The sequence below is a fragment of the Heterodontus francisci genome, chromosome 7, assembly GCF_036365525.1.
Source record: "Heterodontus francisci isolate sHetFra1 chromosome 7, sHetFra1.hap1, whole genome shotgun sequence".
Classification (NCBI taxonomy): Eukaryota; Metazoa; Chordata; class Chondrichthyes; order Heterodontiformes; family Heterodontidae; genus Heterodontus; species Heterodontus francisci.
The window spans coordinates 50150057-50271952 of record NC_090377.1 but is presented as its reverse complement, the minus strand read 5'-3'; the positions used below and the strand labels follow the sequence as shown (position 1 = coordinate 50271952).

Below are 121896 nucleotides of genomic sequence, written 5' to 3'. Positions count from 1 at the left end.
CTTAGGCATATAAACTGGTAATTTAACATATTAAAATCTTTTGAACACCTCTTCAGCTCTTTTATCCGTTAACAGATTTGTCCAGTTCACTGTGGACAGTCTCTGCCCCATTGCATTGAAGTGAGAGCTACCTAAACCTAGAAACTTAGATTTGAGAACTGTAGCACACTCACCACTGTGCCTTTAACAAGATTATTTAACTCAACCCAAATAAATAATTGAATCTAGGATTTTTTGGTTTGTAAATGTTCAGTAGGGTGCATTTATCACATTCAACCATCAAGGGAACTGTTCTAAAGAACATTTCTTCAAACTGCCAACTACATGGGAGTAAGCTGAGATGAAAACATTCTTCCTCTCAACAGAAATATTCAGGTGAAAGTGTTCCAGATCATAAATGCATCAACCATACCTGTATGTTAAAAAAAAAATGTGGCAGAGAATATAACATTTCCCCTCTCCTGATACCAAATATTCCAATATCTTTAGGAGGCTGAGAATACCGCATCATTTCTTCCATTGCAAATCCGGCTAATTTAGTAATACTTGAATATTTTAGCATTTAGAATCATCAATAAGCTCAAATCTGACAATTCCAATTATTAATGTGCTATAAGTTTCATTTGCAGTCTTCAAAATAGTCGAAAGAAAACATTAGTTATAATTACTGCTCTCAACTATGTCACACCAAGGCATTGGTTTAGTTAATGTTTTATTCCACACCCACGAAAATTCAACAATGGTAAATTGTCCAATATGGTGCAATGACTATTGTAAGTGGAACACTCATCATCCTCCATTTCATGACGCTTTTAAAAACAGGTTATTTGTCTGCTCTTAGCATTTTTTACATTTGTAATGCAAATATTGAGTTATGAAGGTCAGTTTACTTCTGGACCTAACTGCTAAGAGCATAATGATAAACTACAACATTCCTTCGATTTATATAAATATAAAAAGCACATATGAACATTCTAACAAAGCAAGTGCAACAGTTGTTAGCCATCTGTGTTTATACAGTGAACTTTATAATATACAATTATGGGAAACAATCTGAAAAAAATGAATGGATACATTGCACACAGTTTTATTTTCATCAGGTTCATGCTAGCAATTGGCATATTTAACTAGAGAAAGCCTGATAACAGTATAATGCACAGAGAAAACATTACCTTTATCCAGAATACTGATAATTATTGAAATAGATATGACTTTAGAAGATAGTCATGGCTTATAACCTGAGATAAGTTGATTACATTCTTGAGACCTATATTCAAAACTCTCACACATCAAAATCTAACCTGCATGAAAATTCTCTAGTATGATTCAAGTAACTGTTAAACAATTAATATAACACATATGTTTTTAATGCCTACAAACAGCACAGACCACTTCCCTAAAACTGAACCAACAAATTCACAAAGCATATCCAGGAACAAGATGCACTGCACCAGAATAAAGCCACAGACACTTTTTATTGATAGTGTTAAATTATTTGGGCAACATTATCACCTTGTGAACTATATGGCATGGTACCAAATGGACCACATAAAAGTTAGAAAGATTAGTTGACAGTTTTTTTTGTCACAAACATTTTCTCTTTTTTGTAGTAGAACGTAGAACTGCAATCCAACATGCAACGGTTATTCTCAAGGTCTAGTAATCCTCCAAATAGCTAACCTGACCTACGTGCGCTGTAATGGAACACAGGCTAGAATTTTACTTTAGTTGGATGCGAGTTGTCCACTGACCAAAAAGTCGGTGGAAATCCCGCCTCCACCTGGCCTGGGGATCCAGACCGCATTTTACAGGCCCCAGGTCCTTAATTGGTCTGAGGCAGGACTTCCACCTCATTGAGGCAGGAAGTTGTGTCTAATGGAGCTACCGGTCATTTTTCGGCACAGCAGCGCCACCAGGAGCAGTGGCAACTGCTGGGACTGCAACCCAGCTTCAAGAACCTCGCTGGGGGTGATCGGTCGGGCCCTGGAAAGGCAAGGGTGGTCAGTTGGTGGGTGTGGTGGGCGTTGGGGGTAGTTGAGGCATCGGGAGTGGCCCTCCATCGGGCACAGGGTGCCTGATCAGGAGGCCCCCCGCCCAGGTCGTGGGAAAGCTGCCTTCATTTAACAGGTGGCTTTTTTCAGGCCTGGGCTGCCTTCTTGCCACTAGTAAAATCCCCGCGGCAACGGGCAGAGGCCCTTAAGGGGCCGTTAACTGGCCACTTATGGGCCTTGATTGGCCTGGGGTGGGCGGGCCGTTTTCTGCTGCTGCCGCCCCACATAAAACGGCAGTGGAGGTGGGAACAGCTCGAGAAAGGCCCCCCGAGCCTCCCACTCCATTTTACAACCCCTCTCCCCCGCCGCCTCCACCCCACTAAAATTCCGGCCACAACTTTTAATTTTCCCCCCTAAGATATTTCTGATCTATTAAGAAAAAGAAACCATAACTAACACTAATTGCCTGCAAAACATGTATTTCACAATCATAATTCTTTAATATTCAACTCTCCATCACACAGATGAGGAGATACCTAATTGGAAAATCATTTCCTTGTTCAGGCTGGCTATTTACTCCTAGTTATTTGAAAGTTAAATTTATGATTAAATGATCACAGATAATATGGACTTGTATAGACTGCTTTGACTTCTGTAGGTCCCTTGTAAAAGGGAGTTGTCTGGTTTAATTCTACCTGAAATAAACATTTTAAAAACTGACAAAAATAGATGTTTTTAATCAGCTTTTTCTCCTCCTGTCCTGAAAGTGCCAACTTCTTGTTGGGCCACGGGGCGGGATACCCATTAATACCTCATCCAAATGGCCACTCTTCATTTACAAGCCTTGCCTTTAAGTATTTACAATAATTCAATCAATCATGGGGGGGCATCACAGCTGAGCCAGATCCAACATGGAACCTCTTTATTTAGCAATTCAATATCTAAAAATTTACTAAGCTATTAAGGGATCCAAGAGGAAAAAGTAGAATTGTTCACCGGTCTTCAGTATTTTATTCTAATCCCTTGTTAATTTCTTTTTTGGTACACTGTATGCCCAGCTTCTATGGCACCCAGAATTATGGGCGTCTTTGCATCTGATTACAGGCTACACAGTGCAAGAAAAACAGGAAAGGATTATTTTTATTTTTTAGAGATACAGCACTGAAACAGGCCCTTTGGCCCACCGAGTCTGTGCCGACCAAGAACCACCCATTTATACTAACCCTACAGTAATCCCATATTCCCTACCACCTACCTACACTAGGGGCAATTTACAATGGCCAATTTACCTATCAACCTGCAAGTCTTTGGCTGTGGGAGGAAACCGGAGCACCCGGCGGAAAATGGACAACAATGTGCTCCATTACTTATTGCTATCCATGACATCCAAGGTAAACCTCTTTACTTAGAATAGAACAATAATTAAAAAAAAAAATTCTGATGTTGACAGAATTACTATATAAGTTCTATCAATCATTAACAAGATCGTTTGTGCAGGATTACCTTTTTTGATAAAACGGAGGCACTAACAGCAAAACAAGCAACTCAAGTGCAAATAGTAATGGTAGGATTGACATGCTCGTGAACTCTACTGGACAATCTGTACAAATCAGTACCATTTACATAAGACATTCAAACACTGAAAATCACAGAGCATTTACATGGAATCATGGGAGAGATTACATTTCGCTCATTTTGCCATGTATTACTGTAGAGGTAGTTCAGTTTTGTTCAATATACAAAGTACAGTAGTAGCACCATTGTCATTTGACATAGTCATGGTTTCCTGGCAGATTTAATCAACTGAGATTAAAAGTCGCAATTATATCTTGTACCTACCACCAAGACCGAATTCCGTCCTTTTGGTAAAAGCACCTAGTATACTCCTTTGCAGAATGATGCTTAGCTCTGGCAGTGTTCAAACTGTGCAACTTTAGTATGTCCTTTAATGGGATAGTGCACTGGAGTTAGTTCCACACACAAAGGAAGAATCCTACCACCAGGGGGAGGAAGTTAGTCACCAACAACCAAATAGTAACCACCAATCCTGATGAGCGGGAGCAGGGATCTAAAAGAGTTGATGAAAAAAATCATATTTAACAAAATCTCAACCACTGAATTAATTTTGAATTTTGTGTACAATGGAAACTATCTTTATGCTTCATTATGTCTATGAAGATTCAACATTATATCAACTGTGTTACTGTTAGAGCGCCATGCTTCATGTAAACCTTCGGACATTTCTAATAAAGTGCTCCACAGAATTTTCCTTTCTTACCAAAGCAGAAGTGCATCTCCTTTGGAGGCAACTACACAGTACCATGATAAACTGAATGTTAAAATATTTTATTTGAAAATGTAAGAACACAAACTACCTGAAAGTTTATAAATTTTTAATAATTTTAGAATTAGTTAAATTTGTTAGTGTTTTGGTCAATTATTCAAGGTGTTCACTTTGAAAAGAGTTTTGATACATAATCACAAATGCAGCTACAGATTTAAAAAAATATTTAGCAGTGTTATATGACTACTGCAGCATAAGCATTTATCAGGTTTCTGCTTTTAAATGTGCAAGTAAACTTTGGTCCTAACTGTTAAATAAGTTAATAGATCAGTGAAATTACTGTACAGTAAAATTATTTTCAGTTTGGATATTACCTGCCAATCTTTATTATTGACCCTGCCCTATTGGAATACCGGCGGTCAACAACAACAACTTGTATTTATATATCACCTTTAATGTAGTAAAATGTTCTAAGACACTTCAGAATAGTATTATCGAACAAGATACAGCACCAAGTCACAGGAGATCATAAGACAGATGACCAAAAGGTTGGTCAACGTGTACCATTGGTTTTAAGAAGTGTGTTAAAGCAGGAGAGATGGAGGCAAAGAGGTTTAAGGAGGGGATTTCAGAGCTTAGGACTAAGGCAGCAGAAGGCATGGCTGTCAATGATGGAATGATTAAAATTGGGGATGTGCAACAGGGGCTGAAGGACATTAGAGATATAGGATGGGGTGAGGCCATGAAATCAAGAAAGAGAATTTTAAAGCATTGTTGGACTGGAAGCCAATATAGGTTGGAAAGCACAGGCAATTGTATCAATAGCAAAATTATTCAATAATGAAAACATTTTTATTCGCAAGTCCTATCCTTTAGGAAGTTGATTTGATCTACCCGATTAAAAAAAGCATAACATCTTTCATTAAACAGAAGTACGACGTAACTTGAGAATGACTTCCTTTCCAGCTAAACAATTTATAGCCAACCTTCTGAGAAGAGAATTTTCTTGCCTTTAATTAAGATAAAAGCCATGATGGTAAATCTTACAGCGCAGAAGGAGACCAGCCAGCCTATTATATCTGTGCTGGCTTTGGTACAGCTATTCATTTAGTCCCATTCCCTTGCTCTTTCTCCATGGCTCTGCAATTTTTTTCCTTCAAGTAATTATCTAATTCCTTTTTGAAAGTTACTATTAAATTTGCTTCCACTACCTTTTCAGGCAGTGCATTCCAAATCATAACTCGATGTGTAAAAAAATTCCTACATCTAGTAAACCTTTTTCCTGGTCTGTGCAGGCCATTAAAACATGCATATTAACCTCTTTGTTTAAAAAAAGTTGTTATATGCTAGTAATAGGCAAGGAATGGAGTTGGTATTCATATCTTACAGTAGTAACAGGAGATATGAACTCCAATGGCAAAATAGTGTGAAAACTAATTACTGTAAAGAATAAAAATATTTGGGAGTGTTTGGTGGTGCAACACAGCTGTAGAATACCCGAGGATATTCATAAATCACTTGGTAGAATGTCTATATCAATCAGGTATGTTCCATGCTTCAAATACTCTTTAAAATATATATAAATGCTTTTTTCGAAGAAATAATAAGTTCTCCTGTATAATAAAATACATGATAGCAGTTAGCAACAATCACAAAATCAATATTATGTTTCAAGGCAATTTTTCATTTGGCTCTTTTATAGTTTGGGAAATGAACTGGATGCCATATGCAGAGTTTTTACCCCCACGATACTGAGATGCAGGAGAATAACAATGATGACATGATCCAAGCTGTAATTACAAAATTAACATTCAAATATATTTTGATGATTTGTTATTATGGTTATTTCAAAGTTTTCTTGCATAATGCCAGTCTACAGGGAAATAATGCCAAAAAATCTTACTGAGGTGCAGATTATGGTAAATATGCTTATGAACTCTGGAAACACAAGATGCTTTTTCATATCTGATGCTTCAGTATTCAGGATGCAGGAGTGCAACATGCATAAATCAACTTCCCAGATTTAACATCCTAAAATCAGCTCCCTTATCCCCATGGCTAAATTAGAGACTGCAAAACAGGGGAATCTATGATTCTTCATGGGGCCTAGAAAAAAAATTATAATTATTCAACACTACATATTTTGTTTAAAATACAGATGTTGCATGCAGATTATTTCAGTTACCTCACATGTATTAAAACTATTATACAGATATCTATGACGTATGCTTCAACAACTTCCAAGATATATCTTAATTTTTAACCACAGTTGGAAATCCTAATAATGTGCATAGATGGTGACCATAACAACATACTTCTGAATTAGGTAATTTATTTTTGGTCCAGACAGTTGCTTTTTCATAAAATAGTGCAGTCTCACAAAAAATACACTGCAAGTAAGTTAAATACATTACCTATCGGAATCATCCTTGTGAAATTACTTAACGGTGGATCACGTTCTGGTGGACAAGTACTGCAGAAGTCAAAACAAGATGGACATACCAGGCTTCCCATGTACACCCAGTCATTCATCATAACATTAATAGACAGTACCTGCCCTATTCGACTGCATAAATAGGACTTATCAGAAACCCAAACAATCAGTCCTTCAGCTGAACAGGAAACCTAAAGAACAAAAGAGAAAGTGCTTAATAGATTAATTTATCCTCCAAATAAGAATATACATGTCTGGAAATGTACATGTTTTGCGAACACAAAAAACAATTCAAACTTTCTTGGCTTCTCTTTCCTTCTGTTTTTGAAATGTACTCTTATTTAGCCACAAACATTACAAAATTATTGCTGTACAGTTGTAATGATGAATATATAGAGAAAAGATACGAAACACAATTCAAACATTTTTGAGACATATTTACAGACCTTCCAACCTGGGTGGGCAGCTTATAACAAATTTCCATTTCCTTTGTTCATTTGCAATTTTATGATAGTAATGTGATAGAGTCATTTACGACACAGGAGACCATTGTGTCCATGCTGGCTCTACAGGGAGGTATGCAGTCAGTCCCACTCCCTGTAGCCCTGCAAGTCTAGTTCTCTCATGTGGCCATCCAACTTTGTCTTGAAGTCACTGATTGTCTCGGTTTCCACCACCCTTGTCGGCAGCAAGTTCCAGGTCATTACCACTCGCTGTGTAAAAAAAGTGCTTCCTCATATTCCCACTACATCTTTTGCCCAAAACTTTCAATCTATATTGTTGAAATTCCATGATTAATGTGAGTTGAACAGTGTTCCAATCCTTAAATCATCAGAGATAACGACAACAATGGTGGTCAGCAAGTGCTATAATGCTGAGTGGCACAGAAAAAGTTTAATTTCAAATCCTATAAGGCTTGTTATTTTTAAATTATTGAGCAATAAATCAGCATACACCAGTTCTGATGAAAGGTCACAGACCTGAAACATTAACTCTGCTTCTCTCTACACAGATGCTGCCTGACTTGCTGAGTATTTCCAGCACTTACTGTTTTTATTTCAGATTTCCAGCATCTGCAGTATTTTGCCTTTAAAATACATCTGCATGCTTTTCTCTCTTTCCACCTTCAAGAATTGTTTGAATGGCAAAATTTGAATGATAACTGCAACTGCAAACAGGGTTTCAGATTTCCAGCACCTGCAGATTTTTGCTTTTCGTTCACAAGGTTAACATAGTTATTAACCTACTTTTGCAATATAAGACCCAGATCATATTTTGCTGATTTAAAAATATTTTAAAAGATTCGTATTTATGAATCTCATCACTTCTCTCACAAACCTCTTAAAGTGTTGCACATACAATGAATCAAATGCAATGACTATCATGTTGCTGTAACTAATGACAGCCAGTTTGCTCATATCAATATCCCAGAGCCAGAAATGTAATAAATTACCAGGTAATTTGATTTTGCTGCTGTCCCTGTACGTATATGTCAAGTATACTTTCACAAAGTCAAGTCAAAGTTTCAAAGAATATTTGTGGGCAGTGCTTTTTGATTGACTGCCGATTTAAAAAAACACAGCAACCACCCCCCCATCACCTCCAATCGAACCCTGCATCCTCAGAATGCAATTGTTGAAATCAGATATCCAAGGCCTCTAGATTTTAAATCAATTTTAAAAGTTAGTTGTATTGTCACCAGTCCTGCCTGCACTATTCAAGTGAAAATTTCAAACATCTGACTTTTAAATTAGCCAGGTGAGACAACAAGTTGTTGAACGTCAGCTATATAAGCTAGTCCTTTTTGTTTTAATGAGGCCGAGCAGAAAAATATTTAAAATATTAAATCAGGAATAAAAAGTAAAACGTAGGCCCATCATTGTTCAGTGTTACATTCAAGAAACTGTTTCACTTATTGGTTATTTAGACAGCTATGCAGTGCGTCTGAGAGCAGAGACCTTTCAATCACTTTGTAGCTGTACATTTTTCAGTCAAGTGATAAGCCTACATTTTACTTTTTATTTCTAACTTGGTGATAGATTTTATAGTGCTTTTACATTTGGTGCGTCTGTAGTTCAAATTGTAGATGATAGCATTTGTATTTCCAATAATGCTACAAGTTTTTTTCCTATTATTATGCTGCGAGCTCTTAATGTCAGAATCAAAGATCCATCAAAGTCTCTGCATCCATGGTTTTCATATTATAATAGAAAATACTGAAACCAAACTGCAGGTTAGTCAGCAGTTGATGGCATAATGTATTTTGAATGAGACTCTTCTGATGAAGCATTTTGGACAAGATCCTTCTGATGAAATATTGGCCTTTTTGTTTTGTAGATTCCTACTAATCTACTGTGTATTTTCTGCAATTTTGTTTTTATTTCAGATGTCCATCACTTTTTAAAAACTCTAACAGAAAAAGCTGTTTTAATCATGTGCTCACTCGAGCATGAGTGCCAATCATTATTTCCTAAATAAGCAAAAGGCTTCACAAAGGTTAATCTGTAATTTTCATCTGTGGTTTATACTACTACTCAGGATTCACACTGGGATAGTACCATTTCTATCAACTACTGTGGACTGCCATTAGAGCACACTTATAGAATGTCCATTTCATTACTAAAAATAAACTTTACAAAATATACTTATTGTATATCTGTATATATTTCAGACATATTATGGTGAGTGTACTATCTGTAAGATTTCTTGTTAATGGAACTCTTGCTCCTGTTTGAAAAAAATCTTTATTAAACTCACCCTATAACACCCACTACCCCAGTCTGGGGAGACCGGACTCTTGTTACACTGTTGCATAACAAAATGAGATTTCTGAGTTAGGCAGACAGAGTCTGGTCCATATTCTTCAGCACCATAGTTTCGAGAAGGCTCTGAAATGCAAACAGATTAATATTTTTATCAGCCACCTAAATCTCAACATATACAACAGAACATAATGCAGCTACAAATTAAATCAAAATACAGAGAACATGTTGTACAACAGCCATCTGCTGCTCCATTATATAAACTATTATAACCCACTGAGAGACTACCAAACAATCTCATCAAATGAAGTCACATTCTTGAGCTGATTTAAAAAAAAAACTAACTATAAATGAAGCCACACAAACAGCAACGTGCATTTATATGGTGTTCTTAAAATACAAAAATATTCCTAGGTGCTTCATGGACATGATTTCAATCATGGCACTGACACATGCTCCATAAAGAAACTAACTGATGAAATGATCAGGACACAGGTTAAACATACGTACCTGTACCTGTCAAAATAAAATGAATTTGGATTTACAAAATTCAAGGCTGGGCTCCTTTGAGTTAACAGTGAATTTGGACAATTGACGGCTAGGGAGATAATATTTAGCAAAGATTATTTGCAAGATAGATACAGGCAAAGGGAGAGCTGGAGAATATTTTAAGTCCATGATTCCTTGATAATATGGTACACTGTAGTCTTCTGTACAATGTATTATCATTTTACCTGTCGATGTGTGGTATTAGCTAAATGAAACCCAGACACGTACATATTGCTTAGGTGAGGAATCATAAAATTGAAAAGCAAAACTAACAGCCAGGAACACAGAGTGCTCTCCCAAGAACAGAGGAGTTCACTGATGATTATCAACAAATGAAATAAGACCAAAGGAACTGTTGCAGCAATATGTAAATGTTACGTGCTCTTATGTAAATGTAACATTAATCGCCTGTAAATTCCAAAATGATCCAAGGTAACTGAAAATTGACTTAGTGTTTTCATTCAGGTTCAAAAGGAAGGAATCTTTGAATATTCTGAAGTGGTTTAAATGGTCAAGTATCCCATTGTGCTTTGCTTTAGCATTTTAGCCATACAGAGAATGGGAAGTAAAGAGGACGTTGAATCTTGTTTCTATGTGGGAACATGAAGGCAGTTGGCAGCTAAAATACAGAGAATGTTCAAGTTTCAAAACTATGATAAACACCTATTACAAGAGATGGCCCACATCTAGATAAGGGACTAATTGCAAGCAGACACCAATATATCACACTAACTCATAGCACTGAGATACTGCTAAGGGAGTCAGAACTATGAAGGCCTGCAGGCCATAATTAGATAAAGATTGGTCTATGCATTACAATACAATAAAGCAAGCTTGTGGGAGAAAGCTGGAGACTGAAAAGATTACAACATTCTGTAAACATCTCAAGCATGGCATCAGCTTCGTGGGATACTGTTATGAACATGGGCAGCCCAAGTTAGCCAAATAACATACAGATGGAACTTGGTCCCTCCAAAAATTAGACCGCTCTCGTAGATAGTCAGAAGTCCTTTTGCCTAATCAGTATCCCACAAAGCTGGAAACCTGATTAGCTTGGACTTTGTGGAGGAAACAGTTTATATTAATTAAATAAAACAGAAAATGCTGGAAATACTCCGCAAGTCAGGCAGCATCTGTAGAGAGATAAATAGAGGTAATGCTTCAGGCCGATGACTTTTCGTCAAAACTTCTGTACTAATTAATCCTGGAGATACAATTTTCAGAACCATTTTGTGCTGCATTGTCTTCTATGACATCACACCATTAGTTACAAGATTATCCCAGTGTATATAAAGTGAGCTTGAAATATTTTCCTCTTTTCTGAAGACATTAAACAGCCATAAAAAGCAGACAGATCAAATCCGTTGCTCCCCAACCTGTACCTTCCATAATATTTAAGTTATTAAAGAGAAAAACACAAGTTCTGGTTTGAATCAAAGTTACCCAACGAATCAAAGATCTGATAAAATTTCATGCAAAGCTTAACCATGATGGCTGCATGAGTGAAGAAAATGCATGATACCGAAATGATCATGCTCAATGCACTAATTTGACATCTGTAAAAATAAGTACTAAATGATCATTGTCAAGGTAAAGTTCTTGATGTACAGAAACACACTGTTCTTCATTATCTCTTCAAAATGCTTGTAAAATAATAAAATGTACCAAGGAAAATGATTCTACTCAGACACTTGGACAGCACAACAAACAATGCAAATGCAAAGGCTTTAGAAGTATATCAGGAATTTCACAATCCTGCAACAGCAGGTCACAGTGTTGGCATTGATCTGACAATGGTTCAAAGACTATTAAATAAGTCTTGACACATAACCAACCTGGCTGATTTTGAAGAATCCTGCAATCAGAGCCACGCTGGAATTCTCCACTTATAGACCAGCTGAACTCTTGGCTAAAAGGACAGTAATCAGCTATCTTCACTGCTCCACCATAATACTGCAGCTCTCCCTTTGGTACACCATCAAGGTAGTCAAAATACTGCAGAAAAGAAATACAAGTCAATATTAACTAAACTATTACAATTTTGCTTTCATGATCAAATTAAGGACCAAAAGAAATGCAGAACAAGATAGCAGATGATGCAAAATCAAAATACTGCAGATGCTGGAAATCTGAAAGATAAACAGAAAATGCTGTAAATAACCAGCAAGTCACACAGCATCTGTGAAGAGTGAAACAGAGTTAACATTTCAGGTCAGTGACCTTTCGTCAGAACTGGGAAATGTAACAGTTGTAAGGTTTTAAGCAAGAGGAGGCAGGAAAAGGATGGAGGGAAGGAAAGCACAAAAGGGTAGGTCTGTGATAGGGTGGAAGACAGGAGTGATTAAATGACACAAGGGGTAATGGTGCAAGGCAAGACGTGGTTAATGGGACAAGTGAAGAAACAAAAGGTAGATCTAGAGCAGCTGTAAACTACAGCAGCAGAATCAACACCAGCACCTGCTATACAGAAAAAAAGGAGCAGTTATGATGATCTGAAATTGTTGAACTGAAGTGGAGTCCAGAAAGTTGCAAAGTGTAAATGATGATTTATGTTGCCTTCTTTGGTTGCGGGGTGGGAAGGGAGGTGGGGGGTGAGGGTGGGAGTGGGGGTCGAAAGAAGATACATTTGTTTCAGGGAAAACATAAAGACCCAGACAGAATTGAACAGGATTATGAGTTAATGATTCGGAAAACGATATATTCTAGTGCAATTAGGCTTCAAATTCAACAAATCCCATTTTACAATGATTTTTAAAAAAATTAATTGATTAATTTACGAGATGTAGGCATTTGCCAGCATTTATTGCCCATTCCTAGTTGTCCTTGAGAAGGCGGTGGTGAGATGCCTGCTATTTCACTGTAGTCTGCTTGGTGAAAGTAACAGTGGTGTTAGGTAGGAAGTTCCAGGATTTTGACCCAGCAACTGTGAAGAACAGTGAAATAGTTCCAAGTCAGGATGGTGGTTGACTTGGAGGGGAACTTACAGGTGATAGCTTTCCCATGTGGCTGCTGCCCTTGTCTTTCTAGGTGGTGGAAATCATGGGTTTGGGAGATGCTGTTGAAGTAGTCTTGGTGAGTTGCTGCAGTACATTGTGTAAATCAAACACACTACTGCCAAGGTGTGCCAGTGGTGCAGACAGTGAATGTTTAAGTGGTGGTTGGGGTGCCAATTAAGCTGAATGCTTTGCCTTGGATGGTGCTGAGTTTCTCAAGTGTTGTTGATGCTGCACTCATCCAGGCAAGTATTCCATCACACTCCTGATTTGTGCCTTGTAGGTGGTGGAAAGGCTCTGGAAAGTCAGGAGGTAAGCCACTTGCCACAGAATACCCAGCCTTTGATTTGCTCTTGTAGCTACCGTATTTATATGGCTGGTCCAGTTAAGTTTCTGGTCAATGGTGGCCGCCCCCAGAATGATGGTGGAGAATTTGACAATGTTAATGCCATGAGGAGGCAGTTAAACTCTGTCCTGATGGAGATGGTCATTACTTGGCATTTAAGTAGCAAATAGCATTTATGTCACACATCAGCCCAAGCATGAACGTTGTCCAAGTTTTACTGCACGGGGCCATGGACTGCTACATTATCTAATGAATTGTGAATGAAGCTAAACACTGTGCAATCATCAGCAACATCCTTACTTTTAACCATATGATGGAGGCAAGATCATTGATGAAGCAGCTGAAGACAGTTGGGCCTAGGACACTACCCTGAGGACGCCTGCAGAGATGCCCTGGGGCTATGATTGGCCTCCAATAAGAACAGCCATCTTTCTTTGTGCTAAATATGACTCCAGCACTGATCCCCTATAACTTCTACTCTTTGGTGCCACATTCAAATGCTGCCTTGATGTCAAGGCCAGTCACTCTCACCTCACCTCTGGAATTCAGTTCTTCTGTCCATGTTTTAACTCTGGAATTCAGTTCTTCTGTCCATGTTTTAACAAGGTTATACTGAGATCTAAGCTGAGCAGTCCTGGCAGAAGTCAAAAGGAGTATTGCTGAACCAGGTATTGGTGAGTATGGGCCACATAATAGCACTGTAGAAAAATGTCTCCCAACAGTTTGCTACTGACTGAGACTTAAGATTGGATTTATCCTGCTTTTTTGATGGCAACTTTGAATTTTGTCAGATTTTTTTGTCAGTGTTGTAGCTGTACTGGAACAGCTTGACTAGAGCTGGGGCTGGTTCTGGAGCACAGATCTTCAGCACAACAGCCAGAATTTTGTCGGAACACAGAACATTTTATATGTAGAGTCATACTATTGTACATTCCAGTTCAGGACAGGGGACAGAATGTCTTTTGGCTGCAATAGGAAATGATTGGAAAGATCTCTCACTATTCCAGTTCTGACTTAAATACCACCTCACCTCCCCCAACCAAGTAAGCAAGTAATTCTGTATGAAACAATACATCTGAAAATGTACTTTTTGGCAATACATATTGTCATATAGGTTACAAATAAAAATTTTAAAAATAAGCCAATGATTAGCTCTGATTTTAGAGGTTGGATGAATTTCAGCTTTGGAGGCTGAGGGACTAAGCTGTTGCAGCAGTGGCTTACTAAAACCTTTACATACATGATGCCAACCTGGATGCAAAAATGGAAGGATTCCATTATACCTGATACTCTGATGGCAAAAGTGCTGGATGCTTCTCTAAATTACATACTGCCACAGCCCTCTGGTCCTGTCGACATGTCAACTGTAATGGAGATGTCCTCAGTGTGTCACAATATGGAGTTACATTCTTATTCCTGAAGAGAAATAGTAATATATCATACATCATATATTTCATTAATCACTGTACAAACTTCTATTTTCAGTTTTCACATATCCAATTTCTAAGCAGAGACAAAGCACTACAAACTAATTTTTAACTCATGAGTTCCATTAAATCATTGATCTTATTCTGGTTGCACTATGAACCATATTCAAATGAGAAATTTTATTAAGGGGCAACAATGGATAGTTGAAAATACAATCATGTTACATACTAAGCATCAATGTTTGTGAAAAATGACTACTTAAACAAAAGAAACCAAGCTACAGTGTGATGAAGAGTAATATAAAAGTTATTTCGAATCTCATGACCTTTCAAAAGAAGTCAGTTGATGTTTTATGTAACATATTGGAAATCTGCCCTATTTCAGTTTATTAGAATATTTGTGCTCCATATCATTACTGATAGTTTGTCAGTATTGCAGAGGTTTAACCATATCATATCTAACTTTCCAATTAGCATTAATTTTAGCTCTTACATGGTTTATTTAAACTATGCAATAGGAATAGACAGGATGTTAGGCGATTCTTCTTTTCAGAGAGTAGTGAGCCATTGGACTAGATTGCTAACTGGTGTGGTGGGTGCTGACTCTGTTGCATGCCTTCAAGAGGGAGCTGAACAGTTCTTCACTTGGGCAGAGACTGCATCATATCGAAGGCAAGTGTATATCAGTTGGTCCATATGATTTTCTGTAGTGGTTTTGATCACTGAGGGAGTCAGAGAGAAATATTCCAGGGTATTATTTTCCATTATTGTCCCTGTGCTTCTGTTTTATTGCCTCTCCTAGGAGATTACATGCCTGCAGGGGAAAGTGATGTGAGGAAGTTTCTAATCATAATGCTCCTGCCATCATGATGGAGGGCAGACTTAATGGAACAGCTGCTTTTTCGTTGCCTGTCAATTTTGTATGTTTGCAAATGTTTTTCAATTGGGTTGGGTGGGGGGGGGGGGGGGGCGGGGAGAAGGTACTAAATATACAAAAGCAGTCTGCTTTTTCTTTCATTAACTGTAAGGAGAAATTGAGTTACCCCTTGTCATCAAAACAGAAGAAAAATAACAAAATGTCCCCTTTTTAAAGGGCACAACTAACAGAGAACTTAAGCAAAAACAAAGCAAACTTATAACCAAAGTAATATTTACATTATAAACCAAACATTCCAGTCCCTGTGTTGCCTACTGTACGTGGAAGGCCTTATGTGTACCAACAGGCACAAGGCCACAGAAGTGGGCAAGCAACCAGATCAACCACCTCCAAGGGCCATGTCCAACCTTGAATTGAGGATGCTCAAGAAAAGGACTCATTCATATTGATGCTGACTATTTAAAGCAGAGCTAATCTTATTGCTTAACAAATGTACAAGATGCAAATCAACCCAGTGATGGAAATAATTACGAAAAAACTAAGCTGATAGCTTTCTATATTTATAATCTATGGCACTTAAATTGTTTCAGTCCTTTGAAGGGCTATTAACTGTGATGTCTGTGTTCAAAAGGCCCTGTTCCCAGTCCATCCTGAAAGTGAACAAATTCTGTAGTCTAATATCACAAAAGCCACCCTGATGCATGTAAAACCTAATCTGAGTGACTGATCTGCCACTGCAAGAAGTATTTCAAGTGAGACAGTGAATGTTCCTTTGTGATCTTCCTTTTGTATCGGCCTGACACCAAAGGAAGACTGAGGTTTAAACTAGCTTGGCGTTCCTAGATCTTTAGTTCTCTTCTTGCAGTAATGCGAGAAAAGTAGGAAGCAAGCAAGAGTTCTCATACAAAAGCTTTTCTTCATTGTTATGAGATCCAGGATTATGAGATTACAGGAGATTCAGAATATGTATTGTTCTGCAAGTAAAATATTGTGATCTAGCTAAAGCTGCCATTTTGTTCTTCCTTTGTTTAACATTACTCTTAAACTTGATTCTTAAGTTTTACCCTGACTCAGTTTGTCAGTATGGTGTCTACTGTCAGTTGATGGAGCTCATGAATACACAGTGCAATTCCATTCCAGCTATTGTTCACCCAGTCGCACATTATCCCCAGTAAGTCATTTGTAAGATAACATTTCAGTTCATTGGAATTAAAGGCTTGCCTATGGAAGCAGAATCATTCTTTGAGGAGGAGTAAAAAGTATTGGGAGGTCACCCAAATTATGAAAGATTATAATGTTATGACCAGGTGAGCAACGTGTCTAGGGGTCTCTTGCTGTCTTCACCTGGTCTTATTATAACAGGGTTTAATTTTAAACACACAGTGGTTTGAGTTCCCCCTTTGTGAATCCTTGTTCAGTTTCCAATTATCAGGCAAACATACAGAGTTATACAGCATAGAAACAGGCCCCTCGGCCCATCGTGTCTGTGCCGGCCATCAAGCACCTAACTATTCTAATCCCATTTTCCAGCAATTAGCCCGTAGCCTTGTATGCTATGGCGTTTCAAGTGCTCATCTAAATACTTCATAAATGTTGCGAGGGTTCCTGCTTCCACCACCTCTTCAGGCAGTGCGTTCCAAATTCCAACCACCCTCTGGGTGAAATTTTTTTTCCTCAAATCCCCTCTAAACCTCCTGCCCCTTACCTTAAATCTATGCCCCCTGGTTATTGCACCCTCTACTAAGGGAAAAAGTTTCTTCCTATCTAACCTATCAATGCCCCTCATAATTTTGTATACCTCAATCATGTCCCCCCTCAGCCTTCTCTGCTCTAAGGAAAACAGCCCTAGCCTTTTCAGTCTCTCTTCATAGCTGAAATGCTCCAGCCCAGGCAATATCCTGGTGAATCTCCTCTGCATCCTCTCCGGGGTAATCAAATCCTTCCTATAGTGTGGTGCCCAGAACTGTACACAGTACTCCAGCTGTGGCCTAACTAGCATTTTATACAGCTAGTAACTGAGCACAAAAAAGGTTTTCTTTGGTTTAAAGCAGAAAGAAGAAATTTATTAAAACCTTAAACTTAAAATTCTAATACAGTTCATGCCTACAGATGTACAACTTGTTCACACTAGCTCACACACGCAATATAAACATGCAGACTAGGGACAGAAAAGAGAAAAGAGAAGTAGAACAGTTTGAGGCAATATCTTGTCTGTTTCTCGAGCTCACTGTAGACCTTGATTGAAGTTGTATTCTTGTGTTTCGTTGGGGCCCAGTAATCTTCTTGAAACTTTGTTCATGTGGCAAACCTTCCTCTCTGAGTTTCACGTGTCTTCAATGGTTTCAGTTCCCTGAGAGATGAGCAGGCAGGCAGATGGTCTTGCTTCAGTTCCAGGAGCACACGGCGTTCCAAGTTTGTTTGGGAGTTCAAATTCAAAAAGCTCCCAGGGTGCTTAGCAGGTTAGTCATGTGACTAGCTCCTTAGACAGAACAGTCTCTTCAACATCCTTGGTTGGAGGTTCAAATTTCTGTGTCACAGCCAGTCAGCCATGTGACCAAAACTGATCCGACCACTTCTGTGAATTAGACACAGGGACTGGCTCACTTTGTTTCCACATTGACTAGTACTATGCAAATTTCCTTCCAGTCAGAGATTGCAAGTTTTAATTTCATGTGGCAAAATAATGTGTGCCTCAGTCTTAGCAGGTGGGGTTTGCCCAACAATGAATAATAAAGTTAAGCATGGCGCCATCCAAACATCAATAGTCATCATTATAGGGGCACTATATCTATAAATATATAAAAAAAACACAATGCTCACTTCTTCCGTTGTTGGTCAATCCAGAACTTGCAGCTTTTCGTTACAAAGTCACAGCCCATGCCTTCACCCCACTCCAGTCTCTCTGCCATGCTATAATTAGCTTTGTACCAGCTGGTGATGGTGGTGGATGGGGAATGGCAGTAGGAAAGAGAAAAAAATTGCTATAATTTAAACTTTTGAAGAATATAGTCACCTACTTGTACCATACAAAAACTAAGTCAATTTGATAGAGTTGGGCTCCAACATGAATTTACTACTTACAAATTTGCTGACTTTGATCATCGGCCACATTTTTCTGGTGACTTGTTTAAGGATCTACATAGAGTTTTTCATGCACCCTAATTATTGATTGATCTTTTATAATTAACAGCGTAGACAGATTTTATGATTTTAACACCATTATAAAATCAACTTGCTACAAAGCATATCTTGGTATTAATAGATTCCCATCTGACCTAGGCTTACAAGTAGCATTTGCAGACAGAGAAGACTTAGATAATAGATAGAGGTCTTTCTCTTCCCAGTTGCTTCAGGTATCGCTCACCTCATGTGACAACCTCAAAGGTAGCTGCATCCTCCCTCACATGCTCCCAACATTAAAAAAAAAGATAGAGAAAGAATACTATTGGGAGTCCAACCCATATTCACATACACTGAAACCAGTTTAGAATCTAAATATGTAGTTGTATTTCTAAATTCATTTTGAAGCACAATTCTTTTAGTTGTGCATTGAAAGAATAAAGAACTTGTATTTATATAGCACCTTGTCACATTCTATGATATCCTATTGTACTTTGCAGCCAGTGGACTGACATGGAAGTGACAGTATGTCACAGGAGTCCAATCCTAATCAGACTCCCGAGCACACTGAAGCCAAACAGCTTCTGACTTGCTCCTCGAGATGATTTAGCACTGATCTGAGTTGGTAGAGGGGCTGGTGTACTGGTTATGTTACTGGATTTATAAACTAGAGGCCTGGACTCATAATGCACAAGATCTGGAAATAAACAGCTGGCATCAGCAAAAATAATTGTGAAGCTGTTAGAATGTCATAAAAGCCCAATTAATGTTTTTCAGGAAAGGAAACCCGCCATCCCTTCCTTGACAAGCCTGTGACTTCAGTCTCTTAATTGCCCTCTGAAGTAGCATAGCAAGCCACTCAGTTGCATCAAACTTGAACAATTACAGATGGGCAATAAATGCAGGCCTTGAAACTGACATCAGTCTGAGAATTTTTGTTAAACTTGTTTGAAACTGCATTACAAACTGTCCAGGTAGTCCACTGGACATGCTAGAGACTTTATAAACTTAATTTTAGTTAATTACAAGAAAGTGGGCATTCCTACCCATGCTCCCATAATATCAGCAAAATTAGCTGCTGGGGAGCGAACTCTGCAGAGACATCTAAGCACGTGCAAAACACTTTTGTTGCTGATGTCAGCACAAAATGCAGTCACTAACATGATTCAGGTGTGCAGATTGCATAACTCACTTCATAAATCTGAGAAGCTACAGTAAACCAATGTTTTAGTTACAGATGTGACAAAGTGATATTATAAATAAATTGCTCAATTACACATCTCAAAAACTAAAAACCACAAGGCAAGGTTGGATTTGCAACTCCTTCAAATCCAGAATGTGTTAAATTGTGTTGTCTTCCAATTATTTTTTCCATTGTGATCAACAAAGATGACCTAATCTGTTGGCTTTCCAAAAGTCAATGAGAGAAAAGAGTATTTTCATTAGATACATTCTGCACAAAGCAAAACTGAAAAGTCGTTTAGTAGTCTTCTAACAACATTTTTGTTTTTAATTTTAATATATTCAGTCTAACCATAAAGACCCAAGATTTGAAGTACTGCCCAATATCTGGGAGTTCTGCTTAAATCATCTACAGAAAGGTCAGAAATGCTCCAAATGAGTATTTCTTTTCCAGTGTTCACAGTTTTGCTATTATTCGAATATTTTGATTTAAGGTTCAAAGCAAAAAGAAAACATTTTCCCCAAATTATCGTATGGTATAAAAGTCTGTTCGTGCATCATCCATCTTACCCAGTATCTTCTAATGCTGCCAAGGTTAACCTAGAGAATACTCTGTTCTGTGTGTGGGACCCAGTCATTGCTTCATTCTGTGGGGAAAAAAAACCAAAACATATTATAGAACTTAAAAGGCCAATCAAACTATCTTGCGGTCCCCACTGTTTAGGTTTTCTTCTAGGATTCACTGTTACAATAAAAACAAAAGTTTTTTTTATTCATTCATGGGATATGGGCGTCGCTGGCTACGACAGCATTTATTGCCCATCCCTAATTGCCCTTGAGAAGGTGGTGGCGGTGAGCTGCCTTCTTGAGCTGCTGCAGTCCATGTAGGGTAGGTACACCCACTGTGCTGTTAGGAAGGGAGTTCCAGGATTTTGACCCAACGACAGTGAAGGAAAAGCGATATAATTCCAAGTCAGGATGGTGCGTGACTTGGAGGGGAACTTGGGTGGTGTTCCCATGTATTTGCTGCCCTTGTCCTTCTAGTTGATAGAGGTCACGGTTTTGGAAGGTGCTGTCTAAGGAGCTTTGGTGCGTTGCTGCAGTGCATCTTGTAGATGGTACACACTGCTGCCATTGTGCAGCGGTGGTGGAGGGAGTGAATGTTTGAGGATGGGGTGCCAATCAAGACAGCTGCTTTGTCCTGGATGGTGTCGAGCATTTTGAGTGTTGTTGGAGCTGCACCCTTCCAGGCAAGTGGAAAGTATTCCATCACACTCCTGACTTGTGCCTTGTAGATGGTGGACAGGCTTTAGGGAGTCAGGAGGTGAGTTACCCGCCACAGGATTCCTAGCCTCTGACCTGCTCTTGTAGCCATGGTATTTATATGGCTACTCCAGCGATGGTAATGCCATTGAATGTCAAGGGGAGATGGTTAGATTCTCTCTTGTTAGAGATGGTCATTGCCCGGCACTTGTGTGGCGCGAATGTTACTTGCCACTTATCAGCCCAAGCCTGGATATTGTCCAGGTCTTGCTGCATTTCTACACGGACTGCTTCGGTATCTGAGGGTCGCGAATGCAGTGCTGGGCTCCCCCATCATTGAAGATGGGAATATTTGTGGAGCCACCTCCTGCAGTTAATTGTCCACCACCATTCACAGCTGGATGTGGCAGGACCGCAGAGCTTAGATCTGATCTGCTGGTTATGGGATCGCTTAGCTTTGTCTACTGCATGCTGCTTACGCTGTTTGGCACGCAAGTAGTCCTCTGTTGTAGCTTCACCAGGTTGACATCTCATTTTCAGGTATGCCTGGTGCTGCTCCTAGCATGCCCTCCTGCACTCTTCATTGAACCAGGGTTGGTCTCCTGGTTTGATGGTAATGGTAGAGTGGGGGATATGCCAAGCCATGAGGTTACAGATTGTGGTTGTGTACAATTCTGTTGCTGCTGATGGCCCACAGCGTCTCATGGATGCCCAGTTTTGCATTGCTAGATCTGTTCGAAATCTATTTCATTTAGCACAGTGGTCGTGCCACACAACACGATGGAGGGTATCCTCAATGTGAAGGCGGGACTTCGTCTCCAAAGACTGTGCGGTGGTCACTCCTACCAATACTGTCATGGACAAATGCATCTGTGGCAGACAGATTGGTGAGGACAAGGTCAATTATGTTTTTTCCTCTTGTTGGTTCCCTCACCACCTGCCGCAGACTTAGTCTAGCAGCTATGTCCTTTAGGACTCGGGCAGCTTGGACAGTTGTGGAGCTACTGAACCACTCTTGGTGATGGACATTGAAGTCCCCCACCCAGAGTACATTCTGCACCCTTGCCACCCTCAGTGCTTCCTCCAAGTTGTGTTCAACATGGTACTGATTCATCAGCTGAGGGAGAGCAGTAGGTGGCAATCAGTAGGAGGTTTCCTTGCCCATGTTTGACCTGATTCATGTTTTGTGAAGGGGTGGTCGTGTCTCACTAACTCGATTGAGTTTGCGGACGACACAAAGGTTGGTGGAGCTGCGGATAGTGATGAGGATTGTCAGAGGATACAGCAGGATATAGATCGGTTGGAGACTTGCGCGGAGAAATGGCAGATGGAGTTTAATCCGGACAAATGTGAGGTAATGCATTTTGGAAGGTCTAATGCAGGTGGGAAGTATACAGTAAATGGCAGAACCCTTAGGAGTATTGACAGGCAGAGAGATCTGGGCGTACAGGTGCACAGGTCACTGAAAGTGGCAACGCAGGTGGATAAGGTAGTCAAGAAGGCATACGCGATGCATGCCTTCATCGGTCGGGGCATAGAGTATGAAAATTGGCAAGTCATGCTGCAGCTGTACAGAACTTTAGTTAGGCCACACTTAGAATATTGCGTGCAATTCTAGTCGCCACACTACCAGAAGGATGTGGAGGCTTCGGAGAGGGTACAGAAGAGGTTTACCAGGATGTTGCCTGGTCTGGAGGGCATTAGCTATGAGGAGAGGTTGGAAAAATTCAGATTGTTTTCACTGGAACGACGGAGGTGGAGGGGCGACCTGATAGAGGTTTACAAAGTTATGAGCGGCATGGACAGAGTGGATAGTCAGAAGCTTTTTCCCAGGGTGGAAGAGTCAGTTACTAGGGGACATAGGTTTAAGGTGCGAGGGGCAAAGTTTAGAGGGGATGTGCGAGGCAAGTTCTTTACACAGAGGGTGGCGAGTGCCTGGAACTTGCTGCCGGGGGAGGTGGTGGAAGCAGGTACGATAGCGACGTTTAAAAGGCATCTTGACAAATACATGAATAGGATGGGAATAGAGGGATATGGGCTCCGGAAGTGCAGAAGGTTTTAGTTTAGGCAGGCATCAAGATCGGCACAGGCTTGGAGGGCCGAATGGCCTGTTCCTGTGCTGTACTGTTCTTTTGATGCCATGAGACTTCATGGGGTCCAAAGTCAATGATGAGGACTCCCAGGACGACTCCCTCCCGACTGTACACCACTGTGCCGCCACTCTTCTGTGTTTGGCCTGCCGGTGGGACAGGACATACATGGGGTTTGTGATGGCGGTGTCTGGGACATTGTCTGTAAGGTATCATTCTGTGAGTATGACTATGTCAGGTTGTTGCTTAACTAGTCTGTGGGCAGCTCTCCCAACCTTGGCACAAGCCTCCAGATGTTACTAAGGAGGACTCTGCAGGGTCAACAGGGCTGGATTTGCCATTGTATCCGGTGCCAAGGTCGATGCCGGGTGGTCTGTCCAGTGACAATACCACTACGCCACCGCCTCCCCAACCTAACATGCAGAAAACAGAGAATAGGAATAAATGGGTCATTGTCACATTGGCAGGCTGTGACTAGTGGGGTGCCACAAGGATCAGTGCTTGGACCCCAGCTGTTCACAATATATGTATCAATGATTTGGATGTGGGGACCAAATGTAATATTTCCAAGTTTGCGGATGACACAAAACTAGGCGAGAATGTATGTTGTGAGGAAGATGCAAAGCGGCTTCAAGGGGATTTGGGCAGACTTAGTGAGTGGGCAAGATCATGGCAGATGGAATATAATGTGGAAAATGTGAGGTTATCCACTTTGGTAGGAGGAACCAACATGCAGAGTATTTCTTCAATGACAAGAGATTAGAAAGTGTAGAGGTACAAAGGGACCTGGGTGTCCTCATCAATATGCTGCTGAAAGGTAACATGCAGGTGCAGCAAGCAATTAAGGCGGCTAATGGTATGTTTGCCTTTAGCGCAAGACGATTTGCGTACAGGAGTAGCGACGTCTTGCTTCAATTGTATAGAACCTTGGTTAGACCGCACCTGGAGTAGTGTGTTCAGTTTTGGTCCCCTTACCTTAGGAAGGATATTACTGCCTTAGAGGGAATGCAATGACGGTTCACCAGACATGTGCCAGGATTGTGGGACTGTGCTAAGATGAGTACTACTAAAGTGTTTTTCTTTTAATTCAATGTAACTTATTAAGGACTTTAGATTGTAGAACAAGGCCCCTAGTGTAATTAGTATTTTTTAATTCCGGGAGTAATTAATTAATCTAAAGGTAAGTCATGGCAGGAGAGCTCAGCCCCGTGATATGCTCCTCCTGCGCTCTGTGGGAAATCAGGGACGCTTCCAGTGTCGCTGAGGACCATGCGTGCAGGAAGTGTATCCATCTGCAACTACTGGCTACCCGCATTACGGGGCTGGAGCAGCGGGTGGATTCACTGTGGAGCATCCGCGATGCTAAGAACATCGTGGATTGCACATTTAGCGAGGTGGTCACACTGCAGGTAATGGCTGCAAAGGCAGAAAAGGGATGGGTGACCACCAGGTGGAGCAGCAGGCGCAGGCAGGTAGTGCAGGAGTCCCCTGTGGCCATCCCGCTCTCAAACAGATATACCGCTTTGGATACTGTTGGGGGGGGGGGGGGGGGGGGGAGAAGATGACCTCCCAGGGTAAAGCAGCAACAGCCAAGTTTGTGACACCACACAGGGCTCTGCTGCACAGCAGGGGAGGAAAAGCTACAGTGATACGGGATTCTATCGTAAGGGGTGCAAACAGGCGTTTCTGTGGCCGCAAATGAGACTCCAGGATGGTATGTTGCCTCCCTGATGCTAGGGTCAAGGATGTCATGGAGCGGCTGCAGGACATTCTGAAGGGGGATGGATGAACAGTTAGAGGTCGTGATACACATTAGTACCAACGACATAGTAGAAACAGGGATGAGGTCCTGCAACAAGAATTTAGGGAGCTAGGTAGCAGATTAAAAAGCAGGACCTCAAAGGTTGTAATCTCTGGATTACTCCCTGTGCCACGCGCTAGTGAGTATAGGAGCAGGAGGATAGAGCAGATGAATGTGTGGCTGAGGAGATGGTGCAGGAGGGATGGCTTTAGTTTCCTGGATCACTGGGTCTGTTTCTGGCGAAGGTGGGACCTGTACAAGTTGGATGGGTTGCACCTGAACCGGAACGGGACCAACATCCTTTCTGGGAGGTTTGTTTATGCTGTTGGGGGGAGTTTAAACTAATTTGGCAGGGGGATAGGATACAGAGTGGAGGTACAGCAGGGAGTGAGGCACAGCCAAATATAGAAGAGAAACTGAGTCAGTCTGGAAGGCAGAGCAAATACAGACCTGTTAAGGCACAAGTGAAAAATGCAAGGCTGGATTGCATATAGTTTAATGCAAGGAGTCTTACTAATAAGGTAGATGAATTGAGGGCATTGATTAGCACATGGGATTCTGATATTATTGCTATCACAGAGACATGATTGAGGGAGGGGCAGGACTGGCAACTCAATATTCCAGGGTACAGAATCTTTAGGTGTGACAGGGGAGGGGATAAAAGAGGAGGTGGTATTGCACTGTTGATCAAGGAGTCAATTACTGCAGTAAGGAGGGATGATATCTTAGAAGGTTCCTCAAATGAGGCCATATGGGTAGAACTTAAGAACAAAAGGAGGGGGGCAATCACTTGGCTGGGCATGTATTACAGGCCTCCAAACAGTCAGGGAAGAGATAGAGGAACAGATATGTAGGCAAATCTGAGAGAGGTGTAAAAATAATAGGGTAATAACAGTTGGGGATTTCAACTTCCCTAATATCAACTGGGACAGTCTGAGTGCAAAAGGCTTAAAGGGGGAGGAATTCTTAAAATGCATACAGGACAGCCTTTTGAGCCAGTATGTAGAAAGTCCTCCAAGAGAAGGGGCATGACTGGACTTAATCCCAGGGAATGAAGCTGGACCTAATCCTAAGGAACGAAGCTGGACTAGTGGTAGAAGTATCAGTGCGGGAGCATTTCGGGGATAGTGACCATAAGATTTAAGGTAGTTATGGAAAAGGACAAAGACGGGCCAGAAATAAAAGTACTGAATTGGGGGAAGGCCGATTTCAATTTGATAAAACAGAATCTAGCTCAAGTAGACTGGGAGCAGCTACTTGTAGGAAAGTCTACATCAGGCCAGTGGGAGTCATTCAAGGAGGAAATAGTGAGGGTTCAGAGCCAACATGTACCCGTTAAAGGTGAAGGGTAGGACCTTCAAGTCCAGGGAACACTGGATGTCAAGGGATATAGAGTACTGGATCAGGAAAAAAAAAGGAGGCTTATGGCAGATTCGGAGCACTGAAAACAGCGGAGGCACGAGAGGAGCATAGAAAGTGTAGAGGGGTACTTAAAAAAGTAATTAGGAGAGCGAAGAGGGGACAGAAGAAAACATTGGCAGTCAATATAAAGGAAAATCCTAAGGCGTTTTATAAGTATATTAAGGGCAAGAGGATAACCAGGGAAAGAGTACGGCCCATTAGGGACCAATGTGGCAATCTGTGTGTGGATCCGGAGGACAGAGGTGAGGTTTTAAATGATTACTTTTCATCTGTGTTCACTGTGGAGAAGGACAATGTAGGTGTAGAGATCAGGGAGGGGGATTGCGATATACTTGAACATAATAACATTGAAAGGAGGAAGTATTAGATCACAGAATAATACAGTGCAGAAGAGGCCATTCGGCCCATCGAGTCTGCACCGATGCATTAAAGACACCTGACCTGTCTACCTAATCCCATTTGCCAGCACTTGGCCCATAGCCTTGAATGTTATGACGTGCCAAGTGCTCATCCAGTACTTTTTAAAGGATGTGAGGCAACCCGCTTCTACCACCCTCCCAGGCAGGGCATTCCAGACCGTCACCACTCTCCGGGTAAAAAAGATCTTCCTCAAATCCCCCTTAAACTTGTGACCCCTCGTAACTGACCCTTCAGCTAAGGGGAACAGCTGCTCCCTAACCACCCTGTCCATGCCCCTCATAATCTTGTACACCTCGATCAGGTCACCTCTCAGTCTTCTCTGCTCCAGCAAAAACAACCCAAGCCTATCCAACCTCTCTTCATAGCTTAAATGTTCCATCCCAGGCAACATCCTGGTGAATCGTCTCTGCACCCCCTCCAATGCAATCACATCCTTCCTATAATGTGGCGACCAGAATTGCACACAGTACTCCAGCTGTAGCTTTACCAAAGTTCTGTACAACTCCAACATGACCTCCCTGCTTTTGTAATCTATGCCTCGATAGATAAAGGCAAGTGTCCCATATGCCTTTTTCACCACCCTATTAACCTGCCCTTCTGCCTTCAGAGATCGATGGACAAAAACGCCAAGGTCCCTTTGTTCCTCGGAACTTCCCAGTGTCAGGCCATTCATTGAATACTTCCGTGTCATATTACTCCTTCCAAAGTGTATCACCTCACACTTTTCAGCGTTAAAATTCCATCTGCCACTTTTCTGCCCATTTGACCATCCAGTCTATATCTTCCTGTAACCCAAGACACTCCACCTCACTGTTAACCACTCGCCAATCTTTGTGTCATCCGCGAACTTACTGATCCTACCCCCCACATAGTCATCTATGTCGTTTATATAAATGACAAATAGGGGACCCAGCACAGATCCCTGTGGTACTGGACACTGGCTTCCAGTCACTAAAACAGCCGTCTGTCATCACTCTCTGTCTCTTACAGCTAAGCCAATTTTGAATCCACCTTATCAAGTTACCCTGTATCCCATGTGCATTTGCTTTCTTGATAAGTCTCCCATGTGGGACCTTGTCAAAGGCTTTGCTGAAATCCATGTAAACTACATCAACCCTCATCTACACACCTGGTCACATGCTCAAAAAATTCAATCAAATTTATTAGGCATGACCTCCCTCTGACAAAGCCATGCTGACTATTCCTAATCAAATTTTGCCTCTCCAAGTGGAGATGGATTCTCTCCTTCAGAATTTTCTCCAATAGTTTCCCTACCACTGACGTGAGACTCACTGGTCTGTAGTTCCCTGGCTTATCTCTACAACCTTTCTTAAATAGTGGGACCACATTAGCTGTTCTCCAGTCCTCTGGCACCTCCCCCGTGGCCAGAGAGGAATTAAAAATTATGGTCAGAGCCCCTGCAATCTCCACCCTCACCTCCCACAGCATCCTGGGACACAAATCGTCTGGACCTGGAGATTTGTCCACTTTTAAGCCTTCCAAAACCTCCAATACCTTGTCACTCCCTATGACAATTTGCTCAAGAACCTCACAGTCTCTCTCTCTCCAAGTTCCATATCTACATCCTCATTCTCTTGGGTGAAGACAGATGTGAAGTATTCATTCAACACCCTACCAATGTCCTCTGGCTCCACCCACAAATTTCCCCCTTGCTCCCTAATGGGTCCTACTATTTCCCTGGTTATCCTCTTCCCATTGATATACTTATAGAATATCTTGGGATTTTCCCTACTTTTACCAGCCAGAGCTTGCTCATATCCCCTCTTTGCTCTCCTAATTGCTTTCTTAAGCTCCATCCTACACTTTCTGTACTCCATTGATTTGCTCTCCTTGTATTTGCTAAAAGCCTCTCTTTTCCTTCTCATCGTACCCTGAATGTTTCTGGTCATCCATGGTTCTCTGGGCTTGTTGCTCCTACCTATTACCCTAGAGGGAACATGCTAGGCCTGTACCCTCCCCATTTCCTTTTTGAATGCCCCCCACTGCTCTTCTGTAGATTTCCTGACAACTAACTCTTTCCAGTCTACCTTGGCCAGATCCTGCCTTATTTTACTAAAATTCGCTCTCCCCCAATCCAAAACCTTTTTTTGCAACTTGTCTATTTCTTTCTCCATAACAAGCTTAAATTCTACCATGTTGTGATCGCTATCACCAAAATGCTCCCCCACCAACACATCAACCACCTGTCCGGCTTCATTCCCCAGAATTAGGTCCAGCACTGCACCCTCCCTTGTTGGATCCTCTACATATAGAGCTAAAAAGTTCTCCTGTATACATTTTAAGAACTCCACTCCATCTAAGCCCTTAACACGATGACTATCCCAATTAATGTTGGGAAAGTTGAAATCACCGAATATAATTACCCTATTATTTTTACACACCTCTGCAAATTGCGCACATATTTGCTCCTCAATTTTCCGCTGACCATCTGGGGGTCTATAATAAACACCTAACAATGTGGCTGTCCCTTTTTTATTCCTAAACTCTACCCATAAAGCTTCATTTGATGCCCCCTCCAAGATATCATCTCTCCTTACTGCAGTAACTGACTCATAAGAGTCATAGAGTAATATTGCAATGCCCCTCCTCTGTTTTGCCTGAAGACTCTATATCCCGAGATATTGAGCTGCCAATCCTGCCCCTCCCTCAACCATGTCTCCGTGATGGCTACTATACCACAATTCCACGTGTCAATCCTTGCCCTTAACTCATCTGTTTTCCCTGCAATACTCCTGGCATTAAAGTACAGGCCTTCCATCCTGGTCTTACTCCCTTGAAACTTACTTCCGCTGTATTCCCTCTGACTTGTTTGCTTTCCTGTGTTTAGCTGTGTCCCTATTCTGCTCGGAGTCTGCATCCCCTCCCACTGCCAAATTAGTTTAAACTCTTCCCAACAGCACTAGCAAACCCGCCAGCAAGGATGTTAGTCCCCCTCTGGTTCAGATGTAGACCGTCCCGCTGGGAGATGTCCCATCTTCCCCAGTAAGAGTCCCAGTGGTCCAAGAATCTAAAACCCTCCCTCCTGCACCAACTCTTAAGCCACGCTTTCATCTGTGCTATTCTCCTATTTCTGTACTCGCTAGCACGTGGCACTGAAAGTAATCCAGAGATTACAACCAGAGAGGTCCTGCTTTTTAATCCACTGCCTAACTCCCTGAATTCTTGATGCAAGACCTCATCCCTCTTTCTACCTATGTCATTGGTACCAACATGTACCATGACCTCTGCCTCATCACCCTCCCCCTTCAGGATGCCCTGCAGCCGTTCAGTGACATCCCGGACCCTGGCACCAGGGAGGCAACACACCATCCTGGAGTCACGTTGACGGCCACAGTATCTGTTCCCCTGACTATAGAATCCCCTATTACTATTGCTTTTCCTCTCTTTTCCCCTTCCTGTACAGACCGGCTGCTTGCGGTGCCAGAAGCTTGGCTCTGTCCGCACTCCCTGGAGGAACCAGCCTCATCAGCCTCCAAAATGGAATACCGATTTGCAAGCGGGACCCCAGGGGACTCCTGAACTACCTGCCTGTTTCTCTCAGACTGCCTTCAGCTGCGGTGTGACCACCTCTCTTACGTGCTATCCACAATGCTCTCAGACTCGCTGATGCTCCACAGTATTTCCAGCCGCCATTCCAGCTCTGAAACCCGAGCTTCCAAGAGCTGCAGCTGGACACACTTCCTGCACACATGCTGGTCCCAGGACTGGAAATGTTCCCGGATTCCCACATGCAGCAAGAGGAGCAAACCATGGCTTTAAGCTCTCCTGCCATGACTAAACCCTCTAAATTTAAAACTTTAGAAGACTATAATAATTTTTTAAAAAAACAACTAAGTCTTGCTAAAACAATGATTTCCAATTCAATCCAGTTTGAAAAATACCCACCAGGACCTACTCACCAGTCAGCTGTGCACTTTCGAAACTCTCACTCCCCTCACTCGGAGGACAGGGAGGAAATGAAAGGAGTTCCTCGCTCCCTCTCACCGAACTTCCTCAGTCACCAAACTTCCACTTTAGCACTCTAATGCAACCCAAGTCAGCACTCCAGTGCAAACAAGGACGTTTTAGCAGACTTAAAAGTGGATAGATCCCCAGGCCCAGATGAGATGTATCCAAGGCTGTTATGCGAGGCAAGGGAGGTATAGCAGGGGCTCTGACACAAATTTTCAGATCCTCTCTAGCCATGGGAGAGGTGCCAGAGGACTGGAGGACAACGAATGTGGTACCATTATTCAAGAAGGGTAGCAGGGATAGACCAGGTAATTACAGGCCGGTGAGTCTAACATCAGTGGTTGGGAAACTACTGGAAAAAATTCTGAGGGACAGAATTAATCTCCACTTGGAGAGGCAGGGAATAATCAGGGATAGTCAGTATGGCTTTGTCAGGGGGAGATCATATCTAACTAACTTGATTGAATTTTTTGAGGAGGTGACGAGATGTGTACATGAGGGTAAAGAGTTGAAGTAGTCTACATGGACTTCAGTAAGGCTTTTGATAAGGTCCCACATGGGAGATTGGTTAAGAAGTTAAGAGTCCATGGGATCCAGGACAATTTGGCAAATTGGATCCAAAATTGGCTTGGTGGCAGGAAACAGAGGGTAATGGTCGAGGGATGTTTTTGCGAGTGGAAGCCTGTGACCAGTCACAGGCACCGGTGTACCACAGGGACCGGTGCTGGGACCCTTGCTGTTTGTACTGTACATTAATGATTTAGACGTGAATATAGGAGGTATGATCAGTAAGTTCGCTGATGACCCGAAAATTGGTGGCGTCATAAATAGTGAGGAGGAAAGCCTTAGATTACAGGACGATATAGATGGGCTGGTAAGATGGGCGGAGCAGTGGCAAATGGAATTTAATCCTGAGAAGTGTGAGGTGATGCATTTTGGGAGGATTAACAAGGCAAGGGAATATACAATGGATGGTAGGACCCTAGGAAGTACAGGTGGTCAGAGGGACCTTGGTGTACTTGCCCATAGATCATTGAAGGCAGCAGCACAGGTAAATAAGGTGGTTAGAAAGGCATATGGGATACTTGCCTTTATTAGCCGAGGCATAGAATATAAGAGCAGGGAAGTGATGATGGAGCTGTATAAAACGCTAGTTAGGCAACAGCTGGAGAACTGTGTACAGTTCTGGGCACCAAACTATAGGAAGGATGTGACTGCACTGGAGGGGTGCAGAGGAGATTCACCAGGATGTTGCCTGGGCTGGAGCATTTCAGCTATGAAGAGAGACTGAAAAGGCTGGGGTTGTTTTCCTTAGAACAGAGAAGGATGAGGGGGGACATGATTGAGGTATACAAAATTAAGAGGGGCATTGATAGGTTAGATAGGAAGAGACTTTTTCCCTCAGCGGAGGGGTCAATAACCAGGGGGCATAGATTTAAGGTAAGGGCAGGAGGTTTAGAGGGATTTGAGGAAAAATCTTTTCACCCAGAGGGTGATTGGAATCTGGAATATGCTGCCTGAAGTGATGGTAAAGGCAGGAACCCTCTCAACATTTAAGAAGTATTTAGATGAGCACTTGAAAAGCCATAGCATACAAGGCTATGGGCCAAGTGCTGGAAAAAGGGACTAGAATAGTTAGGTGCTTGATGGCCGGCACAGACACGAAGGGCCGAAGAGCCTGTTTCTGTGCTGTATAACTCCATGAGTCTATGACATAATGGGGTATGGGGATAGTGTGGGAAAAAAGCATTGAAGTGGGTGATCAGCCATGATCGTATTGAATGGCAGACCAGGCTCGATCAGCTGAATGGCCTACTCCTGCTCCTCTGTTCCTATAATATTCTCCACTTGCCTGGATGGATGTAGCTGCAACAAGATACAAGAAGCTCAAAACCATCCAGTTCAAAGCTGCCCACTTATCAGTAAACCTGGTGGTATTCTTTACCATTGTAGTTAAGCAGTAGCCTAAACCTCCACCAATGGCTGCAGTTCTGTACTATCTACCACATGCAATGCAGCAACTCACCAAGGCTTCCTCAGCTCTCAAGCCAGCTCCTTCCACCACCTCAAAGGACAAAAGCAGAAAGTCTATGGGAACACTATCACTTCCAAGTAAAGGCCTGCTCGGGTATAATATTGAAACCCGATCAGGGCCCAACCCGAACACATCCAACCAGAACCCAACCCCGGCCCCGAGTCCTTTAATTTGTTTCCGCGCCCAACCCAACCTCCGTAATAAAGTTAATGATATCAAACAGGTTATTGGGCTCTACCTCCTCCAAATGTTGTGATCCCGTTCGTCCGTTCCTGCAGCAGGCTATTCATGCAGAATCGTGCAGATGGAGTTGGGAGCTTGATCTCGTCACCAAGATCCAACGACACGTGCCCACACCCCTCCCCCGCCACCTTTCACACGTGAGCATCCATAGTGCACTGTAGCGCAGAATCACTTTTGGAAGCTACAGCATGAGCGCGACGACGTCATAGAGATGTTTACTTGCTCATTCAGAGTGCAGAGTCTGGACTGCATGTTTCCTGTCTTGACCTGAATGTTCAATTGAAGATTACTTCCTGGAGCAAGGCAGCACTGTCCAAGTCCAGCCTGACCCGACCCGAGCTCAAATGCTGGATTCGGAAGAGAGACCCGACCCTTGTTGTTGGGTCTAGTCGGGTTCGGGTCAGGTAGCCATGCTTTACTTCGAAGCTCCCTACAAGTCGCACAACATCTTAACGTGGACATATAACTTCTCTCCATCATCACTAGTTCAACATTTTGGAACTCCCTACCTAACAGCATTGTGGGAGCCCCTTGATCCACAAATGCTACAGTAGTTCCAAACTGTCTTACAAATCTAAAAATCACTACCTTCTCAAGGGCAACCAGGGCTGAGCACTAAGTGCTGGCGACACGCACATCCTGAGAATAAATTTCAAAAAATATTCCTTCTAAAGGTTGTGAAGCAACTTTAGTGATAAGATCACACATGTCCTGGTTTGAATTCCCGTTTTTCTCATGGCTCGAAATCACCTTCCATCACAGGCACGAATACTGTCCATCACTCAAAATGTCGTTTTACAGTTGGCGTTAATTGAAACATCTGAAACCTAGCTAATTTTATACTCCTGGTTTACGCATTGGCAGAGGGAGGGGAAGTGAAAGTGCAACCCAGACACAACATAATGTACATGATTGGTCATGTCCTACTAGCTTTATTCTCCCACTGGCATGAGTACTCTACATCTACAAATCACTACATCCAGCAAGACTTGCAAAGAGAGGGGCATCAAATCTGAATCATCTTCAAAGCTTGGATACAAATTTTCTGCTTTACAAACTAAAACAATAAAATCAAAATGCAACTTCCAAAGAGCAACACCTTCAGTATCAAATCAGCCTTTACAAAACATCATGCATGCGTGAATTAGAAGAGAAACAGACCAGTGGATTCATCAACTGACATTTTAACTAATGTAGAATCCACAAGAACAATTATACATGGGGCTTGAAACAGGCTTTGCAAAAAACCTGGTGGCATTCTTTACCACAATAGTTAAGCATTATGTACAGCTTTTCCACCACTGAACCAACTCTCTTCATGTCACTACAACTGTATTTTAGACCACAAAAATTATGTTCACATCTCAACAAGTTATCCAAAATAACGAATATTTTTGCTCCTGTTAGAATCCTTCTCACGGCATTCTCATGGCTCTGACTTTCAAAATATACAAAAATATGTTACATCCAACACTGCTGAAATTATTATAGATTGCAGCCTTGGTGAAAAACTTGCTTAACACAAAGCTTCAGTCAATCTTACCTCCAGCAACCTCTTTTCCCAGTGATTCAGTTCTGTACCCATTCCACCTTGATTCTCAAGTTCCATTCCTTCGAGGATTGGACAGTTAAAGTGCTTCTGGGCTTCTTTCTGCCCAAGGATAATAAGGTTAATGGTTAGAATAAAAATAGGTTCTCCAGTTGAATAACTTTGTGCATTCTATTGTAACTACCACAAATAGCAGGGCACTAAACAATCAACAAGTTGTCATTTTGCCTTAAATTAACTGTGTTCTGTTTTCATTCTTTTATACTGGTGACTCAATATAAATAGCTCCTCACTTTTACATAACATTTTTGCTCATTATTTCATGAGAAAATGGTTCAAAACACTTCCACACCATTGTTCAGAGCCCAGAATATTTCCTACATGTGAAGCAGTAATTTACATATACATCCTCCAATCCAAGTCTAACATATTCAATGCTCATTGCATGTTCTCCACTGAGAGGATCAAACTCAGATTTGGTGACTGCTTTGCGAAGTGAAGTTTTGAACATCCTGAATTTTGACTACTTCTGTCCCTCTTATTAGCACTCTAACCTCTCCACCTTTGGTCTCCTACATGTTTCCAATCACAGTCAATGTAAACTACAGGAACAGTACTTTATCCTTCTGGACATACTGCAGTCCTCTGACGTGAACACTGCTTTTTGCAACTTTAAGCTTCAGCTATTTTCCATTTTCTCAAAGGCAGGGGATGCACAGGGGTCCATCGGAGTTGGGAAGCAGATGGATTACAATTACAAGTGCATGCCTTTTGTCAGAACACAGTGTTAGCATTCAGGCGTTGGCCTATCTTTTTTTCAGATGTTGATCATGTTATTTCCAGCAGGCTCTATTTTCATTTATAATAAAAGAAAAATACTGCAGATGCTGGAAATCTGAAATAAAAACACGAAATGCTGGAAATACTCAGCAGGTCTGGCAGCATCTGTGGAGAGAGAAGCACAGTTCAGGCCAGTGACCCTTCTTCAGAACTAGCAAATATTAGAAATGTAAAAGGTTATAAGCAAGTAAAGCGGGGGTGGGGCAAGAGATAACAAAGGAGAAGGTGTAAATAGGACATGGTCACAGAATAGCTGACCAGAAGGTCAAGGAGCAAAGGCAAACAATATGTTAATGGTGCGTTGAAAGACAAAGCATTAGTACAGATAGGGTGTTAACGAACTAAAAGTTGAACATCCGTAAGTACAAACATGAAAAAAAGCAGTGGGTAAGCAAACTGAACAAACTAAGATGAAATAAAATAAAATAAACACCAAAAAATATATAAAAAAAGAAAAAAGAAAAAAATAACTAAAACTAAAAGTAAAATGGGGGGCCCGTCATGCTCTGAAATGATTGAACTCAATGTTCAGTCCGGCAGGCTGTAGTGTGCCTAATCGGTAAATGAGATGCTGTTCCTCCAGCTTGCGTTGATGCTCACTGGAACACTGCAACAATCCCAGAAGAGAGATGTGAGCATGACAGCAGGGGGGAATGTCGAAATGGCAAGCAACTGGAAGCTCGGGATCCTGCTTGCGGACTGAGCGGAGGTATTCCGCAAAGCGGTCACCCAGTCTGCGTTTGATCTCCCCAATGTAGAGGAGACCACATTGTGAGCAGCGAATACAGTATACTACATTGAAAGAAGTACAAGTAAATCGTTGCTTCACCTGAAAGGAGTGTTTGGTGCCTGGGATAGTGAAGAGAGAGGAGGTAAATGGGCAGGTATTACATCTCCTGCGATTGCAGGAGAAGGTGCCATGGGAAGGGGGCGAGGTGGTGGGGGGAATGGAGGACTGGACCAGGGTGTCACAGAGGGAACGATCCCTTCGGAATGCTGACGGGGAAGGGAGGGGAAGATGCGCTTGGTAGTGGCATCACGCTGGAGGTGGCAGAAATGGCGGAGGATGATCCTTTGGATATGGAGGCTGATGGGGTGGAAAGTGAGGACAAGGGAACCCTGTCGCGGTTCTGGGAGGGAGGGGAAGGGGTGAGGGTAGAGGTGCGGGAAATAGGCCGGACACGGTTGAGGGCCCTGTCAACCATAGTGGGGGGGAATCCTCGGTTGAGGATAAAGGAAGACATATCAGAGGTGCTGTCATGGAAAGTAGCATCATCAGAGCGATGCGTCGGAGACGGAGAAACTGGAAGAATAGAATGGAGTCCTTACAGGAGGCAGGGTGTGAAGAAGTGTAGTCGAGGTAGCTGTGGGAATCGCTGGGCTTACAATGGATATTAGTAGGCAGCCGATCCCCAGAGATGGAAACAGAGAGTCGAGGAAGGGAAGGGAAGTGTCGGAGATGGACCATGTAAAGGTGAGAGAAGGGTAGAAATTAGAAGCAAAGTTGATAAAGTTTTCCAGTTTGGGGTGGGAGCAGGAAACGGCACCAATACAGTCATCAATGTAACGGAAAAAGAGTTGGGGGAGGGGGCCTGAGTCGGACTGGAACAAGGAATGTTCAACATATCCCACAAAAAGACAGGCATAACTAGGACCCATGTGGGTACCCAGTGCAACACCTTTTACTTGAAGGAAGTAAGTGGAGTTGAAAGAGAAGTTGTTCAATGTGACAACAAGTTCAGCCAGGCGGAGGAGGCTGGTGGTGGATGGGGACTGTTTGGGCCTCTGTTTAAGGAAGAAGCAGAGAGCCCTCAAACCGTCCTGGTGGTGGATGAGGTGCAGAGAGATTGGATGTCCATAGTGAAGAGGAGGCAGCTGGGGCCAGGAAACTGGAAATTGTCAAAATGACGTAGGGCAGACAGGTCAAAATGACGTTTGTGCAGACAGGTCAGCTCCGGAGGTTGCTTTGGGGCACCATGGAAAGGGCAATTAACAATAAATGGAATGTACTAACAGGAACAATAGGTTAAGTAAATACAATTGTTCACATTTTGATTAGATAAATGCTCACAACTTCAACAGCAAAGGAAGTTCAGTAAAACATTAAGTGGAAATGGTAATTAAAGATATGGATTTTAAAAGGAACACAGGAAGGTCACATCTAAATGCTGCAAGTCAGATGACACTTCAGAAACAGTATAAAATGAGAGGTTTCGAAAACAAAGTTTAAAGCATTGAATCCTCAAACAACGCTTCTCAACGAAGGGGCATTTAATGTAAAAGGTTTACTTTAAATTTTGATGGATATTCTAAGATATATTTTTGCTGCAACATTAGCAAGGTTAAACTTTTGGATTCTATGTTAGAAGTAAGATTATGTGTTACATCTTTTAGTAATATTTGACAATGTGATATACTTATCCACTTAAGTTTATTGCATGTTAAATTCTTTAATAAGTTTATAAAAGATAATAAATTGTCTCATGTAGTATTCTGTATACAACTACGAAAACAGGCCATGCATCTTCCCACTGAGAAAAGTAAAATAGTACTATAAAAACATAGTGCAGCACAGTAGTTGTGAATTGTTCATTATTTTCTAATCATGAGCTACTAGCTAAGCTTAACTACTGCAAAGTTACATGTGTGTTACAGCAGCTATTTACTTGCTCCTTTACTTTTTAACAAATTTGTTTGGCAATTAAAAACCAACATAAAGCTAAATGCACTACTGCATGAAAGTTTGAAAAAATAACAAATGAAAGCATTTTTTTTTGATACTCACAACAACTCGTGGAGTTACAAGAAGAAGAACCTCATGATTAAGCTTCTTGTTCCCCCGTATGTCCCATAACCTCATTGCCTTGTGTGCAACTGTGTCACTCCACTGATATAATCCGAGTCTATTCAAATACAAATGACGAAACTGTAATTCTAATATGGTTCAAGGCAATAAAAAAATCTGAATTAGAATTTACATCACAAAAGCATTTTGGCTTACAATTAAACAAATAAGTAAATGTAAATGCTTTATCTCAACTACAAGGTTTATTTAAACAAAAATCTCTGACACACTAGATGACAACAAGTTTCCCCAAGATTTAAAAAATAAAGTATCTAACTTACGATTCATTAAAAGGTGGAAGACCATTTGCCTTTCTCGTAGTTAGAGGTTTTCCCTCATCATCACGGTAGAAAGCAAAAAGGCCCGCAGAGAAACCCTAAATTGAAACAGAAAGGAAACACTTTTCATGTGGGTGTTAGGGAAAATAAACTGCACTACAGTAAAAATACCCGACAGAAATTTCATCCCAGTAAACAAATATGATGGGGCCCAAAACAGAAAATGCTGGAAATGGACAGCAGGTCAGGTAACATCTGTGAAGACAGAAACAGCGTTAACGATTCAGGTCAATGATTTTTCATCTATTTCTCACTCCACAGATTCTGCCTGACCGGCTGAGGTTTTTATTTCAGATTTCCAGCATCCCCAGTATTTTGCTTTTATTGTATGGTGATTATACTGGTTAAAATTCTCACGAGTTGTTCAATCTCATCAAAAATGATAATTTTATATCATACATGAAGCCACCTCCTGAGAGTGATCTATCACATCTTGAAGGACATAGCTGGGCCTGTCAGGTAATGATGGAACACACAAGGAAGAAAATGACATGGCCACATCCGCACCAATCTACCTGCCGCAGACACGTCTGTCCATAACAGGATAGGTAGAAGAGGCTACTGCATTGCCTTTGTGATGATAAAGTCTGTTCTCCACAGTAGGACATCCTTTATCCTGCAGTATGGAACTACTGGCATGCTGAAGTGGGACAAATTCATTAGCCCAAAACTGGATATCCAAAAGGCACTGTGGAGTATCAGCAGCAAAGAACAAAGCACAGTACAGCACAGGAACAGGCCATTCGGCCCGCCAAGTCTGCGCCAATCTTGATGCCTGCCTAAACTAACACCTTCTGCACTTCCGGGGCCCATATCCCTCTATTCCCTTCCTATTCATGTATTTGTCAAGATGCCTCTTAAATGTCGCTATCATACCTGCTTCCACCACCTCCCCTGGCAGCAAGTTCCAGGCACTCACCACCCTCTGTGTAAAGAACTTGCCTCGCACATCCCCTCTAAACTTTGCCCCTCGCACCTTAAACCTATGTCCCCTAGTAACTGACTCTTCCACCCTGGGAAAAAGCTTCTGTCTATCCACTCTGTCCATGCCGCTCATAACTTTGTAAACCTCAATCATATCCCTGCAAGTTTATTTCCTTCAAGTGCCCATCCAATTTCCTTTCAAAATCATTGATCATCTGCACTTCCACCACCCGCATGAGCAGCGAGTTCATGGCCATTACCACTTGCTGCGTAAAAAAAGTTCTCCCTCACATCCCCGTGGAATCTCTTGCCCAAAACCTTCAATCTGTGTACCCGAGTCCTTGTACCGTCAGTTAACGTGAACAGTTTTCCTTGTCTTACTTATTTAAGCCCATCATAATCTTGTACACCTCTACCAAATCTCCCTTCAATCTTGTTTGCTCCGAAGAGAACAAACCCAGCTTTTCCAACCTAACTTTGTAACTAAAATCCTCCATCCCTGGAACTATTCTGGCAAACCTCCTCTGCACCCTCTCAAGGACCCTCACATCTTTCCTAAAGTGTGATCAGAACTGGATGAAATACTCTAGGTGGGGCCTAACTAGAGCTTGAAAAAGGTTTAGCATAACTTTCCTGTTTTTGTACTCTATGCCTCTAGTAATGAAGCCCAAGATCCCACATGCTTTGCTAACCACACTCTCAGTATGTCCTGCCACCTTCAAAGATCATTGCACATACACCCCCAGGTCCCTCTTTCTGCACACTATTTAGAAATGCTGCATTAAGTCTATATTGCCTCACCCTATCCCTTCTGCCACAATGCATCACTTCACATTTGTCTGTATTAAATTCCATCTGCCCATTCTGCTAGCCTATATATGTCCTGTTGCAGGAGGTTTCTATCATCCCGTTTGCCACTCCTCTAAGTTTGGCATCATTGTCAAATTTTAAAATTGTACTCTGTATTCAAGATCCATGTCATTTATATATCACAAAAAAAGCAGTGGTCCTAGAATTGACCCTTGGGGAACACCATTGTCTACTATCGTTCAGTCTGAAAAACGACCATTTACCACGACTCGCTGTTTTCTGTCCTTAAGCCAATTTTTATCCAAGCTGACACTGACTCTCCTATTTCATGAGCCTCAACTTTGTTAACCAGCCTTTTATGTGGTGCTGCAGCAAACACTTTCTGAAAATCCATATAGACGACATCCACTGCATCCCCTTCAACAACCTTCTCTGTTACTTCATCACAAAATTTTATTGGTCAAGCATGATCTGCCCTTTACAGATCTGTGCTGGCTCTCCTGAATTAACTCAAACCTCTCCAAATGCCTGTTGTTTTTTTCCCCTGATTATTGTTTCTAAAACCTTACCCACCACTGATGTTAAACTAACTGGCCTGTAGTTGCTAGGACTGTCCTTACACTCTTTCTTGAATAAGCATGTCACAATTGCCACTCTCCAATCCTCTGGCACCTTCCCCATATCTAGGAAAGATTGGAAGATTATGGCAAGCTTTTCTGCTATTTCCACCCCCACTTCCTTTAGTAACCTGCGATGCAAGCCATCCAGACTGGATGACCTATCTACCCTAAGCATAGCCAGCCTTTTCAGTATCTCCTCCCTCACAATTTTTACCCTATACTCTATTCGCTTCAACTGATATTTTGTCAGATTCCTCTTAATAAACACTGACACAATGTACTCATTTAAGTATTCTACTAGCTTTGCCCTGTGCCGCTAAGCATATATTACTCTCCTTGTCCCTGATAAGTACCACTCCACCTCTTACTACCCACTTACTATTTACATGCCAGTAGAAGATTTTTGGGTTCCCTTATATGCTAACTGCCATTCTATTCTCATATTCTCTCTTTTCAAGTTTTATTTTCCTCTACACCTCCCCTCTCAACTTATTGTATTTGGCCTGGTTGTCACTTGAAAAATTCACCTGGTATGCATCATACACCCTCTCTTTTTATTTCATCATAATCTCTATCTCCTGCGTCATCCAAGGAGCCCTGCTTTTGGTTCCCTTATCTTTCATCTTTGTTGGAATGTACCTAACTCGTACATAAAGCATCTCTTCCTTAAAGATGGCCCATTGTTCCGTTATAGTTCTTCCTGTCCGTTTTTGGTTCCATTTTATCCTTGTTAGATTCCTTCTCATTATATTGAAATTAGCCGTCTTCCAACCTAGCCTTTCTACCTCATGTCGTTCCTTGCTTTTCTGCATTACAAGTCTAAATTTTATGATGCAATGATCACTCTTACCCAAGTATTCCCCCACAGACACTTGGTCCACTCAACCCACCTCATTCCCAGCACTAGATTCAGCAATGCCTCCTTCCTAGTTGGGCCAAGAACATACTGATCAAGGAAGTTCTCTTGAACACAATTCTGAAATTCCTCCCCCCTCCTTGTCTTTTTCTAGTCCTGTATTTTCCTATATTCTTTTAAGAGAGAAGTGCACAAAATCAATTGAAATTTGTTAATGGAGTTTTGATTACTATAATTTCCCTCAGGAAATTAAAACATGTAGTTAACCTACCAATGCGTGGACAATTTCATGTTTCACTGTTGACAACATGCCTTGAAACTCCTGTGGCTCAGTGGGGATCATACTCGGACACAAGTTTGCATATCCTGCAATAGGCCTGCAATATTGAGAGAAAATGATGCATTATTACAAATAAAATGCCTGTCATTGCACAATTTTTCTAATGTTTCATTTTAAAATAAATATTTTTTTTTAGATTGAACTACTTATTCCTTAAACATCTGCAGCACGTTAGTAGTATTGATGTACTCCATACACTAAGACAATTCTCAGGCTAAATAACACAAGATCATTTATAAACAGATATTATAAATTGATGTACAATAGACCAGAATGGAGAACACACTGTTGTGCACTTATGAAGAAAGCCTGAAAAACTCAAATAAAAGTATGCACTTTGTTGTGCTTTACTGCCAACATATCAAAATGACAGGAAGTAAATGACTTTTATGAGCAAAAAGGAATGTAGAATGGAGTCAGATAAAAACGCAACCATCACAAGTACCATTGTATTCTTTTATTTTTATTTGTGTTAAGGAAACAAACTGCAATAATTAATTCAAAAGTGTTTAATCTTCACTGCTTTTTATTGGCTTTCTCTTTTTAGTTGATACTTTAAAATAGATTGAGTAAATACTTTTCTCTCTCCATTCCCCACAATACTCAACTAATCTGTCCAAATCACACCAAACTGAACAAACAGCTGTTAATCACCTGGTAGTTTTAGGATTTGTAGTTTAATGCCTACTCATCTACATTAGGGTAGTTGCAGCAGTACAGGGAAGAACACAGCCACAAAACAAAGCTAATTGGCCTTTATTTCTGTGACTACTTCAACACTCTATCCAATTGACAAAGATTACTGGAGCAGCAGGTCAAAAAGTTCTGTCTGGTCATATTACTTCAAGAGAAGCATATCCTCCATACATTTCTCCTTGAGTCAGGTTTTCTCTGAGCAAATATTTTTAATTTCTTAATTTTTTTTTAATGATAGAAATTCTTACCTCTGCTCCTAAGCATAGATGAAGTGGCTCTCAAAGGCAGTGATCGAACATGAGGAACAACTACTGCAATTTAAATTTACTTCTTATAATTGTTAGCAACTGAGCCAACTCATGATCAATGTAAAAAATTATCCTACATCTTATATCAATAATTTAGAAATAAAACTTAGCCGTGGAGTTTCAATGCCCATTTGTTGAACTGTAATCTTCTTTGCTCAGTACAAACAATTATTGTAGCTTATCAAGAAAGGATTTCATATAGATTTTATATGTGTCTAGTACTTCTGAAATCTAATGCTTCAAAATCGAGTTACAATTATTTATATACCAAGGACTAGTCTTAACCAATCTGACCTGTCCAATTCTGCTTCCAGTTGACAATACGCTGCATAGGCTACAATGTCCTCTTGTCCACACCGTTCTGTAGTCAGTGCACTCACATAGAGTAAAAAGTCAGCATCCCTGACACCTGGACCATCAGTTAGCCCTGCAGATCCACAAGATTTTCCATTTTCACTACACACCCTGCATTGCTGGATAGATCAAACAAATGTTAATAAATCACACTGTAATGCTCCAGTTATAATTTAACTCTGCCATGAATAAGGATTCGTGCCACACCAAGATCCTGTCATTATATCTGCGCATCATCTTGGAAAATTTTTTTAAATGCAGACGTGCTTCCACTTTTTAAAACCAACTCCTGGCGAACAAACATATGACTTCAAAAGGGAGAAATGCTCAGATGAAAAAAATATATTATGTTCCTGACATATGCTATTGTGAGTGGTATTGGTAAATGCGTATTGGTAAATCTGCAAATCCAGGATAAGTTACAAAGTGTACTAATGGCAAAACCAACAAAAAAGGTTGGACGACTTCAGAACTTTCCAAAAAATGGACTGAGGACTTCAACAGCAACTTGGCAAACTAGAAAAGTTACTCTAATTGTGGATAATTGCCTGCTTACCAAAGATACATTTTGCAACTTGGAGCAACAGAAATTGTCCACTTTCGCACAAGTAAAATGAACTACAATAAGCCTGTAGATAATACAAAATTTCAAGGTCTGGAGTCTGTTTGTCTTAATTCAAACTTGCTTAAGTCAAATGATCTAACCATTCAGTTTTTTAAACCACCAATGCCCTCTTTACTGTGTTATTTACATTGTTTAATTCAAATGATTGAATAAATGTAAAATTTCTGATGCAAAAAATGTTACTTTAAATTATTAAAAGCAAAATACAGAGGATGCTGGAAACCTGAAATAAAAACAAGAAATGCTGGAAATACACAGCAGGTCTGGCAGCATCTGTAGAGAGAGAAGCAGAGTTAACGTTTCAGGTCAGTGACCCGTCTTCAGTTCTGAAGAAGGGTCACTGACCTGAAACGTTAACTCTGCTTCTCTCTCCACAGATGCTGCCAGACCTGCTGTGTATTTCCAGCATTTCTTGTTTTTATTACTTTAAATTATATTGTATACTGAATGAACTGCACGATTGCATGCAAGGATGAGAGCGCGAGCAACATTAACGTCTTGCAGGCAATGAGGATTAGTTGACAATATAAAAGAGCCAGTGAGGATATAAACAAGGTAACCAAGGACAAGAGAGCTCTAAATACAAACAGTGACCAACACACATGTAAACAAGAATACTATCAAAATATCCACTGAGCTTAGATATAAAAATAACTTCTATTGCCATTGCACAAAAAGTTGTGAAGTGAGGAAGAGGAGGCCAATGATGACAACAAGCGCAAGTCCATCACTCACTCAAGTGAGACACTGGAAACACATTTAACTATACCACCTGTTATAGGGTTTTTTTTAATACTAACTGTCAGGTAATGTTAGCTGCTAAAACAACAGCAGGTACATATAGGGCTAAAGGGAGTGGCATCCAAATTTGCAGATCAATCTGCAATATGAAGCACATTAAATAATTTTGAGGATATACAGGTTGTTGCTGAGGGATACCAATAAGACGGTGAAATAAGCAAAAGAGTGGAACATAAAAGTCAATGTCAATAATTGTGCAGGAGTATGTTTTGATTAAAAAAACCTAATTAAATGGGAAGACTAGATAGGTAGAACAACAGGAATTTTGGGGTTCAGGCTCAAAAGAAAAGCAAAGCATCAATTAGATAAAGCCATAAAAAATTAACAGAACACTGAGTATAATGGCAAGAGGTATAGAATTAAAAAAAAGTAATAGTGACTCTATATAAAACCATAATAGAATTACAACTGTAGTATTGTGTTCAGTTTTGGGGTCCACTCTGTAGGAAAGAGGTTGAGGGAATAGAGTCGATACAGCATGAGAATGATGCTTGATATGTGAAAACACAGAGGAAAATTGGGGCTGTTCTCACTGGAACAGAGAAGATTAAGGAATGATTTGATAGAGGTGTTTGAAATAATGAAGGGATGGACATGTTAGATAGGAAGAGATTCCATTGTTTGAGGCATTCAGAATGAAGGGACCTACATACAAGATTAAATGTAATAGGTTTAAGACAGAGAGCAGGAAAAACCTTTTTTAGTAGAAAGGATCAAGGCTGCGGAATGCTCTACTGGAGTTAATTTATTAGAGCAGAGACTACGTCAACATTTAATAAGTTAGATATGTGGTTGAAGGAAAGGAGAATAAATGGATATGGGAACAGAGCAGGCATATTAAATTATACAATTCTGTGTGAATGACAAACACCAACGCAAATTGATTGGGCTGAATGGTCCATTGTCTTGTACTTCTATATATCACTGTTATGACCTCAGTAGAGACCACCAACCTTAAATCAAGTGATACGAACTTCTCTAACTGATTAAAGAATTACACAAGATTTCACATTTTAAGACTTTTACTACAACAACAAAACTAAAATTCAATATTAACTAAACAGTACTTAGTAGGTAGCCAATACACAATTACAGAGAAAGACATTTCCCATTAATGTATTAATACATTCGAAAATGCCACACGACATTTGTACATTACACACTGTTTTCATTGAAAAAGGTATCCTTGCAGTTAAAAGTCCCAAACTCCCCCAGCTGCAATGGGTTGGATCTCCCAGTGTCCTTCTCAAAGCCAACATCCTCTTTGCTCACTTATAGCAAGCACATTCAACTGGATCTCTGTTAATAAGGCAATCTCTGGTGACCCTGTTGGTCTTTTCTCCTCAGCAAACCTCAAACTGGGTTCAAATTTTAACAGCATTTTGATGTACCGGTGATCTGAGAGCAGCTGTTTCCCCAAAAACAGCCCACTGGTCCATCTCCCTCCCTAGGCTGCATGCAGACTGCTGGTCTTTATTTCTTCCTTTTCAGGCTCCAGACCTAGGAAAGCCTCTCGAATTTATCCAGATCAAAAGTCAATTGTTGTTTGCCTTTAACAATTCTCAAAGACCATGTCTAACCATAGCAAAACCATCTGGGCCTTCCTTTGTTGCCAGCTGTTAAAATTTGTAACTCGAACCTGCATTTTAAAGCCCCTGGCTCCCTGTTTACAATCTGAGAATCTAGGAGAGTGAAACCCATCATCTTTTAGATGTTACAACTTCACATCCTGCTTTCAACAGGGTCTTTGACCTGCGTTCCTTGTTCACATGGTAACCAAGACCCCTGGCTTGTCTGTGGGCAGATTTTGTATGTTACATGTCTCCTCCAAAACTACAGTACTGTGTACAGTAACTAGAGTATGGTGTACAGTTTTGGTCTCCTTACTTAAGGAGGGATACACTTGCATTGGAAGCGGTTCAGACAATGTTCATTAGGCTGATTCCTGGGATGTAGGAGGTATCTTATGAGGAAAAGTTGAGCAGGCTGGGCCTGTACTCACTGGAGTTTAGAAGACTGGGAGGTGACCTTATTGAAACATGCAAGATTCTGAGGGGGCTTGACAGGGTAGATGCTGAAAGGATGTTTCCCCTCGTGGAGGAATTTAGAACTAGGGGACACAATTTCAAAAAAGGGGTCTCCCATTTAAGACAGGAAGTTCTTTGAGGGTCGTTAATCTTTGGAACTCTCTTACATACACACATATGAATTAGGAGCAGAAGTAGGCCATTCGGCCCCTCTAACCTGCTCCACCATTCAATAAGATCATAGCTGAACTGTTTGTGTCTCAAATTCCACACTCCCATCTACCTTTGATAACCTTTGATTCCCTTGCCCAACAAGAATCTATCTACCCCCCCCTTAAAATTATTCAATGACCCCGCCTCCACCCCCTTCTAAGGCAGTGTTCCAAAGTCGCACAAGCTGCAGAGAAAAAATTTCTCCTCAACTCTGTCCTAAAAGGGCAACCCCTAATTTTAAAACAGTGCCCCCTAGTTCTGGACTCACCCACAAGAGGAAACATCCTACCCACATCCACCTCGTCAAGGCCGTTCAGGATCTTATATACTTCAATCAAGTCTCCCCTCACTCTTCGCAACTCCAGTGAAAACAAGCCCAGTCTGTCCAACCTTTCCTCATAAGACAACCTGCTCATCCCAGGTATCAATCTAGTAAACCTCCTCTGAACTGCCTCCAACACATTCACATCCTTCCTTAAATGAGACCAAAACTGCACACAGTATTCGAAATGTGGTCTCATCAATGTCCTGTATAACTGAAGCATAACATCCCTTTTATTTTCAATTCCTCGCAAAGGAAAGGATAGCATTCCATTAGCCTTCTTTATTACTTGCTGTACCCGCATTCTAACGCACTAGATCACCTAGATCCCTTTGCACCTCGGAGTTCTGCAGTCGCGCTCCGTTTAAGTAATACTCTGCTTTTTTTTATTCTTCCTGCCAAAGTGAACAACTTCACATTTTCCCACATTATACGCCATCTGCCAGATTTATGCTCACTCACTTAACCTATCTATATTGGTCTGCAAACTCCTTATGCCCTCTTCACCATATACTTTCCAACCTATCTTTGCGTCATCTGCAAATTTAGCTACCATGCCATTGCTCCCCTCATCTAAGTCATTGATAGAAATAGTAAAAAGTTAAGGCCCAGCACAGGCCCCTGTAGTACTCCACTCGTCACATCCTCCCAATCAGAAAAGGACACATTGATACATATTCTCTGTTTTCTGCCTGCCAGCCAATCTTCTATCCATGATACCCCCTACACCATGAGCTCATAGTTTGCGCAATAACCTTTTATGTGGCACCTTGTCAAATGCCTTCTGGAAATCCCAAGTACAGTACGTCAACGAGCTCCCCTTTATCCACGGCACACGTTACTCCTTCAAAGAACTTCAATGAATTGGTTAAACATGATCTCCCTTTCACAAAGCCATGCTGACTGGAGTTGTTCTAAGTGCCCAGTTATAGCCTCCTTAATGATCAATTCTAACATCTTCCCCACGACAGACATCAAGCTAACTGGCCAACAGTTACCTGTTCTCTGCCTCTCCCCCACCCCCCCCCCCCCCCCTTCTTGAATAGAGGGGTTATATTTGCTACTTTCCAGTCAGATGGAACCTTTCCAGAATCTAGCAGATTTTGAAAAATTAACACCAATACATCTACTACCTCATTAGCCATCTGTTTTAAGACCAGAGGATGAAGGCCATCAGGACCCAGGGACTTGTCAGCCTGCAGCTCCATCAGTTTGGTCAGTACCACTTCCCTGGTGATTGTAATTCCACCAAGTTCCTATCTTCCTCCACCTCCTGATTTACAGCTACTACTGGAATGTTTTTGTATCCGCTATAGTGAAAACAGAAGCAAAATATTTGTTCATTTCGTCCGCCATTTCCTTATTATCTATTAACTCCCCACTCTCTAGAGGACCAACACTCACTTTACTTACTCTTTTCCTTTTTAAATACCTGTAGAAACTCTTGCTATCTGTTTTTACATTTCTAGCTTCCTTTCATACTCTAATTTCTTTCCCGATTCACCTTCTAGTCATTCTCTGTCGTACATTATATTCTGAACAATCATCTGACCTGCCATGCATCTTTGCACAATGATATGCCTTTTCCTTAAGTTTGATGCTTTCCTTAACTTCTTTAGTTAACCATGGATTGTGGGTCCTCCCATTAGAATTTTTCTTTATAGTAGGACTATACTTATCCTGAGTATTCTGAGATATCCCCTTGAATGTCTGCCACTGCTTCTCTATTGATCTATCTCCTAGCCTAGTAACCCAGTTCACTTCGGCTAGCTCAGCTTTCATGCCCACATAGTTGCCCTTATTTAAGTTTAAAATACTAGTCTTAGACCCACTCATCTCAGTTTCAAACTGGATGTAAAATTCAATCATATTGTGGTCACTGCTACCTAGAGGTGCCTTTACTCTGAGGTCATTAATTAATCCTGTCACATCACACAATACTAAGTCTAATATAACTTGCTTTCTGGTTGGTTCCAGAACGTGCTGTTCTAAGAAACTATCTCAAAAGCATTCTATGAACTCCTCATCCAAGCTACTATTGTCAATCTGATTTTTCCAGTTTATATGTAGATTAACATCACCCATGACTACTGCCGTCCCTTTATCACAAGCACCCAATATTTCTTCTTGTATACTTGGTCCTACATTATGGTTATTATTAGGGGGCCTGTAGACAACTCCCACTAGTGGCTTCTTTCCCCTTCTATTCTTCATCTCCACCCAAACTGATTCTACATCCCGATCTCCTGAACCAAGGTCATCTCTAACTGTTGCACCAATGCCATCCTTGATTAACAGTGCTACCCCTCCTTAGCTTCCTATTCTTCTTGAACGTCATATACCCCTCAATATTCATGACCGAATCCTTGTCATCCTGTAGCCACGTCTCCGTGATGGCTTTCAGATCATACTTATTTACTTCACTGTGCGCCATCAGTTTTTCTACTTTGTGACGAATGCTACATGCATTCAGATAGAGCCTTTAGTTTTGTCTTTTTGTTATCTTTGTAACATCTAGTCTTGACTGTTGATGTGTTATTAGGTTTTTTTTCTCTGTCCCTTCCTGCCATTCTCTGATCTTCATTTCCCATATTCTGCTCTCCTGTCTTGACTCTACACCCCTTGGTTTGCTACGTCTCCCCAGGCTTGATCCCTCACCCCACCTGTTTAGTTTAAAGCCCTCTCAACTTCCCTAGTTAAAGAGTTTGCTGGAACACTGGTCCCAGCACGGTTCAGGTGCAGACTGTCCCAACAGTACAGCCTCCACTTTCTCCAGTACCCCACGAACCGAAACCCACTTCTCCCACACCAGTCTTTGAGTAACGTATTCATTTCACTAATCTTATGTGTCCTCTGCCAATTGGCACGTGGGTCAGGTAATAATCCAGAGATTATTACCCTTGACGTTTTGCTCTTCATTTTGGTGCCTAGCTCCTCATACTGTCTAAGCAGAACCTCTTTCCTAGTCCTACCTATGTCGCTGGTACCTAAATGGGCCACTACAACTGTCTCCCTCCCTCCCACTCCAAGTTCCTGTCCAGCCCTGAGTAGATGTCCCGAACCCTGGCACCGGGTAGGCAACACAGCCTTCTGGACTCACGCTCTCAGCTGCACAGAACAGTATCAATCCTCCTCACTATCCCCTACTACCACTACATTCCTTTTTGCTCCCCCCACTTGAATGGCTTCCTGTACCACAGTGCCATGGCCAGTCTGCTCATCCACCTTGCAGACCTCACTTTCATCCACACAGGTTGAGAGCACCTCACACCTGTTTGACAATTGCAAAGTATGAGGCTCCACCACGACTGTTTGCTCGGTCCCTTTACCTGCCTCACTCATGGTCACATCCTCCTGTCCCTCATGGCTGACCAAAACAGATGCCCCTGTTCTAAGAGGTATGACCCAGAGAGCAGCAGTGGCTGGGCCATTGAATATATTCAAGGCTGTTAGACAGATTTTTGATCTACAAGGGAGTCGAGAGTTAGAGGGGGTTGCAGGGGGCAGACAGGAAAGTGGAGTTAAGGCCAGAATCAGATCAGCCATGATCCTACTGAATGGTGGAGCAGGCTTGAGGGGCCGAATGGCCTACGCCTGCTCCTATTACTTGTGCTCTTATGTTAACTGTCCATTTTACACTGCATTAAACAGCACAGTTTTTAAAAACATAACCATACTACAAAGTCCAGCATTCATAATAATCACTAGTCCAACTTATACGAGAGCTCATGCCATAGCCTTAACTTTTTGAGCTTGTATGGCCTTAAGCACCAGTCATATTTGGTAGAGGCAATTAAAAATATAAGAGAAAATTGAAACACATTGTAAATATTTAGCCTCCCTACAGTTCCATTTTAATTCATTGCCCTCATCCTAATGAATTTCTTTTCTGCACAGCATTCATACTCCCGAAAATAGGGAACCTTTCCACTCAAAGAGTAGCGTTACAGGCTTTGATCCTCCTTCACTAAAGAGGGGAAAGCTGATCCTGTTCCAGGCCTCTCCCCCACTGAACTGAGAAATTAGTCCTGTTCTATTGATCCCCCCACCCTCCTTTTACAAATAATACTGTCCCAACTCTCACCACCTCCCACCAATCAGCCCCCCTTACCTCCTGGTTCATGTCCCTCATTCCCCTTCCTCCTCTGCCCATCCTCTTCATTCTTCTCCAACCTACTCCGTCCACATCACCACATCCTTTGCCTTGTTCTCCTTTCCACCCTCCCCCTTGCCTCCATCCCTACCAAGTCCTCTCCTTTCCTTCCACTTATTACTTTTGTACCCTGCTGTAGCTTCTCCCCTAGCCGCTAACACTGTTCTACTTTGCTCACTGTGTTGTATCTTCTTGCTGCAGTATCTTATTCCTCCCATGACAGTGCTCTCGCTTTTTCTTCACTTCTTCTTGTCTCCAAAGTTGCCTCAGCCCTGACCCAATTATCCTGGCCTCTAACTCCACATGACATGAGGAGTCCACTTAGTTTTAACTCTCCATGTGCAACATCACAGGACATCAACTAGTTTGAAAATAAGTTCAATAATATACTCTCTAAATTACAAAACCTTAACACTTGCAAAATAGGTCATATTTAAAGAAACACTATGTACACTGAAGTCACTTTAATGTCCATTATTATAGAAGTTTTACCTGTAAATGTTCTTCTGGAACTATCACTGGACCACATCGTGTGACCTTAGCACAGGCACCTTGACAATACATGTGTGGGTCATCCTTCTTTCGTAAGTACTGATTGGTTGCACATGGCCTTTCAAAAACAGATTAACAGTTTAGTTTAGTTAAGTTGATAATAAGATTTAAAGATGTAATAAATACTTTTTATTACTAAGTATTTCTGCAAGACAGATGGGCAGTGAACAAAGTTAATGTTTTACAATAGTCATGCTATTTAAAAATAAATTGCAGTTAATGACGAACAGGTGAATTTCAAATTAGTGTATGCTACCAGCATATAAAAAGAAAATATTTTGAGTTGAGAATGTTTTGGTGCTCATAAAGGTGAACATGTCAGTGCTGGTGAGTGAAACACAGTCTACTTTGGCTACTCAATATCAGCATCAAGCACTCCCAGGTTAGGTACAACACAGTTAAATGCAGAATAAATCTTCTTTTACTCTGCAACAACAACGTGCTTCAACCTCATATTCAGCAGAGTACCTCTACGAGACAGTTTCCATTTACCACAGCAGCTAACCTGTGCTTCAGTGAATGCCAATTAAGCACTGTGGGGCCATTTACAGGAGAAATTTGACTCAAAGTACTCAAACACATTTCACGTCGGATCTTTATAGCGAGTTTCAAGAGGAGGCCTTTCATTGTTAGTGTGGGTTGGGTTTGAACACAGCTCCCAGAAGTGAAAGGCCAGTAAAAATACTGTCTTTTTTTAAATCAAAAATTTTATACTACTAGATTATATAGACAACACAAATTCTCACCATACCTGCTTAGCAGAATTGGGCCAACTACCTTACGAACTTGGAATGTCTTTTGTAAATACATAATTGCTTTTGGGAACAGTTTATTCTGATATGGAAAAGAAACAAATATAGATAAATTAAAAGGTAGGTTGATTTGAATTAAATCTAATCATAATTATATAAATTAAGTCCAATATATGAAAGACATAATATCAAATAAAGGTCCAATGATTTATTGAAAAAAGGAGACGTTCTTCAGAATATTTTTTCACTATTTTAATACTGGGGGTGAGGAAATACTGCCTTCCATAATTTTGTATGTCTTCTTTGACCTAGTTGTATTTATTAGGACATTTAATGCTGCTCACCATATCCAAAGCTTCGACAGGATATCATTATGTACAATGCACAGAACTATATAACCTTTCCTTTAAAAACAAATCAGCGTGCCTGAAAGTTGGTGGCAATGCTGTAAACAGCTGAGATTTGTTTGTGTAAAATGTCTAAATACTGTATCATAGTGGGTAACAATTAAACAGTAGCAAAACCTACAAATTTCAAATCCTAACTTTAAATATCAAAACATACACATTTTCAAACCACATTATGAACTTGGAAAGAGATCAGTTTGCTATAAGATGGAACATGAGATGACTGTTCTATCTGAAGTTGTAGCTATAATTCTATGCAAACATGAAAAGAGGATTTTAAAAAATTGTACAATAAATTATTTGTAAGAAAGGTTTAAGATGGTTTAAAAAGTCAATCCATCCCAGCATTAATCTTCTATCTATATATGAACAATAGTCTAGAGAATGGGATCAACATTTGGCCGAAGGACTTAAATGTACTGTAAACAAAGCTTGCAACACAGAGGCAAAGGCTGAAAAGATTAGAAGCTGAGACCTCAGCAAAAAGTCCAAACTATGTATTACGTAAGGACAGGTCACGGTTGTATTATATTATAACAATAGAACCATGTCTTTAACTTCAGGCTGTTCTTAAGGGTCAGGAGCAATGTAGCCACATGAAGGGCCTGGAGATCAGCAACTGGTCACTCCAGGACTTGTGTTGTTCCCCGACATCAGAGAGCATCCTTGGAGGTTCTCAGAGCTTGAGAACCAGGTTGTATTTGTATGTAATTTAATATAAATGGAAGACCAAATCAGTCACTGTAATTCGGCCCGTTATTATAAAAACAGCTCATGCGTGAATCATAAGCAGAGTTACTGTTACCAGACTAACAAACCTTTGTTGCTAATGGTAACTACTATGAAATCTAATATTACTTATTAATGTTGGAAGTTTATTTTCGTCCCAAACATAATTCCCACAATCATTCATAAAACTAGCATTGATATGACAATTTCTGACTTAGACAAATGTCTCAGAACGTAGTACACGGGGGAAGAGGCAGACATTGGGATGAATCCTGTGGTCCTGCAGCCGAGATAAAAGATGGCGGCTGACCTGCACAGGCTGCAGGCCACCATGCTGCCGCAATCTTGAGCCCAGAGACTCATTGATGGCTAGTTTGATTTTTATTTTAATAGTCTTGTTGCTTTCTCCCACATTCCTTTTGTTCGACAAATTACTGTTGACATCTTATTGTATTTAGTTGTCTTGATATGCCATTCAGTGACCTACATCAAGACTAACATTTAAATGTGCAAATAATGAGCTTCAGCAATAACTTAAAAGCATCAGCTTCCCACTCAATCAGAAATATAGCTTCAAAAATTGCACTCTTCTTATTCTGCAGCTTTACTGAGACATCAATACTTTACACCACATACTACTCAAGAACAGAAAGTGCTGGAAAAACACAGCATCTGCGGAGACAGGAAGGTAGTGTTAACATAACCCGATTCTGACAAAGGGTCATTAAGACCTGAAATATTAACACTACATTTCTTTATGTTCCCTAAATTAAAGTGCTAACCCTTCTTCCACCGCTACAGCTTATGCTACATTTTAGTGTTTGTTAAATTTGAATAATGAGGCACTATCAGATTTAATTTTGTTTCTTACAAACATACTGCAAAGCAATAGATTTCAGGTACAACTTGTAACTGAAATATACTTTTACAGTTACATATTGTAAAATGCATGAATTTGTACATACCTTAACTAAATATTTTTTATCCATGGGTAGACTGCAATATAAAAATACAGAAGGAGCCATCAATGTTAAAATTTAAAGTCAGTGAGGTTATTTAGTAATGCATTACCAAGATGATAAATTACCATACTTACAACAAATTACAATACTTACTATTCAATGCTTAAATCATACACAATTTTTATTCTTAGATGCTGATCAATACTCCGCCTGGCAATTCGACTTGGCTCTAAATAAACTTGATAAATCACCTGGAAAGAAAAAAGATATTGTTAAAGAAGGGATCAATATACTTTAAGAGGAGATAATGTACCTTGAACAGGTGGACATATCAGTACTGCATACGTAGCTTCAAATATGACAAATGCTCTATTCCTGGATATATAAATGAGTTAATATTGTTACGACTGAAGCAGGTCAGGGTCTCTCTCTTTGTGCCCGGGTCAGGGTCTCTCTATCGCGCTCTGTGCCCGGGTCAGGGTCTCTCTATCGCTCTCTGTGCCCGGGTCAGGGTCTCTCTATCGCTCTCTGTGCCCGGGGTCAGGGTCTCTCTATCGCTCTCTGTGCCCGGGGTCAGGGTCTCTCTATCGCTCTCTATGCCCGGGGTCAGGGTCTCTCTCACTCTCGCTCTCTGTGCCCGGGTCAGGGTCTCTCTATCTCATGCTCTCTGTGTCCGGGTCAGGGTCTCTCTCTTGCTCACTCTCTGTGCCCGGGTCAGGGTCTCTCTATCTCACGATCTCTGTGCCCGGGTCAGGGTCTCTCTCTCGCTCGCTCTCTGTGCCCGGGTCAGGGTCTCTCTCTCGCTCTCTGTGCCCGGGTCAGGGTCTCTCTCTCGCTCGCTCTCTGTGCCCGGGTCAGGGTCTCTCTCTCGCTCGCTCTCTGTGCCCGGGTCAGGGTCTCTCTCTCGCTCTCTGTGCCCGGGTCAGGGTCTCTCTCTCGCTCTCTGTGCCCGGGTCAGGGTCTCTCTCTCGCTCTCTGTGCCCGGGTCAGGGTCTCTCTCTCGCTCTATCTCTGTGCCCGGGTCAGGGTCGGTCTCTCTCTCGCACTCTCTCTGTGCCCGGGTCAGGGTCGGTCTCTCTCTCGCTCTCTGTGCCCGGGTCAGGGTCTCTCTCTTGCTCGCTCTCTGTGCCTGGGTCAGGGTCTCTCTCTCGCTCGCTCTCTGTGCCCGGGTCAGGGTCTCTCTCTCGCTCGCTCTCTGTGCCCGGGTCAGGGTCTCTCTCTCGCTCGCTCTCTGTGCCCGGGTCAGGGTCTCTCTCTCGCTCGCTCTCTGTGCCCGGGTCAGGGTCTCTCTCTCGCTCGCTCTCTGTGCCCGGGTCAGGGTCTCTCTCTCGCTCGCTCTCTGTGCCCGGGTCAGGGTCTCTCTCTCGCTCGCTCTCTGTGCCTGGGCCAGGGTCTCTCTCTCGCTCGCTCTCTGTGCCCGGGTCAGGGTCTCTCTCTCGCTCGCTCTCTGTGCCCGGGTCAGGGTCTCTCTCTCGCTCGCTCTCTGTGCCCGGGTCAGGGTCGGTCTCTCTCTCGCTCTCTCTCTGTGCCCGGGTCAGGGTCTGTCTCTCTCTCGCTCTCTGCGCCCGGGTCAGGGTCGGTCTCTCTCTCGCTCTCTGCGCCCGGGTCAGGGTCTCTCTCTCGCTCTCTGCGCCCGGGTCAGGGTCTCTCTCTCGCGCTCTGCGCCCGGGTCAGGGTCTCTCTCTCGCTCTCTGCGCCCGGGTCAGGGTCTCTCTCTCGCTCTCTGCGCCCGGGTCAGGGTCTCTCTCTCGCTCTCTGCGCCCGGGTCAGGGTCTCTCTCTCGCTCTCTGCGCCCGGGTCAGGGTCTCTCTCTCGCTCTCTGCGCCCGGGTCAGGGTCTCTCTCTCGCTCTCTGCGCCCGGGTCAGGGTCTCTCTCTCGCTCTCTGCGCCCGGGTCAGGGTCTCTCTCTCGCACTCTGCGCCCGGGTCAGGGTCTCTCTCTCGCTCTCTGCGCCCGGGTCAGGGTCTCTCTCTCGCTCTCTGCGCCCGGGTCAGGGTCTCTCTCTCGCTCTCTGCGCCTGGGTCAGGGTCTCTCTCTCGCTCTCTGCGCCCGGGTCAGGGTCTCTCTCTCGCTCTCTGCGCCCGGGTCAGGGTCTCTCTCTCGCTCTCTGCGCCCGGGTCAGGGTCTCTCTCTCGCTCTCTGCGCCCGGGTCAGGGTCTCTCTCTCGCTCTCTGCGCCCGGGTCAGGGTCTCTCTCTCGCTCTCTGCGCCCGGGTCAGGGTCTCTCTCTCGCTCTCTGCGCCCGGGTCAGGGTCTCTCTCTCGCTCTCTGCGCCCGGGTCAGGGTCTCTCTCTCGCTCTCTGCGCCCGGGTCAGGGTCTCTCTCTCGCTCTCTGCGCCCGGGTCAGGGTCTCTCTCTCGCTCTCTGCGCCCGGGTCAGGGTCTCTCTCTCGCTCTCTGTGCCCGGGTCAGGGTCTCTCTCTCGCTCTCTGTGCCGGGTCAGGGTCGGTCTCTCGCTCTCTATGCCGGGTCAGGGTCGGTCTCTCACTCTCTATGCCGGGTCAGGGTTGGTCTCTCGCTCTCTATGCCGGGTCAGGGTCGGTCTCTCTCTCGCTCTCTATGCCGGGTCAGGGTCGGTCTCTCTCTCGCTCTCTATGCCGGGTCAGGATCGGTCTCTCTCTCGCTCTCTATGCCGGGTCAGGGTCGGTCTCTCTCTCGCTCTCTATGCCGGGTCAGGGTCGGTCTCTCTCTCGCTCTCTATGCCGGGTCAGGGTCGGTCTCTCTCTCGCTCTCTATGCCGGGTCAGGGTCGGTCTCTCTCTCGCTCTCTATGCCGGGTCAGGGTCGGTCTCTCTCTCGCTCTCTGTGCCGGGTCAGGGTCGGTCTCTCTCTCGCTCTCTGTGCCGGGTCAGGGTCGGTCTCTCTCTCGCTCTCTATGCCGGGTCAGGGTCGGTCTCTCTCTCGCTCTCTATGCCGGGTCAGGGTCGGTCTCTCTCTCGTTCTCTATGCCGGGTCAGGGTCGGTCTCTCTCTCGCTCTCTATGCCGGGTCAGGGTCGGTCTCTCTCTCGCTCTCTATGCCGGGTCAGGGTCGGTCTCTCTCTCGCTCTCTATGCCGGGTCAGGGTCGGTCTCTCTCTCGCTCTCTATGCCGGGTCAGGGTGGGTCTCTCTCTCGCTCTCTATGCCGGGTCAGGGTCGGTCTCTCTCTCGCTCTCTATGCCGGGTCAGGGTCGGTCTCTCTCTCGCTCTCTATGCCGGGTCAGGGTCGGTCTCTCTCTCGCTCTCTATGCCGGGTCAGGGTCGGTCTCTCTCTCGCTCTCTATGCCGGGTCAGGGTCGGTCTCTCTCTCGCTCTCTATGCCGGGTCAGGGTCGGTCTCTCTCTCGCTCTCTATGCCGGGTCAGGGTCGGTCTCTCTCTCGCTCTCTATGCCGGGTCAGGGTCGGTCTCTCTCTCGCTCTCTATGCCGGGTCAGGGTCGGTCTCCCTCTCGCTCTCTATGCCGGGTCAGGGTCGGTCTCCCTCTCGCTCTCTATGCCGGGTCAGGGTCGGTCTCTCTCTCGCTCTCTATGCCGGGTCAGGGTCGGTCTCTCTCTCGCTCTCTATGCCGGGTCAGGGTCGGTCTCTCTCTCGCTCTCTATGCCGGGTCAGGGTCGGTCTCTCTCTCGCTCTCTATGCCGGGTCAGGGTCGGTCTCTCGCTCTCTCGGCCGGGTCAGGGTCGGTCTCTCGCTCTCTATGCCGGGTCAGGGTCGGTCTCTCTCTCGCTCTCTATGCCGGGTCAGGGTCGGTCCCTCTCTCTCTCTCTCTCTCGCTCTCTATGCCGGGTCAGGGTCGGTCTCTCTCTCTCTCTCGCTCTCTATGCCGGGTCAGGGTCGGTCTCTCTCTCGCTCTCTCTGCCGGGTCAGGGTTGGTCTCTCTCTCGCTCTCTATGCCGGGTCAGGGCCGGTCTCTCTCTCGCTCTCTATGCCGGGTCAGGGTCGGTCTCCCTCTCGCTCTCTATGCCGGGTCAGGGTCGGTCTCTCTCTCGCTCTCTATGCCGGGTCAGGGTCGGTCTCTCTCTCGCTCTCTATGCCGGGTCAGGGTCGGTCTCTCTCTCGCTCTCTATGCCGGGTCAGGGTCGGTCTCTCTCTCGCTCTCTATGCCGGGTCAGGGTCGGTCTCTCGCTCTCTCGGCCGGGTCAGGGTCGGTCTCTCGCTCTCTATGCCGGGTCAGGGTCGGTCTCTCTCTCGCTCTCTATGCCGGGTCAGGGTCGGTCCCTCTCTCTCTCTCTCTCTCTCGCTCTCTATGCCGGGTCAGGGTCGGTCTCTCTCTCTCTCTCGCTCTCTATGCCGGGTCAGGGTCGGTCTCTCTCTCGCTCTCTCTGCCGGGTCAGGGTTGGTCTCTCTCTCGCTCTCTATGCCGGGTCAGGGCCGGTCTCTCTCTCGCTCTCTATGCCGGGTCAGGGCCGGTCTCTCTCTCGCTCTCTATGCCGGGTCAGGGCCGGTCTCTCTCTCGCTCTCTATGCCGGGTCAGGGCCGGTCTCTCTCTCGCTCTCTATGCCGGGTCAGGGTCGGTCTCTCTCTCGCTCTCTATGCCGGGTCAGGGTCGGTCTCTCTCTCGCTCTCTATGCCGGGTCAGGGTCGGTCTCTCTCTCGCTCTCTATGCCGGGTCAGGGTCGGTCGGTCTCTCGCTCTCTATGCCGGGTCAGGGTCGGTCGGTCTCTCGCTCTCTATGCCGGGTCAGGGTCGGTCTCTCTCTCTCTCTCTCTCGCTCTCTATGCCGGGTCAGGGTCGGTCTCTCTCTCGCTCTCTCGGCCGGGTCAGGGTCGGTCTCTCGCTCTCTCGGCCGGGTCAGGGTCGGTCTCTCTCTCGCTCTCTATGCCGGGTCAGGGTCGGTCCCTCTCTCTCTCTCTCTCGCTCTCTATGCCGGGTCAGGGTCGGTCTCTCTCTCTCTCTCTCGCTCTCTGTGCCGGGTCAGGGTCGGTCGGTCTCTCGCTCTCTGTGCCGGGTCAGGGTCGGTCTCTCTCTCGCTCTCTGTGCCGGGTCAGGGTCGGTCTCTCTCTCTCTCTCTCGCTCTCTGTGCCGGGTCAGGGTCGGTCTCTCTCTCGCTCTCTGTGCCGGGTCAGGGTCGGTCTCTCTCTCGCTCTCTGTGCCGGGTCAGGGTCGGTCTCTCTCTCGCTCTCTGTGCCGGGTCAGGGTCGGTCTCTCTCTCGCTCTCTGTGCCGGGTCAGGGTCGGTCTCTCTCTCGCTCTCTGTGCCGGGTCAGGGTCGGTCTCTCTCTCGCTCTCTGTGCCGGGTCAGGGTCGGTCTCTCTCTCGCTCTCTGTGCCGGGTCAGGGTCGGTCTCTCTCTCGCTCTCTGTGCCGGGTCAGGGTCGGTCTCTCTCTCGCTCTCTGTGCCGGGTCAGGGTCGGTCTCTCTCTCGCTCTCTGTGCCGGGTCAGGGTCGGTCTCTCTCTCGCTCTCTGTGCCGGGTCAGGGTTGGTCTCTCTCTCGCTCTCTGTGCCGGGTCAGGGTCGGTCTCTCCCTCGCTCTCTGTGCCGGGTCAGGGTCGGTCTCTCCCTCGCTCTCTGTGCCGGGTCAGGGTCGGTCTCTCCCTCGCTCTCTGTGCCGGGTCAGGGTCGGTCTCTCCTCGCTCTCTGTGCCGGGTCAGGGTCGGTCTCTCCCTCGCTCTCTGTGCCGGGTCAGGGTCGGTCTCTCCCTCGCTCTCTGTGCCGGGTCAGGGTCGGTCTCTCCCTCGCTCTCTGTGCCGGGTCAGGGTCGGTCTCTCTCTCGCTCTCTGTGCCGGGTCAGGGTCGGTCTCTCTCTCGCTCTCTGTGCCGGGTCAGGGTCGGTCTCTCTCTCGCTCTCTGTGCCGGGTCAGGGTCGGTCTCTCTCTCGCTCTCTGTGCCGGGTCAGGGTCGGTCTCTCTCTCGCTCTCTGTGCCGGGTCAGGGTCGGTCTCTCTCTCGCTCTCTGTGCCGGGTCAGGGTCGGTCTCTCTCTCGCTCTCTGTGCCGGGTCAGGGTCGGTCTCTCTCTCGCTCTCTGTGCCGGGTCAGGGTCGGTCTCTCTCTCGCTCTCTGTGCCGGGTCAGGGTCGGTCTCTCTCTCGCTCTCTGTGCCGGGTCAGGGTCGGTCTCTCTCTCGCTCTCTGTGCCGGGTCAGGGTCGGTCTCTCTCTCGCTCTCTGTGCCGGGTCAGGGTCGGTCTCTCTCTCGCTCTCTGTGCCGGGTCAGGGTCGGTCTCTCTCTCGCTCTCTGTGCCGGGTCAGGGTCGGTCTCTCTCTCGCTCTCTGTGCCGGGTCAGGGTCGGTCTCTCTCTCGCTCTCTGTGCCGGGTCAGGGTCGGTCTCTCTCTCGCTCTCTGTGCCGGGTCAGGGTCGGTCTCTCTCTCGCTCTCTGTGCCGGGTCAGGGTCGGTCTCTCTCTCGCTCTCTGTGCCGGGTCAGGGTCGGTCTCTCTCTCGCTCTCTGTGCCGGGTCAGGGTCGGTCTCTCTCTCGCTCTCTGTGCCGGGTCAGGGTCGGTCTCTCTCTCGCTCTCTGTGCCGGGTCAGGGTCGGTCTCTCTCTCGCTCTCTGTGCCGGGTCAGGGTCGGTCTCTCTCTCGCTCTCTGTGCCGGGTCAGGGTCGGTCTCTCTCTCGCTCTCTGTGCCGGGTCAGGGTCGGTCTCTCTCTCGCTCTCTGTGCCGGGTCAGGGTCGGTCTCTCTCTCGCTCTCTGTGCCGGGTCAGGGTCGGTCTCTCTCTCGCTCTCTGTGCCGGGTCAGGGTCGGTCTCTCTCTCGCTCTCTGTGCCGGGTCAGGGTCGGTCTCTCTCTCGCTCTCTGTGCCGGGTCAGGGTCGGTCTCTCTCTCGCTCTCTGTGCCGGGTCAGGGTCGGTCTCTCTCTCGCTCTCTGTGCCGGGTCAGGGTCGGTCTCTCTCTCGCTCTCTGTGCCGGGTCAGGGTCGGTCTCTCTCTCGCTCTCTGTGCCGGGTCAGGGTCGGTCTCTCTCTCGCTCTCCTGTGCGGGTCAGGGTCAGGTCTCTCGGCTCTCTCTCGCTCTCTATGCCGGGTCAGGGTCGGTCTCTCTCTCGCTCTCTATGGCGGGTCAGGGTCGGTCTCTCTCTCGCTCTCTATGGCGGGTCAGGGTCGGTCTCTCTCTCGCTCTCTATGGCGGGTCAGGGTCGGTCTCTCCTCTCTCTCGCTCTCTATGCCGGGTCAGGGACGGTCTCTCTCTCGCTCTCTATGGCGGGTCAGGGTCGGTCTCTCGCTCTCTCTCGCTCTCTATGCCGGGTCAGGGTCGGTCTCTCTCTCTCGCTCTCTGTACCCGGGTCGGGGTCTCGCTCGCTCTCTGTGCCCGGGTCAGGGTCTCTCTCTCGCTCTCTGTGCCCGGGTCAGGGTCTCTCTCTCGCTCTCTGTGCCCGGGTCAGGGGTCTCTCTCTCGCTCTCTGTGCCCGGGTCAGGGGTCTCTCTCTCGCTCTCTGTGCCCGGGTCAGGGTCTCTCTCTCGCTCTCTGTGCCGGGTCAGGGTCTCTCTCTCGCTCTCTGTGCCGGGTCAGGGTCTCTCTCTCGCTCTCTGTGCCCGGGTCAGGGTCTCTCTCTCGCTCTCTGTGCCCGGGTCAGGGTCTCTCTCTCGCTCTCTGTGCCCGGGTCAGGGTCTCTCTCTCGCTCTCTGTGCCCGGGTCAGGGTCTCTCTCTCGCTCTCTGTGCCCGGGTCAGGGTCTCTCTCTCGCTCTCTGTGCCCGGGTCAAGGTCTCTCTCTCTCTCGCTCTCTGTGCCCGGGTCAGGGTCTCTCTCTCGCTCTCTGTGCCCGGGTCAGGGTCTCTCTCTCGCTCTCTGTGCCCGGGTCAAGGTCTCTCTCTCTCTCGCTCTCTGTGCCCGGGTCAGGGTCTCTCTCTCGCTCTCTGTGCCCGGGTCAGGGTCTCTCTCTCGCTCTCTGTGCCCGGGTCAGGGTCTCTCTCTCTCTCGCTCTCTGTGCCCGGGTCAGGGTCTCTCTCTCTCTCGCTCTCTGTGCCCGGGTCAGGGTCGGTCTCTCTCTCGCTCTCTGTGCCGGGTCAGGGTCGGTCTCTCTCTCGCTCTCTGTGCCGGGTCAGGGTCGGTCTCTCTCTCGCTCTCTGTGCCGGGTCAGGGTCGTCTCTCTCTCGCTCTCTGTGCCGGGTCAGGGTCGGTCTCTCTCTCGCTCTCTGTGCCGGGTCAGGGTCGGTCTCTCTCTCGCTCTCTGTGCCCGGGTCAGGGTCGGTCTCTCTCTCGCTCTCTGTGCCGGGTCAGGGTCGGTCTCTCTCTCGCTCTCTGTGCCGGGTCAGGGTCGGTCTCTCTCTCGCTCTCTGTGCCGGGTCAGGGTCGGTCTCTCTCTCGCTCTCTGTGCCGGGTCAGGGTCGGTCTCTCTCTCGCTCTCTGTGCCGGGTCAGGGTCGGTCTCTCTCTCGCTCTCTGTGCCGGGTCAGGGTCGGTCTCTCTCTCGCTCTCTGTGCCGGGTCAGGGTCGGTCTCTCTCTCGCTCTCTGTGCCGGGTCAGGGTCGGTCTCTCGCTCTCTCTCGCTCTCTAGTGCCGGGTCAGGGTCGGTCTCTCTCTCGCTCTCCATGGCGGGTCAGGGTCGGTCTCTCGCTCTCTCTCGCTCTCTATGCCGGGTCAGGGTCGGTCTCTCTCTCGCTCTCGATGGCGGGTCAGGGTCGGTCTCTCTCTCGCTCTCTATGGCGGGTCAGGGTCGGTCTCTCTCTCGCTCTCTATGGCGGGTCAGGGTCGGTCTCTCGCTCTCTCTCGCTCTCTATGCCGGGTCAGGGTCGGTCTCTCTCTCGCTCTCTATGGCGGGTCAGGGTCGGTCTCTCGCTCTCTCTCGCTCTCTATGCCGGGTCAGGGTCGGTCTCTCTCTCTCGCTCTCTGTACCCAGGTCGGGTCTCGCTCGCTTCTCTGTGCCGGGTCAGGGTCTCTCTCTCGCTCTCTGTGCCCGGGTCAGGGGTCTCTCTCTCGCTCTCTGTGCCCGGGTCAAGGGTCTCTCTCTCGCTCTCTGTGCCCGGGTCAGGTCTCTCTCTCGCTCTCTGTGCCCGGGTCAGGGTCTCTCTCTCGCTCTCTGTGTCCGGGTCAGGGTCTCTCTATCGCTCTCTGTGCCCGGGTCAGGGTCTCTCTCTCGCTCTCTGTGCCCGGGTCAGGGTCTCTCTCTCGCTCTCTGTGCCCGGGTCAGGGTCTCTCTCTCGCTCTCTGTGCCCGGGTCAGGGTCTCTCTCTCGCTCTCTGTGCCCGGGTCAGGGTCTCTCTCTCGCTCTCTGTGCCCGGGTCAAGGTCTCTCTCTCTCTCGCTCTCTGTGCCCGGGTCAGGGTCTCTCTCTCGCTCTCTGTGCCCGGGTCAGGGTCTCTCTCTCGCTCTCTGTGCCCGGGTCAAGGTCTCTCTCTCTCTCGCTCTCTGTGCCCGGGTCAGGGTCTCTCTCTCGCTCTCTGTGCCCGGGTCAGGGTCTCTCTCTCGCTCTCTGTGCCCGGGTCAGGGTCTCTCTCTCTCTCGCTCTCTGTGCCCGGGTCAGGGTCTCTCTCTCGCTCTCTGTGCCGGGTCAGGGTCTCTCTCTCGCTCTCTGTGCCCGGGTCAGGTCGTCTCTCTCTCGCTCTCTGTGCCCGGGTCAGGTCGTCTCTCTCTCGCTCTCTGTGCCGGGTCAGGGTCGTCTCTCTCTCGCTCTCTGTGCCGGGTCAGGGTCGTCTCTCTCTCGCTCTCTGTGCCCGGGTCAGGGTCGGTCTCTCTCTCGCTCTCTGTGCCGGGTCAGGGTCGGTCTCTCTCTCGCTCTCTGTGCCGGGTCAGGGTCGGTCTCTCTCTCGCTCTCTGTGCCGGGTCAGGGTCGGTCTCTCTCTCGCTCTCTGTGCCGGGTCAGGGTCGGTCTCTCTCTCGCTCTCTGTGCCGGGTCAGGGTCGGTCTCTCTCTCGCTCTCTGTGCCGGGTCAGGGTCGGTCTCTCTCTCGCTCTCTGTGCCGGGTCAGGGTCGGTCTCTCTCTCGCTCTCTGTGCCGGGTCAGGGTCGGTCTCTCTCTCGCTCTCTGTGCCGGGTCAGGGTCGGTCTCTCTCTCGCTCTCTGTGCCGGGTCAGGGTCGGTCTCTCTCTCGCTCTCTGTGCCGGGTCAGGGTCGGTCTCTCTCTCGCTCTCTGTGCCGGGTCAGGGTCGGTCTCTCTCTCGCTCTCTGTGCCGGGTCAGGGTCGGTCTCTCTCTCGCTCTCTGTGCCGGGTCAGGGTCGGTCTCTCTCTCGCTCTCTGTGCCGGGTCAGGGTCGGTCTCTCTCTCGCTCTCTGTGCCGGGTCAGGGTCGGTCTCTCTCTCGCTCTCTGTGCCGGGTCAGGGTCGGTCTCTCTCTCGCTCTCTGTGCCGGGTCAGGGTCGGTCTCTCTCTCGCTCTCTGTGCCGGGTCAGGGTCGGTCTCTCTCTCGCTCTCTGTGCCGGGTCAGGGTCGGTCTCTCTCTCGCTCTCTGTGCCGGGTCAGGGTCGGTCTCTCTCTCGCTCTCTGTGCCGGGTCAGGGTCGGTCTCTCTCTCGCTCTCTGTGCCGGGTCAGGGTCGGTCTCTCTCTCGCTCTCTGTGCCGGGTCAGGGTCGGTCTCTCTCTCGCTCTCTGTGCCGGGTCAGGGTCGGTCTCTCTCTCGCTCTCTGTGCCGGGTCAGGGTCGGTCTCTCTCTCGCTCTCTGTGCCGGGTCAGGGTCGGTCTCTCTCTCGCTCTCTGTGCCGGGTCAGGGTCGGTCTCTCTCTCGCTCTCTGTGCCGGGTCAGGGTCGGTCTCTCTCTCGCTCTCTGTGCCGGGTCAGGGTCGGTCTCTCTCTCGCTCTCTGTGCCGGGTCAGGGTCGGTCTCTCTCTCGCTCTCTGTGCCGGGTCAGGGTCGGTCTCTCTCTCGCTCTCTGTGCCGGGTCAGGGTCGGTCTCTCTCTCGCTCTCTGTGCCGGGTCAGGGTCGGTCTCTCTCTCGCTCTCTGTGCCGGGTCAGGGTCGGTCTCTCTCTCGCTCTCTGTGCCGGGTCAGGGTCGGTCTCTCTCCTCGCTCTCTGTGCCGGGTCAGGGTCGGTCTCTCTCTCGCTCTCTGTGCCGGGTCAGGGTCGGTCTCTCTCTCGCTCTCTGTGCCGGGTCAGGGTCGGTCTCTCTCTCGCTCTCTGTGCCGGGTCAGGTCGTCTCTCTCGCTCTCTGTGCCGGGTCAGGGTCGTCTCTCCTCGCTCTCTGTGCCGGGTCAGGGGGTCTCTCTCTCGCTCTCTGTGCCGGGTCAGGGTCGTCTCTCTCGCTCTCTGTGCCCGGGTCAGGGTCTCTCTATCGCTCTCTGTGCCCGGGTCAGGGTCGGTCTCTCCTCGCTCTCTGTGCCGGGTCAGGGTCGGTCTCTCTCGCTCTCTGTGCCCGGGTCAGGGTCTCTCTCTCGCTCTCTGTGCCCGGGTCAGGGTCTCTCTCTCGCTCTCTGTGCCCGGGTCAGGGTCTCTCTCTCGCTCTCTGTGCCCGGGTCAGGGTCTCTCTCTCGCTCTCTGTGCCCGGGTCAAGGTCTCTCTCTCTCGCTCTCTGTGCCGGGTCAGGGTCTCTCTCTCGCTCTCTGTGCCCGGGTCAGGGTCTCTCTCTCGCTCTCTGTGCCCGGGTCAAGGTCTCTCTCTCTCGCTCTCTGTGCCCGGGTCAGGGTCTCTCTCTCGCTCTCTGTGCCGGGTCAGGGTCTCTCTCTCGCTCTCTGTGCCGGGTCAGGGTCTCTCTCTCTCGCTCTCTGTGCCCGGGTCAGGGTCGTCTCTCTCTCGCTCTCTGTGCCGGGTCAGGTCGGTCTCTCTCTCGCTCTCTGTGCCGGGTCAGGGTCTCTCTCTCTCGCTCTCTGTGCCGGGTCAGGTCGTCTCTCTCTCGCTCTCTGTGCCGGGTCAGGGTCGTCTCTCTCTCGCTCTCTGTGCCCGGGTCAGGGTCGTCTCTCTCTCGCTCTCTGTGCCGGGTCAGGGTCGGTCTCTCTCTCGCTCTCTGTGCCCGGGTCAGGGTCGGTCTCTCTCTCTCGCTCTCTGTGCCCGGGTCAGGGTCGGTCTCTCTCTCGCTCTCTGTGCCGGGTCAGGGTCGGTCTCTCTCTCGCTCTCTGTGCCGGGTCAGGGTCGAGGGTCGGTCTCTCTCTTCGCTCTCTGTGCCGGTCAGGGCGGTCACCGGTCGGTCTCTCTCTCGCTCTCTGTGCCGGGTCAGGGTCGGTCTCTCTCTCGCTCTCTGTGCCGGGTCAGGGTCGGTCTCTCCTCTCTCTCCTCTGTGCGGGTCAGGGTCGGTCTCTCTCTCGCTCTCTGTGCCGGGTCAGGGTCGGTCTCTCTCTCGCTCTCTGTGCCGGGTCAGGGTCGGTCTCTCTCTCGCTCTCTGTGCCGGGTCAGGGTCGGTCTCTCTCTCGCTCTCTGTGCCGGGTCAGGGTCGGTCTCTCTCTCGCTCTCTGTGCCGGGTCAGGGTCGGTCTCTCTCTCGCTCTCTGTGCCGGGTCAGGGTCGGTCTCTCTCTCGCTCTCTGTGCCGGGTCAGGGTCGGTCTCTCTCTCGCTCTCTGTGCCGGGTCAGGGTCGGTCTCTCTCTCGCTCTCTGTGCCGGGTCAGGGTCGGTCTCTCTCTCGCTCTCTGTGCCGGGTCAGGGTCGGTCTCTCTCTCGCTCTCTGTGCCGGGTCAGGGTCGGTCTCTCTCTCGCTCTCTGTGCCGGGTCAGGGTCGGTCTCTCTCTCTCGCTCTCTGTACCGGGTCGGGTCTCGCTCGCTCTCTGTGCCCGGGTCAGGGTCGTCTCGCTCGCTCTCTGTGCCGGGTCAGGGTCGTCTCTCTCTCGCTCTCTGTGCCCGGGTCAGGGTCTCTCTCTCGCTCTCTGTGCCCGGGTCAGGGTCTCTCTCTCGCTCTCTGTGCCGGGTCAGGGTCGCTCTCTCGCTCTCTGTGCCGGGTCAGGGTCTCTCTCTCGCTCTCTGTGCCCGGGTCAGGGTCTCTCTCTCGCTCTCTGTGCCCGGGTCAGGGTCTCTCTCTCGCTCTCTGTGCCGGGTCAGGGTCTCTCTCTCGCTCTCTGTGCCCGGGTCAGGGTCTCTCTCTCGCTCTCTGTGCCCGGGTCAGGGTCTCTCTCTCGCTCTCTGTAGGGGTCTCTCTCTCGCTCTCTGTGCCCGGGTCAGGGTCTCTCTCTCGCTCTCTGTGCCCGGGTCAGGGTCTCTCTCTCTCGCTCTCTGTGCCCGGGTCAGGGTCTCTCTCTCGCTCTCTGTGCCCGGGTCAGGGTCTCTCTCTCTCTCGCTCTCTGTGCCCGGGTCAGGGTCTCTCTCTCGCTCTCTGTGCCCGGGTCAGGGTCTCTCTCTCGCTCTCTGTGCCCGGTCAGGGTCTCTCTCTCTCGCTCTCTGTGCCCGGTCAGGGTCTCTCTCTCGCTCTCTGTGCCCGGGTCAGGGTCTCTCTCTCGCTCTCTGTGCCCGGGTCAGGGTCTCTCTCTCTCTCGCTCTCTGTGCCCGGGTCAGGGTCTCTCTCTCGCTCTCTGTGCCCGGGTCAGGGTCTCTCTCTCGCTCTCTGTGCCCGGGTCAGGGTCTCTCTCTCTCTCGCTCTCTGTGCCCGGGTCAGGGTCTCTCTCTCTCTCGCTCTCTGTGCCGGGTCAGGGTCGGTCTCTCTCTCGCTCTCTGTGCCGGGTCAGGGTCGTCTCTCTCTCGCTCTCTGTGCCGGGTCAGGGTCGGTCTCTCTCTCGCTCTCTGTGCCGGGTCAGGGTCGGTCTCTCTCTCGCTCTCTGTGCCCGGGTCAGGGTCGGTCTCTCTCTCGCTCTCTGTGCCGGGTCAGGGTCGTCTCTCTCTCGCTCTCTGTGCCGGGTCAGGGTCGTCTCTCTCTCGCTCTCTGTGCCGGGTCAGGGTCGGTCTCTCTCTCGCTCTCTGTGCCGGGTCAGGGTCGGTCTCTCTCTCGCTCTCTGTGCCGGGTCAGGGTCGGTCTCTCTCTCGCTCTCTGTGCCGGGTCAGGGTCGGTCTCTCTCTCGCTCTCTGTGCCGGGTCAGGGTCGGTCTCTCTCTCGCTCTCTGTGCCGGGTCAGGGTCGGTCTCTCTCTCGCTCTCTGTGCCGGGTCAGGGTCGGTCTCTCTCTCGCTCTCTGTGCCGGGTCAGGGTCGGTCTCTCTCTCGCTCTCTGTGCCGGGTCAGGGTCGGTCTCTCTCTCGCTCTCTGTGCCGGGTCAGGGTCGGTCTCTCTCTCGCTCTCTGTGCCGGGTCAGGGTCGGTCTCTCTCTCGCTCTCTGTGCCGGGTCAGGGTCGGTCTCTCTCTCGCTCTCTGTGCCGGGTCAGGGTCGGTCTCTCTCTCGCTCTCTGTGCCGGGTCAGGGTCGGTCTCTCTCTCGCTCTCTGTGCCGGGTCAGGGTCGGTCTCTCTCTCGCTCTCTGTGCCGGGTCAGGGTCGGTCTCTCTCTCGCTCTCTGTGCCGGGTCAGGGTCGGTCTCTCTCTCGCTCTCTGTGCCGGGTCAGGGTCGGTCTCTCTCTCGCTCTCTGTGCCGGGTCAGGGTCGGTCTCTCTCTCGCTCTCTGTGCCGGGTCAGGGTCGGTCTCTCTCTCGCTCTCTGTGCCGGGTCAGGGTCGGTCTCTCTCTCGCTCTCTGTGCCGGGTCAGGGTCGGTCTCTCTCTCGCTCTCTGTGCCGGGTCAGGGTCGGTCTCTCGCTCTCTCTCGCTCTCTATGCCGGGTCAGGGTCGGTCTCTCTCTCGCTCTCCATGGCGGGTCAGGGTCGGTCTCTCGCTCTCTCTCGCTCTCTATGCCGGGTCAGGGTCGGTCTCTCTCTCGCTCTCGATGGCGGGTCAGGGTCGGTCTCTCTCTCGCTCTCTATGGCGGGTCAGGGTCGGTCTCTCTCTCGCTCTCTATGGCGGGTCAGGGTCGGTCTCTCTCTCGCTCTCTATGGCGGGTCAGGGTCGGTCTCTCGCTCTCTCTCGCTCTCTATGCCGGGTCAGGGTCGGTCTCTCTCTCGCTCTCTATGGCGGGTCAGGGTCGGTCTCTCGCTCTCTCTCGCTCTCTATGCCGGGTCAGGGTCGGTCTCTCTCTCTCGCTCTCTGTACCCAGGTCGGGGTCTCGCTCGCTCTCTGTGCCCGGGTCAGGGTCTCTCTCTCGCTCTCTGTGCCCGGGTCAGGGTCTCTCTCTCGCTCTCTGTGCCCGGGTCAAGGTCTCTCTCTCGCTCTCTGTGCCCGGGTCAAGGTCTCTCTCTCGCTCTCTGTGCCCGGGTCAGGGTCTCTCTCTCGCTCTCTGTGGTCCGGGTCAGGGTCTCTATCGCTCTCTGTGCCCGGGTCAGGGTCTCTCTATCGCTCTCTGTGCCCGGGTCAGGGTCTCTCTCTCGCTCTCTGTGCCCGGGTCAGGGTCTCTCTCTCGCTCTCTGTGCCCGGGTCAGGGTCTCTCTCTCGCTCTCTGTGCCCGGGTCAGGGTCTCTCTCTCGCTCTCTGTGCCCGGGTCAGGGTCTCCCTCTCGCTCTCTGTGCCCGGGTCAAGGTCTCTCTCTCTCTCGCTCTCTGTGCCCGGGTCAGGGTCTCTCTCTCGCTCTCTGTGCCCGGGTCAGGGTCTCTCTCTCGCTCTCTGTGCCCGGGTCAGGTCTCTCTCTCTCTCGCTCTCTGTGCCCGGGTCAGGGTCTCTCTCTCGCTCTCTGTGCCCGGGTCAGGGTCTCTCTCTCGCTCTCTGTGCCCGGGTCAGGGTCTCTCTCTCTCGCTCTCTGTGCCCGGGTCAGGGTCGGTCTCTCTCTCGCTCTCTGTGCCGGGTCAGGGTCGGTCTCTCTCTCGCTCTCTGTGCCGGGTCAGGGTCGGTCTCTCTCTCGCTCTCTGTGCCGGGTCAGGGTCGGTCTCTCTCTCGCTCTCTGTGCCGGGTCAGGGTCGGTCTCTCTCTCGCTCTCTGTGCCGGGTCAGGGTCGGTCTCTCTCTCGCTCTCTGTGCCGGGTCAGGGTCGGTCTCTCTCTCGCTCTCTGTGCCGGGTCAGGGTCGGTCTCTCTCTCGCTCTCTGTGCCGGGTCAGGGTCGGTCTCTCTCTCGCTCTCTGTGCCGGGTCAGGGTCGGTCTCTCTCTCGCTCTCTGTGCCGGGTCAGGGTCGGTCTCTCTCTCGCTCTCTGTGCCGGGTCAGGGTCGGTCTCTCTCTCGCTCTCTGTGCCGGGTCAGGGTCGGTCTCTCTCTCGCTCTCTGTGCCGGGTCAGGGTCGGTCTCTCTCTCGCTCTCTGTGCCGGGTCAGGGTCGGTCTCTCTCTCGCTCTCTGTGCCGGGTCAGGGTCGGTCTCTCTCTCGCTCTCTGTGCCGGGTCAGGGTCGGTCTCTCTCTCGCTCTCTGTGCCGGGTCAGGGTCGGTCTCTCTCTCGCTCTCTGTGCCGGGTCAGGGTCGGTCTCTCTCTCGCTCTCTGTGCCGGGTCAGGGTCGGTCTCTCTCTCGCTCTCTGTGCCGGGTCAGGGTCGGTCTCTCTCTCGCTCTCTGTGCCGGGTCAGGGTCGGTCTCTCTCTCGCTCTCTGTGCCGGGTCAGGGTCGGTCTCTCTCTCGCTCTCTGTGCCGGGTCAGGGTCGGTCTCTCTCTCGCTCTCTGTGCCGGGTCAGGGTCGGTCTCTCTCTCGCTCTCTGTGCCGGGTCAGGGTCGGTCTCTCTCTCGCTCTCTGTGCCGGGTCAGGGTCGGTCTCTCTCTCGCTCTCTGTGCCGGGTCAGGGTCGGTCTCTCTCTCGCTCTCTGTGCCGGGTCAGGGTCGGTCTCTCGCTCTCTCTCGCTCTCTATGCCGGGTCAGGGTCGGTCTCTCTCTCGCTCTCCATGGCGGGTCAGGGTCGGTCTCTCGCTCTCTCTCGCTCTCTATGCCGGGTCAGGGTCGGTCTCTCTCTCGCTCTCGATGGCGGGTCAGGGTCGGTCTCTCTCTCGCTCTCTATGGCGGGTCAGGGTCGGTCTCTCTCTCGCTCTCTATGGCGGGTCAGGGTCGGTCTCTCTCTCGCTCTCTATGGCGGGTCAGGGTCGGTCTCTCGCTCTCTCTCGCTCTCTATGCCGGGTCAGGGTCGGTCTCTCTCTCGCTCTCTATGGCGGGTCAGGGTCGGTCTCTCGCTCTCTCTCGCTCTCTATGCCGGGTCAGGGTCGGTCTCTCTCTCTCGCTCTCTGTACCCAGGTCGGGGTCTCGCTCGCTCTCTGTGCCCGGGTCAGGGTCTCTCTCTCGCTCTCTGTGCCCGGGTCAGGGTCTCTCTCTCGCTCTCTGTGCCCGGGTCAAGGTCTCTCTCTCGCTCTCTGTGCCCGGGTCAAGGTCTCTCTCTCGCTCTCTGTGCCCGGGTCAGGGTCTCTCTCTCGCTCTCTGTGTCCGGGTCAGGGTCTCTCTATCGCTCTCTGTGCCCGGGGTCAGGGTCTCTCTATCGCTCTCTGTGCCCGGGTCAGGGTCTCTCTCTCGCTCTCTGTGCCCGGGTCAGGGTCTCTCTCTCGCTCTCTGTGCCCGGGTCAGGGTCTCTCTCTCGCTCTCTGTGCCCGGGTCAGGGTCTCTCTCTCGCTCTCTGTGCCCGGGTCAGGGTCTCCCTCTCGCTCTCTGTGCCCGGGTCAAGGTCTCTCTCTCTCTCGCTCTCTGTGCCCGGGTCAGGGTCTCTCTCTCGCTCTCTGTGCCCGGGTCAGGGTCTCTCTCTCGCTCTCTGTGCCCGGGTCAAGGTCTCTCTCTCTCTCGCTCTCTGTGCCCGGGTCAGGGTCTCTCTCTCGCTCTCTGTGCCCGGGTCAGGGTCTCTCTCTCGCTCTCTGTGCCCGGGTCAGGGTCTCTCTCTCTCTCGCTCTCTGTGCCCGGGTCAGGGTCGGTCTCTCTCTCGCTCTCTGTGCCGGGTCAGGGTCGGTCTCTCTCTCGCTCTCTGTGCCGGGTCAGGGTCGGTCTCTCTCTCGCTCTCTGTGCCGGGTCAGGGTCGGTCTCTCTCTCGCTCTCTGTGCCGGGTCAGGGTCGGTCTCTCTCTCGCTCTCTGTGCCGGGTCAGGGTCGGTCTCTCTCTCGCTCTCTGTGCCGGGTCAGGGTCGGTCTCTCTCTCGCTCTCTGTGCCGGGTCAGGGTCGGTCTCTCTCTCGCTCTCTGTGCCGGGTCAGGGTCGGTCTCTCTCTCGCTCTCTGTGCCGGGTCAGGGTCGGTCTCTCTCTCGCTCTCTGTGCCGGGTCAGGGTCGGTCTCTCTCTCGCTCTCTGTGCCGGGTCAGGGTCGGTCTCTCTCTCGCTCTCTGTGCCGGGTCAGGGTCGGTCTCTCTCTCGCTCTCTGTGCCGGGTCAGGGTCGGTCTCTCTCTCGCTCTCTGTGCCGGGTCAGGGTCGGTCTCTCTCTCGCTCTCTGTGCCGGGTCAGGGTCGGTCTCTCTCTCGCTCTCTGTGCCGGGTCAGGGTCGGTCTCTCTCTCGCTCTCTGTGCCGGGTCAGGGTCGGTCTCTCTCTCGCTCTCTGTGCCGGGTCAGGGTCGGTCTCTCTCTCGCTCTCTGTGCCGGGTCAGGGTCGGTCTCTCTCTCGCTCTCTGTGCCGGGTCAGGGTCGGTCTCTCTCTCGCTCTCTGTGCCGGGTCAGGGTCGGTCTCTCTCTCGCTCTCTGTGCCGGGTCAGGGTCGGTCTCTCTCTCGCTCTCTGTGCCGGGTCAGGGTCGGTCTCTCTCTCGCTCTCTGTGCCGGGTCAGGGTCGGTCTCTCTCTCGCTCTCTGTGCCGGGTCAGGGTCGGTCTCTCTCTCGCTCTCTGTGCCGGGTCAGGGTCGGTCTCTCTCTCGCTCTCTGTGCCGGGTCAGGGTCGGTCTCTCTCTCGCTCTCTGTGCCGGGTCAGGGTCGGTCTCTCGCTCTCTCTCGCTCTCTATGCCGGGTCAGGGTCGGTCTCTCTCTCGCTCTCCATGGCGGGTCAGGGTCGGTCTCTCGCTCTCTCTCGCTCTCTATGCCGGGTCAGGGTCGGTCTCTCTCTCGCTCTCGATGGCGGGTCAGGGTCGGTCTCTCTCTCGCTCTCTATGGCGGGTCAGGGTCGGTCTCTCTCTCGCTCTCTATGGCGGGTCAGGGTCGGTCTCTCGCTCTCTCTCGCTCTCTATGCCGGGTCAGGGTCGGTCTCTCTCTCGCTCTCTATGGCGGGTCAGGGTCGGTCTCTCGCTCTCTCTCGCTCTCTATGCCGGGTCAGGGTCGGTCTCTCTCTCTCGCTCTCTGTACCCAGGTCGGGGTCTCGCTCGCTCTCTGTGCCCGGGTCAGGGTCTCTCTCTCGCTCTCTGTGCCCGGGTCAGGGTCTCTCTCTCGCTCTCTGTGCCCGGGTCAAGGTCTCTCTCTCGCTCTCTGTGCCCGGGTCAAGGTCTCTCTCTCGCTCTCTGTGCCCGGGTCAGGGTCTCTCTCTCGCTCTCTGTGTCCGGGTCAGGGTCTCTCTATCGCTCTCTGTGCCCGGGGTCAGGGTCTCTCTATCGCTCTCTGTGCCCGGGGTCAGGGTCTCTCTATCGCTCTCTGTGCCCGGGGTCAGGGTCTCTCTCACTCTCGCTCTCTGTGCCCGGGTCAGGGTCTCTCTATCTCTCGCTCTCTGTGCCCGGGTCATGGTCTCTCTATCTCATGCTCTCTGTGTCCGGGTCAGGGTCTCTCTCTTGCTCACTCTCTGTGCCCGGGTCAGGGTCTCTCTATCTCACGATCTCTGTGCCCGGGTCAGGGTCTCTCTCTCGCTCGCTCTCTGTGCCCGGGTCAGGGTCTCTCTCTCGCTCGCTCTCTGTGCCCGGGTCAGGGTCTCTCTCTCGCTCGCTCTCTGTGCTCGGGTCAGGGTCTCTCTCTCGCTCGCTCTCTGTGCCCGGGTCAGGGTCTCTCTCTCGCTCGCTCTCTGTGCCCGGGTCAGGGTCTCTCTCTCGCTCGCTCTCTGTGCCCGGGTCAGGGTCTCTCTCTCGCTCTCTGTGCCCGGGTCAGGGTCTCTCTCTCGCTCTATCTCTGTGCCCGGGTCAGGGTCTCTCTCTCGCTCTATCTCTGTGCCCGGGTCAGGGTCGGTCTCTCTCTCGCACTCTCTCTGTGCCCGGGTCAGGGTCGGTCTCTCTCTCGCTCTCTGTGCCCGGGTCAGGGTCTCTCTCTCGCTCTCTGTGCCCGGGTCAGGGTCTCTCTCTCGCTCTCTGTGCCCGGGTCAGGGTCTCTCTCTCGCTCTCTGTGCCCGGGTCAGGGTCTCTCTCTCGCTCTCTGTGCCCGGGTCAGGGTCTCTCTCTCGCTCTATCTCTGTGCCCGGGTCAGGGTCGGTCTCTCTCTCGCACTCTCTCTGTGCCCGGGTCAGGGTCGGTCTCTCTCTCGCTCTCTGTGCCCGGGTCAGGGTCTCTCTCTTGCTCGCTCTCTGTGCCCGGGTCAGGGTCTCTCTCTCGCTCGCTCTCTGTGCCCGGGTCAGGGTCTCTCTCTCGCTCGCTCTCTGTGCCCGGGTCAGGGTCTCTCTCTCGCTCGCTCTCTGTGCCCGGGTCAGGGTCTCTCTCTCGCTCTCTGTGCCCGGGTCAGGGTCTCTCTCTCGCTCTCTGTGCCCGGGTCAGGGTCTCTCTCTCGCTCTATCTCTGTGCCCGGGTCAGGGTCGGTCTCTCTCTCGCACTCTCTCTGTGCCCGGGTCAGGGTCGGTCTCTCTCTCGCTCTCTGTGCCCGGGTCAGGGTCTCTCTCTTGCTCGCTCTCTGTGCCCGGGTCAGGGTCTCTCTCTCGCTCGCTCTCTGTGCCCGGGTCAGGGTCTCTCTCTCGCTCGCTCTCTGTGCCCGGGTCAGGGTCTCTCTCTCGCTCGCTCTCTGTGCCCGGGTCAGGGTCTCTCTCTCGCTCGCACTCTGTGCCCGGGTCAGGGTCTCTCTCTCGCTCGCTCTCTGTGCCCGGGTCAGGGTCTCTCTCTCGCTCGCTCTCTGTGCCCGGGTCAGGGTCTCTCTCTCGCTCGCTCTCTGTGCCCGGGTCAGGGTCTCTCTCTCGCTCTCTGCGCCCGGGTCAGGGTCTCTCTCTCGCTCTCTGCGCCCGGGTCAGGGTCTCTCTCTCGCTCTCTGCGCCCGGGTCAGGGTCTCTCTCTCGCTCTCTGCGCCCGGGTCAGGGTCTCTCTCTCGCTCTCTGCGCCCGGGTCAGGGTCTCTCTCTCGCTCTCTGCGCCCGGGTCAGGGTCTCTCTCTCGCTCTCTGCGCCCGGGTCAGGGTCTCTCTCTCGCTCTCTGCGCCCGGGTCAGGGTCTCTCTCTCGCTCTCTGCGCCCGGGTCAGGGTCTCTCTCTCGCTCTCTGCGCCCGGGTCAGGGTCTCTCTCTCGCTCTCTGCGCCCGGGTCAGGGTCTCTCTCTCGCTCTCTGCGCCCGGGTCAGGGTCTCTCTCTCGCTCTCTGCGCCCGGGTCAGGGTCTCTCTCTCGCTCTCTGCGCCCGGGTCAGGGTCTCTCTCTCGCTCTCTGCGCCCGGGTCAGGGTCTCTCTCTCGCTCTCTGCGCCCGGGTCAGGGTCTCTCTCTCGCTCTCTGCGCCCGGGTCAGGGTCTCTCTCTCGCTCTCTGCGCCCGGGTCAGGGTCTCTCTCTCGCTCTCTGCGCCCGGGTCAGGGTCTCTCTCTCGCTCTCTGCGCCCGGGTCAGGGTCTCTCTCTCGCTCTCTGCGCCCGGGTCAGGGTCTCTCTCTCGCTCTCTGCGCCCGGGTCAGGGTCTCTCTCTCGCTCTCTGCGCCCGGGTCAGGGTCTCTCTCTCGCTCTCTGCGCCCGGGTCAGGGTCTCTCTCTCGCTCTCTGCGCCCGGGTCAGGGTCTCTCTCTCGCTCTCTGCGCCCGGGTCAGGGTCTCTCTCTCGCTCTCTGCGCCCGGGTCAGGGTCTCTCTCTCGCTCTCTGCGCCCGGGTCAGGGTCTCTCTCTCGCTCTCTGCGCCCGGGTCAGGGTCTCTCTCTCGCTCTCTGCGCCCGGGTCAGGGTCTCTCTCTCGCTCTCTGCGCCCGGGTCAGGGTCTCTCACTCGCTCTCTGCGCCCGGGTCAGGGTCTCTCTCTCGCTCTCTGCGCCCGGGTCAGGGTCTCTCTCTCGCTCTCTGCGCCCGGGTCAGGGTCTCTCTCTCGCTCTCTGCGCCCAGGTCAGGGTCTCTCTCTCGCTCTCTGCGCCCGGGTCAGGGTCGGTCTCTCGCTCTCTACGCCGGGTCAGGGTCGGTCTCTCGCTCTCTATGCCGGGTCAGGGTCGGTCTCTCGCTCTCTATGCCGGGTCAGGGTCGGTCTCTCTCTCGCTCTCTATGCCGGGTCAGGGTCGGTCTCTCTCTCGCTCTCTATGCCGGGTCAGGGTCGGTCTCTCTCTCGCTCTCTATGCCGGGTCAGGGTCGGTCTCTCTCTCGCTCTCTATGCCGGGTCAGGGTCGGTCTCTCTCTCGCTCTCTATGCCGGGTCAGGGTCGGTCTCTCTCTCGCTCTCTATGCCGGGTCAGGGTCGGTCTCTCTCTCGCTCTCTATGCCGGGTCAGGGTCGGTCTCTCTCTCGCTCTCTATGCCGGGTCAGGGTCGGTCTCTCTCTCGCTCTCTATGCCGGGTCAGGGTCGGTCTCTCTCTCGCTCTCTATGCCGGGTCAGGGTCGGTCTCTCTCTCGCTCTCTATGCCGGGTCAGGGTCGGTCTCTCTCTCGCTCTCTATGCCGGGTCAGGGTCGGTCTCTCTCTCGCTCTCTATGCCGGGTCAGGGTCGGTCTCTCTCTCGCTCTCTATGCCGGGTCAGGGTCGGTCTCTCTCTCGCTCTCTATGCCGGGTCAGGGTCGGTCTCTCTCTCGCTCTCTATGCCGGGTCAGGGTCGGTCTCTCTCTCGCTCTCTATGCCGGGTCAGGGTCGGTCTCTCTCTCGCTCTCTATGCCGGGTCAGGGTCGGTCTCTCTCTCGCTCTCTATGCCGGGTCAGGGTCGGTCTCTCTCTCGCTCTCTATGCCGGGTCAGGGTCGGTCTCTCTCTCGTTCTCTATGCCGGGTCAGGGTCGGTCTCTCTCTCGCTCTCTATGCCGGGTCAGGGTCGGTCTCTCTCTCGCTCTCTATGCCGGGTCAGGGTCGGTGTCTCTCTCGCTCTCTATGCCGGGTCAGGGTGGGTCTCTCTCTCGCTCTCTATGCCGGGTCAGGGTCGGTCTCTCTCTCGCTCTCTATGCCGGGTCAGGGTCGGTCTCTCACTCGCTCTCTATGCCGGGTCAGGGTCGGTCTCTCTCTCGCTCTCTATGCCGGGTCAGGGTCGGTCTCTCTCTCGCTCTCTATGCCGGGTCAGGGTCGGTCTCTCTCTCGCTCTCTATGCCGGGTCAGGGTCGGTCTCTCTCTCGCTCTCTATGCCGGGTCAGGGTCGGTCTCTCTCTCGCTCTCTATGCCGGGTCAGGGTCGGTCTCTCTCTCGCTCTCGATGCCGGGTCAGGGTCGGTCTCTCTCTCGCTCTCGATGCCGGGTCAGGGTCGGTCTCTCTCTCGCTCTCTATGCCGGGTCAGGGTCGGTCTCCCTCTCGCTCTCTATGCCGGGTCAGGGTCGGTCTCTCTCTCGCTCTCTATGCCGGGTCAGGGTCGGTCTCTCTCTCGCTCTCTATGCCGGGTCAGGGTCGGTCTCTCTCTCGCTCTCTATGCCGGGTCAGGGTCGGTCTCTCTCTCGCTCTCTATGCCGGGTCAGGGTCGGTCTCTCGCTCTCTCGGCCGGGTCAGGGTCGGTCTCTCGCTCTCTATGCCGGGTCAGGGTCGGTCTCTCTCTCGCTCTCTATGCCGGGTCAGGGTCGGTCCCTCTCTCTCTCTCTCTCTCGCTCTCTATGCCGGGTCAGGGTCGGTCTCTCTCTCTCTCTCTCTCTATGCCGGGTCAGGGTCGGTCTCTCTCTCGCTCTCTCTGCCGGGTCAGGGTTGGTCTCTCTCTCGCTCTCTCTGCCGGGTCAGGGCCGGTCTCTCTCTCGCTCTCTATGCCGGGTCAGGGCCGGTCTCTCTCTCGCTCTCTATGCCGGGTCAGGGCCGGTCTCTCTCTCGCTCTCTATGCCGGGTCAGGGTCGGTCTCTCTCTCGCTCTCTCGGCCGGGTCAGGGTCGGTCGGTCTCTCGCTCTCTCTCGCTCTCTATGCAGAGTCAGGGTCGGTCCCTCTCTCTCTCTCTCTCGCTCTCTATGCCGGGTCAGGGTCGGTCTCTCTCTCTCTCTCTCGCTCTCGCTCTCTATGCCGGGTCAGGGTCGGTCGGTCTCTCGCTCTCTGTGCCGGGTCAGGGTCGGTCTCTCTCTCGCTCTCTGTGCCGGGTCAGGGTCGGTCTCTCTCTCGCTCTCTGTGCCGGGTCAGGGTCGGTCTCTCTCTCGCTCTCTGTGCCGGGTCAGGGTCGGTCTCTCTCTCGCTCTCTGTGCCGGGTCAGGGTCGGTCTCTCTCTCGCTCTCTGTGCCGGGTCAGGGTCGGTCTCTCTCTCGCTCTCTGTGCCGGGTCAGGGTCGGTCTCTCTCTCGCTCTCTGTGCCGGGTCAGGGTCTGTCTCTCTCTCGCTCTCTGTGCCGGGTCAGGGTCGGTCTCTCTCTCGCTCTCTGTGCCGGGTCAGGGTCGGTCTCTCTCTCGCTCTCTGTGCCGGGTCAGGGTCGGTCTCTCTCTCGCTCTCTGTGCCGGGTCAGGGTCGGTCTCTCTCTCGCTCTCTGTGCCGGGTCAGGGTCGGTCTCTCTCTCGCTCTCTGTGCCGGGTCAGGGTCGGTCTCTCTCTCGCTCTCCGTGCCGGGTCAGGGTCGGTCTCTCACTCGCTCTCCGTGCCGGGTCAGGGTCGGTCTCTCTCTCGCTCTCCGTGCCGGGTCAGGGTCGGTCTCTCTCTCGCTCTCTATGGCGGGTCAGGGTCGGTCTCTCTCTCGCTCTCTATGGCGGGTCAGGGTCGGTCTCTCGCTCTCTCTCGCTCTCTATGCCGGGTCAGGGTCGGTCTCTCTCTCGCTCTCTATGGCGGGTCAGGGTCGGTCTCTCGCTCTCTCTCGCTCTCTATGGCGGGTCAGGGTCGGTCTCTCGCTCTCTGCGCCCGGGTCAGGGTCTCTCTCTCGCTCTCTGCGCCCGGGTCAGGGTCTCTCTCTCGCTCTCTGCGCCCGGGTCAGGGTCTCTCTCTCGCTCTCTGCGCCCGGGTCAGGGTCTCTCTCTCGCTCTCTGCGCCCGGGTCAGGGTCTCTCACTCGCTCTCTGCGCCCGGGTCAGGGTCTCTCTCTCGCTCTCTGCGCCCGGGTCAGGGTCTCTCTCTCGCTCTCTGCGCCCGGGTCAGGGTCTCTCTCTCGCTCTCTGCGCCCAGGTCAGGGTCTCTCTCTCGCTCTCTGCGCCCGGGTCAGGGTCGGTCTCTCGCTCTCTATGCCGGGTCAGGGTCGGTCTCTCGCTCTCTATGCCGGGTCAGGGTCGGTCTCTCGCTCTCTATGCCGGGTCAGGGTCGGTCTCTCTCTCGCTCTCTATGCCGGGTCAGGGTCGGTCTCTCTCTCGCTCTCTATGCCGGGTCAGGGTCGGTCTCTCTCTCGCTCTCTATGCCGGGTCAGGGTCGGTCTCTCTCTCGCTCTCTATGCCGGGTCAGGGTCGGTCTCTCTCTCGCTCTCTATGCCGGGTCAGGGTCGGTCTCTCTCTCGCTCTCTATGCCGGGTCAGGGTCGGTCTCTCTCTCGCTCTCTATGCCGGGTCAGGGTCGGTCTCTCTCTCGCTCTCTATGCCGGGTCAGGGTCGGTCTCTCTCTCGCTCTCTATGCCGGGTCAGGGTCGGTCTCTCTCTCGCTCTCTATGCCGGGTCAGGGTCGGTCTCTCTCTCGCTCTCTATGCCGGGTCAGGGTCGGTCTCTCTCTCGCTCTCTATGCCGGGTCAGGGTCGGTCTCTCTCTCGCTCTCTATGCCGGGTCAGGGTCGGTCTCTCTCTCGTTCTCTATGCCGGGTCAGGGTCGGTCTCTCTCTCGCTCTCTATGCCGGGTCAGGGTCGGTCTCTCTCTCGCTCTCTATGCCGGGTCAGGGTCGGTCTCTCTCTCGTTCTCTATGCCGGGTCAGGGTCGGTCTCTCTCTCGCTCTCTATGCCGGGTCAGGGTCGGTCTCTCTCTCGCTCTCTATGCCGGGTCAGGGTCGGTCTCTCTCTCGCTCTCTATGCCGGGTCAGGGTGGGTCTCTCTCTCGCTCTCTATGCCGGGTCAGGGTCGGTCTCTCTCTCGCTCTCTATGCCGGGTCAGGGTCGGTCTCTCACTCGCTCTCTATGCCGGGTCAGGGTCGGTCTCTCTCTCGCTCTCTATGCCGGGTCAGGGTGGGTCTCTCTCTCGCTCTCTATGCCGGGTCAGGGTCGGTCTCTCTCTCGCTCTCTATGCCGGGTCAGGGTCGGTCTCTCTCTCGCTCTCTATGCCGGGTCAGGGTCGGTGTCTCTCTCGCTCTCTATGGCGGGTCAGGGTCGGTCTCTCTCTCGCTCTCTATGCCGGGTCAGGGTCGGTCTCTCTCTCGCTCTCGATGCCGGGTCAGGGTCGGTCTCTCTCTCGCTCTCTATGCCGGGTCAGGGTCGGTCTCCCTCTCGCTCTCTATGCCGGGTCAGGGTCGGTCTCTCTCTCGCTCTCTATGCCGGGTCAGGGTCGGTCTCTCTCTCGCTCTCTATGCCGGGTCAGGGTCGGTCTCTCTCTCGCTCTCTATGCCGGGTCAGGGTCGGTCTCTCTCTCGCTCTCTATGCCGGGTCAGGGTCGGTCTCTCGCTCTCTCGGCCGGGTCAGGGTCGGTCTCTCGCTCTCTATGCCGGGTCAGGGTCGGTCTCTCTCTCGCTCTCTATGCCGGGTCAGGGTCGGTCCCTCTCTCTCTCTCTCTCTCGCTCTCTATGCCGGGTCAGGGTCGGTCTCTCTCTCTCTCTCTCTCTATGCCGGGTCAGGGTCGGTCTCTCTCTCGCTCTCTCTGCCGGGTCAGGGTTGGTCTCTCTCTCGCTCTCTCTGCCGGGTCAGGGCCGGTCTCTCTCTCGCTCTCTATGCCGGGTCAGGGCCGGTCTCTCTCTCGCTCTCTATGCCGGGTCAGGGCCGGTCTCTCTCTCGCTCTCTATGCCGGGTCAGGGTCGGTCTCTCTCTCGCTCTCTCGGCCGGGTCAGGGTCGGTCGGTCTCTCGCTCTCTCTCGCTCTCTATGCAGAGTCAGGGTCGGTCCCTCTCTCTCTCTCTCTCGCTCTCTATGCCGGGTCAGGGTCGGTCTCTCTCTCTCTCTCTCGCTCTCGCTCTCTATGCCGGGTCAGGGTCGGTCGGTCTCTCGCTCTCTGTGCCGGGTCAGGGTCGGTCTCTCTCTCGCTCTCTGTGCCGGGTCAGGGTCGGTCTCTCTCTCGCTCTCTGTGCCGGGTCAGGGTCGGTCTCTCTCTCGCTCTCTGTGCCGGGTCAGGGTCGGTCTCTCTCTCGCTCTCTGTGCCGGGTCAGGGTCGGTCTCTCTCTCGCTCTCTGTGCCGGGTCAGGGTCGGTCTCTCTCTCGCTCTCTGTGCCGGGTCAGGGTCGGTCTCTCTCTCGCTCTCTGTGCCGGGTCAGGGTCTGTCTCTCTCTCGCTCTCTGTGCCGGGTCAGGGTCGGTCTCTCTCTCGCTCTCTGTGCCGGGTCAGGGTCGGTCTCTCTCTCGCTCTCTGTGCCGGGTCAGGGTCGGTCTCTCTCTCGCTCTCTGTGCCGGGTCAGGGTCGGTCTCTCTCTCGCTCTCTGTGCCGGGTCAGGGTCGGTCTCTCTCTCGCTCTCTGTGCCGGGTCAGGGTCGGTCTCTCTCTCGCTCTCTGTGCCGGGTCAGGGTCGGTCTCTCACTCGCTCTCCGTGCCGGGTCAGGGTCGGTCTCTCTCTCGCTCTCCGTGCCGGGTCAGGGTCGGTCTCTCTCTCGCTCTCTATGGCGGGTCAGGGTCGGTCTCTCTCTCGCTCTCTATGGCGGGTCAGGGTCGGTCTCTCGCTCTCTCTCGCTCTCTATGCCGGGTCAGGGTCGGTCTCTCTCTCGCTCTCTATGGCGGGTCAGGGTCGGTCTCTCGCTCTCTCTCGCTCTCTATGGCGGGTCAGGGTCGGTCTCTCGCTCTCTCTCGCTCTCTATGCCGGTTCAGGGTCGGTCTCTCCCTCGCTCTCCATGGCGGGTCAGGGTCGGTCTCTCGCTCTCTCTCGCTCTCTATGCCGGGTCAGGGTCGGTCTCTCTCTCGCTCTCTATGGCGGGTCAGGGTCGGTCTCTCTCTCGCTCTCTATGGCGGGTCAGGGTCGGTCTCTCGCTCTCTCTCGCTCTCAATGCCGGGTCAGGGTCGGTCTCTCTCTCGCTCTCTATGGCGGGTCAGGGTCGGTCTCTCGCTCTCTCTCGCTCTCTATGCCGGGTCAGGGTCGGTCTCTCTCTCGCGCTCTCTGTACCCAGGTCGGGGTCTCGCTCGCTCTCTGTGCCCGGGTCAGGGTCTCTCTCTCGCTCTCTGTGCCCGGGTCAGGGTCTCTCTCTCGCTCTCTGTGCCCGGGTCAGGGTCTCTCTCTCGCTCTCTGTGCCCGGGTCAGGGTCTCTCTCTCGCTCTCTGTGCCCGGGTCAGGGTCTCTCTCTCGCTCTCTGTGCCCGGGTCAGGGTCTCTCTCTCGCTCCCTGTGTCCGGGTCAGGGTCTCTCTCTCGCTCTCTGTGCCCGGGTCAGGGTCTCTCTCTCGCTCTCTGTGCCCGGGTCAAGGTCTCTCTCTCTCTCGCTCTCTGTGCCCGGGTCAGGGTCTCTCTCTCGCTCTCTGTGCCCGGGTCAGGGTCTCTCTCTCGCTCTCTGTGCCCGGGTCAGGGTCTCTCTCTCGCTCGCTCTCTGTGCCCAGGTCAGGGTCTCTCTCTCGCTGTCTGTGCCCGGGTCAGGGTCTCTCTCTCTCTCGCTCTCTGTGCCCGGGTCAGGGTCGGTCTCTCTCTCGCTCTCTGTGCCGGGTCAGGGTCGGTCTCTCTCTCGCTCTCTGTGCCGGGTCAGGGTCGGTCTCTCTCTCGCTCTCTGTGCCGGGTCAGGGTCGGTCTCTCTCTCGCTCTCTGTGCCGGGTCAGGGTCGGTCTCTCTCTCGCTCTCTGTGCCGGGTCAGGGTCGGTCTCTCTCTCGCTCTCTGTGCCGGGTCAGGGTCGGTCTCTCTCTCGCTCTCTGTGCCGGGTCAGGGTCGGTCTCTCTCTCGCTCTCTGTGCCGGGTCAGGGTCGGTCTCTCTCTCGCTCTCTGTGCCGGGTCAGGGTCGGTCTCTCTCTCGCTCTCTGTGCCGGGTCAGGGTCGGTCTCTCTCTCGCTCTCTGTGCCGGGTCAGGGTCGGTCTCTCTCTCGCTCTCTGTGCCGGGTCAGGGTCGGTCTCTCTCTCGCTCTCTGTGCCGGGTCAGGGTCGGTCTCTCTCTCGCTCTCTGTGCCGGGTCAGGGTCGGTCTCTCTCTCGCTCTCTGTGCCGGGTCAGGGTCGGTCTCTCTCTCGCTCTCTGTGCCGGGTCAGGGTCGGTCTCTCTCTCGCTCTCTGTGCCGGGTCAGGGTCGGTCTCTCTCTCGCTCTCTGTGCCGGGTCAGGGTCGGTCTCTCTCTCGCTCTCTGTGCCGGGTCAGGGTCGGTCTCTCTCTCGCTCTCTGTGCCGGGTCAGGGTCGGTCTCTCTCTCGCTCTCTGTGCCGGGTCAGGGTCGGTCTCTCTCTCGCTCTCTGTGCCGGGTCAGGGTCGGTCTCTCTCTCGCTCTCTGTGCCGGGTCAGGGTCGGTCTCTCTCTCGCTCTCTGTGCCGGGTCAGGGTCGGTCTCTCTCTCGCTCTCTGTGCCGGGTCAGGGTCGGTCTCTCTCTCGCTCTCTGTGCCGGGTCAGGGTCGGTCTCTCTCTCGCTCTCTGTGCCGGGTCAGGGTCGGTCTCTCTCTCGCTCTCTGTGCCGGGTCAGGGTCGGTCTCTCTCTCGCTCTCTGTGCCGGGTCAGGGTCGGTCTCTCTCTCGCTCTCTGTGCCGGGTCAGGGTCGGTCTCTCTCTCGCTCTCTGTGCCGGGTCAGGGTCGGTCTCTCTCTCGCTCTCTGTGCCGGGTCAGGGTCGGTCTCTCTCTCGCTCTCTGTGCCGGGTCAGGGTCGGTCTCTCTCTCGCTCTCCATGGCGGGTCAGGGTCGGTCTCTCGCTCTCTCTCGCTCTCTATGCCGGGTCAGGGTCGGTCTCTCTCTCGCTCTCTATGGCGGGTCAGGGTCGGTCTCTCTCTCGCTCTCTATGGCGGGTCAGGGTCGGTCTCTCTCTCGCTCTCTATGGCGGGTCAGGGTCGGTCTCTCGCTCTCTCTCGCTCTCTATGCCGGGTCAGGGTCGGTGTCTCTCTCGCTCTCTATGGCGGGTCAGGGTCGGTCTCTCGCTCTCTATGCCGGTTCAGGGTCGGTCTCTCTCTCTCGCTCTCTGTACCCAGGTCGGGGTCTCGCTCGCTCTCTGTGCCCGGGTCAGGGTCTCTCTCTCGCTCTCTGTGCCCGGGTCAGGGTCTCTCTCTCGCTCTCTGTGCCCGGGTCAAGGTCTCTCTCTCGCTCTCTGTGCCCGGGTCAGGGTCTCTCTCTCGCTCTCTGTGCCCAGGTCAGGGTCTCTCTCTCGCTCTCTGTGTCCGGGTCAAGGTCTCTCTCTCGCTCTCTGTGCCCGGGTCAAGGTCTCTCTCTCGCTCTCTGTGCCCGGGTCAAGGTCTCTCTCTCTCGCTCTCTGTGCCCAGGTCAGGGTCTCTCTCTCGCTCTCTGTGCCCGGGTCAGGGTCTCTCTCTCTCTCGCTCTCTGTGCCCGGGTCAGGGTCTCTCTCTCGCTCTCTGTGCCCGGGTCAAGGTCTCTCTCTCTCTCGCTCTCTGTGCCCGGGTCAAGGTCTCTCTCTCGCTCTCTGTGCCCGGGTCAGGGTCTCTCTCTCGCTCTCTGTGCCCGGGTCAGGGTCTCTCTCTCGCTCTCTGTGTCCGGGTCAGGGTCTCTCTCTCGCTCTCTGTGCCCGGGTCAGGGTCTCTCTCTCGCTCTCTGTGCCCGGGTCAGGGTCTCTCTCTCTCTCGCTCTCTGTGCCCGGGTCAGGGTCTCTCTCTCGCTCTCTGTGCCCGGGTCAAGGTCTCTCTCTCTCTCGCTCTCTGTGCCCGGGTCAGGGTCTCTCTCTCGCTCTCTGTGCCCGGGTCAAGGTCTCTCTCTCTCTCGCTCTCTGTGCCCGGGTCAAGGTCTCTCTCTCGCTCTCTGTGCCCGGGTCAGGGTCTCTCTCTCGCTCTCTGTGCCCGGGTCAGGGTCTCTCTCTCGCTCTCTGTGCCCGGGTCAAGGTCTCTCTCTCTCTCGCTCTCTGTGCCCGGGTCAGGGTCTCTCTCTCGCTCTCTGTGCCCGGGTCAAGGTCTCTCTCTCTCTCGCTCTCTGTGCCCGGGTCAAGGTCTCTCTCTCGCTCTCTGTGCCCGGGTCAGGGTCTCTCTCTCGCTCTCTGTGCCCGGGTCAGGGTCTCTCTCTCGCTCTCTGTGCCCGGGTCAAGGTCTCTCTCTCTCTCGCTCTCTGTCGCGTTTACCATCTCGCGTACCTTTAACTGACAGACATTCGCTGAGCAGCGGCTCAATGACTGAAACCGGTAATATTATGCGGCAAATATTGCTCACCTCTCGCAAGTCCGGAACGCGGTGTTTACATATGTAACAGGTACTAGTTTCAATAACGGTGCAAATAATCCCCATTACAATATAAAACGCCCAGGTCCTTATTCGACGACAAAGATTGAAATCGGTCGCCATCATTACGCACTGGCGCGTCAATCGGTGCTGCAGTGACGTTACTGCGTACTAGCGCAGGCGCAGTCAATGCTGAAGGAGAGCTGGCAATGTTGGTGGTGATTCAGTGACAGCCAGTCTCTGAGAGAACCCTCTGTCTTTCACTAATTTTATGTTCAGAAAGAACTGGCAATGAACAATTTGCAAAACTTGTAATAGTGATGTCTGATTTTAAAAACTCACAAGATAATTCAGATTAGTAATACTGCATTTTGGAAGGTCTGATGTGGGTGGGAAGTATACAGTCAATGGCAGAACCCTTAGGAGTATTGACAGGCAGAGAGATCTAGACGTACAGGTCCACAGGTCACTGAAAGTGGCAATGCAGGTGGATAAGGTAGTCAAGAAGGCATACGGCATGCTTGCCTTCATCGTTGGATGCATAGAGTATAAAAATTGGCAAGTCATGCTGCAGCTGTACAGAACTTTAGTTAGGCCACACTTAGAATATTGCGTGCAATTCTGGTCGCCACACTACCAGAAGGACGTGGAGGCTTTGGAGAGGGTACAGAAGAGGTTTACCAGGATGTTGCTGGTCTGGAGGGCATTAGCTATGAGGAGAGGTTGGATAAACTTGGATTGTTTTCACTGGAACGACGGAGGTGGAGGGGCGACATGATAGAGGTTTACAAAGTTATGAGCGGCATGGACAGAGTGGATAGTCAGAAGCTTTTTCCCAGGGTGGAAGAGTCAGTTACCAGGGGACTTAGGTTTAAGGTGAGAGGGGCAAAGTTTAGACGGGATGTGCGAGGCAAGTTCTTTACACAGAAGGTGGTGAGTGCCTGGAACTTGCTGCCGGGGGAGGTGGTGGAAGCAGGTACGATAGCGATGTTTAAGAGGCATCTTGACAAATACATGAATAGGAAGGGAATAGAGGGATACGGTCCCCGGAAGTGCAGAAGGTTTTAGTTTAGGCAGGCATCAATATCGGCGCAGGCTTGGCGGGCCGAATGGCCTGTTCCTGTGCTGTACTATTCTTTGTTCTTCTTCTTTGTTCTTTGTTTTGCAGTACCATGCAGAAAGGTTTGTTGAGCCTACTTAACAGTGTTGAGCCATCCCAGAAATAATTCCAAGGTTTTTACTTCTATTAGCCGATTTGACAATCCAGTCTTGGAAAAGAGACAGATAATCTGTCATTAAAGAACTGCCAAGAGCTTTCCCATGGAGAGTGGTAAATGTCGAGGTCTGGGTTATCAGCTTACAAGGTATTCTTAACTCATGAGTAAAGGCACAGGTGAGATGGGCCAAATGGATTTCTTCTGAAAAATTAGGGATTCTACAGACAGGATTTTGCATTTTGGGTTGGCACCCCAACATTAAGGTCAAATGCAAGTCCTGACCCCACACCGTGTTGGAATCAGTAACCTGACCGATTTTGCCTAGTAGGACCAATTAGTGGCTGGAGGGCTTGCGCACTACCCAGTTAAGGCTGCAGCCTTCCATTACACGTAAGGGAGAGAGAGGGCTACTCCCTCTCAGCACATGTAAAGGTTTTGCAATAAAAAATGGCCACAGCTGCTGGACAACCATTGTGGAGGGGAAACCCCTGCCTCAAGCTACCATGCTGCAGACGCTGTGGGGGGGGGGAGGTGGTGCCTGCAGATTGACTAGAAAATTCCTGTCAGCTTCTGATCAATGGCTTTAATTGGCCTGTTAATTACCTTAGCAAGCTACCCTCAGATTGCGGGTGGGTAACCATTCCACCCTCTGATCTGGCCTTCCCCAAAATGGCTTGAAGGCTGGATAGTGCCAGAAAACTGGCACACCAACTGGCAGGGAAAAATTATGCACCCGCCCACCTCCGTTCCCGCCCCCATCGGCACATGAAAATCTTGTCCTTCATATTCAGAGGCCACAGAAATTAGAAGTGGGCCGGGAAGCTACCTACTGCAGATGGCAAGGAACTACAACTTAATTGTTACACTAGCAGGGTCCTGCAAAACATTTACAATCAAATTAGTATACTGAACCATTCCATTAGCTCATCGACCCCTGCCATGCCATCCCTCCTATGCCGCCTCCTCCCTCCAATGGCACCCCATCCCATGCTATTTCATCCTTGCCATGCCACCCCTTCCATGCCATCCCTTTTCTCCCATGCCATCCCCATCCCATGCCATTTCATCCTTCCATGCCAACCCTTCCATGTCATCCCAACTGCCCATGCCATCCCCATCCCATGCCTTTTCATCCTTGAAATGGCATCCACCCATGCTATCCCCTCCCTCCCATGCCATCCCTAACCCAAGCCATTCCATTTTCCCATGCCACCCATCTGATGTCATCCCTCATAATCTTCCCATGCTATCCCCATCCCAGACCATTCCATCCTTGCCATGCCACCATAACAATGTAATCCCCTCCCTCCCATGCCATCCCCATCCCATCCTTCTTATGCCATTTCTCCCATGCCATTCCCAAACCTATGCCATTCCATCCTTCCCGTGTCAACCCCATCCCCCAAAAACAGCAGTTCTTCAGCTGACATCTTGAAAATCATCTCATTAAAATTCCATAGGATTGGTTATGCCCGAACTAAACACAAGGCAGTGCTGACTCACTGTGGAATGGAATCTCAGCTTCACTCCTTAATGCAAGGGTGTGGGGGTGTGGTGGGTACCTTCCTGGTCAGTCCTGTTACAATCCTGACTGCTGACCATGACTAGTGCGGGGCTGCTGACCGAGCCGGCAGTCATTGCCGAGGTGATTCTAGGTATAGCTTGCACATACTCATCTCCCGGTTACCAAACGTTAACACCACCGGACGGAACTAGGAGGAAAGGACGAATCCTGTCGCTGCTCACTGATTTCCCTACCAGCTTTAAAAAAAAACAAGCCAACTTCATAACTATCAGGGAGAATCGTCACTATTCACACACACACAGACTCCATCTTTGCATGGGGACAGTGACACACCAACTCTTGGCTGGCTCATGTGCATCACATGCTCCAATCCTCTGCGTGCCCCACATGCCTCCATGTGCGTCAGGCTCTGTCCATAAATCAAAGTGGCAACTGTTTTGTGCACAGCAAGATTCCACAAATTATAGTGAGGAGTTTTAACAATTGCAGTTAGCAATGACTTCCCTGAAACAGCTTGCATGGCAGAGATAAGAAGAGCCACACCTGGTTGTTATCAGAGTTCCCTACACCTTAGTCCAAGTGCCTTGTATCAGATGGATCAAGAAAATGTTATATTCGGGACACTCGTTACCAGAATGTTGCAAAAACTTTTGAAATATCTAATTAACCAACTGTCATCCCACATGTGCAGAACAACAGAGTTTGGTGCACCACTTAAACTGACCAATCAAAACAGTCCAGACAGACAAAAACTGCATATCGTTATTATAGATAGTTAGTAGTAGATAAGCATGTTTGAAACATGGAACTGCACGCTGCTCCTCAGTGACTTTGCACAGACAGGAACAGTTTTCATTCATCTGCAAATGGTTCCCATCTCTATCTCTCCGCCACCTCGCTCTTGACCTATTGAGAACTTCTGTGCTGTGTTACTGCCTATCCAACATAAAGTCATGGATGGTCTGCAGTTTTCTCCAATGTAACATTGAGAAGACTATAGCCATTAGTTGCAGCATCTGTTTCCTTGTTAATGATTCAATCACCTTCCCTGGTCATTCACTCAGACTGAACTGACTGTGCAAAACCTTAGTACCTTGTTTGCTTCAATTTTCAAACTTCTGACTGTATCTATCGCTAAGATCATCTATTTCCACCTGTGCAACATTGCCTGTCCTCACCTGAATCTCAGCTGCTCTACTGCTGAAACAAGTTACTCAAAATTTGACACACCTTTGCCTGTCATTTTAATGTTTTCTTTCTGGCCTTCCATTCTTTACTATGCAGAAACTCCAACTCATCCAAACACAGCTGCCAATATCCTCTGTTTTACTATGTTATACTCACTGCTGCAATCCTTGTTGGTCTTCTCTGGCTCAAACATGTTAAGTTTAAATTCTACATCCTCATCACAAAATTCCTGTATGGCCTTTTCCCCATTCTATCTCTATAAGATGCTTCAGCCTTATAATTCCTCAAAGCTTCCCTTAACCCCGCACTCTCCAGATTTGATTGTGGCCTTACAAGCAGAAACCCCAACTGTCCATCCTACTCTCTCACTGTCCTTCCCACCCAATATACCCACCAGGGGTGAATCTTGACAACCTCCTTTCCGTCTTATGCATGATTGCATCAACATCATGGTCTTGATGGAAACTTGGCTCACGGTTGATGACACTATCTCCTTACTGAAGCCTCCCTGACTGACTACACCGTTGACCACTTGCCCCGCCCAACTACTGTGTTCTCAGTTTGGCCCTTATCACAAATCTTAATCTATTCCAATTCTAAATGAAGAAAATTTCAATGTGATGCTACATTTTCTGTGTAGTTGAATGGATTCAATGATCTAGGCTAATCCAGACATAACATAATTACATTAATTCTGAATACCTGCACACCAAGTTCTTCTGATCTTGACAAAAGTCAATCCAGCTTTTCTCTCTTCAAGGACAGTGAAGACATAGCTGAAGGATCAAAATTCAAAATGTAATTAAAACTTCAACAGGCAGTAGGGAATTAGAATATTGAATTTTTATTTGATGTGCCATTGATGATGTGTAAATTCAGAAGTCAGCAGAGCCTGACAAAGCAGCTAAAAATGTTAATTGCAAATGGGCAGAATATAGATTGGTCTTGCAAACTAAAATTTAAGTTACTTCAGATGCAAGAGATCCAAGAGTGATAACAGGCTCGATACTGATCATGTTCAGTCAATCAGGGCAGCAATTACCAAAGTTTGCTAAGTTACATTGCCATATCAGCAGCTGAAGCGTGAATTTGTCATGCTGAAATTACACAGTGCTCCAGTCAGGCCATACCTTAAATATTTCTTATACCTTAATTAGTTCTGCTCACCAAAGCATCAGGTAATATCTAAGCCTCAGAAGCACTGCATAGAAATGTCATAAGCCTGATTCCTTGGGGGTGAAATGCATCTTGGATGATAGCGCACCTCTGCCAACTTCCTTTTCCGATAAAAAAGAAAATTGGGCTGGATGTAAAATGGGCTGCCAATGTGCTATTGCCCATATAATGCCACCGCCCAAGACAAATTTCAGTCCCTTTTGTCAGAGGATTTATTTTATTAAGATAGGTTAGAGAAACTTGGACTGTTCAGCTTTATAAAAAGACAAATAAACGGACATGTATAGAAGTCGATAAGACAAGAGTACTTAAATAAAAATTTTCTAGTGGTAGGTAGGGATTTGGACATTTTCTTAATCATCATGGCAGGAATTACAAAAATATACACTTCGATTTGCAAGTCCGTGCTGAAGCACCTTAAAGGCGCAGGCTATTTGCTTACAATATTTTGAGTGCTTTGTATATTATAAGAAGAATGTATTTATTTATCTACTGTAATGTTTTATATCTAAAATTTCTGGGAAAAAAGTGATGTAAATGTCCATGTTTATAAACATTAATATTTGGAACTGCTCATCATTTTGCCATTTTGCAAATGTTATAGATTTACTGAAAGAAAATAGATATTTTGCCTTTTTCTGCCTTTTCCGAATTTTACATGGGACAAAAAGAAAGAAAACATCTACCAATATATATAAATATTCTGACTATCTTGAATGTTAGTTTTTAAATTGTTAATGTGTTTTTAATTAAGCACAGTTCAAAACAAATTGTTCAGAGATGCATAATCACATATTAGGCTGTGAGACCAAAGTTCTTGCCCCAATAATGAGAAAGGAACTAGTGATGATTGACAATACTTGTTTATACAGGTAAGTCAGGATTTATGTTATGGATAGCTATTAATAGTCAACATTATCTCAAGCTTAGCAATTACAAGTGGATTTTAACTTCCAAACTTTGGTTGTTTGAATCATTTGTTTCAAGAATTGTTGGCACTGCATTTGTGCTTACTTTTTGCCAGTTTTTATATTTTGCCAAAAGCAAATAAGTTCCTCAGTAAATTTGAAAGTTCCCATTGGCAGCACAGAAACCAGCATAAATACAAACAAACATACAAATTAGGAGCAGGAGTAGGCCACTCGGCCCCTCAAGCCTGCTCCGCCATTCAACAATATCATGGCTGAGCTGATTGTAACCTCAACTCCACATTCCCGACTACCCCCAATAACCTTTCACCACCTTGCTTATCAAGAATATATCTACCTCTGCCTTAAAAATATTCAAAGACTGCTCCACCGCCTTTTGAGGAAGAAAGTTCCAAAGACTCATGCCCCTCTGAGAGAAAAAAATTCTCAACTCTGTCTTAAATGGCTGACCCCTTATTTTAAACAGTGACCCCTAGCTTTAGATTCTCCCACAAGAGGAAACAACCTTTCTACATCCACCCTGTCAAGACCCCTCAGAATCTTATATGTTTCAATCAAGTCGCCTCTTACTCTCCTAAACTCCAGTGGATACAAGCCTAGCTTGTCCAACCTTTCCTTATAAGACAACTTGCCCATTCCAGGTATTAGTACAGTAAACCTTCTCTGAACTGCTTCCAATGCATTTACATACTGCCTTAAATAAGGAGACCAATACTGTGACCCATCTATGTGTACTTGGAGGCCAGACTATATGCCGGTTTTGGAACACAACATATCTTATCTCCTGTTTCTTCAAGAATGAGCAAACATTCAGCCCTAGTGTTTTTTTTGTCTGTAAAAGAACTCTAAAAACAAAAATCCCTTTATTTTTCCAGTTAACAGGTGTACATGTGTGTGTGACTGTGAGGGGCTAAGGTAAAAAGAGAACTTTAATATTTCAATCTGTGTGTTTATGCTTTACTTCATTACTGGTTAAGACTTATGTTATAATAAACGGATAATTTTGTTGTTTATTAAAGAAACCTGGTTGGTCCGTTTAATTCTGGGATAAAAAGAGTCTTTGATTGACCATATCGGTAAGTGGGAAAAAATTTAAATATATGTTGTGACACGTGGAGAAGTGGAACTAGAATAAACAGTGCACTCCTCTCGCCTTGGTCGTAACAATGTCAAGAAAGAGCACTGCGGCAACTGGCTTCTGCAGTCTGGGATTCAAGGGTGGCACAGTGGTTAGCACCGCAGCCTCACAGCTCCAGTGACCTGGGTTTGGTTCTGGGTACTGCCTGTGTGGAGTTTGCAAGTTCTCCCTGTGACCGCGTGGATTTCCTCCGGGTGCTCCGGTTTCCTCCCATTTGTCAAAAACTTGCGGGTTGATAGGTAAATTGGCTATTGTAAAAATTGCCCCTAGTGTAGGTAGGTGGTAGGAGAATTGAGGGAAGGTGGGGATGTGAGAGGGAAAAATGGGAATAATGTAAGGTGAGTATAAATGGGTGGTTGATGGTCGGTGCGGACTCTGTGGGCCAAAGGGCCTGTTTTGGTGCTGTATCTCTGTATGACTCTATCTGAGCAACTGCTTCCTATCTCCTATGTTAAGTATAAGCATGGTGTCTGTGTGTTTGATACTTAATATACTTCCCTGATAATTGCACGAAACACCTATACCTGTATTGTGTCTGTGTGCAGTTGCGAAACCGGGTCCACAGATGCTGCCAGACCTGCTGAGCATTTCTTGTTTTTATTTCAGATTTACAGCATCTCCAGTATTTTGCTTTTATTTTATCCACAACATGAGTAATTAGTTGTATCAACCTTACAGTCCTGTCTCACTTTCAGGACAGACCCACTGCAGATGGCAGCACAGTGGTAGACAATTGGGAGGGAGTGCCCCTGGGGGTCCTCAACATTGACTCCTGACCCCATGAAGTCTCATGGCATCTGGTTAAACACAGGCAAGGAAACCTCTTGCTGATTACTACCTACTGCCCTCCCTCAGCTGATGAATCAGTACTCCTCTGTGTTGAACACCATTTGGAAGAAGTACTGAGGGTGACAAGGACACAGAATATACTCTGGGTGGGGGACATTAATGTCCATCACCAGGAGTGGCTCATTAGCACCACTAATAACTGAGCTAGCTGAATCCTGAAGAACATATCAGTCAGACTGGAAGTGAGGCAAGTTGTGAGAGAATCAACAAGCGGGAAGAACCTACTTGGCCTCACTCTCACCAATGTACCTGTCACAGATGCATTTGTCCATGACAGCATTGGTAGGAGTAACCACCACACAGTGCTTGTGGGGACAAAGTCCCATCTTCACGCTGAGGATACCTCCAGAGTGTTGTGTGGCACTACCACTGTGCTAAATGGGATTCAGAACAGATCTAGCAGCTCAAAGCTGGGTAATCCATGAGGCACTGTGGGCCATCAGCAGCAGCAGAATTGTATTCAACCACAACCTTATGGTCCGACATATCGCTCACTCTACCATGACCATCAAGCTGGGGGATCAACCATGGTTCAATGAAGAGTGCAAGAGTGCATGCCTGGAGCAGCAATAGGCATATCTAAAAATGATGTGCAAACCTGGTGAAGCTACCGCACAGGACTACATGCATAGTAAACAGTGATAGACAGAGCAAAGTGATCCCACAACCATCGGATCAGATCAAAGCTCTGCAATCTTGCCACGTCCAGTCATGAATAGTGGTGGACAATTAAACAACTAACTGGAGGAGAAGGCTCTACAGACATCCCCATCCTCAATGATGGGGGTTCCCAGCATGTCAGTGCAAAAGACAAGGCTGAAGCATTTGCAACCATCTTCAGCCAGATGTGTCGAGTGGATATCCATCTCGGCCTCCTCTTGAGGACCTTAGCAACACAGATGCCAGTCTTCAGCCAATTTGATTTGCTCCATGTGCTATCAAGAAACAGCTGAATGCACTGGATATTACAAAGGCTGTGGGCCCTGACAACATTCTGGCTGTAGTAATAAAGACCTGAGGTCCAGAACTAGCCACGCCTTTAGCCAATTTGTTTGAGTACAGCTACAACATTGGCACCTACCCGACAATGTGGAAAATTGCCCAGGTATATCCTGTCCACAAGAAGCAGGACAAATCCAATCCAGCCAATTACCCCTCCCACCCATCAGTCTCCTCTCAATCATCATTGACAGTGCTATCAAGTGACACTTAATCAGCAAAAGCCTGCTCACAGATGCTTAGTTCGGGTTCCACCAGGGCCCCTCAGCTCCAGACCTCATTACAGCCTTGGTCCAAACATGGACAAAAGAGCTGAATTCACGAGATAAAGGGAGAGTGACTGCCCTTGACATCAAGGGAGCATTTGACTGACTGTGGCATCAAGCAGCTTTAGCAAAATTGAAGTTAATGGGAATCAGGGGGGAAACTGTCTACTGGTTGGAGCCATACTCAGTACAAAGGAAGATGGTTGTGGTTGTTGGAGGCCAATCATCTCAGCCGCAGGACATCGCTGAAGAAGTTCCTCAGGGTAGTGGAGCTATACGGCACTAGCGATTTTTTTTCCCACACTGGATCTTGGCAGGATCTCTTCAAAGAGGTAGAGAAGGAGATGAGCTGGGTGTTTTTTTTTCTTGGCAAGAAAACACCAACCGTCTTCAAACAGTACATACCACAACTACCAAAACTGAAAACAATGTTCAAAACCCAAACAGTGAGTCGACTTCTTGACTTCCATAAACCTTGACATGTGGCTTCTGTGTAACCATTTTTTTTTCAGGTCACCAAGAGTTCTGCTCTTTTCGGAGCCCAAATCACAGATGGCCTCCAGCACAGGTGGCTCTCAAGCAACATCTTGTCCTGTCAGTGATCTTGGTTTAAAAAAAAACACTTCCATGGAATCTTTTCAGTTTTAACACAAGTCCTCAAAAAAAGTTAAAAGAAATGGAAGCATTTTTGTAACAATATGCAGCAAGTCCTGGATAATATTCAAGCCTGGGCTAATAAGTGGCAAGTAACATTCATGCCACACAAGTGCTAGGCAATGACCATCTCCAACAAGAGAGAATCTAATTATCTCCCCTTGATGTTCAATTGCATTACCATTGCCAAATCCCCACCATCAATATCCTGGGGGTCACTGCTGACCAGAAACTTAACTGGACCAGACATGTAAATGGACTGTGGCTACAAGAGCAAATCAGAGGCTGGGAAGTCTGAGAAAAGTAACTCATCTCCTGACTCCTCAAAGCCTGCCCACCATCAACAAAGCTCAAATGAGGAGTATGATGGAATACTGTCTACTTGCCTGGATGACTGCAGCTCCAACGACACTCAAGAAGCTCAACACCATCCGGGACAAAGCAGCCAACTTGTTCAGCGCCCCATCAACCACATTAAACATTCATTCCCTCCACCATAGCTGCACAGTTTCAGTAGTGTATCCCATCTACAAGATGCACTGCAGCAATTTGCCAAGCCTACTTTATAGCACGTTCCAAATCAGCAACCTCTAATACCTAGAGGAACAAGGGCAGCAAACGCAAGGGAACATCACCACCTGTAAGTTCCCCTCCAAGCCACACACCATCCTGACTTGGAAATATATTGGCAACCCTTCACTGTCGTTGGATCAAAAACCTGGAATTCCCTCCCTAACAGCACTGTTAGCATACCAACACCGCATGGACTGTAGCAGTTGCTGCAACAAATACTGGCCTTGCCAATGCTGCTCATATCCCATGAACAAATAAAAAAAAGTCCTACTATACTGCAGTTCTGGTGATTGAACAAGGCCCCTAGAATTTGAGGATTAAATGCCAGCAAACAATTTACATTGACAGAGGCTTCAGCCAAGCGTATACCTCTCTACTTGTTTTTCATGATGGGTTGAAAAGGCATTGATATTTATTTTAACAATACTGACATTGAGCCTATTAGTACTAAAAAGCTATATTATTACAGTAGATGTCTAATTCCTTTTCACACTGAATTACTCATGCTCTTGCTTTTTGGGCAGACAACCATTTGTGCAAACTCTACCTTGGGCCTTGAAACTTAAATCTCAACTGATTTAAGGCTGTTGCTCCAAAACAACAGTGTTGTCTTGGAACTACTTTAAATAGTACAAAGTCAAAGATCGTTGGGATTTGAAGTCCCGCCAGTGGGAGTGGACAGCAAAAGTAACAGCTGGGCTGCAGCTTTGCAAACAAGATTGAACTAGCAAGCCTATAGTTACTTTCATAACCTCAGGATGATCCAAAGCGGCTTAAGCCAATAAAGATCTTTTGAAATGTAATTACTGTTGCAATGTTATAATCTCAGCAAGGTTCCACAAACAGCAATTAGATAAATAACCAAATAATTTGTTTTTTAATGATTTTGGTTGAATAATGGTGGGCAAGACTCTGAGATAACTCTGCTACTGTTCTACAAGTAATGCCATTGGATTATTTATGTCCACATTTGAACAGTAGATGGGGCCTCACTTTAAGATCACATCTGACTGCTGTCATTCCTTATAGTGCAGTATTCCCTCAGTAATGTACTGAAGTATGAAATCAGATTAAATATTCAACTCTCTGAAGTGAAATTTGAACCCATGACCTTCTGACTAAGAGATGAGATACTATCACTGAGCCAAAGCTGACATCGGAGGTCCAAATGGTAGAAGCCATACACTACCAACTGAGATAACATAAATCTCGGTCAAGGGGCCAACACAAGAACAACAGCAACAATTTGCATTTATATAGCACCTATGATGTCACAAAACATCCTAAAGTTCTTCACAGGAGCATTATCAAACAATATTTGACACAAAGCCAGAAAAAGAAATATGAGGAAATGTGACCAAAAGTTTGGTCAAAGAGGTGGATTTTAAGGAACTTTTTAAAGGAGCAGAGAAAAAGTAGAGGCTTAAGGAATGAATTCCAGAGGCTAGGGCCCAGGCATTTGAAATCATGGCAGCCAATGGTGAAGTGATTAAAATTGGGGATGTGCAAGAGGCCAGAATTGGAGGAATGGAGAGATCTTGGAGGATTCTAGGGCTGGAAGAGGTTACAAAGATAGGGATGGGGCGAGGTCATGGATGGATTTGAAAACAAGGAAAAGAATTTCAAAATTGATGCATTGTGAGGTCAGTGAACACAGGGGTGATGGGTGAACGGGACTTGGTATGAATTAGGATACAGGCAGTAGGGTTTTGGAAGAGTTCAAGTTCATGTAGGGTGGTAGATGGGAGGCCAGCCATGAGACCATTGAAATAGTCAAGTCTAGAGGTAAGGAAGGCATGGATGAGGGTTTCAGCAACAGATGAGCTGAGGCAGGGACAGAGATGGACAATGATATAGAGGTGGAAGTAAGTGGTCTTGGTGATATGTGGTCAAAAACTAATTTCAGGGTCAAATACAACACCAAGGTTATGAATGGTCTGGTGCAGCCTCAGACAGTGACCAGGGAGAGGGATGAAGTTGGTGACTTTCGAACGAAGTTTGGGTGGAAACCAAAGACAATGGCTTTGGTCTTCCCAATATTTAATTGGAGGAAATTTCTGCTCTTCTAGTATTGGATGTTGAACAAGCAGTGTGAAAAAACAGACAGTGGCACGGTCAAGAGAGGTGGTGGTGAGGTAGAGTTGGGTGTCATCAGTGTACGTGTGGAACCTGGTATGTTTTTGGATTATGTCGGTGAGGGGCAGCATGTCAATGAGAAATAGGAGGGGGCCCAGGATAGATCCTTGTAACCAGCATTTATAACTTGTTACCAGAAAATATAGCGAAAAAGCTAAATTATTTGGTACAATGCAAAAATGCTTGAATATTTAGTTGTCAATTTCCATTCATTTGGATGAAAATAACTACAGGTTTCAAAAGGCACAAAAATATCTTAAGCTGAATTTTGAGACCCCAACAGGTGCAGCAATGGGGGTGGGAATGGAAATACCGGCGCCTGCCAGAAAGCTGGTTTCCCGCCATCGTTCCCGGGACTAGCAACTTTCACCAGGGCAAGGGGAGGGCGTCTCCAAGAACCCACCTGATCCGCTAAGGGCAATGAAGGTAGTTAAAGAACTCATTGAGAGCTCAAATAGGGCCATGTTCAGATTTTGGAGAAATGCACGGGCTGCACGTGATGTCTGGGACAGACCAGATTCATGGAGATGGCAACACAGCGGGGAGCCAGTCATGGCAGCCCCAACAAATTAGATGTGCCCCATGAAAGGGACTTTGGCACAAACATGCCATGGGTCAGCAGAGGTTGCGGGGAGAGTGGTCAGTAAGCGCTTGAGCAGCGCAGGGGATTATGACCCTCGTGTAATGAGTTCTTTATGCTATCTGATGCAACATAAATGAGATGCATGGAGACCAGTTTGCTGAAGATCTCAAAACAAGTTTATTAACAGCTAAACTATGATATACAGTACAGAGCAAACTATTTACAGAACCTTCGTCTGGGTGTTACAGTTGCAGAGTGACACTGGCTTGTAGTCACATGACTACATCCTGGTACTTAGCTCATTAGCATACTGAGTTCTTAAAGGGACATCATTCTTAAGGAGATCATACAACACCTGGTATCGCAGGGCCATAATAGGAGCAGGTAAGGCTTCCAATCACAATTGAGAGACCATCTGAGCGCAAGGAAGGCAAAAGCTAGCAATGGGAGCATGACTGTCAAATATCAGGTCCAGTGGTGATGAGGAACAACATCCTCCGCAGAAAGGGCAGAGACCAGAGCTTCAGGAGGCCAGAGGAGAGGGACGAGGGGCAGGAAAGTAACAAAGGCCACACCCTCAGCATAGGATAGACTGCTGAAGACGGAACTATCTTGAGATGACTGAGAACCAGTGCCAGAGGAAACTGCGACTCTCCAGGCAGATGGCCACAGAGATTTGTGCCCTCATCCTGGAAGACCTCACACTTCACAGCACTTGTCACCATGCTCCGTAGCCATCAAAGCCATTGTGGCCTTGAATTTTTTCACCTCTGGCTCTTTCCAAGGATCAGCTGAGGACCTTGGGGTTGTCTTGCAAGCGGCTGCACACCGCTGCTTCTCACAGTTTACTGAGAGGTATAGACAGGGTGGATAGCAAGAAGCTTTTTCCCAGAGTGGGGGATTCAATTACTAGGGGTCACGAGTTCAAAGTGAGAGGGGAAAAGTTTAGGGGGGATATGCGTGGAAGGTTCTTTACACAGAAGGTGGTGGGTTCCTGGAACGCGTTGCCAGCGGAGGTGGTAGACGCGGGCACGATAGCATCTTTTAAGATGTATCTCAACAGATACATGAATGGGCAGGAAGCAAAGAGATACAGACCCTTAGAAAATAGGCGACAGGTTTAGATAGAGGATCTGGATCGGCGCAGGCTTGGAGGGCCGAAGGGCCTGTTCCTGTGCTGTAATTTTCTTTGTTCTTTTTCTTTGATGCCTTCTGGGAAAGCTGGGCAGTACATACAATTCTTGACAGATGGAGCTTCACAGGCACAGAGGGCAGTGGGTTCTGCCTCCATCACTAGATTCCCCCAGGTTCAGGGCATCATCAATTGGCCATCAAGACACCCAGTGACCGTCCGGTGAGATCCATCAACTGGTCTGCAACCACAACAAGAGCTTCCTGCATGTGTGCGCTCATTTTCCTGACAGCAGTCATGATTCCTTCATCCTCTGGCAGTCCTGGGTGCCGCAGTTCTCTATTCCATCCCCGAGACTATGTGGATGGATTCCAGGGGACAAGGTATGTCCCTTGAAGAGATAGCTATTCATCCCCTATCGTGATCCCGAGATGGAGGCACAGAGATGCTAGAACTGCAGCCATCTGCTCACTAGGACAACCATTGAGCAGGTCATTGTGCTTCTGAAGATGTGGTTCCAGTGTCTGGACCGGTCGGATCGCACCCTGCAGAACACTCGTGCATGATGGTGATCTGCTGCACTCTCCGGAAAATGGCCCTTGAAGGGTGTGAAGCACTAGTTGGGCACAGCTCATCAGAGGAAGAGGAGGAGCAGGGCGTGGAAGAGGACGAGGACAAGGAGGAGGAAGATGCAGAACACAGAGGTGCCCTGGTTGCACAGGGCCTGGTGCAGGGCTCAAGGGTCCAGTCAGGATGTCATCAACATCAGGGATTATCTGATTCAGGCTTGTTTCAGCTGAGCCCTCTTACCTGGGAGGAACTGTGTGGTATGCAATTCACTTTGCGCTGCCTGTGAGAATACTTCCATTGAAGATGCAGCCTGGAACAGCTCAACTCTTACGGCCAGTGAAGGAAGCACATCTGCCCAGAGGTTTCGCTGTCACCGTTCAAGGACCCTTGCTCCCCTTCACCACTTCTTCTCCTGTACTGCCATTAATAAAAGGAGGTTTACATGTCTAGCTTCATGTGTCAGCATTTACATGGTGCTTCAAAAGAAAAAAGTGCACAGTTACAAGCGATGGACATGCAAGTGAACCACTCAGTGCTTTGTCTGACGAGGTGTCCTCTGCTCTCAAGCACTTCTACACGGTGCTCCCCCTGCGACCTCGGATGAGGTGGAGGCAGCCTGCTCACTTTTCTCGCCTTGCGCCTGAGATGCACGTAGCTGTTGTCCTCATTGTGGAGGTGCCACTGGGAAACTCGAGAGGGTTTCTGAATCGACATTATTACATGGGCAGCCTCCATCACTGGGCCCTGCTGCACAGCTCCCTCAGTCAGAAGGGCCAAGGGGGCCACTGATGATAATGGTGCCCCGTAAGGAGTGGTACCCTCATCCTCCTCGGTGACTGCTTCAGCGCTTTGCTGGCATTCCAGATGGCTAGGGGGAAGCACCAGTTGGGATGCAACTGACATCTCCTCCAGCCATCTCTGTGTCATCAGTGCCACTGAGCGGTTAAGGTGACATAGTGTGGCATGCATCCTGTGAATGTCAGTGTGCAGTACTGCATGCATTCTAAATGCTGCCTGATACGGCTGTCCCTGAGGTTGCTGCAGAAATGTCATGGTGAATGCAGGGTCAAAGGCTAGACAGTTGGGTATTTGAACGTACTTTTGTAAGTGACTTAAGGGAAAGATTTTCCAGGAGGAGATCCAGAAGGGGATGAGGTTAAGAGGGGGAAGGGGGATGTGGGTGGAAAACGATACCAGGAAGGAATCAGAGATGAGGCAATGGAAGTAGAGAGCCCATGTGAGATGGCAAGATCATGGGGGTGGCCGTGACTGTAAGTAAGGATGTTTATCTGGAGGAAGAGATTGAAGGAGGATTGGGCAGCACAGTGGCGCAGTGGTTAGCGCTGCAGCCTCACAGCTCCAGCGACTTGGGTTCAATTCTGGGTAATCCCTGTGCAGAGTTTGCATGTTCTCCCTGTGACTGTGTGGGTTTCTGCCAGGTGCTCCGGTTTCCTCCCACAGCCAAAGGCTTGCAGGTTGATAGGTAAATTGGCCATTGTAAATTGCCCCTAGTGTAGTTAGGTGGTAGGGAATATGGGTTTAATGTAGCATTAGTATAAAATGGGTGGTTGTTGGTCGGCACAGACTCAGTTAGCCGAAGGGCCTGTTTCAGTGCTGTATCTCTAAATAAATAAACTCAGAGGTGAGAGGACATGATAAGTTGTGATGGAGATTGAAATCACTGAGGATGAGAAGTTGAGGTGCAGAGGCTGAGGAAGGAAAGCAGTGAAGATATCTCAGAGAGAAACTAGGCATGGTACTTGTGTGGATAGATGTGAGGTGAGAGGGTCAGACAAGCTGAGAAGCTTAAAGGAGGAGAGGGTGCCAGAGTGGTAATGGAACAGATCTGATGTGATTTGGTAATAAGGGTCACACTGCCACCACAGCAGTTTGGATGGAGCAAGTGGTGGGAGGTGTAGCCAGGAGAAAGGGCTTCATTAAGGGAGAAGGTGTCATCACCTCTTAACTTTCCATCAAGTCGTGTTGATGTAATCACCTACAATAAATCCATGGATAGCAAGGGCCTTATTTGCAGGTGAATGGATATTCTGGAGGGAGATATGGAGAGGCTGGGTATAATTGATCCACAGGGTCAGGACTGGGAGTGGCAAGTAAGATGAGAAGGAGGTTGGTAACATTATCCCTCAACTAACGTGCTGGGCAGGAAGGTCAGTGAGAGAGTCGGATGACACAGCTACTTCATAAGGAAGCAACAATGAGTGTCTTGATGGGCCCTTCGGAGAGCTAAGAGAGAGACACAGGGAAGCTATTGGCTTAGTTAAGAGGGAGTAAAGCCTGGGAAAGTGGCAGAAGAGTTGAAAGGTTGAGGAGTGTTGAAGGATTAGCCTAGGGATTTGGGAGGCACAGTACCCTAAAGGAGAGAAATGAAAGGAGGCATGATGACAGAATAGTGGAACCCAGGAGGGCTGCAGCTCACTTGCTCCTGGATGACTCACCATGTACTGATCCCAACGCTATACTATCCTGCAGGGTACATGCAATGGCATTATCTAAGCTGTTACTGTGTCAGCTGTGGTTTGGTTGGTAGCACTCTCAACTCTGAATCACGAGTTTCTGGGTTCAGGTCCCACTCCAGAGATTGAGCATAAAAATCAAGGCTGACACTCCAGTGCAGTACTGAGGGAGTGCTGCACTGTTGCAGGTGCTGTCTTTTGAATAAGATGTTAAACTGAGGCCCCGTCTGCCAGCTCTGGTGGATGTAAAAAAATCCATGGCACTATTTTGAAGAAGAGCAGGGCAGTTATCCCCAGAGTCCTGGACAACATTTATCCCTCAATCAACATCAAAAAACTGAGTACTGATCATTATCACATAGAAACATAGAAAATAGAAGCAGGAGTAGGCTATTCGGCTCTTCGGGCCTGCTTCGCAATTCAAAAAAGATCATGGCTGATCGTCTAATTCAGTACCCTGTTCCTGCTTTCTCCCCACATCCCTTGATCCCTTAAACTGTAGTGAATATAGGCCTAGTCGACCCAATCTCCCCTCATACGTCAATCCTGCCATCCCTGGAATCAGCCCAGTAAATCTTCTTTGCATTCCCTCCATAGCAAAAACATCTTTCCTTAGATAAGGAGACCAAAATTGCACACAATATTCCAGATGTGGTCTCACCAAGGCCCTGTATAACTGCAGCAAGATATCCTTGCTCCTATACTCAAATCCTCTTGCAATGAAGGCCAACATACCATTCGCCTTCCTAACTGCTTGCTGCACCTGAATGCTTGCTTTCAGCAACTGGTGTAAAGGACACCCAGGTCTCATTGCACCTCCCCTGTTCCCAATCTATCACCATTCAGATAATAATCTGCCTTTCTGTTTTTACAGCCAAAGTGGATAACCTCACATCTATCCACGTTATATTGCATCTGCCATGCATTTGCCCACTCACCCAACTTGTCCAAATCACATTGGAGCCTCTTTGCATCCTCCTCACAGTACCACCCCCCTCCCCCCCCCCCCCCCCCACCCTCACCAGCTTCGTGTCGTCTGCAAACATGGAAATGTTACATTTAGTTTTTAGTTCCCTCACCCAAGTCATTAATATATATTGTGAATAGCTGGGGCCCAAGCACTGATCCCTGCGGTACTCCACTAGTCACTGCCTGCCACCCAGAAAAAGACCCGTTTATTCCTACTCTCTGTTTCCTGTCTGTCAACCAATTTTCAATCCATGTCAGTATATTATCCCCAATCCCATGTGTTTTAATTTTGCACACTAACCTCTTATGTGGGACCTTATCAAAAGCCTTCTGAAAATCCAAATACACCACATCCACTGGTTCTCCCTTTTCTATTCTACTAGTTACATCCTCAAAAAACTCCAGTAGATTCGTTAAGCATGATTTCCCTTTCGTAAATCCATGCTGACTTTGTCCCATCCCGTTTATGCTTTCCAGGTATTCTGCTATCACATCCTTTATAGTGGATGGTGGTGGACAAGGATGCCTGCATCTCCTAGTATCCTTTCTCCACTACTGATGTCAGGCTAACTGGTCTGTAATTCCCTGTTTTATTTCCCTCCTTTTCTAAATAGTAGGGTTACATTTGCCACCCTCCAATCTGTAGGAACTGCTCCAGAGTCTATAGAATTTTGGAACATTGTTGTTTGTGGAAGTTTGCTGTGCGCAAAATTGACTGCTGTGTTTCCTGCATGACAAGAATAACTATGCTTAAAAGTACTTCATTGGCTGCAAAGCACTTTGAGATGTCCGGTGCTCGTGAAAAACGCTACATATGCAAGACTATTTTTTTTTTGGTGGCTCCAAGTGTCAGATCAAGTAACAGGGCCTCTTCAAAAGTGCTGTGCTGTTGCTCTCTCCCTTCCTCCTTAGGCTGTTGTAGATGGGCAGACGACAGTTTTTATGTGTCTGAAAACAGGAAATCGGAAGGGAAGTATGGTGGGAGGGTAGGGCATGGTGTCACACTATGAGCAGCTTGTTCATCATGCCAGTTAGCAGGATGAGGATGACCTGGGAGTTGAGAAGGGACATAAGGCAGGAACATAACGTCATCCTCAATGTTCACAGTGACAGCAAATGCCAAGGACCAAGTCGCAACACGGCCCATGATGCTGAGAGTTATATCCTCCATATGGCTTAGGAGATGCAGGCATCCTTGTCCACCACCTGCTCTGTCTGCTCCCTTCTATTGTGCGTCATCTTGCCCTGCAAGAGAGAGGAAAGAATGTCAGTGATTATGTAGCACTGTATTTGGATGATGTGCCTGCCATAGCTGAATAGCTGGAGGCATGTGGAGGTAGTGATTGTAGGGTGTGAGGCTGGCAGCTTTGGTAGGTGTGAGGGTGAGGTGGATCTGGATGTTAGTCGTAAGTCCCGAGTGTCTGGGTGAATGATGGGCTGTGGTGCATTGAGGTGCGTGTGAGGTTGGTGGTGTGGTGGGTAGGAGATGTCATATGAAGATGCATTCACTGACCTTGACCACCTGCATGAGGTCATTAGGTGGAGAGAAACCGGGCATGATACTTGTGCGGGCAGTTGAGAAGAATGGACAAACTGAGAAGCTCAAAGAAGGAGAGGGTGCCAGAGAAGTAATGGACAGACTAAGGTGTGGTTTGATAATAAGGACCACATCGCCACAAAGTTGCTCAGGTCCAGAATCTGGAAATTGACCTCCCTGGCAACCTGCTCCCAGTTCCTTCTGAGGGTGGTCCTTGAGGGCCTTCTTCTCCCCGTCCCCCTGCCCTCCCTTCCCACCATGGAACCATGCCACCTTTCCTCCTGCTCACCAGCATTACCACCACAAATGCCTCCAGCGCCGCATATATCTGGAACCTTCTCTCTGTCTTGGTGTTCAATTTTCTGATGTTTTAAATTGTATCAATTTTTTTTACCACATAAACTGTGGCATTTCAAGGCGGCAGCTCACCACCACCTTCTCAAGAGTAATTAGGGATGGGCAATAAATGTTGACCTTGCCAGCGACACCCACATCTCATGAATAAAAAACAACTCATCAAAATGAGTCAATTCAGACCTGTTTGTGCTCTCCCCCCTTTCTCATGATGTCTCTTACTGTCCAAGAGTGGGAACCCAAGGCATCAGGGATTGAATAGGAGAGGCAACAGTGAGCAGTGGCTGATTAAAAAGAGCAGGAACTCTGAGCACCAGGGATCGAAAAGGAGCATTGGCAATGAGCAGCAGCTGATACCAAACAAATGCAGAGGAAACTCAAAATGTGGCATGCTAGTCCATGAACAGCAGTGGAGAAATCAGAGCTGTGTTTAATTTGTCATTTAACTAAGCATTAAAGGCGAAGTCTTTTAGATAAACAAATAGATTTAAGAGGGTGGAGTAGGAGAAAAATTGCAAAATGATGTCACAGCCCAAAGTGGAGCATCGGGTTAAGTTACAGGTAAACATTTAATTTAATCTACCTATAACTTAAAGTAGATCTTAATTAATTTAAAAACTAAAAAAAAATTAAACTGATTAAATACATTGTCATGCTAGACAGACTCCCACCTGCCAAGAATGAGGTATATTAATTTTGTCATATGGACATTAAATTTCAAACTGTTGCTGAAATGAAGAAAATCACCAAGCCCTTGGCTGGAAAAACATTTTTTGCATACCAACAGCCAGTGCTTGGAAGGACAAAAGGGCTATTCCATGCTCCAATTTAACCCACAATGGACTTTGAGCACCAGGTATTGTGTGTAAGAAGAGACATTCCAGGGTTGGCTAAGACCAGAGAATCCACCAACAGATGTGGTCAGACCAGCTAGTCACATGAATTACCTGCTTGGCAGCCTGGGTTTTTCTGAATTGTACAAACAAGTTTGAACTCAGAGTGTTTGTTTGCTCCTGGACTGAAAAGACCTCTCCTGGCTGACTTGCCACAGCCTCTCCTATCTACTCCCATCTCTTTCCCATGGAACTCCAAATCCACTGAAGACACATGAACCCCAAGAGAAAAAAGTCTCTTACAGCAAACAAGGTTTAAGAAGAATACTGGGCCCCAATGAAAAGCAAGATCTACCTAAAATCAAGGCCTCTACAGTGAGCTCGAAGATCCGTAACAAAAACCCTCTTCAGAGATTGCCTCAAACTTTTCTACTTTATTTCTTCTGCTCTGCCCTGTCTCTATCTGCATGTGTTTTTAAAAATTCATTCATGGGATGTGGGTGTCGCTGGCTAGGCCTGCATTTATTGCCCATCCCTAATTGCCCTTGAGAAGGTGGTGGTGAGCTGCCTTCTTGAACTGCTGCAGTCCATGTGAGGTAGGTACACCCACAGTGCTGTTAGAAAGGGAGTTCCAGGATTTTGACCCAGCGACAGTGAAGGAATGGCGATATAGTTCCAAGTCAGGATGGTGTGTGACTTGGAGAGGAACTTGCAGGTGGTGGTGTTCCCATGCATTTGCTGCCCTTGTTCTTCTAGTTGGTAGAGGTCACGGGTTTGGAAGGTGCTGTCTAAAGAGCATTGGCGTGTTGCTACAGTGCATCTTTAGATGGTACACACTGCTGTCACTGTGCGTCAGTGGTGGAGGGAGTGAATGTTTGTGGATGTCAAGGGGAGATGGTTAGATTCTCTCTTGTTGGAGATGGTCATTGCCTGGCACTTGTGCGGCGTGAATGTTACTTACCACTTATCAGCCCAAACCTGGATATTGTCCAGGTCGTGCTGCATTTCTGCACAGACTGCTTCAGTATCTGAGGAGTCGCAAATGGTGCTGAACATTGTGCAATCATCAGTGAACATCCCCACTTCTGACCTTATGATTGAAGGAAGGTCATTGATGAAGCAGCTGAAGATGGTTGGGCTTAGGACACTCCCCTGAGGAATTCCTGCAGTGATGTCCTGGATCTCAGATGATTGACCTCCAACAACCACAACCATCTTCCTTTGCGTTAGGTATGACTCCAACCAGCAAAGAGTTTTCTCCTGATTCCCATTGACTTCAGTTTTGCGAGGGCTCCTTGATGCCCTACTCGGTCAAATGCTGCCTTGATGTCAAGGGCAGTCACTCACACCTCACCTCTTGAGTTCAGCTCTTTTGTCCATGTTTGAACCACTGGGCAATTTAAAAGCTGACTGCTGGAAATGAAAGGGAAAACTGGTAGGTTTAATCAGGCCATACCCGCTCAGTGAAGACAGGGATCTGATAGAAAGCACAGCAGAACAAGCTGTGGCTTTAACTGCAGTAAGAGTGACACCCTGGAAGCTTACGACTGCAAGTGCAGGAAAATTTAATAGGATTCCTGAGGGTTATCAGGGTTTTGTGTCTGAAGGGAAAGTAACCCCATACCCCTCGAGTGGGGCATGCAAGCCCATAGTGATTCTCAGGGACACAGGGGCCACTAGATCCTTTTTACTAGGAAAAGGCCTAACCTTTCCCCCAGAGAGTGCAGTGAACACCAGAATGGTGGTGAATGGTTTTGGAGGTCAATGTATGCCTGGAATATGACCTAGTTTCGGGACAGGTGACTGTAGGGATTGTCCCTAGTTTGACTGTGGACGGGGTTGACATGTTCCTAGGTAATGATCTGGCGGGGATGAAGGTGGTACCTCCCCCCCCACAACTCCCTGTAGTGAAAGAAAGACTGCAGAGAGACAGGGCAATGGCAGGAGATGGACCCCTGCAGTTTCCCTGCATGTGTAGTGGACCATGATCAAACCAGCTCCCCCAGAGGAGACTGCATTGGCACTGCAGACAGATGACCATGAGGTCTGTTTATCCAAGACTTTCTTTGGAAAGTTAGGAGACCCAGCGAGCTGACCCAGTATTGTGAGAGTTAGCCCAGGCTGCCCAGTCTGAAAGTGAAGCAGAGGGAGTCCCTGATTGCTACTATTTAAAGAATGAGTTACTGATGAGGAAATGGAGTTCTCCTCAAAGACCTGAGAGCAAAGATTGGACAGTGTTATGATCCTGTAGTTTTGTTTTCCGGGAAGAATGCAGCGTGCCTTTAAGGCTGGGAAAAGAGTCATACTGCTTTAAGGCAGCAAGCTCGAAAGACTGACTCAAAGAATGCATTCTCATTACCTTGGATACAGTCACTCGGACTGAGTATCGAGAGACACATTTGTTGCAATTTAATTTTGAACTGGCATATAATGCAAACAGCCTGTTCTAAGAAAAGACATAGACAGACAGCTGTGTATTAGCACCTGAAAGAAGATCTCTCAGCCCATTTAAAGTGAAGGAAGAGTATTTAGTCTGTTTATTATTATTCTCTCTCAAAATTCTTAAAAGGTCAAGCCAAAACAGAGATCTCTGATAATTTAAACTGAAGGAAGGGATGTTAGACTGTGACAATCTTTTTCCCTCAAAAATTCTTAAGCCAGAATGATTCCATTGAAAGTGGTTGTGAGTTGTTGATCTACTGTGGTCATCGCTGGAGAAGGAAAGCATCATTTACTGCTGGAATTAGACTATGGACTGTTCTACCGTTGAAGAATCTTTTTTTCCCCATCGGACGGCTGTGAGGACGTCAAGCAACCTTGGACTTTTTCACCTCCGGCAGGAGCGTAAATTTGCAAGGACTGTAAGTTTTTCTATTTTAAATGTTGTTTAAATCTTCGTAGTGTATAAGAATTTAGTTTTTCTAATTAAACAGCTGATTTGTTGATTTAAAGACACCTGGTTTGGTTAGTCTCATTCGGGGATTAATGGATGGTACAATTTGGCTGGGTCTTTCTTTAATTTGGAAAGTTTAAGATGATATGTTAGGCGATCTGTGGAGGGACAGGATTAAATTAACAGTGCGTTTCTCCCACCACAATTAGAATCGTATATTTTGATTGGCGGCTTTGACTGGAGCGGTCGGTTGTAACATATTAATTTGGGGCTCGCCGGGATTTGAATCATTCTTAATTGGGGACTCGCTCACAGTTGAATCATATTTAATTCGGTGGCATGCATCTGGGATCAGAATCAGACTAATTTGGAGGGCTCACATTTGGAATCATATTAATTACTCATCTCTGGGATAACATATTTAAATTGGGGTCTTGCGTTTGGCATTATATTAATTGCTCTCAAGTCTGGGATCATATCAATTGGAAACTCGATTGTTGGGATCTAAATCTGACACCAATTACAAAGAAATTAAAGAACTAGGTCTCTTGTATAATAAGGTACAGTCTATACCATTGTAATGGCATTAGAGATTGCAGCAGAGTTTTTGGGAAAGCAGAATGCTTCCCTGAGTGACTGGATAACTTTAACTAAGAACAAATTAAAAGAATTGGCAATGAAATTGGGGTTGGAATTGAAATTAGATGCCAAAAAAGCCAGAATAATTGGCATGATAGCTGAACATCTGTAATTAGTAGAAGAAGATGATGATGATGATGATGATACAGATGGAGGGCAATATGAGGGACAAGAAAGGGAATACGAGAGACATGAAGGTAGTAGGTCCGTGAGTGATGCATTAGTATTGGCTAGGATTCAGTTAGAGACTAAAAAACTGGAATTGGAAAAAAAGGAAAATGAAAAAGCAAAAGTAATAGCATTAAGAAAACTTTAATTGAAAAAAGAGGAAAGGGAGAAAGAGAGAGCACTTCGGAGAGAAAGTGGAAGAGACGGAATTTAAAAGAGATGGAACTAAGACAAATGGGTAGTCTGAATCCAGGGGAAATTCGGGTCTGGAAGAATCTGAGTTTAGATGTGGACCCAGCGAGAAGTTGTTTAAATTAATCCAGGCTCTTCCTAAGCTCAAGGAAAGGGACGTAAAGGCATTTTTCATATCTTTTGAAAAAATAACCAAACAGATGAAATGTCTGAAAGAAAGATGGACAGTGCTCATGCAGGGCAGTCTGGTAGGCAGAACTCATGAAGCTTATGCCATGCTTTCTGAATAGGCTTCTGCAGATTAAGATGGCAAACAAGGCTATTCTCACTGCTTATTAATTGGTCCCTGAAGTTTACCGTCAGAAGTTTAGGAACTTACAGAGATTGGTTGGGCAGACACATTTAGAATTTGAGAGGGTGAAGCAAATGAATTTTGATTGTTGGATACGGGTATTAAAGATCGAAACCACATATGAGAACCTTCGAGAATTGATTCTCTTAGAAGAGTTTAAAAACTCCATTCCTTCAGTAGTGAGAACTCATATAGATAACCTGAAAGTTTTGAAAGCTGGGCAAGCAGCAGAGATTGCTGATGATTTTGAGCTTATGAATAAGCCAACCTATTTTGTCTGTCACCCCCATAAACCCGAGAAGGATAGAAAGTGGAAGAGTGAAAGGAAGGCAAGTAGCCGGGGACAAGAAGGAACAACTGGGATTGCCCCAGGGACACCTCCTCAGGTCAGAAAGGAAGGTGCTGAGGGTAGAAGTGAGGTTTGCAAGCCAAAATATGGGCATCTTCATTCAGAGTGCTGGAATTGTGAGGTAAACCCACAGGACTTTTTGGAGTATGCAAAGTTAGTGCAGAGGAAAAGACTCTGACTGACAGTATAGCAGACCAGGCTATAGCTTTAATGACAGCTGTGAATGTGAAACCAGATACTAAAACTAAAAGGAGTGGAGAGGTTAAGAACAAAATACTTGAGAGTTATAATGAAATTCTGTCAAAGGGAAGAGTAACTCCGTATCCTGTAAGTGAGGCCGGAAAACCTATCATTATAATAATAAAAACAAGAAATGCTGGAAATACTCAGCAGGTCTGGCAGCATCTGTGGAGAGAGAAGCAGAGTTAATGTTTCAGGTCAGTGACCCTTCTTCAGAACTGGCAAATATTAGAAATGTAAAAGGTTATAATCAAGTAAAGCGGGGATGGGACAAGAGATAACAAAGGAGAGGGTGTAGATAGGACATGGTCACAGAATAGCTGACCAGAAGGTCGTGGAGCAAAGGCAAGCAATATGTTAATGGTGTGTTGAAAGACAAAGCATTAGTACAGATAGGGTGTTAACGGACTGAGAATTGAACAGCCGCAAGTACAAGCATGAAAAAAAATGTGGGTAAGCAAACTGAACAAACTAAGATGAAATAAAATAAAATAAACACAAAAAAAAATTTGATAAAGGAAAAAGAAAAAAATAACTAAAAATAAAAGTAAAATGGGGTGCTCATCATGCTCTGAAATTATTGAACTCAATGTTCAGTCTGGCAGGCTGTAGTGTGCCTAATCGGTAAATGAGATGCTGTTCCTCAAGCTTGCGTTGATGTTCACTGGAACACTGCATCAATCCCAGGACAGAGATGTGAGCATGAGAGCAGGGGCGGGTGTTGAAATGGCAAGCAACCGGAAGCTCGGGGTCCTGCTTGCGGACTGAGCGGAGGTGTTCTGCAAAGCGGTCACCCAGTCTGCGTTTGGTCTCTCCAATGTAGAGGAGACCACATTGTGAGCAGCGAATACGGTATACTACATTGAAAGAAGGACAAGTAAATCGCTGCTTCACCTGAAAGGAGTGTTTGGGGCCTAGGATAGTGAGGAGAGAGGAGGTAAATGGGCAGGTATTACACCTCCTGCGATTGCAGGGGAAGGTGCCATGGGAAGGGGACGAGGTGGTGGGGGTAATGGAGGAGTGGACCAGGGTATCACAGAGGGAACGATCCCTTCAGAATGCTGACGGAGTGTTTGAGGCCTGGGATAGTGAGGGACTGGGACTGTCACTGACCTCATTTCCTCTGGAGATCTTCCCTCTACAGTTTCCAACCTCATCGTCCCACAATTCTAGACAGCCCGCTTCTACCTCCTTCCCAAAATCCACAAACAGGACTATCCTGGCATTGTGCCAGCCTGTTCCTGCCCCACTGAACTTATTTCTTCCTATCGTGACTATCTTTTCTCCGCTGGTCCAGTCTTTTCCCACCTACATCCGTGACTCTTCTGATGCCCTACGTCATTTTGACAATTTGCAGTTTCCTGGCCCCAACCGCCTCCTCTTCACTATGGACGTCCAATCTCTCTACACCTCCATCGCCCACTAGGACGGTTTGAGGGCTCTCCGCTTCTTCCTTGAACAGAGGCCCAACCAGTCCCCATCCACCACCAGCCTCCTCGGCCTGGCTGAACATTGAACAACTTCTCCTTCAACTCCACTCACTTCCTTCAAGTAAAAGGTGTCGCTATGGGTACCCGCATGGGTTCTAGTTATGCCTGTCTTTTTGTGGGATATATCGAACACTCCTTGTTGCAGTCCTACTCAGGCCCCCTCCCCCAACTCTTTCTTTGGTACATTGATGACTGATTGGTGCCGTTTCCTGCTCCTGCCCCGAACTGGAAACCTTTATCAACTTTGCTTCTAATTTCCACCCTACTCTCACCTTTACATGGTCCATCTCCAACACTTCCCTTCCCTTCCTCAACTTCTCTATCTCCATCTCTGGGGATAGGCTGTCTACTAATATCCATTATAAGCCCACCGACACCCACAGCTACCTCGACTACACTCCTTCATACCCTGCCTCCTGTAAGGACTCCATTCCATTTTCCCAGTTTCTGCATCTCTGACACATCTGCTCTGATGATGCTACCTTCCATGACAGCGCTTCTGATATGTCTTCCTCTTTCCTCAACCCAGGATTCCCCCCGCACTGTGGTTGACAGGGCCCTCAACCGTGTCCGGCCCATTTCCCACACCTCTACCCTCACCCTTTCCCCTCCCTCCCAGAACCGCGACAGGGGGCCTGTGGGGACAGAATAATATGGGGACATTTAAGGCATTTAATTAATCAATCATGTACTACTAACAAACTAACCTCGGAGCTGCAGAGACAGCTTATCAGAATAGACATATGGATGTAAATGGAATAGTGTAGGTCAGATGATCGGCGCAACATCGAGGGCCGAAGGGCCTGTACTGCGCTGTAATATTCTAATTCTAATTCTAATTCTAATTGACTTCATAGTTTCAGGGCTGCACAGACAGCTTATCAGTAGAGTAGACTAACAAGCAAAAACTAACAGGACAGCTGCAGGCAACCAAGACATTGACTTCTTATTGGATACTGGAGCCGAATTAACGTGTCTACCTCAACAATATGGAAACTCCCTACCGATGGATGGTAAGACTAAAAGAGCTTACGTAGCTGGGGGCAATGGGTTGGTAATTAAGAGGACCCAGCCCGTACGCATCAGTCTTGGTCCGCACGAATTGATAACACCGGTCTGGGTAGGTCCGGTGGTCCAAGCACTCCTCGGTATGGACGTTCTCACTCAGCTGAACTCCTCGTTGCATTTCGAAGGCGGCCAGGTAACTTGGTCTATCAGAAGTTTGAAGAAAGAGCAGCTGAGGGAGCACCCAATATGGGCCCAGGATAAGAACGATTGTGGGCTACTTCAGATGGAACCGGCAACGTTTACAGGATCCGCTCAGCCCTGTACTAAGCAATACCCCATCAGTCAAACATCTATTGCAGGAATCCTACCCGTAATTAGACAGCTAGAGGAGCGAGGCGTGCTGGTTAAAACACACAGTACCTCAAACAGCCCTGTGTGGCCAGTACGGAAGCCAAACGGGACCTGGCAGCTTACTGTCGACTATAGAAAGGCTAACCAGTGTATTCATCAAAAGGCCCCTCTGGTAGATGACCGCTGTGTGGTCTGTCAGATAAACAATCCAGGATCCATTACGATAATGCCGCAACTGAAAGCCCCTGCTCCAGCCGGCCCATTCCAGTGCTTACAAGTTGACTATATCACTCTCCCACCTTGTCAGGGATACACCGGCATTTTAGTCATCGTCGATAAATTTTCTAGATGGGTAGAGGCCATCCCAGCTAGAAAAGCCACGGCCAATCACAGCACTAAGGGCCGATGTAAAGATTACATCCCCACATGGGGAGTACCGGTCAGCATTGACTCAGACCAAGGAACTCATTTCACAGGTGGACCAAGCACTCCTCGGTATGGACGTTCTCACTCAGCTGAACTCCTCGTTGCATTTCGAAGGCGGCCAGGTAACTTGGTCTATCAGAAGTTTGAAGAAAGAGCAGCTGAGGGAGCACCCAATATGGGCCCAGGATAAGAACGATTGTGGGCTACTTCAGATGGAACCGGCAACGTTTACAGGATCCGCTCAGCCCTGTACTAAGCAATACCCCATCAGTCAAACATCTATTGCAGGAATCCTACCCGTAATTAGACAGCTAGAGGAGCGAGGCGTGCTGGTTAAAACACACAGTACCTCAAACAGCCCTGTGTGGCCAGTACGGAAGCCAAACGGGACCTGGCAGCTTACTGTCGACTGTAGAAAGGCTAACCAGTGTATTCATCAAAAGGCCCCTCTGGTAGATGACCGCTGTGTGGTCTGTCAGATAAACAATCCGGTTTGTCAGGAAGTCAGTCGACTACTGAACATTACGTGGGATTTACACTGTCCTCATCATCCCCAGTCATCAGGCCAAGTGGAACAAATGAATCAGACGCTAAAGCAGCAACTATCCAAGTATCACCAGGAAGGAATAAAGTGGCCTCAAGCATTGCCAATAGTAGTGTGTAGTATCAGAGCAACCCCGAACAAAACTACAGGCTTGAGCCCATTTGAAGTAATAACAGGGAGACCCATGTCTTTACCGGGAACAATTGATTGTCACTTGATGAGTGACGCTTTACTACTTTATGGGCGGCACAGTGGCGCAGTGGTTAGCACCGCAGCCTCACAGCTCCAGGGACCCGGGTTCGATTCTGGGTACTGCCTGTGCGGAGTTTGCAAGTTCTCCCTGTGTCTGCGTGGGTTTTCGCCGGGTGCTCCAGTTTCCTCCCACAGCCAAAGACTTGCAGGTGGTAGGTAAATTGGCCATTGTAAATTGCCCCCAGTGTAGGTAGGTGATAGGGAATATGGGATTACTGTAGGGTTAGTATAAATGGGTGGTTGTTGGTCGGCACAGACTCGGTGGGCCGAAGGGCCTGTTTCAGTGCTGTATCTCTAAAATAACACCCTATCTATACTAATGCTTTGTTTTTCAACACACTATGAACATATTGTTTGCCTTTGCTCCATGACCTTCTGGTCAGCTATTCTGTGACCTTGTCCTACCTTTGTTATCTCTTGCTCCACCCCCGCTTTACTTGCTTATAACCTTTTACATTTCTAATATTTGCCAGTTCTGAAGAAGGGTCACTGACCTGAAACGTTAAATCTGCTTCTCTCTCCACCGATGCTGCCAGACCTGCTGAGTATTTCCAGCATTTCTTGTTTTTATTTCAGATTTCCAGCATCCGCAGTATTTTGCTTTTTTTATAAACCTGGTATTATACTCAGGGACACAGGAGCAACCCAAACACTCTTTCTGGGGAAAGATATGAGGTTTCCACCAGAAAGCGCCTTGAACACTCCTGCTCACCGGAGAAGGATGAGGATCTGGAAAAGACTCCAGGGATCTGGTCTTTCCCTTGCCTTGCCCTTGCTGCATCGAGCTCATGGCCAAGGCAATGGTGTGCAGGTCTGTGCACATTCATGGATTTTACTCTCCATGAGGGCTACCTCTTGATAGAGGAAGCCATGCGCTCACATGCCTGAGACATGGCAGCAGTCATGGCCTGCAAGAACTCTTCCATCGTCCGCTCATGGCAACACATCACCTCTGGCATCTCTGCCAGATGTTGCCTCATCCCTGTCTGCAACTCCAGCATGCCCTGTGCTGTCGACACCAGAGATTCATCATGAGCTTGGGGCTCAGTATTGGCCTGGCCACCCACAGTCCTCCGACTGTCAGTGACCTCGGCTGTCTCAATCTCAACTGGCTGCTTGGGCAAGTGTAAAGATCTCCCACCAGCTTGTGACCCTGATTCTACAGCTGAGCGGAAACCCACTGAAGTGAAAGTATCTGTGCTAGTAGAAGGTGCAGGAGAGTCATGGGACGGTGCATCCTCTGACTCCTGATCCTCCTCAGAGATAGAATTTTGTCACCCTTCTACTAGAGTCTCCTGTGGACGCCAACCTGCATGACAGAACACAAACATGTGTGGATTAGGATGTGCAGATCTCGTCATACCAACCATGCATTACATGGGTCTCCAGTAATGAACTGTATGTCGATGGAAGACTATCCTCACTCTCTTGCGCGGAGACATCAGTCTCACCATCCACTATTGAGTTGCTGCTGCTAGTTCAAGTGCTTGCTCCTCAACCTCAGAGAGAGGTTGATGTCTGGGATGCCTCTACCTGTCTGCAATGTCTCCCTGCTGTTATGGCCCCTCGTCCTACAAGTGGAAAGAGGTAAATAGTCATACTTTGCAGAGAGATCTGCTAGTGGCAGCCCCTCATCCCCTACTGGGGTATCCTATATAGCTCATCCTCATGTCAGCTCTCAGGGGAGTTAATGAGGAGGAGCTGTGAAAGAAGGTGGCTTGTGGCTGGAATGCAGCCATGCATCTTATATGATGAAGTGATGCATAACCATGCCCCTTTGCCAGTGCCTTTGTGGTTCCTCCTTCCCCATGCTCTGCTTCCTCCTGTGCAGCCACAAGCAAATCCTAACAAGAAAAGAGGTATGGAGCAGTCACCTTAGCAGAACGAAGGTCGTTGACCCTCTTGCAACACTGTACCCATGTTCGGGGGGTGATCCCACGGCTGCGGACCTCCTCTGCAAACTCCATCCAGGCTTGCTTTGTGAGGCAGGAGGACCTCTTCATTGCCATCGCTGCAACGAGGCCCTCCCGTCTTTCCCTTGCAGCCTGGAGGAGAACCTGCAGGGAGGTATCGCTAAACCATGGTTGCTGCAGGCTCGCAATCAGCTCCTTGCCTATCAGGCGGCAGTGACAGCAGAAGGGGCCCTGGGGCAGCAGTGGCAGCAGACGGGGTCCTTAGACAGCAGCGGCAGCAGGAGGAGTCCTGGGGCAGCAGTGGCAGCAGAAGGGGTCCTTGGACAGCAGCGGCAGCAGAAGGGCTCCTGTGGCAGCAGAGGGCACTCAGGAAGGCACTCTTTTAAACCAAGCAGGAGTGAATGCAGGGCTGGCAGGCCTTTAACTATGCCGCCAACATCTGCTCCAGAGTCAGCTGATGACATATTCAGCATCTCGAATCCCAACCCATCACATAATTGGCTGGGCCCTGTGCCTCCATTATTATAATTGGCTGCCAGCCACATGGTCATGGTGGACCAACCACACATGTGACAAGCAGGAATGGTGCCACTTGCAGGTCCGTCACCGGGACCTGCAACTGGCTCACTAAATTCAGCAGTGTATGCCCATTGTGTCAGCTAATTTACTCATTCATTCTCTGAATCAACTACAGTTTTTATCCTATTAAGTGGGATGAAGAAAGGGGTAGCTGAGATTGTTCTCCTGGAGCCTTAGGGATCTGAGATGACTCTCATCTCAATGAAGGAACCTTTCTCTCACTGTGGCAAACAAGTTGCAGTGTGGTGGGGGTGGTGATTGTGCAGGCAGGCTGGTAATGATGGTTGGGTGGGAGTGCTGGTCCCATGTCTGTAGCTCCTACATGTGTTGGCATTAGATGGGACCATATGTAATAAGTTCAATCATACTTGCCTGAGGGATAGTGACATCTTTGCCCATTCCTTGCAGTTGATCAGTGCAGGGTACAGGCTCAGAGGCATAAGTGGTTGCTATCAGTATAGTCTGAATCATCTCAACCAGATCGTTGGAGCCCTGTACAAATACAGTGCTCAAGGCACCTATTGTAGCAGTGGTAGATGTCATTCCTGAAGTCAGCCTGTTGTTGGGGGATGTTCACAAGGAAATCTGTGCGGACACTTGGGTAAAATGAAATTGTGGATTAGGCTGTATCTTTGTGTTCCTTGCAAAGGAAGAAGCACATGCACAACCATAGGCAAAGGACTGCCACAACTGCACAAGAACCCTGAGTAGGGATAAGGACAAAGCTCTACAGTTGTTTGTCAGAAATACTGGGAAGAAACAGGAGATGGAAATATTGAAACAGAACTGTCAGCTTCAATTTGGTAATGGGTTAGATCACATACAGTACTAAGTGCTTTCTGTCTTCAGGCATTCTAATTATGTGAAATGTCTCCTATTATTGCTCAATTAATCTTCTGATTCGCTGATAGTGAATCCTTACAGTAAGGAACATCTGATGAGCAGTTTGGCACTGCCAGATGATCTATTTCTGTGCCTGATTCCTCACTCCATCATGGCACCTTGCTTATTCAAACACCAACCCAGATACACACACTTGGGAGGATGTAAATAGTAGGGCAGAGGGTATATCACATGGTTAATCACAGAAGGATAGAAAGTGGGAGAGTGAAAGGAAGGCAAGTAATTGGGGACAAGAAGGAACAGCTGGGAATGTCCCAGGATCACCTCCTCAGGTCAGAAAGGAAGGTGCTGAGGGTAGAAGTGAGGTTCGCAAGCCGAAGTGTTATCATTGCCACAAAACGGGTCATCTTTGTTCAGAATGCTGGAAGTTGCGAGGTAAACTCATTGGACTTGTTGGGATATGCAAAGCTAGTGCAGAGGAAATGACCCTGACTGAGAGTATAGCAGACCAGACTATCGCTTTTACGACAGCTGTAAAACCAGATACTAAAACTAAAAGGAGTGGGGAGGTTAAGCATAAAATACCCAAAAGTTATCATTAATTTTTGTCAAAGGGGAAAGTAACTCCATATCCTGCAAATGAGGCAAGAAAACTTATCATTATACTCAGGGATACAGGAGCAAGTCAGACACTCTTGCTGGGAAAAGATATAATGTTCCACCAGACAACGCTTTGAATGCTAAAGCTTTAGTTAATGGAATTAGTGGGGAGTAGTATATACCCGTACTTTAATATAAAGTGCATCAAGAGAGTGACTTAATATCTGGGATAGTAACTGTAGAAGTTGTCCACAGTTTGCCAGTAGAGGAAATTGACCTACTCCTAGAAATGATTTGATTGGATCAAAAGTATCAGTTTCTCCTATAATTACAGAGGAACCAAGAGAAATTAAGGAAACGGAGCAATTACAGGAGTAAGTCTACTGAGTTTGGATGATCAGCGATGATCGTATTGAATGGCGGAGCAGGCTCGAAGGGCCGAATGGCCTACTCCTGTTCCTATTTTTCTATGTTTCAATGTTTCCAAGTTCCAGGAATATTTCCTGCATCTGTAGTCACCCGAGCAATGGCTAAACAGAATCCATTGTTGGAGGTAAAAGGGGCACCACAAACAGATAGCCGAATATCTGAAACCTTATTTGAGGATTTAGATAATCCAAATGAGATGTTTAACAAATCGTCTATCATTGTAGCATAGCAAGCTGATCCAGAGATATACCAAATGGCACAGACGGCTCTGACAGAAGCTGAGGTGAAAGGAGTTCTGGAAGGCTATTATATAGCAAACGGGTTTTAAGGAGGAAATGGAGACTGCCTCACAGGCCTGACGACAAAGACTGGACAGTTGTTGAACAGATAGTGTTGAACAAATATCGCCAAAGATTATTAAGGTTAGCACATGACATTCCTTTTGCAGGACATAGGGGAATTTGGAAGACCAAATCACGCATAAGCCTACATTATTACTGGCCAGGTCTTAACAAGGATGTGAGACAATTTTGTAGGACATGCCATACATGTAAAATGGTGGGAAAACCACAACCTACCATAAAACCGCCACCACTAGTTCCTATACCAGTGATTGAGGAACCATTTAGCAGGGTATTAGTAGACTGTGTAGGACCCTTGCCAAAAACAAAAGTGGGACATCAATACATCTATCATGGATATGGCTTCTCGATTTCCATTGAGGACAATTACTGCTAGAATAGTAGCAGAAAAGTTACCCCAATTCTTTACGAGATATGGGTTACCACTTGAAGTTCAATCAGATCAAGGTTCTAATTTCATGTCTAAGATATTTCAAGAATTCATGGGGAATTTGGGGATTAGCCAGTTGAAATCTTCAGCATATCAGCCACAGTCAAAGGGAGCTTTAGAGAGATTTCACCACAAACTCTCAAAACAATGATTAGAACATACTGTCACGAATATCTGCATGACTGGGATAAAGGGCTAGACTTTCTTTTATTTGTCACCAGAGACTCACTGAATGAGTCTACAGGCTTCAGTCCTTTCGAAATGGTTTACTGACATGAGGTAAGAGGTCCTCTAAAACATTTAAAAGACAGATTCTTGGAACAAAAGAATTAATCTTTGATACTGGACTATGTATCTGTGTTCTGGGAAAGGCTCATGAAAGCTTACGGTGTGGCTCAGGAAACTTTAAAGCATCCCAAGCTAATATGAAAAAATGAGTATACAAGGATGTAAAAGCTCACAAATTCCAACCAGGGGATGAAGTATTAGTG

The 121896-nt window shown here is 48.3% G+C and overlaps 1 protein-coding gene across 2 annotated transcripts; it reads right to left on the bottom strand.

Annotated features, from left to right (window-relative positions):
* Nucleotides 1-695: 695 nt before the first annotated feature.
* On the bottom strand, nucleotides 696-86378 carry lmln (leishmanolysin-like (metallopeptidase M8 family)). 2 transcript variants are annotated; one of them, XM_068035160.1, is made up of 17 exons: nucleotides 86235-86378; nucleotides 55388-55485; nucleotides 55238-55268; nucleotides 53136-53218; nucleotides 52325-52442; nucleotides 43632-43810; nucleotides 42265-42370; nucleotides 38727-38821; nucleotides 38386-38503; nucleotides 34755-34862; nucleotides 20536-20612; nucleotides 18484-18594; nucleotides 14643-14775; nucleotides 11856-12015; nucleotides 9467-9597; nucleotides 6690-6900; nucleotides 696-4059 (listed from the first exon to the last, which is right to left on the bottom strand). In XM_068035160.1, exons 1-17 carry the CDS (start codon nucleotides 86367-86369, stop codon nucleotides 3959-3961), a joined length of 1995 nt encoding a protein of 664 aa, XP_067891261.1. In that variant the 5' UTR covers nucleotides 86370-86378; the 3' UTR covers nucleotides 696-3958. The 2 variants fall into 2 exon arrangements, with proteins under 2 accessions (XP_067891261.1, XP_067891262.1); XM_068035161.1 differs by lacking the exons at nucleotides 52325-52442; nucleotides 53136-53218; nucleotides 55238-55268; nucleotides 55388-55485; nucleotides 86235-86378 and adding an exon at nucleotides 48813-48973.
* Between the last annotated feature and the right edge of the window lie 35518 nt (nucleotides 86379-121896).

Excerpts from the sequence above, each read along its gene's own strand:
- lmln (XM_068035160.1), bottom strand. The coding sequence starts at position 86,369 with ATGATGGCGACCGATTTCAATCTTTGTCGTCGAATAAGGACCTGGGCG. Across the intron at positions 43,811-52,324 it reads TTCCAGAAGAACATTTACAG|CAATGCAGGGTGTGTAGTGA; the intron begins GTAAAACTTCTA and ends TGATCTATCCAG. Across the intron at positions 9,598-11,855 it reads GATTCTTCAAAATCAGCCAG|AGCCTTCTCGAAACTATGGT; the intron begins GTTGGTTATGTG and ends TTTGCATTTCAG.